At 42.7% G+C, this 144,179-nt stretch overlaps 5 protein-coding genes and 1 pseudogene across 6 annotated transcripts in view; 3 read left to right on the top strand and 3 right to left on the bottom strand.

Annotated features, from left to right (window-relative positions):
* The window catches only part of LOC311230966 (transcription factor HES-5-like), a gene marked incomplete at its 3' end in the record, with an annotated part of 667 nt that extends 482 nt beyond the window's left edge, over nucleotides 1–185 (bottom strand). The window contains exon 1 of the mRNA XM_084317422.1: nucleotides 94–185. Within this exon, the coding sequence (XP_084173548.1) occupies nucleotides 94–156 (63 nt within the window). The 5' untranslated portion in view covers nucleotides 157–185. The remainder of the gene's footprint in view (nucleotides 1–93) is intronic.
* Nucleotides 186–27,303: 27,118 nt separating this feature from the next.
* On the bottom strand, nucleotides 27,304–28,005 carry LOC311230968 (transcription factor HES-5-like; the record flags this gene model as incomplete). Its single annotated transcript, XM_084317424.1, has 2 exons — nucleotides 27,914–28,005; nucleotides 27,304–27,726 (listed from the first exon to the last, which is right to left on the bottom strand). Exons 1-2 carry the CDS (start codon nucleotides 27,974–27,976, stop codon nucleotides 27,304–27,306), a joined length of 486 nt encoding a protein of 161 aa, XP_084173550.1. The 5' UTR covers nucleotides 27,977–28,005.
* A 2,556-nt stretch (nucleotides 28,006–30,561) lies between these two features.
* On the bottom strand, nucleotides 30,562–31,560 carry LOC311230959 (uncharacterized protein). The gene is made up of 2 exons (XM_084317416.1): nucleotides 31,369–31,560; nucleotides 30,562–31,261 (listed from the first exon to the last, which is right to left on the bottom strand). Exons 1-2 carry the CDS (start codon nucleotides 31,425–31,427, stop codon nucleotides 31,027–31,029), a joined length of 294 nt encoding a protein of 97 aa, XP_084173542.1. The 5' UTR covers nucleotides 31,428–31,560; the 3' UTR covers nucleotides 30,562–31,026.
* Nucleotides 31,561–33,286: 1,726 nt separating this feature from the next.
* Nucleotides 33,287–33,930, top strand: LOC311230961 (transcription factor HES-5-like; annotated as a pseudogene). Its single transcript has 2 exons — nucleotides 33,287–33,399; nucleotides 33,499–33,930. The product of its transcript is annotated as a transcription factor HES-5-like (transcript).
* A 4,578-nt stretch (nucleotides 33,931–38,508) lies between these two features.
* Nucleotides 38,509–39,140, top strand: LOC311230967 (transcription factor HES-5-like; the record flags this gene model as incomplete). Its single annotated transcript, XM_084317423.1, has 2 exons — nucleotides 38,509–38,600; nucleotides 38,709–39,140. The coding sequence occupies exons 1-2, from the start codon at nucleotides 38,538–38,540 to the stop codon at nucleotides 39,138–39,140; spliced, it is 495 nt and encodes a 164-aa protein (XP_084173549.1). The 5' UTR covers nucleotides 38,509–38,537.
* A 15,223-nt stretch (nucleotides 39,141–54,363) lies between these two features.
* On the top strand, nucleotides 54,364–94,673 carry LOC311230970 (coiled-coil domain-containing protein 106-like). The gene is made up of 7 exons (XM_084317425.1): nucleotides 54,364–54,433; nucleotides 55,104–55,247; nucleotides 55,485–55,670; nucleotides 62,890–63,036; nucleotides 80,403–80,597; nucleotides 88,300–88,460; nucleotides 94,513–94,673. Exons 1-7 carry the CDS (start codon nucleotides 54,385–54,387, stop codon nucleotides 94,666–94,668), a joined length of 1,038 nt encoding a protein of 345 aa, XP_084173551.1. The 5' UTR covers nucleotides 54,364–54,384; the 3' UTR covers nucleotides 94,669–94,673.
* Nucleotides 94,674–144,179: the final 49,506 nt, after the last annotated feature.

Raw genomic sequence — 144,179 nt, 5'->3', positions numbered from 1 at the left:
TGAAGTCATTAACAATAATTAAATCAAATAACTTATATTTATATATAATACAAATACATTTAGATGTTTAGATAGTCAGGATCTTCAATTTACCTTGTTGGTCAGTGTCAGGTGCTCCTTAGAGTAAGTCATTGCTGCAGTGATTGTAGGAGCCATGGCTGGTCTCTGTCCAGTAGAGGTCTCTGTGTCGAGTGAATCTGGTCTCTACTCTCTACTGGCTTCTTCACTCCTATTTATAGTCCCCAATCTACATATGAATGTGTGGGTCTTGGTTTGGTTGGAGTTTCTCACAGTCTGTAGCCAATGGGAGAGCTTGGTTGGACAATGAGGAATGTGGAGCTGCCACATGCTCACTGCTCTTATTGCTGGGGGACAATGGTTAGGTCTCAGGGGACCAGGTGGAGGGCTGGGGGTGATGGAGAGAGACTCACAGAGCTCTGTGTGAATCTGGGAAAGTGGTGACCCTGTAAAGAGACCAAGTCTGCCGCCTGATGTTGGGATCAATGACACAGCAGAGCACACGCTCATCATCCTGTCACACACGTGGGAGACTGACATTGATCCTTTTTTATTTAATATTTTATAATATATATCATTTAATCATTCATTTGAATAATAAATCATTTATTTAATACATTTTGTAAAAGTGCATTAAAAAAACTGGCGATTGAAGTGATTGAAAACCTTGAATTTCAAGCTGTTACAGGTTATAGGTATTACAAACTTCTATAAAGCCATGTCTATGTATTACATTATTATTACATCTACTTCTAGGTGACTTGGTAAAGGATATTTTCAACAAAACATTGTTCAACTATGAGTTTATATTGATTTCAAGATAATGAATTTCACTTCCCCAGACAGGATCTGTATTGAGGTAAAGCAGTGCGGTGATCCCACATGACACCAGATGTTTTCTCCGTTACGTCTCTGGTCGTGTTTGTGAGTAGAGAGTTGATCTTGGTTTCCCACACTGGGTCCTCTGTGCTGTGGTCAATGCAATATACAAAAGGGCTTTGAATGGGCTTTTATTGATGGCTATTGGCACTGGGTTGTAACCAGAGACGGACCGTTTAGTCACCAACCATCTGGAGGAAAAGAACACCATTGGCTGCTTCTGAAGGGTTATCTCTTGATATAATGAATATTAATAATACCAAAAAATTAAGAAATAAAATAAAAGTATCAATAATAGCATTGGATGAATTTCCCCACACCAAAACCACTGTACATAACAATTATTTATGTAACAATAATGTGAGCTTGCTTTTTGTTTTTCAGCATTGAGGGGAGGGGTAGTTCCAATGTGAAGTGTGCCAATTCCCCTTTGAGAATAGCCAGGTGCTGGTGGGGTTGATGATGCTAATGACACTGAACTGTGACTCTGCTCTCCAGAGCGTTCCCACACTCTGCCAATAGACAGACCTTCCCCTAAACCTAAACAATAGGCGTGTGCCTGGTTAAATGCAAATTCATCCCCACACAATTAGTTCCAAATAATCCTCCCATGGTAAACAACATTGCGTAAATACTTTTGTTTTGAGACAGCTAAAGACCCATTACTAGAAACAATTAGGTCAAGATATTAATGTTTGTTTACAGCTCAACAATATATGCTTATACATAATAAAAAATGTACTACTTTGGCATTAGAATATTAAATCTTTGAAGGAGCATTGTAGCATCATGCTATTTAATATTTCATGTATTATCATTATCACTGCTCTTTTAAATACCTTATTTTGATATATGTAATTCACATTGCATTGCAACTCTGTATTAATTGTGCTACAGTATAAATACAGCTTGAGTGATTGATTGGTTGATATGATGAACAGTAAAAACTGTATTTAAAAAGGAATTCAAAATGTCCCACAGATCAATTTAGTAAGAAACCAGAAAATTAGGATGATGATTTGAAGCTGATCAATAGATTTCCATGAGTTCAACAACAACCCCCCCACCCCCACCTCTATCCCCCGGATGCCCCAGGATAGAGGTCTAATCTATTGTCCCCCAGGGCTCTGTGAGTGAGTTTTCCCTGGTTTCCCACACTCTGTCCATTCACTGCTTTCATTGGAGGAACAATAGACGTGTGTCTTATTACACATCACATTAGCTACGGAGTGCAACCTCAATGTCTAGGAGGGAGACAGTAATCCCCAAATCTTGGGTCTCAAAATAACGTAAAACCTTCCCTACTCTAATACCTGAAATGAATGCCACATATTATTAAGTACAAGGGCCATCAACTTGACACAACTGAATTAAAAACTAGTCCACTATATAACATTTACAACGAGCTCATGAAGAATAAAGATATTGTCTTGACTGTATTATGTAGCTATGAATACTAATACTTACAAATAGCATACACCCTGTAAAAAAATATATTCTTTCATTAAATTTCTTTTGTTAACTAGAAGGCTTGTTCATTTTGTGATGTGAATAGCAAGCGAGGATAGCTATTGCCTCATCGTCCTGTCCTGTTTTTTTTGTTTAATAACTCACAAATACCCCTTGGGTTAATCAGGGTTTAATTCTACACAACATGTGACAGATTTATAGTCTCATCATTGTCTTATGACAATGACAGACATTCATAAAGCTCCCATGATGTAATTTAGGTTTCTCTGGGACAGAAAATTCTTCTTCCACAGTCAGAGCAACAAGGCTCTGTGTTTTATTGGTGGCCCATATACATTTTTGGCCAAGCTGCAAAGTCGCAAGTTGTCATAGTTTCAACCTTCAATTTGAACTATAGCAAATTGATCTAGTGGAATGTTTGGGTACCAATGGATGTGTTTGTAACTTGCTTTTATGGATATTAATAACTTTATTTGTATAGCACTTTTCATACAGAAGTTGCAGTTCAAAGTGCTTCACAACAGTAAAAAATACAGGCATAAGCTATCATAAAAAAGATAGAGAGGTAGCAAGGTAAGGTAAATCACAGTGCTTCACATTAGGATCTAGCATCCCAATAGGCCTTTCTGTTTACAGTTTCATTCAGTAATACAAATAATAAAAATAGTTAAAATGATTCAGTTTAAAAATAGGCTAAAAATGATAAAATAGAACAAACATACAACAGGGTATTTAACATACAACAGAGCAGTGCATCAGTAAGAAGTACAAAGTGTGATCATAAAATAGTTAAATTTTGAATTACAACAGAGCAGTGCTCTTAAAATTACAGTGCATAGGAGGTAGTGAGATAACATTTGCATAGAAACAACACATGAATTTGATAGGAAGTGTATAAAAGTAGGTAGGGTAAGAATAGTGCAGGTAAAGTACAATTTGTGTCAGGATATCCCTGATGTTTCATTTAAATGCCTGAGCACAGAGATTTTAAGATGTCTTTTGAAGATGTCTAGTGAGTTGGCTTCCCTGATGTTTTGGGGTAGTTTGTTCCATAGTTTTGGGGCATAGTTGATAAAGGCTGCATTACCGATCCTCTTTTGAATGTTTCTGGGAGCCTCTAGTAGTCCAGCAGCTGATGATCGCAGTGTTCTTGCTGGCCTGTAATTTATTAGAGTGTTGGCGATGTAGCTACTAGGTCCCTGTCCATTTAGAGCTTTGTATGTAAGGAGAAGGACCTTGAAGTCAATTCTAAATGTTACAGGAAGCCAGTGTAGAGCATCTAAGACTGGACTAATGTGCTCTCTCCTTTTGGTTCTAGTAAGCAGTCGGGCTGCAGAGTTTTGGATTAGCTGAAGCCTCTCTGTGGTTTTCTTAGGGTGACCTGTAAAAAGTGCATTACAGTAGTCTAACCGGCTAGATATGAACGCATGAATTCGCTTCTCAGCATCGTTTTGATTAATAAATGGTCGTACTTTTGCTATATTTCTGAGATGGAAGAACGATGTTTTGGTCACTTTGTTAATATGAGAATTTAATCTATGTACTGAATCTATGATAACCCCGAGACTTGTGACCTCAGATTTGATCCAAGGGGTTAGTCCTCCCAGGTTCTTTTTTTGTTTTGGGGCTGATAATTAGAATTTCAGTTTTGTTCTCGTTTAGTTTCAGGAAGTTCTTACTCATCCATTTATTTATTGCCAATAAGCAATCTGTGATGGAGTTAATAGCTGTATCATTTGGTTCAGCAGATATGTACAGTTGTGTATCATCCACATAGCTATGGAAACAGTGGCGGTTGGAATGCCCCACGGGCCCCGAGGCGAGATTGACAGCTCGGGCCCCCCCCCCCCCCGATATTTATTGTATTATAAAAAAAAAAAAAAAAAAAAAAATCCAACATGAAACAAAACATATCACAATACAATAATAATACGTCAAATGTATATACTCTCTTTTCTGGACTCTTTTCGTATCACAAACAGTACTGTATTTGCAAATCTGGTATGTCATGTATAGATGTAGCACTACTGTCTATCTGTATGTCATTATGTTATAATGAATTGAAAATGGGGGACCCTGATGTAAACAAGACGAAAGTGTTTCTCTGGTCTGCATCCCCTTAACAATTGTATGTATTGAGCTGTACTGTATTGTACCCATTCTGCAATCTGTTAAATAAAGTTTTCATTCATTCACCATGACATGTTTAGGTATTTGGCCAGATCCAGCTTGTCTGTGATGAGAGTGTTTTCTGTCTTTATGATTGACTATCATCATTAGATATTTCAGTTTCGTTATTACAGTAGCTGGCTAACAGTACGTTAGTTGACTAATACCAGAGTCAGAATTGGGTAATATGCCGACTACTGGCAGTGATGCGACCTATGTTACCACATAACTTTTGTCATCTCTGGTACTATGCAGTGCACTATGCAAAACGGCAAAGAGATAGGTAACGTTCGTTAAGTGCCAAATTACCATCATCATGATACACCCTCACATAATTCACAAAGTGTTCACATGCGCCACCCATGTGGTAACCTAGAAATACCATAGATTGTGGCTAGGTGGTAACGTATATGTTTTCTATGATCACTATGAATTGAAAATGGGGGACCCTGATGTAAACAAGACAAACGTCTTTCTCTGGTCTGCATCCCCTTAACGAGCCGTACTGTATTGTACCCATTCTGCAATCTGTTAAATAAAGTTTTCATTCATTCATTCACATTACGTTAGTTAGCATCCAAGCTAGCGTGATAACGTTAGTAGTACTAGGTAGCTTACCTGCAATAATGTTGTCATCGTCCTGGACAGATAAGACTTGTTAAATCATAATATATCCACACTTTGTGCTGGTAAATGTCCCCTTTAGCTGCTCGGCGTCGTCGGATTTTAATACACCACGGTGGTGATGTGGGGGACCCTGATGTAAACAAGACGAAAGTCTTTCTCTGGTCTGCATCCCCTTAACAATTGTATGTATTGAGCTGTACTGTACTGTACCCATTCTGCAATCTGTTAATAAAGTTTTCATTCATTCATGTTTCAGGTGACTTATTATGTTGTGTTTCTCTGATGTCGCGTTCACGTTACGTGGGAAGAAGCGGAAGAACCAGAGGACATCTCGTTGCTACAACTAGGAAGCCTTCACGCATTGACTCGATCAAAACGCCCACATCCATACTTCCGCAATTCGTGACGCGAAGTGGGAGATATCGGGGTCTATAAAAAATCCCATATGTCCTAGTAGGAATTACAACTAGGAGGCTGACGTGAATGGTTTTTCCCAGTCGGAAGCTGATTCTTCCGATTCTTCCCACGTAACGTGAACGCGACATCAGAGAAAAATATCACCTCCGCGCTGCTTGTGAGATTTACGTGGCTACGTCACAGCCAAGGAAAGGGAGCGCTGGATTTGTGCAAAACGCCCTGTTCCTAAACCACACGCTATCAGTCGTACTCGTACCACAGTACTGGCAAAACGGGAGGAGCCTAGAATCAAAACAAACGCACCAGTCCCAGTTGCCGTTACCACCAGTTGTGTTCGATCCAGTCCCACACGCGAACGGCAACTCCATTCAGTCCCGGGCCTGGGCCCGGGGCCGGAGGGGGGGCCGGGGCCCGGGCCCCCCCTCCTGCCAGACGGTGGGCGGGCCCTAAGGCCGCTGCCTCCCCTGCCGCGCCTATAGCTCCGCCCCTGTATGGAAACCTACATTATGTTCACTGATGATATCACCCAACGGTAACATGTAAAGGGAGAAGAGTAAAGGACCTAAGCAACTCCCTTGTGCAACTCCATAGTTGTTGTCATATATCTCAGACATGTTAAAGACTATATTGTTTGGTTGGAATGCTTCTCTTTGTGTTTTAAAGCCTTTTCAGTGCACAAGGTCAGAATCAGAAAGGTCTTTATTGCCAAGTATACTTTTCACATACGAGGAATTTGCTTTGGATGTTACTGGTGCGACATTAGCTGACAGACATTAACAGACAGATAATACAATAAAGTGGTGGAGTAAAGTAAAATGAAATATGAGCTAAGTTAAGCACAATAGAATAATATATTTATGAAATAAAATATAGGCCAGGGCTGTACAACTGGGCAGATGTGGTCAATTATACAATTATATACACTAATTAGAATGAAGTAACCATACAGTGGGCAAGAATATAGTCCAGTAGGGTGTGTTAATGTAACACAGTGGGGGGGGTGTCATTGAGGGTCCCGAGCCTTGTTGATGAGGCTCACTGCAGAGGGGAAGAAACTGTTCTTGTGGCGTGAGGTTTTGGCCCTGATGGACCGCAGCCTCCTGCCAGAGGGGAGTGGCTCAAACAGGTTGTGACCAGGTGGTAGGGGTCGGCCACAATCTTACCTGCACGCTTCCGAGTTCTGGAGGCGTACAGGTCCTGGAGGGATGGCAGATTGCAGCCAATCACCTTCTCAGCAGAGTGGATGACACGCTGCAGCCTGCCTTTGTCCTTGGCCGTGGCTGCAGCGTACCATACTGTGATGGAGGAGGTGAGGATGGACTCAATGATGGCTGTGTAAAAGTGCACCATCATCGTCTTTGGCAGGTTGAATTTCTTCAGCTGCTGCAGTACATCCTCTGCTGTGCTTTCTTGAGGAGGGAGCTGATGTTCAGCTCCTACTTGAGGTCATGGGAGATGATTGTTCCCAAGAATCTGAAGGACTCCACAGTGTCCACTGGGGAGTGTTAGATTCTGATCAATCTGGCCAGTATCACGTCTTCTTGTGTTATCCTCTCTCCATCCACTCCTCTGCGTTGTGTACTTTTAATGGTCCTGACGTCTCATACACTGGCTGATATAATCCTTATCTCTCCCCGTTAGTGCGATCCGGAAACCATAATAATTCTCCACCTTCATAAGAATTCGACACTTTGACACAGCGTAATACCTTACAAGGAGAAGCGTTGTTTATTTACATAAACAGAGACCTCATAATCAGATGGGAACCAATTCGTATTGTCCTTGTAGAATCTATTCTAATGATCTTTCGGTGTGTTCAGTCTATCGTCCTTCTGCTATTCAGTCCAATGGTGGTCAGGCCTGGTCGTAGCCAGAACCCTTCTCCCGTTAGCCGAAGCTAATGATGATGTGGCATCCCCCCCCCCCCTCTCCGTGATGAGAGGAGAGAGTCTCTTCTGGTTTCTTCCCTCTTAGTCTCAGTCAGATTTTAGTCTGGCCCTACCCGGAACCACCGTCAGCTTTATAGGATCTTCGTCATAGCTATGATAGCCCGCCCCTCTTCTGGTTGTTATGCGACGCGCTGTCATGACAACTGCTAATAACCTTTCACACATTTCAAAATGTTTCATTACTGTTCTCAGTAAGGATGTCACCCCTCTCCCTCGCTCTGTGCCGCTATCAGCTTGTTCCAGATCGGAATGTCAACATCCCCTGCTCAGTGTGCTGCTATTCAGTGACTCCTGCTCGCTCTGAACCACCGTTCTATCACCCTCTTCTAAGGCAAACCATGCACATTTCAATCTCTCTGACCCGGCACCGTTTTAGCTGTGGTCATCTCCCCCCAATCTATACATCACCTACATTGAAAAACACCCCCAGAACACCCGTTTTCTCTCAGGAGTCACACAGGTATGGGCTGCCTTGTCACAGCATGTACACAACATGTACTGGGGTGACTCTTCTCACATGTATACCGCCAACAAAGGGTTCCAAATCCGATTTATTCTGAAATTAGGTGGCGACTGATGTCCATCACCGTTTCCAGTAAGTGGCAAGAATGCATTGAATTCAGTTTTATGAATTTTATTGTGTTCAGGATGGAGGGGGTCTATAGACTTGCATTCCAAATAATGTTCTTTCACACATTAGCAGAATAACAACGTCATTGGCAGATTACTAACCACATGCATAGATTACCAACATGCAAGAACAGTGGTTCTCAAACCTTTTTGTGTCAAAGATCCCCAAATAGACATGTAATAGGTCATGGACCCCCATTTGATACGATTTTGTTCCAGGGACCCCCATCTGAGAAAATCATAAATATGAATTATTCCAGAATTCTCAGAAAATATTCTATACTGTAGTTGTGGAGATACATGTAGAGAAGTGTAGTGTAGAGAAGGCAAAGGGACTGCATCAGAATTCATCACACACACACACACACACACACACATGTAACGTTCGGGAGACTATCTTCCTTAGGATTGTCTCCCACTGTCTACCTGGGTCACTCCTGTTGTTATTGTTCACCTTGTATGTCACCACTGATTGCTGTCATCACTAATTGTCTGTCACACCTGGGTGCTGTCATTGGCTGTCAGCCTGCTGCTCCTCATTGACAGCGTGGAATGTTGAGAATGTGACGTATTTAACATTTGCTCTATTCCTTGTTCTTTGCTAGAGCTTCACCTAATTCTACGGACGTACCTACCGCTGGACAAGCACAGACAGATATTCTTCTCCCTGTTATTGTTTATGCTTTTCCCCTGTTAATAAACAGTTCTACTGTTTTGTTATAGTAATACATTCTCCGTCTCGTTCTTCTACCTCGACAACTTGGAAGTCACTTACCCGTTCGTAACAGAAGCTCTAGCCATCATGACTTCCAACGAGGAGATACGGGACGAGATGGTGAGCCTACGGGACCAGCTCAGGATCATGATGGAGCGGCAGATGGCAGTCGGTGTCGAGCTGGGTCGACTGGGAGATGTTTCCCTGGCTTCTCAGGAGACGGCGGAGACAGCGTTGGCGGCGGTGAGCCAGGCCCGCTCTACGACATCAACGAGGATATCCACAGCCGGAGGAGCATCATCGATCGGCGGGTAAGGCGAGCGGGGGTATCCGGTGGATCGGGAGGACTACCGAGAGCCACGTCTGCCGGCGCCGGAGCGCTATGGAGGGGCTCCTACCGGCTGCCGTGAGTTTATCGCCCAGTGCTCTCTCATTTTTCAACTACAGCCGCGTACTTTCCCCAGTGATGTGGCTCGGGTAGCCTATATTATAACTCTCCTCACGGGTCGTGCTCGCTCTTGGGCCACAGCGGAGTGGGAGAGTGGGTCTGTGGTCTGCCGCAACGCGGATGCCTTCGCCCTGGAGTTGCGCCGTGTATTCGATACCTCCAGGGTGATTTCCATTTACGAGGCCGGCAGTCGACTTATGTCCTGCCGGCAGGGCATTCGCGCCGTAGCAGACTACGCCATAGATTTCCGTATTGTGGCTCGGGAGGCGGACTGGCCTGAGGTTCCCTGCTGTGTCCATTTTTTGCATGGTCTCTCCACTCGCATGCAGGACGAGCTGGCTACGCGGGAGCTACCCGAACGCCTGGATCTATTGATTAACATGGCCATTCGGTTAGATAATCGTCACCGGGAGAGGGGACGCGAGAGGGAGGCTTCGTCACAGGTACTCTTCCGTCCCTCTCCTAGTGTCGATCGGCCAGCATACCAGCCAATGAGAGAGCACCGGGGCGATGACGAGCCCATGCAGCTGGGAGCGTTGAACCTCTCTGAAGCGGAGAAACAGAGGCGGGTCAACGAGAAGCGCTGTTTTCATTGTGGCCGCACGGGGCATCGCTTCGCCGCCTGTCGGGGCTCGGGAAACGCAGGAGCCCGCTAGGCCTGGGGAAGGTGCTAGCAGGTGGGCATGTCTCTCCGGTCATAAACGTTCACGACTCACGTACTTTTTTTGATGTCACTGTCAGGTGGGGGGATTCTTCTACAACGACCAAGGCTTTAGTGGATTCGGGGGCTGCGGGCAACTTGATTCATGTGGGGGTGGCTCTAGAATGGGGGGTTCCTTTAGAGACACTAGAGGTGCCCATCCCTGTCCGTTCGCTTGGTTGTGGATTTGTTACCCAGCGCACCGGGAAACTGTGGGTTCGGGTGGCGGGTAGCGAGGGGGAATATTTGAACTTTTTTGTTGTTATGTCTCCTCATTCCGACATTGTTTTAGGCCACCCCTGGCTTGTGCTGCATAATCCTCGTATTAATTGGGCTACGGGTGAACTCTCCATGGGAAGCGGCGTCAGCGCTGACGCTGGCGTGAGTTCATCCGTCCCTCCCCCCCTCCCTCTTTTGTCTCTCTCCAGGTTGACGGTGGACGTTGCAGATTCTTTATTATCCCCCAACCCCGATTTGGCAGGTGTTCCTGCGGTCTATTGTGACCTGGCGGACGTTTTTAGTAAAACGCGTGCTAAAGCACTACCGCCTCATAGACCTTACGACTGCACCATTGATCTTCTACCCGGCGCTTCTCCGCCCCGGGGACGGATGTTCTCTCTCTCCCGCCCTGAGACAGTGTCCATGAACACTTACATTCGAGAGGCATTGTCCGCGGGGCATATCCGACCGTCCACATCCCCTGCAGGCGCTGGCTTCTTTTTTGTGGCTAAAAAAGATGGTGATCAGCGGCCGTGCATAGATTATAGGGGGTTGAATGACGTTTCCATCAAGAACCGTTATCCTTTACCGCTCATGGACACCGCCTTTGAGTGCTTACAGGGGGCACAGGTCTTTTCTAAACTTGACTTACGTAATGCATACAACTTGGTCAGGATTAGAGAAGGGGACGAGTGGAAAACTGCATTTAATACTCCTAATGGGCATTATGAGTATTTAGTCATGCCTTTTGGTTTAGCTAATGCTCCAGCAGTTTTCCAAGCCCTGGTCAACGACGTGCTGCGGGATCTAATTGGGGTGTCAGTGTTTGTATATTTGGATGACATCCTTATTTTTTCTCGCGATATGGTGCAACACCAACTGCACGTTCGTGAGGTGCTTCAACGTCTCCTTAAGCATCAACTGTTTGTTAAGGCTGAGAAGTGTGTGTTTCACACTGACACCGTTTCCTTCCTGGGCTTTGTGTTGACGAAGGGCGATCTTCGCATGGATCCAGCCAAGGTGAGTGCAGTCTTGGATTGGCCACGGCCTTCGTCGCTCAAGGAGTTACAACGGTTTTTGGGCTTTGCAAATTCTTACAGGCGCTTTATTTGCAATTTTAGCGCCTTAGTCAATCCATTAACCGCTCTCACTAAGTCCTCTCTCCCTGGCTTTGAATGGTCGCCTAGGGCAGAGTCGGCCTTTTGCGACCTCAAACGTCGATTTACCTCCGCCCCTGTACTGATCCGTCACGACACAGAGGCTCCGTTCATTGTGGAGGTGGATGCCTCTGACACCGCGGTGGGGGGGGTAATCTCGCAGAGATGTTTAAAGGATGGTAAGGTGCATCCTTGTGCCTTCTTTTCGCGCCGGCTGTCTCCGGCCGAGCGTAACTACGACGTGGGTAATCGGGAGTTATTGGCAATCAAATTGGCATTGGAGGAATGGAGACATTGGTTAGAGGGGGCGGCACATCCTTTCATTGTTTGGACTGACCATAAGAACTTGGCTTACATCCAAGGGGCTAAACGCCTTAACGCTCGCCAGGCCAGGTGGGCGTTATTCTTCACTCGATTTCGGTTTACCATCTCCTATCGACCCGGTTCCAAGAACGTCAAGCCTGACGCCCTGTCACGTCAGTTTGATCTTCCGGGTCGAGAGGAGAAGCCCCACCCTATTGTTCCACAGGCCTTGATTTTGGCACCCGTGTCATGGGGCATAGATAGGGTGGTGAGGTCGGCTCAGGCACGGGAGCCCGATCCCGGTGGGGGTCCTCCGGGTCGGATGTATGTGCCCAAGGCGGCACGCTCACGCCTGCTGCAGTGGGCGCATACATCCTCTCTCACCGGCCACCCTGGGGCCACCAGAACCCTGGAGTTTATCCGTAGGAGGTTTTGGTGGCCGACAGAGGGGGGGGATACACGCTCCTTTGTGGCGGCCTGTCCGGTGTGCGCGCGCAGTAAGACCTCTCGACGTGCGCCGGCGGGTCTCCTCCGACCGCTTCCTATTCCCAAGCGTCCCTGGTCGCACATATCCCTGGATTTTATTTCCGGTCTTCCCTTATCGGATGGGTTCACTGCCATCCTGGTGGTGGTGGACCGGTTCTCCAAGGCGGCCCACTTCATTCCCCTTCCCAAGCTCCCCTCGGCCCGGGAGACGGCTGACCTTGTGGTGCAGCACGTCTTTCGGGTTCATGGGCTTCCAGTGGATATTGTGTCCGACCGGGGTCCTCAGTTCGCCTCCAGGTTCTGGAAGGCGTTCGCCGCCGGTCTGGGCGCCTCCGTCAGCCTGTCGTCTGGGTTCCATCCGCAGACGAACGGGCAGACGGAGCGTGTCAACCAGGACCTGGAGGGCGTTCTGAGGTGCTACGTTGCTGGGTGTCCGGCGACGTGGAGTAGGAGGTTGGCCTGGGCTGAGTATGCGCATAATACCCTCCTCTCCTCCTCTACTGGTATGTCTCCCTATCAGTGTCAATATGGTTTTCAACCTCCTCTGTTTCCCGAACAGGAGCAGGAGGTGGAGGTGCCGTCGGACCAGGCACATGTGGCTCGCTGTCGCAGGACGTGGAGCAGAGTGCGGACGGCGCTGCAGAAGGCCTCGGTTAAGGCTCAGCGGCAAGCTAACCGCAAGCGTCGTCCGGCTCCGGTTTTCCGTCCGGGACAGCGGGTTTGGCTTTCCACTCGTGATCTCCCTCTCCGGGTGGAGTCCAGGAAGCTGGCTCCTCACTTTATAGGGCCCTTTAAAGTGGTACGTCGGGTGAATCCTATGGCTTACAGGCTACGCCTTCCGGCCTCTATGAGGGTCCATCCGACGTTTCATGTGTCCCTGTTGAAGCCATTCCTCTCATCGCCCTTGTCCCCGCCACTCCCTGCGGTTCCTCCGCCCCGCATTATTGACGGTCAGCCTGTCTATACGGTGCGGAGAATCCTGAGTTGTAGGCGGAGGGGTAGGGGGTTTCAGTTCTTGGTGGATTGGGAGGGGTACGGGGTAGAAGAGCGTTCTTGGGTGCCTCAACGGGACATATTAGATCCCAGCCTGATCGATGATTTCCGGCGGCTGCATCCCGAGGCCCCTAGGTGAACGTCAGGTGCCGTTCGTCGGGGGGGGATACTGTAACGTTCGGGAGACTATCTTCCTTAGGATTGTCTCCCACTGTCTACCTGGGTCACTCCTGTTGTTATTGTTCACCTTGTATGTCACCACTGATTGCTGTCATCACTAATTGTCTGTCACACCTGGGTGCTGTCATTGGCTGTCAGCCTGCTGCTCCTCATTGACAGCGTGGAATGTTGAGAATGTGACGTATTTAACATTTGCTCTATTCCTTGTTCTTTGCTAGAGCTTCACCTAATTCTACGGACGTACCTACCGCTGGACAAGCACAGACAGATATTCTTCTCCCTGTTATTGTTTATGCTTTTCCCCTGTTAATAAACAGTTCTACTGTTTTGTTATAGTAATACATTCTCCGTCTCGTTCTTCTACCTCGACAACTTGGAAGTCACTTACCCGTTCGTAACACACACACACACACACACACACACACACACACACACACACACACACACACACACACACACAATCTGAACCCATCAGTTACTAGTTACTTTGAAGAAAAAGATTTTGCATAGAAAACGTGGCAAAGGTCTTTAAAAAAAAAGATTATATACTTTCACATTTGAAGCCTGTCAACTTCAAGACGATGTAATCATAGCAGCATTATTTATACTTTTACTTAAGTAAAGGAACTGTATTACTTCTTCCACCACTGCCTCTCTCTGGGTGGTGTGTCAGTTAGTGATCAGACATTCCTAGTAGTTATTGAGTTCTCCCCTGACAGTGAGGATGATACCTCTGAAACAGAAAGGCCTGCATGTATTTTTAGTTGCTATGTTATTGAGGCAGGCCTGCATGGAATCTGAGCTTTATTTGTGTTAAAATAAACATTTAAAAAAGTAATAAAAAAGCTTTAATTTTGTATGTCAGTGACAAAGAGAGAGACGGGGGGAATTCAGTGGATGAGAGATTACCAGGGCAGAGCATAACATCTCTCTGCACTGGTGGAAGAAGTACACAGTCAGTTACTTTACTTAAGTAAAAGTAGAAATACACAGATACCATTCAAATTCTACTAAAGTAAAAGTAGAGAAGTATTTTCTATTGAATGTACTTAAGTATCTAAAGTAAAAGTATGCATTTTACATGACATTTGTGTATTCCAGTGCTTGGGAGCATTCAAACCTTGAGCTATTGACCTCTAAAGGTTATGTTAAAGTGGTCTGTGCTCCAGTTATGCTGCTCTGATTACATCATCTTGAAGTCGCCAGGCTTCAAATGTCAAAGTATATAATCTTCATACATTTTTGCCATGCTTTCTAACTAGTAACTAGTAACTGATGGGATCAGATAAATGTAGTGGAGTAAAAAATACAATATTTCCTTTGAAATGTAGTGGAGTGTAAAAAGTATAAAGTTCCCCTGAATGAAAATATTCACGTAAAGTACATGTAGCTCGAATTTGTACTTAAGTACAGTACTTGAGTAAAAATACATTCCACCACTGGCTCTCTGCATGGTCTTCAGTGCATTCCTGTAGTGGTCTTCTCCTGAATGTCTCCCACTAGCCAGCTGGTTCATGCCACAGTACAATAACACCCTCTGCAGGTATGCACAGGTCATAGCAGTTTAGTGCAACGTCCCAACATGGTAGTAGAGATATGAAATGTAATGTACCACATAAATTAAATGGAGAGAGAGAGAGAGAGAGAGAGAGAGAGAGAGAGAGAGAGAGAGAGTGAGAGTGAGAGTGTGTGTGTGTGTGTGTTGATTCATTTACATACAGTATGCGGTTGCAGATGTTGTTGATTGGCACTTGTTTAATTGACAAAAACAACAATGAAAACAGATCTCCTAAAATACTAATGTATACAGACTAAAATGTGTGCAACTACAGTATATTATTATACAAATGACTCACTCCACAGTTCTGTAGGCATATCATTTGTTTTCAGTTCCAGTATTAACCGTTTAGTTTATTTTGTAATTGTTTGAAAATAATATAAATATGCTTGTAGATCATCCAATGTCTTAAACAACCAGTATCCGCAAGGGATAGTGTTATACAGTGCTTATGAGCAATGTTTATTCTCACCAAAAGATGGCAGTGACATAACACAAGCTAGGCACAGGGCTGGCCTTAACTGTAATCCTTCCCATCGGCGTATTTAGACCACTATGACTAGGGCACGTGCCCTACTGATGATCATCTGTGCCCCACTGATAACATTTTTTTTTTTTTTTAACAAATGTTTTTTATTTTCCCTTTTTTAACATGATCAAATGATCATTTAACATGATCAAATAATTATTATATATTTTTTACTTCGCTTTGAAATATTATAGTGAAATATTTTGCACTGCATTTATCTTGTTGAAATCCTCCAACAGGCTCTTTTTTGTAAGTTGACTGGTTTGCACACCAATAATACAGTGCAATAATAGAATAGTAGAATAGATAGTAAAATTATGCAATAGAATGGCCAGAGTAAAATAGTGCTACAGTACAATCAACAGCGGGGTGTATTAGAAGGCTATGGTGAAGAGGTACGTTTTTAGCTTGTTTCTGAAAATATTAAGAGATCTAGCTTCCCTAATGTCCATAGGTAGTGTGTTCCATAACTTTGGTGCATAGTTAGCAAAGGCTGCATCCCTGATTTTCTTTAGACTGTAGCTTGGAACCTTCAATAGACCAGTAGTAGATGATCACAATGTTTATACTTTGTATATAAGGAGGAGGACCTTGAAATAAATTCTAAATGTTACCAGAAGCCAGTGTAGGTTACTTACTTCTTCGGGTTTGATCCAAGGAGTAAGTTGCCCCATATTGCTCTGTAACATTTCTCTTTTTGTTATAGGACCGACTAGTAGGATTTCAGTTTTGCCCTCATTTAATTTTAGGAAGTTGTTCGTCATCCATTTGTTTATTGCTAAGAGACAGGCGGAAATGGAGTTTATAGCTGTGTGATCATTTGGTTCAGCGGAGATGTACAATTGTGTGTCATCTGCGTAACTATGGAAACATACATTGTGCTTTCTAATGATGTCTCCTCAATGTTCAATGCAATGTTCAATGCAAGTAAAGCACTTTAAACTTTAAGTATGACTAAATGCTTTCTTGACTATATATATAGTAACTGTTCCTAAATGCATAGATTTCTATGTATTTTAGGGGTTTGGGTGGCTAGCTCTTTTTAATATAAATGTCAGATTGTTTTATTTATTTCATAGATTTCTATGCATTTCAGGAGTTTGGGGGGCTGGCTCCCCAAAATAATTAAATAACATAACCCTAACCTAACCCTAAAACCGAAATAAAGTTAAAAGAAAATAGTTACAAAATCCACCCATTTTCGCCCACAAACCGGCCAAACCGGCCAAAGTAGGTGCCCTTCTGTGCCCTACTGAAGTGCTGGGTCTAGATACGCCCCTGATCCTTCCCCATCAAGTTTTGTCCATAAGATAAGTGAAGTCACATTTATTTGTGTAGCCCAATGTCACAATTACATGTCTCAACAGGCTTCACAGGCCCACATTGTTTGAAAACTCTGGAATCAGAAATACATTCATATGAAATTTAGAGGGTTTAGAAACATAACCAGAGGTGAACAGATAGTGATAAACATTTGTACATCATATCTTGATGAATAAAAAATGGGGGATCCTGATGTAAACAAGACAAAAGTATTTCTGCATCCTCTTAGCAGTTGTTTGTATTGAGCCGTATATTGTACCCATTCTGCAATCTATTAATAAAGTTTTCAATCAATCAATCAATCAATCAATCAAAACCACGTGCATATACCTCAAAGGGTGATTGAGCACCTGCCGTTTTGCCTCCTAGAGAGAAAGTGCCCTTTTTCTTTCTCTCTGTTTACATTATTATTATTTATTATTATTATCTTTTTTTTTTATCAACTTTTTCTCCCATTTTCTATTTTTCTCCCATCCCAATTTCGTATTGTCCAAGTATACTCTCCCCTGTCTCGAACGCTGTTAGGCCATGCCTCCCACAGGCCGGCTGCAATGTGGACCAAGCCTTGCATCACGTGTCCCCTCCGGTACACGAGGAGCCAGCTGTCGCATCTTTTCACCTGCACAGCGCGATCTCTCAGCGGCGAGGGTCTGCGTGGGAGGGACACGCCGACCCCGTTGCGTGTAGCTTTTTGCCAGCGGAAGAGTGCAAGAATGTGACAATGTGACCATGTGACCGCGGCAGCGCGAGAGAGCGGCAGTGCGGAAATAGGCTGTCTATTGCCATTCTCTAAGACAAACTCTAACCGTAACCAGCTCCTTAACAGCGCCTAAACTTAACCCTTCTAACCTTAACCAACTCCGAAACAATGCCTAACCTTAACCTTAACCATGCCTAACCTTAACCTTAACCATAGAAAGAATATTGCCATTCTCTAAGACAAACTCTAACCTTAACCAGCTCCTTAACAGCGCCTAAACTTAACCCTTCTAACCTTAACCAACTCCGAAACAATGCCTAACCTTAACCATAACCATGCCCAACCTTAACCGGCGAAAGAATACACATTAAAAAAAAATAAAAATAAAAAATTGATGGGATTCGAACTTGTCAAAAAGGTGAGCTAAGCTTCGAATGAAAATCATAGCGGATTACGGCTACATAATGCCCCAAGCTCTGCCGCAAGCTCTGCTGCTCCGCTCCGCGGCAGAGCTCTGCGGCTGCCGCGCCTGCCGCGGGGCGTGTCGCAGCCAATCAGGGAAAACGCGGAAGCACTCGGCAGCACTCCTCCGCTGGCAATAAGCAATAAGCGACCCCGTTGCTTCCTGATTCTACTGCGCAGGCGCACCAACCGACCTGTAGGAGTCGCTGTCCACAACGTCCGATCCCCACCCACCAGCTTCCCAAGTATGAACGACCAGCCAAGCTAGTAGCAATGCCGAGAGTTGGGCTTGAACCCAGCATCTCCTGCATTAGTGGCGAGCGCCTTGCCCACTGCGCCACTTAGCCGCCCTATTATTTATTTATTTTATATTTATATTTATTATATTTTATTTATTATATTTTATAAATAAATAAATTCCTGTTTGCGCATAGCCTGCTCTATAAACATATTGATTGAATCAAAATATCAGGTAAGGAGATTGTTCTCCCGGGCTATGCCCTCTACAATCCCTCCACAAGGAAGCATACTAGGACCGTTACTGTTCCTAATTTATGCAAATGACATGTCGTCAGCTTGTGACTGCAACTAGTTCCTGTTCGTGGACGACTCAGCCCTGCTGGTCTCTGACAAAAACAAGTTACAGGTTGAAAAAAAAAAACAGCTCAGAACTCGGCAGAATCTGCACCTGGCTCACTGATAACAAACTATCATTACACCTGGGTAAAACAGAGTCCATTCTCTTCGGATCAAATAACAAACTCAGCAAAACCAACTCTGTTACAGTGGGTGACAATATTGTCACAAGGAAAGATGAAATTACATACCTGGGTTCCATCCTAGAGGCAAATCTTTCCTGTGACAAAATGGCATCCAATGTAATAAAAAAAGTCATCCAACGAACAAGATTCTTGTACCGGATTTCCTCTCTGGTAAACAAGAATACCCTGAAGACTCTAGCAGGAGCACTCATTCAAGGGTACTATAACTATGCTTGCACCTCATGGTACCAAAGAAGCTCAAAGGCACTAAAAACAAGATTACAAACACCACAAAACAAACTGGTCAGACTACTGCTTGACCTTACTCCTAAAACCCACCTCACCCCTGACCATTTTGACAACCTAGGATGGCTTAGAGTAGACGACAGAGTACAGCAACTTGCAACGGGCCTGGTCTACAAGATACACTACACCACTAAGGTACCCATGTACATGTCGAAATACTTCCCAAAGGTCAGTGAATACCATGACCACAACACCAGAGGGAGTTCCACAAATCATGTTCAACCCAGATTCAGCACAAACAAGGGTCTAAACACGTTTCGCAATTATGCCACATCGATGTGGAACGCCCTACCCACAGCCGTAATTTTTTTTTAATCACTACCCACCTTCAAAACCGCTCTCAAAGAGCACCTACGGGAGGTTGCAATTCGAAACTGGCCCCCATAAATGTACAACCCCCCCCTCCCACCCACCCCCTCCTAATGTACAGTTTCCCCCCCCTCGTATGTATATATTATCTGTTAGGATCTCTGTTTAACAGTACTGTATATTTGCATATCTTGTATGTCACAAATGTAACAGTACTGTATACCTGTATGTCATGTATTGTCATAAATGTCATATATCTGTATGACCCCCGTAAATGTCAAACCCCCCCCCCCCCTCCCACCCACCCCCTCCTAATGTACAGTTTCCTCCCCCTCATATACATATTATCTGTTAGGATCTCTGTTTAACAGTACTGTATATTTGCATATCTTGTATGTCACAAATGTAACAGTACTGTATATCTGTATGTCATGTACCGGTATGTCAGAAATGCCATGATATATATATGTTGCGTATGTCATAAAAGTCATTACAGGGCTGTACGCTAAGCTTTTTCACTAGGGGCACACTTGCCCCTAAATGAGAAATTTAGGGGCAAAGAATATTTTTTAGGGGCAAATTTTTAAATAACTATTTTACCATTATAGTAGGGCTGGGCGATATGGCCTCTAAATGATATCGCGATATTTTGACATTTCCTCTAAAGCACTTATAAATGCTTGATTTAACCCTTTGATGCATACAGTCACGCCAATATGATGATTATAATAAGTCCCTGCAACATATGTTTGCATTATTAAACCATGAAGATGCTTTAAAAAATTATTTAATGAAAATGTACTAAGAGTAGTAGTCTACTGACACACTAATAAAAAAAATTATTTACATCTAAGACAATTTATATAAAAACTCTTGGGTGCCTTTTACACAGTACTGTGTTTTCTATCCACTTTAGCCAAACACACATATATATATATATATATATATATATATATATATATATATATATATATATATATATATATATATATATATATATATATATATATATATATATATATATATATATATATATATATATATATATATATATATATACACACACACTACTGTGAGAAAATAATAATCACACAGACTTAATGATTTTAGAATATTTCAGATAATGAAATTAAATGTTTATATCATCAACTATCCAGTTAGTATTTATACTGTGTGTAACATTTGGCTACTTTAAATCATTGAATGTAGAGAGAGAGCGAGAGAGAGAGAGAGCGAAAGAGAGAGGGGGCGAGAACGAATAAGAGAGCCAGCCCCCCCCTTCGGATTTTGTTCTAGGTTCGCGTTTTGATCGTCTAAGCTGCCGTAGGTGATGACGTCACACTCGAATGTAAACAGGAAGAGATGGAGATAGAGACACACGGAGATGGAAATTGAATGATATACAGAAATGAATAACCAATAAATATGAAGTTATGTTTAAACTTCTGTTGTCAAGCGTTGTCAATATAACCCACCCCCTTTCCTCACGAATGGAACTAGTCTTGTGGAGTCCGCTTTGACCGTTTTCCAGGGTTAGCAGAGATCGCTAGTTAGCTTAGCATAATCCTAATGGATACCTTGGTTAGCAGCTACCGTTAGCTCATTGCTTGTGTCAATTAAATTGCATGTTATTAAAGGTCCGCGCTGGTCTGTCTAATGAAATTACAACCGCAACATTATATTGCACTGTACAGCCCTGGTTGTAGGCTAATGTTTTACTACAATTTGTATGGATTAATTTAGGAGTGAAATGCGAATGAAGGGTTGAAATCACCACTCGCAAGCTTGCCCCCAGATATTATTTTAAACTCGCACGGACCAAATTAGGGGGCAATTTGCAACCATATCATCGCAGTGTACAGCCCTGCATTATGAATTGAAAATGGGGGACCCTGATGTAACAAGACGAAAGTCTTTCTCTGGTCCGTATCCCCTTAACAATTGTGTGTATTGAGCCGTACTGTACTGTACCCATTCTGCAATCTGTTAATAAAGTTTTCAATCAATCAATCAATCTCCCCCTTGGTCTCTGGTCTGCGTTTGTGAAAGTGAAAGCTTATTGCACGCATACACATACATCATAGGCCATCAGCGCGGGCCAATCGGGAGTTACTTTGAGGCAGACATCAGGTTGCTTGACACTATTTGCAAATACTGTAGGGTGAGGGTCTATCTATGCTTGAACTATTTAGCAGCTCGAAATGTGCCAACTACCTGTTTTGAGCATAGTGTACCTTTTGCTAGTGTAATAGTAAATTGTTATATGTAACATCATTTGTACAGCTTATTGGACATGTTTCGTAGATCTGTGTTAAATACATATTCTCTGTACAGCCTTGACTAGTTAATATAGGTTAACTAGCTACAGCTCAAGACACTAGGCGACAGTCTGACAGTGGTCTTATAACAACGGCCAAGGTTTAGGAGATATGACATTTGGCCTGGACTCCAGTTATTGTGTGAAGACACAACAAAGTCCCTAGACCAGCGTTTCCCAAATTTAGGGTCGCGGACCCGTTTTTATTGGGTCGTCAATAATAATAATAATAAAAAAAAATTAAGTAAAAAAAAATGAAAATATATATTTTTTTTAATAAAAAAGCTGTAGATGTGTTGATTCAGTTTGGCACCACATACTTATGTGAATCTGGGTTTTCTATAGCATACCTGAAAAACAAATACAGAAACAGACTAAATGCTCAGCATGACCTCAGAATAGCACTTTCAAAAACCAAGCCCAGAATAGATCTGCTGGTTGAAAACTTCAACCAGCCACATACCTCTCATTAGATCTCATTGTGCCATAGATGAAAATATTATACCCCTTCTAGCATGTCAGGTCAGAAGAATTTTTAAATAAGTCAGTACAAATTAATCAGAATGTTGCTCAATGTTGGGGTTTAAGGTTGAGGGACGGAGGGAGGGGGTAAGAAATGGAGAGTTGAAAAAGGGGTGAGAAATAAAAAGGAGAGTATAGAACATGTTTGTTCATTTAAAAGTGTTACAAAATTGTATGTACATATGTTATGAGGTGGTGAGCAACTTAACATTACACTTTGATTATTGCTGTGATGTATTTTTATAATTAAATAAATACATTTCATATACATTTGAAATTCATGGTTTGTTGTGTTCTTTATCAGTAGTTTATACATGTATGTTATGGCAATTCATGATGTATTTTTGTAAGTTTGGGTCCCGGGGAAACACCAAATTTCTCTTTTGGGTCTTGAGCTGAAAAAGTTTGGGAACCCCTGCCCTAGACCCATCTTTTGTTTTAATTTTCTCAATAGGGCAATTTTGTTTACCTTTCTTGTCAGATTTGTTATTTAACATGCAACGGCCCACATGTGGGCCCTCTTGAGGACGATTTTCCCACAGGCACTTTGGCGACCTCTAGCGGCTTGGGTGTGCATATTTGTTAATACAATATATATATCGAATTAAAGCCCTATTTATTGCCTGTTGATAGCCGTTCAGCGGTTCTCGAGTTACATGCCGATATGTGAGGCGTGCGCCGAAGTACACGGTATTGTACAAATACCACTCCCGACTCTCGAGCCTCTACCTCCGTCAATCATTTGGCGATCTCGGAAATTATTGGACAGGGTTGTAGTCAATGAGTAGGGCTTTCCAATGGTACCCCACATGGGAATGAGCAAATCTAGGAGAGATCTAGGTGAAAAGTCACGAGCCAAAACAGGAAGAGAATTCTCTGTCTAATGCATTGAAGTCTATGAGAAAATCGTTTTCTGAGCCCTCTCACCTTTTACATGTACTACAAAAGACTTCAGGCTATGGATCCGGGTGTCTTTTCAGCCATACCAATGTTTTGGGAAATACTACTTCTGGACTACTAACTACTACAGAAAAACGTGAGTAACAAGTTTTTCTACAACTCAAGTTCAGACCTATGTTACTCTATTTCCTTAGCACTAAAAGTGAGTTTTCTTTATTGTATCAGAAACATCAGAATGTCATCCTTCAAAAAAGACCATGCTCATGTATGTGCTATAAGTATAAAGTATAGTATTTTGGTTTGCAAAAAAAGTATGCAGTCCTCAAAAAACAATAACTAAGGGGTTGGTGTATAGTTTGACAGGGGAATTTATTTCTTGATGTTTATTACTATGTGAAATGAATATGAAAAGAAAGGAAATTGATTGTATGCTATGCCAACCTGCAATAAAAAATGAATGACAAATTTCTTTTTTTTAAACATTGCCCATTTCTGGGGCGCCTGTTAGTTGGCATCTTATGTACGTCATGTCAGACATGATGATAGTCTCTGATGATAAACTGATCATTACTTTTTCTAGGGCCATGGAAACAGATAATAAACTATGTTATATTTCTATACAAAAATTACTCATTCTGAATGTCTACAGCTTCACTGTTTGGCTCATTTATCTGTGGAATATAGTTGAGTTCTTGTATCCCATGCACTGAATTACAACCCCCCCCCCCCCCCCCCCCCAGAGGTAAAGTGCCAGACACTCTACTCACTTACAGTAAAACACATAATAACACAAAAAGCAAATAATAATAAATTAAGCACCTGCCTCCCAAAATGTCTGTGCATGTCCCTACAACTGATCACTTTGTATACATATCCAGCTATCCTTACACTGGTTTTTGCACATATCCAGGCAGCGTCTATATTTATCCCAGCCGAAGAGTGCGTCGCGTTTCTCTGATTGGCCATGACGCCCATGTGACCGCGGCAGCGCGAGAGAGCGGCAGTGCGGAAATAGGCTGCATCCTCCACGTCAAGAAAGACAGACAGGCATTCTCTGCGACAAACCCTAACCTTAACCAACTCCGAAATAATGCCTAACCTTAACCCTAACCATAACCAACTCCGAAAGAATGCCTAACCTTAACCCTAACCTTAACTTAACCCTAACCTTAACCAACTCCGAAAGAATGCCTAAACTTAACCAGCGAAAGAATGCACGTTTATAGCAAGAGATGATAAAGTAAAAAAAAAAAGAAGAAATTGAAGTGATTCGAACTTGTGACCAACCGCACCGCAGGCAGCACGGCGGCGTACCAGTTGAGCTAAGCGTCGATGGAAAAACAGCGGGGATTACGGCTACATAATGCCGCAAGCTCTGCCGCTCCGCTCCTAACCTTCTATGACAAATGCTGTCCTTTTTATTTTGTAGACGAGTAATGGGAAAAGGTGCTGAACAACTTAACCCACGTGTCAAAAACCAAACCACTGATTGTTCAGATGATCTCTCTCCATTCATTGTCATGATAGGCATTTATTTATTCAGTTCAATTATTAATTTTCTTTCCCTCTATGAATTCAAATCTACTGCACTGATGTGTGCATTCTATGTGGATATGTATACAGGTTGGAATGTTAGGTATTTTTTTTGTTTTGTTTTTCATTGTGGTACGGTATCAAGGCCACTCTAATCAGAGACCAATCAAATTAGACTTGTAATTTGTTCCCACCCCTTTTATATTTCCATATCACACTGAATCAGGGTTAAATGAAATACCGGTAGGTGTTTCCAGAGCATTAACATAAGAATGCGGATCATATTTTGCCCATTGTTTGTGCTGAAACCCTGGGGTAAGTATGTGTAGAAAAGTCCAGCCTCACTCTAGTCTAGATCAATTTGAAGCTTTGTCAGGTTTTTAAAGATAGATAATATAATGAGTACATTTTCTACATGATTATTTATTGATTGATTTGTTAATTTATTGATTCATTCACAATTATTTATTCATATATTAATTCGTTCATTCACATAATTTCTTCCAGAATGCATAGCTGATCCACACTTCGTGACAGTGACTGTTCATGTTGGAGAAGATGTCACCCTCTCATGTGTCCGCCATAGGAACACATTTTCATCTGAGAGCCTATTTTGGTTAAAATCAGCTGACAGCCAGGGCCTTCCTCTCCCCTGTCTGGCATCAGGTCACCACGCCCTTATATGGGCTTCTTCCTGTTTCCACCTCATCATCACTCTGTCTACCTGGTCCGGTCTACACACCTGAGACTCATCTCATCATCACAGAGCCAGGATAAGAGGCCTGCACCCCTGCCACTCCTGGTCTGAGTGTTGTTTCACCTGTCTTGGTACTAGGACTCTATCTGAACCTTCCTTACTATATATATATATATTGTATATGTATAGTGTATTTTGTGACCTCTGTACCTGCCTCGTTCTAACCCCTGTTCTTCTGTGTGTAGGATCGCACACCTCCGGCGTATACGCCCACCTGTGGACTTCACCAGCCTGGACTATCCCCGGGATCTCATGGACACACCTCACTCACCTGCACTGCACATCACCTGCCTTGTCATCTGCCGGGTGTATCATTAAATACCCTAAACCGCCTCATTCTCCTGTGCCTTGTGTTCTGCTCTTGGGTTCCAAATAGACGCCACCCTAACATGCTCAGCATATTTAACCAGGGTTAACCATTTTAATAAAGAACAAATAACTACTGGACATATAAGTCCCCTTCACACCGTTAGACAATAACTATGATTGAACTATAACTGTTAACATAAAAAAAATACATACATTTTGAAAATGAATTAATGATTAATTAAAAGCCTAAATGCTTTAGTGTGTATTATTGAGAGACCCTGTGTTTTTATAGTTTATTTAAATAAAAAATATTTTTGGGTGAACTGCCCTTTTAAACATTTGTATTTAGTAGCTAACATGAATGGAGGGAACAACATACAAAGAATGAAGGTTTCATTTGACGTTTGTTTATTCATATAGACTCATAGAGCCATAAATGCTTAGGACAATGCAGGTGATGATGCACCACAACAAGAACCTGAAAATATCTCCAAGAATGTACTCAAACAGAGTAGAGGATATATATAATCTTTACATACGCCAAATGTAAGTGTTGTACATAAAAATAATATTTTCAAGGAATGAAAATAAGCTCCAATGTAAGCTGTTTGTACTATTCATTACACAATACTTAGTATACAAAGAGAGAGAAAGGGGAAAACAATCTTAATCTTAAAACGGATTACTGGCACTGCTCATCCCATATAGGGATGATAACTCAATAGTGAGTGATCCTCACAGAGGAATAAAGCAGTATAGCACAGTAGGCTCTACTGTACAATCTACATTCAAATAACACAGCTTCTCCGAAGGTGTCTACATGATGATGTTACAGTCACTACACCAAACAGTGGAACAGCAACAATCACGTTCAGAGAAGAAGTAATTCAAGATAAAATTGATCTTACAACAGATCAGTCATGGACTCATGGACAACAGAGATTAAAGTGATAGGATGCCAATTTTGAGGAGGGTTTCCTGACAAATAAGATGTTACCTTAGGAACAAGAACAGTTATGGGTGAACAACATGGTCATTTCAGTCTGTATGTTGCACTTTGTAACAAAGGCAGAGGATTAAAAAATGATCTTAAATTAGATCAGATATAGCTAATCACAGAGTGATGATAACAGGCTTTTAGCCAGTTGGGTAAATAGGGATAAAGATATACATTGTCATAATAATGGCAGAGTCACAATAAAACTGTGATATTAATACGTATTTCATTTCATCCAAATTATATATAAAAATGTTGCTCTTAAAACAGAGCAAGTCCTACATAATCACAGATTAAAATATAGAGATGAAGCCCATTATGAGTGTTGACACAAAGGTGAATATTAGAATATTCAAATTGATCACTAACTATCAGGCTATAAAGGCCATGATAGTGTATTTCACAATCAGTAAAATCTGATTGATTCATGCAAAATGCTGACAAGCTGTTCTCTTGTAAAAGAAAGATGCCGTGGTCAAGTTTGATTTTTTGCATCCGTACACATCAAAAAGTCTGAAAACCAAACTGAATAAGTAGACAGAAACTTCTGTACACACAGAAGAACAGGTCTTTCAGTTTTGAATGATAAGAGTTCTTAGACAATAAACTTGACTAACATGGTCATTTCAGGTTGTCAGTTTAGCTCCAGTCTGCAGGTGTCTACCAGGGCCTCCAGAGGGCGCTGTTGACTGGCCTCTTCTGGTGATGCTGGACTGAGAAGCTCAGCAGAAGCAGATCACTGTCCCTCATATTCTTATCAGAGGACGACGGCAGGTTCTGGACGTGGTTCAACAGTCTTCTGTGGGACTGTGTCTTCATCTCATCCTTGGACAGGAAGTGCACCGTCTCTTGGACACACCTGGAGTAACCTTGATTGACAGCTGTTGAGCAGGAGGAGGAGCTCACTGTCTGGTACTGCTGCTGTCGTCTCAGCAAGCAAACTGTCATCTCCAGGATGTCAGCTTTCTCCAGCTTGGAGTCAGGCTGTTGGTTGAGGAACTCTGGACCCAGGAGAGACTTGAGCTGCTCAATGCTGCTGTTGATTCTCTCTCTGTGCAACTTCTCCACAAGTGGTTTTCTCAACTGTAGAAAGAGGAAGGTCATTAATGAATGTATTCTGGAGAATTATGTACTGTGGAAAACATTTATAATCAATAAAAGTGAATGAATATCTGTGAACTTGCATCCCATCCAAAAAACATATTTCTAGCATACAGTATTATATATTTAACTGACTATTATTGTTTACATATCCATTCATTCAATTTACCTTATTGGTCAGAGTCAGGTGCTCCTTAGAATATGTCATTGCTGCAGTGATTGTAGGAGCCATGGCTGGTCTCTGTGCAGTAGAGATCTCTGTGTCGAGAGAATCTGGTCTCTACTGGCTTCTTCTCTCCTATTTATAGTCCCCAATCTACATATGAATGTGTGGGTCTTGGTTTGGTTGGAGTTTCTCACAGTCTAGGACAATGATGGCTGTGGGACAGCCAGATGATCAATGCTCCTATTACTGTGGGATAATGGTTAGGTCTCAGCGGAACAGATGGAGGGCTTGGAAAGACGAAAACCTTTAAGAGAACATATATTTTGTCTAATGTTGGGACCAGTGACTTTGGCATTCCTTTACATACATGGAAGATACTACGTACATACATGGAAAATACTCAAATGTATTCTTTCTTTAAAATATGTAATGTAATACATTTTAGATAATGGTATCATCTACCCTTTAGGTAAAATATCATCTTAAGAAATTCCCTGCATGAATACATTTGAGATCTGTTTAACGATGATTAAATAAAAGGTGAACTATGCAGTTTCGTTGAGAGGGGAATCTGTTTATATTTGCAGAGCCTGTAATTAGTCTAAAAATACTATACATGTGATTCATATAATGATTATATCTTATGTCACAGATTAAAACAAGATACTTTTGAGGCACCAAACGAAATGTGTAGCAACAACAACAACAACAATGTAGCTAACTTTTCTACCTTCAAACTGTTTCAAGGACACCATTTTCCTCTAAGAGATGTTTATTCAATTAAGAAAATGTACCATATTTATTCATTCATTCAACCAACCTTTATTCAGACTAGAAAATCATTGAGTTCAACTCTCAAATGATGATGAAATACAGCACACAAAAATACAAATAAAAACAATAAAGTCAATCAATAAAACAATTAGAAACGACTTGGGGTGAAATGGTTGGTCATTCAAATTATTTAAACTGTCCAAAGGATACTAAAATAGAGTTTTAGGGTACATTGCAAGACATTCCATATGTCAGGGGCACAAAAGCTAAAAGCTGATTTCCCAAGTTCAGTGTAAACGCTTGGGGTTTGAAGTGTGAGCCAATCATTGGAGCGTATATGATAAGGTCCAGAGAGGACCAGTCCAATAATGAAGTGATATTAGGGGAAAGATCTCAAACAATGGCTTTATATAGAAATAGATTCCATCCAATCATGCCATCCAACCTTGCTGTACACGATACAATGGTGAGTACTAACTTTGTGTATCATATTATAACTAAAACACTGTATAATCTTTTCACTTATCTTTTTTTGTTTTTGGTTGTGTATTTCCTAGATGCCCAGGTCTCTAAATCTCTGTCCAGCTTTAGCAGATGTGTTCTCTGTCTGGTAAATAGAGAGCTGACATTATAGTTTCCCACTAACTCAAGTGCACTGTGATCAATTCAATGCACTACAAAAGCTGATGTGAATGGACCATTAGTGGAACCCACTGTGATGTCTTCAGCCATCTGGAGTGAGAGCACGGGCTGCTTTTCCCATATTTTTTTTAACATCACTGTCATACTAAGTATGGTCTCAGAAAAACCAACTGAGTAAAGTACACTATTTGTCAATGATTTTGTTGCCCGGTGGAAAAAGTTCAAATTTAATTCAGTAGGTCTATATACATATTATTATTCATTAGTAGCAAATAAAAAGAAGCATATAAAAAAAGTTAAGAAAATGTAAGACTCATTCTACAATTTTATTAGGAAGAATATGCACAGTTGGAAACTGGTGATTTCTAATCTAAATTTTAAATCTTTAATCTTGTTTTGGTTTTTTTCTCTCTCTGAGACAATTACAGTTCAGAAACGTCAGGACTATGACTATGCAGAGTTATGAAGATACACTCTTATAGATGTTCACTGCTGGTGTCATGAGATGATGCTGGGTCTGGTTATGCAGCAGATTGGAATTCAGTTATCAAACCAGAGACCTGATCCTGGTAAGAGAATCTAAACTATGACTGGAATGTTGTTTGATCCCGGAGCAGTTTGGAAGATCTGGGTGGGGAAGTGATCAAGAAATGCCTTCTTAACCCTCAACTCTGACCCACTCTCTCTGACCCACACGTCAGACCAAAACAAAACATGTAAACAAAGTGCAATACCAAGCAGGGTTCTTTTAGGTCACCGTTTGACGCCATTACAGATTCTACCTTACAATTGTACACTCCTAATACCAGAGCATAGTTCTTGTTGTGTTTTTGTACCATCAGCCAATATGACATATCAATTTTTTTTTAAACATTCAATACTAACATAAAATGTAATTTTTTCTTAAATGACATATGGTTGAAATTTTGCTAAAAAATATGTATTTAACTAGCTGGTTGTATGCATTACCTTAACCACTTGTATTCTATTGCTGCATAACCTTAACCTGACCAGGAAATCATCAGGCCTCTTGATGTTTTTGTGAATCCCAAAATATAAAAATATGACCTATAAAAATTCACATAATACACAATCACATAAATCAAAGAGAAAACTGAGTAATATTTAAAGAGATCATTTATTTAGCAATGAACATAAACTCTTGGCATATTGGTGTACCAAAATAAAGCACATAATGCAAAACAAAATTAAACAATATGCTTAGGTGGACAAAATAATGTTCCCTTAAATAAAGGGCATCAAGGGTTAAAGTAAACACATTGACATGCACCTCAAAACATAGGCCACATCAATGTCATAATAATCTAAATAGCTATGAAGGTGTCCAACATCTTGTAGGAGTGGCCAGCACTCTGTTATTCAACTGTGAAGCCAAGGGCGTTTCTTGTATAGAGCTCTGGTCTTTCAGACAGTATATGTCCACATAAAAACAATATACATTAGGCTTTCTTAGAGAAAGGCTATAGCAGTATAACTGCTTGTAACAAATGCATATAATGCATTTCTAAAGTATGTAAATTCAGCAGAATTGCAAATCATAGAAAAAATTCTTTACCAAAAATAGAAAAATATCTCAAATCAATTACAGTCCATATATGGACAGATCAGGAAACACACCAACGAGTGTGAAGCAACTTGTGAGATGTCAAGAGTCCTTTAGCTCCCGCTGGTCATTTTGCTCAAAGGCATAGTGACGCCACGTCTTCATCAGATTCGGGGAAAAGACGTAGGATCTCCCTTGAACATTTGGAGTAGCCGTTGTGTAAAAGCAGGGCCTTTTTCAGAGTGAAGAAGGACACGGTCTTCTCCAGAAGGTCTGAGGTAGGGATCCCGTTCTGAAGGTGCTCTCCGATGATGACCTTCAGCTTCTCTATTCCCACGCTGCACTTCCTCTCCAACATGTGAAGGGTACACCTGAGAGAAACAAGACAATCATGAACACCCCTTCTCCTTCAATGGAACTTCTATTCAAAATGACTGTTCAGCGAGGGTTAGAACTAGGAAATTAAGCCTGAGCTTACCTAAAGTGCTGCTCCTTCATCGTGTTGTCCTGGAAGTCAAGGTCCATGTAGGGAGACATTTTCAGGTTTAAGTGTCAGGGTTACAAGATTAAAGAGAAAAGGCTCAAGTTGAAGTCTTGGTTTAGTTGCTGGAGGCCTTGGGTTAGTTATAGCGAATCACTTGCTCCTGTCCTGTTGCAGCTGGTCTTGTGTGAGCAGAGGATGTTCTCTGTTCAGTTGTGCATCTCTCCTCTGCATTTATGCTCCTCGTCCCTGTCGCCTTCCCTGCTCTTCAGCCAATCAGGGGCCTCAGAGCTTGGGACAATAGACTGAATTTAATGGCTGCTTCCATCGAGGACAGGTGGGATGTTGTTCTTTATGCCATATGTCAATAAGACTCGCCAAATTATTCCCTGGGAAAGTGTCTGTACCCATGTGGACTTATGAAAGTACTGTTTCCCAGAGACATATTAGACTCACATAAATTGAACGGACACATCTGCTAATAACAACGCTTGGCCACCAGTGACAAGACCTCAAATCAGTAAATATAAATAATTTCATTTAATTAATATTTCTACTGATCATGAACATCATCTATGAAGAACATTCAAAAAAGGAATACAGTACTGATAGCAATACTTATCAAGGGAGGTCAAGACTGAAAAAACAACAAAAAGAGTGTTTTATTATAACTGATTGTGGTATATATATGTATATGTGTGTGTATGTGTGTGTGTATTTATATATATATAAATGTGTGTGTGTGCGTGTTTATATATATATATATAATTTATATTTTATGTTTCTATATATGGAACTAATATGTTGTTTTTATCTCTCTCTCTCTCTCTCTCTCATATGCCACTCAGTGAGTTATAGGTGATCCAGATGGATCAGTAGACTGTAAACAGGCTCTAAGCCCTCTGCTGCCGTAGCATGGGAACAGTCCTGGGGCTTTGTGGGAGCAGACACACTTCCATTGTGTGAGGGGCAGAGCAGGCTGCATACAGGAGTGTGGGAAGCCGTGTGTCCCCGTGGCTCCCAGCTCTGCACAGGGAGAGGAGGGCGTGTGACTGGGGCACGTTCAGGCTTGTGCAGGGACCCAGCTGTTGGAGCTCAGAGGAGGGAAGTGTGCTGAGCTGCCTGGGGTCTACTGGGGAACCTGAGCCTCTGCACATAGACAGACAGTGCAGACGGACGGGGGTCAAATGACATCTCAGATCCATTCGCGCTCATGGAGTCATGTTACCTGTGGATAAAACGTGATATAAAAACATCTCATATGCCCTGAATCTATACAGTGTTTAGTGGCTTTATAATGAAATATTGTCATAATAATTTGGTTTTTGGATGCACAAGTATGTTGCATGGGTTCTTTTAAATATACATGATGGAGGAACTGAATTAAAGCGTGACTATGAATAATCAATACATTTAATTTAATCTGATTAACTTTTTGAGTAGATGTAATTTATAAACAAACGTTCTTGCCAACTGCTATTATAATTGAACCATTACAATTGCATTGTTGTTTAGATTGTTAAATAGAGATGCAAGATGCAAGGTATTGCAGTCCGTCTGTATGTATCACACGTGTTATGGGCTGATAAAAGTGTGCTGTCTGTGTCATTGATCCCAATATCAGGTGGCAGATTTGGTCTCTTTACAGGGTCACCACTTTCCCAGATTCACACAGAGCTCTGTGAGTCTCTCTCCATCACCCCCAGGCTGGAGGGCTGGGGCCCCCAGCCCTCCACCTGTTCCCCTGAGACCTAACCATTGTCCCCCAGCAATAAGAGCATTGAGCATGTGTCCCACAGACAATGTTGTCTTACCAAGCTCTCCCATTGGCTAAAGAGTGTGAGAAACTCCAACCAAACCAAGACCCACACATTCATATGTAGATTGGGGACTATAAGTAGGAGTGAAGAAGCCAGTAGAGACCATATTCTCTCGACACAGAGACCTCTACTGCACAGAGACCAGCCATGGCTCCTACAATCACTGCAGCAATGACCTATTCTAAGGAGCACCTGACTGACCAACAAGGTAAATTGAGGTTCATGGAGTTTTAAACACAGTGATTGATCTTTAATGTTCATGTCCTCCAGAATAAGTGTATTAATGACTTCTTTCTCCTTTCTGCAGTTGAGAAAACCACTTGTGGAGAAGTTGCGCAGAGAGAGAATCAACAGCAGCATTGAGCAGCTCAAGTCTCTCCTGGGTCCAGAGTTCCTCAACCAACAGCCTGACTCCAAGCTGGAGAAAGCTGACATCCTGGAGATGACAGTTTGCTTGCTGAGACGACAGCATCAGTACCAGACAGTGAGCTCCTCCTCCTGCTCAACAGCTGTCAATCAAGGTTACTCCAGGTGTGTCCAAGAGACGGTGCACTTCCTGTCCAAGGATGAGATGAAGACACAGTCCCACAGAAGACTGTTGAACCACGTCCAGAACCTGCAGTCATCCTCTGATAAGAATATGAGGGACAGTGATCTGCTTCTGCTGAGCTCCTCGGTCCAGCCCAGCATCACCAAAGAGAAGAGGCCAGTCAACAGCGCCCTCTGGAGGCCCTGGTAGAGAACTACTGACTGGAGCTCAACTGACAACCTAAAATGACCATGTTGGTCAAGTTTATTGTCTAAGAACTCTCTTATCAGCTGAACGGACAATACTGACCACATTGGTCTCAGTTATGACAGTAGAAACAAGCATTCTTCTGTACGTACAGGTTATAATAGGACATCCAGGCTTTCTGGGAGTGAAAAGTGTTTTCTATGAAAATAATGACATCAGATGTATTATTTGGTGACTATTGATGATGGTGATCAATATGATCAAATACATTTAATTGATTCATTATAGTTTATGAGCATGTTTTGCTTATACACCTCGCACATTGCCTTTTAGGATACTTGAACCTAATCTTTGTGATTGAATAAGACTGATCTATTGTTAGATCATTATTTTGTGAAGAATCATATCCTTTTTTATGGAATGAAATAGTTGATTTCCCATAATGGGCATCCAATACCCTTTAATCTTGATGATTGCCTTAAACTGATCTGTTGTAAAATCAGATTTACTGAAATAATCTAAGTGATTGGATTACTACAGGACATTGTTTTCAGTGATACTATCTTTAGAAGATCACATTGCTGTGCTACTACATGTATAGAGTTGTATACAACGCTTCCTCTCTGAGGATTATTTACCCACACTGGGCAGAATGATGTCATCACTGTGTGATGACCAGAAACTTATCTATTTTAAGACTTTTTTCTTTTCCCCATACATTAATGTACAAAAATGCATGTTGTAGAACAAAGACATTTATTATTTCAATGTAAAAAAAAAAAGGTTTATGTTAAACAATGTCATCTGCCTTTTAGGCAGTAAACCCTTTACTCTATTTGAGTCCAGTATGTCTTGGAGACGTATCCAAGTTTGTGTTGTGATGCGTCATCATCAGTCACACGTATTCACCTTCAGTTGAATGTTGACAGATTATTCTTTGAATAAAAAATATGGCAATGGCATTCTTGTTGTCCTTTGCATTGTTCTTCCTTTATCTGCACAGGCCAGTCTTATGGCACTGTGACAAATGAGCTTGACATTGTGTTTAGACTCTACTGATACAGAATTCATACGAAATGTGGCTTATAATAACAGTTTGATCGAGTTCTACAAAGGAGGATAATACATTGATAGAATCGACATGTTGTTAAGCAATTCAGGTGCAAGGGTCATTATTACATCTGACATACACAAGGTCCCAATGAGATCCCAGGGATCTCCCTATACTCCAAGTATCTCCCTAAATGTTATGTAGGAATAGTCCCTTTTTAAGATCATGTTAATAACAAAGCTCATCAGTTATGAGAGGTACGGTCCAGAATACCTGTGTTTTTTTTTTTTAAACTTTGACCAGTCAGCTGGTTCTTTTCGCGTTTATCGCTTTTCCTGGTCAAGTATGACCGACAGAAACAGGTTGAATGGGGGTATAGGTGGGGGGAAAGACACTCTGAGAAAGTACGGCTTGTCCGGGAGTAGAACTCGCTACCCCAGATCCGTGACGCGCACGGTTGTCCCCGACGCTGAAATAGCGTTCGAGGTACGCGGTGAGCTACTGGAGCTCCCTAGAATACCTGTGTTTTACTGTATGGTAGCTCATATGAACCAAAAGTAAAACATACTCAAGTAGAAGTAGAAGTAAACACATAAAATCCAACTTTCACAGTAACTTAAATAAATATAATCAGTTACTTTCGACCTCTGTATACATATTACATGTTGTGGATGTTCTTTGTTTGGTAGCTAATGTGTTGTGTAATAAGACACACGTCTATTGTCACTCCCACCACAGCAGTGAAAGGACAGAGTGTGAGAAAGCTGGGAGAAGGCACTCGCACAGAGTCCTAAGGGACAACAGATTTAGACAGAAAAGGCGGTGGGTGTTGAGGGGTGGGGTGGAGACGGGTGGGGAGGGGTAGAGACGGGTGGGGAGGGGTAGAGGTGGAGATGGATGGTGAGGGGTGGGGTGGGGTGGAGACGGGTGGGGAGGGGTGAGGTGGAGACGGGTGGGGAAGGGGTGCATCCGTTGTATATTTTTTTTTATCAAATATACAAATACCAGTTTACACTGATAATTTTCTCTGTCTTTGAATAACTACAGAATTGTATCAATATTTTTGTGAAAGTATTTGCCTAATGTGACCTTGGGTGACTGGAAAGGCACATTTGTATAAAATATATCATTATTTATTGTATAATAATAATAATAATAATAATAATAATAATAATAATAATAATAATAATAATAATAATAATAATAATAATAATAATAATAATAATAATAATAATAATAATAATAATAATAATAAAATATATAATAATAATAATAATAATAATAATAATAATAATAATAATAATAATAATAATAATAATAATAATAATAATAATAATAATAATAATAATAATAATAATAATAATAATGGTATTTGACATTGAAAAACAGAATGACAGACATTGAAACAGGTCAGTAGTCACTTGATTACCTAATGTTCCATTTCTTATTCTTTACATTTTAAATCCATTCCATTGTTCATATGTGTAATTCAGTTTGATTGGAAATTAATGTTCTTGCTTGCCTCCATACAAAATGTAGTTTTCTTCTATCTCCAAACAACTTTAGCATAATGTTGTTTACCATGGGAGGATTACTGAGAACTGATTATGCGCGGATGAATTAGCATTTAAACAGGCACACGCCTATTGTTTACTGGAAGCTCTGTCAATGGGCAGAGTGTGGGAAAGCTCTGGAGAGCAGAGTCTCAGTTCAGTGTTATTAGCATCATCAACCCCACCAGACCTTGGCTATTCTCAAAGGGGAATTGGCACACTTCAGGAGGAAGCAGTCTCTCTAAACCCACAAAGCCCATTGCATTAAATATACAGTATTATGTAATTTTTCTATTGATATTTTAAACCAATTTCTATTCAATTAAATCAAGTTTGAGTTGTATATTGCTGTATATTAGTTGTATAATATATTGTCTATGAATATTTTGTTCCTTTGTTTCTTGAAAAGTTATTGTAAATCCTCATTGCAAGCCAGGCAGTGGTGTTCTATATCCCTCCAGATGGCCAGTGATGTCAAGCTCCTCCATCTATACAAGCAGGAGCCAATAGCCGTGCAAAGTCCTTTTGTATTCAACTGACCAAAGCAAGTTTCTTTAATAGTTGTCATACAGAAGTACAGAATACTTTCATACAAAATGCTTCTTACTGTTACGCTCCAGAGACTGTGCTAGACAAGATAGTATCAAATAACATAGTATAGCATGTAAATTAGAAGTCCCGTAATCCGATGTATATAAGTGACTGACGGTCATACACATTAAATGCACCTACTGTTGGTACAGACAAAACTCTTAAAACTATAAATATTAGCAAAAGTAAGCACAGTCTCGACGGAGCGCACAGACAGGCGGCCGGACATAGCGGCGCCATCTTGTTACACAGGAGTCCGCATGGGAAACTCAGACCAGTTCTCTACTCACACCGACTACCAGAGACAGAGAACACGTCTGCTATACATCTGGACTTCAGCGTGTGCATCGTCTCAGGTTGTTCACACAACAAATAAGGAGGTTTTAACATCTCCTTGTGCAGAAACCTATAATGCTAAGTTCTAACCGTTGCAATGTAATTATCTACTAAAGAATAATGTTGAAATACCTGTTACTTTTGACATGATAATCACTAGCTATTCAAATCAAGTGGATGATAGGTAAAATGTCCCACACATTTAGCTTAAAGACAATAAGTAGACAAGGGAAATGAGGCATCAGGTTGGTCTAGCTATAGCGGGTAACAGGTTTGATCACTTGCCAATGTGCCTGTCCCTGTAATCTCTTTGAGCAAGGCACTGAACCTCTACCTGCATCATGGGCGCTCACTGCAAATGGTTTATCTTTCAGATTCAGATAATTTTATTGTCAAATAATTTCTTTTACATACATTCTGTGAGGAAAAGGGGTTCTTGTGGAGCCCAATAGCGAACACAGGAGGAGAGAGAATGGAGCGGTTTAGGGTGTTTTAATAGTTACCCCCAAACAGACAAGTATCAACTGTAGGAATGTATAACAGGAGGGGATGAATGTTCTTGGGGGGGTAGCACAGGTGTACTCCTTGTGCAGTACGAGATGGTCCTTGAGCAGGTGCACTCCTCGTGCAGTAGGAGAGGACGGTAGACACTGGCTGTGTCGGGGTTGATAACAGGAACTCCGTAGTCAGGCACCAGGGGTGTGTGACAGGATGATGAGCGTGTGCTCTGCTGTGTCATTGATCCCAACATCAGGCGGCAGACTTGGTCTCTTTACAGGGTCACCACTTTCCCAGATTCACACAGAGCTATGTGAGTCTCTCTCCATCACCCCCAGCCCTCCACCTGGTCCCCTGAGACCTAACCATTGTCCCCCAGCAATAAGAGCAGTGAGCATGTGGCAGCTCCACATTCCTCATTGTCCAACCAAGCTCTCCCATTGGCTGCAGACTGTGAGAAACTCCAACCAAACCAAGACCCACACATTCATATGTAGATTGGAGACTATAAGTAGGAGAGAAGAAGCCAGTAGAGACCAGATTCACTCTACACAGGGACCTCTACTGCACAGAGACCAGCCATGGCTCCTACAATCACTGCAGCAAGGAACTATTCTAAGGAGCACCTGACTCTGACCAACAAGGTAAATTGAGGTTCATGGAGTTTTAAACACAGTGATTGATCTTTAATGTACATGCTTGTGTTTTCCTCCTGAATAAGTTTATTAATGACTTCTTTCTTCTTTCTGCAGTTGAGAAAACCACTTGTGGAGAAGTTGCGCAGAGAGCGAATCAACAGCAGCATTGAGCAGCTCAAGTCTCTCCTGGGTCCAGAGTTCCTCAACCAACAGCCTGACTCCAAGCTGGAGAAAGCTGACATCCTGGAGATGACAGTTTGCTTGCTGAGACGACAGCAGCAGTACCAGACAGTGAGCTCCTCCTCCTGCGCAACACCTGTCAATCAAGGTTACTCCAGATGTGTCCAAGAGACGGTGCACTTCCTGTCCAAGGATGAGATGAAGACACAGTCCCACAGAAGACTGTTGAACCACGTCCAGAACCTGCCATCATCCTCTGATAAGAATATGAGGGACAGTGATCTGCTTCTGCTGAGCTCCTCAGTCCAGCCCAGCATCACCAAAGAGAAGAGGCCAGACAACAGCGCCCTATGGAGGCCCTGGTAGAGACCTGCAGACTGGAGCTCAACTGACAACCTGAAATGACCATGTTGGTCAAGTTTATTGTCTAAGAACTCTTATCATTCAAAACTGAAAGACTTGTTCTTCTGTATGTACTATGTACAGAAGTTGTGTTTTTTTATCTACTTATTTGGTTTGGTTTTCAGACTTTTTTATGTGCTTTTCCTGAGGAAAAGATCAAACTTGACCATAGCATGTTTCTTTTACAAGAGAACAGCTTGTCAGCATTTTGCATGAATCAATCAGGTTTTTACTGATTGTGAAATATACTATCAAGACATGTATAGCCTGATAGTTAGTGATCAATTTGAATATTTTAATATTCACTTTTGCGTCAACACTCCCATAATGGGCTTCATCTCAATCTTTTAATCTATGATTATGTAGGACTTGCTCTGTTTTAAGGGCAGCCTTTATATATATATAATTTGGTTGAAATGGAATACTTATTAATATCACAGTTTTATTGTGACTGCCATTATTATGACAATGTCTATGTTTATCCCTATTTACCCAACTGGGTACAAACCTGTTATCATCACTCTGTGATTAGCTATACCTGATCTAATTTAAGATCTATTTTTTAATCCTTTGCCTTCGTTACAAAGTGCAAAATATTATGTTATTTTTTTAACAAAGTATGATATAAGACAGAATAATGTTTATTCACAATATAAATCTTGCTGATTTGATTGAATGTGTCTTTTGTAAAGACAGTTGTTCAGTGTATAACCTCTACTCTAATTGAGTACAATGTGTCCTTGGAGATCTGTCCAAGCTTTAGTTATGATGCATCATCACTGTTTATCTTCAGTAGAAGCATTTATGATGTGGTTCATTGAGTCTCTCTGAATAAAAAAAAATCTATTGTAATCCTCCTGTCTTGTTCGTCTCATTTCACAGATACAAGTATTTATTATGTTTTATAATAAAAATATATATAATAATTATTATAAAATAATATTATGGTATATAAGTCTCCATATACTTAGGCTCATTATTTGATAGATATAGTTTTGTTTGGTGTAGTGTTCTCCATTAGGCATGCTAATTACCGGTAACATTGTGTACAAGAGGGCAAGGGGTCATCTTGGTTTAATGATAAGTGAGAAATGTTCTTTGTGCCTCTGAATTAATTTCAGTTACAGTAAGTTATTGACTCTTGTCTTTCTTTACCAGTATTTAAGCAGAAAGTTGTCGTTACTACCTGGTACTTAGTTTAAAGTTAACGTTGAGTCAACAAAAGGTTTAGGACTGCTGTCTCCTTACTAGATGATGAGATCACACTCGTAGATGTTATGGGTAATAAGACACGCGTCTATTGTTCCTCCAATGAAAGCAGTGAATGGACAGAGTGTGGGAAACCAGGGAAAACTCACTCACAGAGCCCTGAGGGACAATAGATTTAGACCTCTGGCCTGCAAGGGGGAGACAGAGGTTAGAAGAGGGTGTGGGTCTCTGTGGAAATCTATTTGAAATCATTCTTCAGATTTTTGCCACTATGATTAAACTTTGGGTCTCCTGAAAGGCGCTATATAAATTTTAAGATATTATTATTATTATTATTATTATATGAGTCAGCAGGAATGGGGATAAACAATACAAATATACTAGTACCAGTTTTGAATTTTTTTATTTTATCAATTTACAAAAGATAAAAAATTCTGCATAGTTGTATTTAATTATCTGTATGACGGCAGTAGGAATGTCATTTAAGTTGAGTCAGCTATCAGTGTTTTCACCTAAAACATAATTTTTTACAATATTCGACTGTAGAAAAAAACGTTTATTTGAACTTAATAATTGTGCTGTACTTTCATTGAGCAGAAGGCAGCCAGGTCAGCACTTATTTCTTTGGCTATTTTGAAGGGCCATGCATTTTAAGTCATTCTTCTCGTTCAAAATTTCATCAGCTGAAACTCCATTGTGTTATCCAAACATGTCATTCATCTAATAATATGCTTTACTAACCTTGTGTGATGCCCACTAGAAGTGGTATCATGTTAATATCTTTAGATTATGTGTCAAAACAGTGTGAACATATGGGTACAGGATTACCTCCATCAGAAACAAGTTAGAAGAGTCATTTATATGTAATGGGAGACATTAACATAATCTGGTCAATAGGTGGCGGTATATGACTGGTGTTTAGTGACTTCGCCTTCCAGGGACCCGTTACTGTGTGCTTAGGAACGCACGAGGCGATCTCAGCCTCACAACCGGGAGGAGCCAGAGTCAATAACATCGTGTCTGCACCTTCCTTTGTCAAATGATTAACTACAACCTGTTTCATAGGTGGGTAATATACTACAAAACACACATAAAGGTTAACAAGGATACATGCAATGTCGAGGGTTCAAATGAAGTAACTATTGTCGATGTTTGAGTCAAGTTTAAGAAGTTTAAGACGACAGGTAACGTGGTTGAGAAGCAGACCGTCTATTGATGGCGCCACGTTTCGTTGGTACATTTAAATAGTGTTGGAACACAATTGTCCATTTAAGCACTAACGTGTCGAAGTTAAGTATCTCCAAGGGGATTATAAAGGTTTATGTTTTGAAATACATACTGTGTTGGGTTGAATTGCTGTGCAGTAAAGGTGTATATTGTGTACAAGATGGTTAGAGGGAAAGTACTCTAGCTTACCCTACCTAGAAGGTAGCTAGACACCGGGGCTGTACCACATGCTCTCTCTCTCTCTCTCTCTCTCTCTCTCTCTCTCTATTGCGCCCTCAGTTAAATGTAAATATAAATCTATTCCCTTGAGTTATACCATGGTCACGGTTTAGCAAATTCCTAGTAGGGTTGAGAACGGCCCGATACAAATATATATATAAATGTACTTTCAGTGCACATTTGAGTTTCAATAGAACTTGAGACCGGAACACAACTATGGATAACACTGAGGTGTGGAGGTATTTCGGTATATTAGAGAATAGTGGATATGACTGATGATAAGTGACTGATGATAAAGGTAACACTTATTGGTGATTTAAGGAATTGTTTGACAGACAATGAGAATGACAGTGTTGGTTAAAAGACATACTATGGTCCCTTCCAACATGCCTAGACATGTCTAGACAGAGGTTAACAGGATAATGTTTCTCTTCTCACGTGCTTATATTTAAGACGCCAAATATGTATAAAGACATAAGTAATCACAATGTACAGTATATAATACTGGATAACTACATTTAAAAGGAAAATGCTATTGAAGTGAACCAGGGTATCCTAAAAGGGTAGAATGTGTGTTGCAATGATGAATATGCTTTTGAATTAATAACAAGTATGGGATTATAATTGAATGTATTGAAGTAATGTAACTAAATGATACAATGATTATACAATGATGATACAATGATGATACAATGATGATACAATGATGATACAATGATGATGATGATTGATTGATTATTCTATTGAATGAATAAATGTTGTTGAAATATACAACCGGGAGGAGCCAGAGTCAATAACATCGTGTCTGCACCTTCCTTTGTCAAATGATTAACTACAACCTGTTTCATAGGTTAAACATATATCTGCTATCAGGTGCCATATCCTGGTACCTGTAACAGTTTATTGGGGGCTCGTCCGGGATCAGCGCCACCTGCTGGATGGGAGCTGATCCAGAGATCTTGACACCTGGACCAACCGCGACCCGATGAACCAGGAACCAACGCCCGGTGTAAAGGTCGTCGAATGAGGGATTGATCTGCGCAGTATCGACAGCAGTGAAGTGCCTCATCTGATGCCAGATGACAACGAGACTACGTCCACTACTCTACCTGACGAGAAGGAAGACCGGTGTCGTGTAGAGGAGATCCACCCACCACGGAAAGTCGTCACAGTGATCCTGAACTGAGAGCCAAGTGCGAGGAATCGGGAAGCAGCCATGGGAGACAGCGAGAGGAAAAGCTTGGTGTGGGACATCAAGAAGAGCCTGCTCACTCTACCTGCGGATGAACTGTTTCGCATTGCCGAGGCATTGGAACTGATACCAGGACTGGAGACGTCTGACCGAACCCACCTTACCGTAGACGACGTGGAGGGGTGCTTCAACTTTATCAACGACTACCTGTACAGTAAGGTTTTACTGGAGTTAGAGGATACAGGGTTGTCTTATTTATTACAGATAAAAGATGTAACTGATGGACTTATGCAGAGTGAGGTGGTGGGTCTAGAAGAGGGTAAAACCGAGGGCCTACGGTCCACCAGTCAAAGTGATGCAGTACCAGTCGACCCCGTTAGCGTCTTTTATGATGTAAGTGAAACCATTGAGGGTGTGCCCACTCCAAAAGTAAGCAACCAGGTTTTACAGTGCCTGCCCAGTGTACCACCACCCACAGCTCAGGCTGTGCCATTGAATAAGAGTGTAACAGACACCGAAAGTAAACAGGAAACCCCTGGTGTGTCGCCAGATAAACTAATATCTTTACGAGAACTGTCGTACCTTCACCGCAGGGAGTTTAAGCTCCAGGGAGGTCAGATAGGAGACCAGGGATCAGACATTAGTTACAACAGTGTCTGCAAACAGATCGACGAAGGTCTGAAGGAGCAATTCAGCGATGCAGAGGTTGTTAGAGCAGTCTTGAGAGTGATCAAAGCTGGCAGCTTTAAGGATATGTTAATGGTAAAAGACGATTTGACTATCGATGAGCTGAAGGGTTTTCTCCATTCTCACCTCGGTGAACAAAGTAATACAGAGTTGTTTCAAGAACTCATGTGTACAAAGCAAAAGGATAGTGAAACACCACAGCAGTTTTTGTATAGAGTCATAGGACTCAAGCAGAAGATTTTACTAGCATCAAAATATGCTGCTACTGACATTAAGTACAACGAACGAACCGTTCAGGATGTCTTTCTCCACACTGTATATCAAGGTTTAGGACACAAACATGATGACATTCGTAGGGAACTCAAACCCTTACTTGAAGACAGAGTACCTGATGAGGCCATTCTCAGACAGATGAAAAAGGTCATGAGCGATGAGAGTGAAAGACAGCGACGGTTAGGGCCTACCAATCGCAATAGACCCCCCCATGTACATAGTGCAGGTGCTGAGGTGAAGGGAGCACAGTGTCCCCCCCCCCCACTAGGGAAGAAAATACAGGAAAGAAACTTAAACTAGACCCGATCCAGCAGTTAACAGAGAAAGTAGAGAAACTTACCAATCTAGTGGATCTCCTGCAACAACCACCCCAGGTCAGAACAGGGAGGATAAATAGGCAGAGGGACAGGCCATATGGCTGTAGCAAATGTGTAGCACAGAATTTACCTAATTGCCCTCACTGTTTCCATTGTGGCCAAGAAGGCCATAGAGCGTTAGGCTGTCAAAAGAGACCACCGCGTCAGGGAAACTGAGGCCGGTCACTGCAAGAGGACAACCATTGACCGGTTCCCCTTTACTGTCCCAACCTGACAACCGTCGTACTAGTGAGCCTGAGAAGGAAAGAGTAAGAGAGGAGAAAACTGCACCTAGAACAGGAACCAAGACGGTAAACCAGATACAGAAGCACACAGACCCCCCTAGTTTACCAAACACTAAGGCCCCGTCCACACGAACGCTGGGTTTAATGTAACCGTGATTGTATGTGCGCAGTTGCACTGTTCGGCCACACACAACCGGGGATTTGCTACACTGCAACCGCGGTCTTTTGAAACCGGTGGCCAGGGTGGAGTTGTGCGGTTTTGCAGTTGCGTGTGGGCATAGCAACCGAGGTTATTCCCAGTGTTTACAGCAGAGCTGTCGCAATTATTCCCCATGTTCACGGCAGACCGCGGGGTAGAGAGATTAGAGCAGAGCCAGCTACACCAGTGTTTACAGCAGAGCTGTCCCAAGTAGCGTTATATGAAAATGATTGTAACAAACTTTTGTTCAAAACGTATCGTCTGTGTTGAAGAGTGTTGTGATCGACTGATGTCTGTTGACGCTCAGAGTAAACATGTAGCTGCAGCTAAACTAAACTCATGTGTTGTCAAGTTATTGTTATAACTTATAAGGAACCCAGTCCAGACTGCATCCCCTTAACAATTGTTTGTATTGAGCCGTATTGTATTGTACCCATTCTGCAATCTGTTAAATAACGTTTACATCCATTTCATATCGGTAACGTTACTTCTTCTTCTTCAGTTAATTAATGGCAGATCGCGACCCAACAGGAAGTTTAGTGAGCGTTCAGTCTTTTCTGATTGGTTGAAATGGCCTTCATGTCTGAACAACATCGCCGCCTACTGCTTTGGCATTGTATTACATTGTACTAAATGTATCGGTTGCTGGGTTCCAGCTCTGCCCGTGAGTACGCAGTTATACACGGTTGTCCACCTGTGTTCACCGTGTGGACGGAGTTTTATTTTTTCAAACTTCGGTCACATTAAATCTAAACTCTCGTGTGGACAGGGCCTAAGAGTGAATGCCTCGCCAAGCTCGTAGGGAGAAGAGCTCTCACCCATTGTAACCTAAACGGTTTAGCAGTCCAAGCCTTGCTTGATACAGGGGCCCAAGTAAGCATGATTGACAGAACTTGGAAGAATAGATACTTACCTGACATGCCAGTCAGACCCCTTAGCGAAATCATCGAAGAAGAAGAGGAGTTGAAAGTCTACGCGGTAAACGGTGAGGTCCTCCCATTTGATGGTTGGGTGGCCCTTACGGTGAACTTAAAGGGGAATGAAGATCCTAACCTGTCAATCACTGTGCCTTTCCTTGTAAGCAGCCTTGTCCTTGAGAGACCCCTACTGGGTTTTAATGTGCTGGAAGTGATGATACAAGAACAACCTGGAAGACTGATCCCAACTCTCACCAGCCTGCTCTGTAACGCCATGGTGATACCAGCCGAGAAGGCAGAACTCCTGGTGAGTTATATCCAGACCCCCTGTCCAGGTTGGTCGCCTACGAACAGGTAAACAAGCCACTGTCATCCCCGCCGGTCAAGTGGCCTGGGTCAAGTGCCAAATCCCCCCCCACGTGGACCTGTCTGACCCCACCTTCCTGTTCGAACCAGATGACAGCAGTTTAGCGCTGGCAGAACTGGATGTTGGAGAAGGCCTGCTGCAAGCGCAAAACCCCAGGAAGCCGTATGTCACCGTGCCTGTGGGAAACAACACAAGGCATAACGTCACTCTCTCCAGGAAGACAGCTCTGGGCAGCATCCATTGTGTTGGGAAAGTCATCACGACAGACTCCCCACGGCAAACCCCCATCCCAACCTACTCACCTGAAATCTCCCAGCCCACGGTACCCCCCAACCGTGCTGCTACAACGTCGGCTGTGCCCAGCTCCATCCTGTTCAACCCCCCCGTCGATCTCAGTCACCTCGACGACGAACAACAGACAATAGTCAACCGGATGCTTTGTGAAGAGGCTGGGTCCTTTGCACAAGACAGTGGTGACATTGGGTGCATCCCGAGCCTGCAGATGACAATCGCTCTCCATGATACTGTCCCGGTCCAGAAGACGTACTCATCAGTACCAAAGCCACTGTTTAAAGAAGTAAAAGAGTACATACAGGAACTGTTAATGAAAGGTTGGATAGTCAAGTCAAAGTCTCCATATTCTGCCCCAGTAGTCTGCGTCAGAAAGAAGGACGGCAGCCTACGGCTATGCATCGACTACCGCCTCCTGAACAAAAAGACTGTGCCCGATCGTCATCCACTACCTAGAATACAAGACCTGACTGACACGCTTGGAGGCTATACCTGGTTTAGTATCCTAGACCAAGGGAAAGCCTACCACCAGGGCTTCGTCGCCGAGGGTTCACGACCCTTCACCGCCTTCATCACTCCTTGGGGTCTTTACGAGTGGGTGCGCATCCCATTTGGACTCTCGAATGCCCCTGCAACGTTCCAACGGAGCATGGAGGAGATGCTAGGTCCCCTCAGGGACGAATGCTGTATCCCGTATCTTGACGACGTACTCTGTTACGCAAAGACATTTGAAGAACATGTAGAGACCCTCCGCAAGGTTCTCCAAGCCCTTCAACGTCACGGAGTGAAATTGAGACCTGAGAAGTGTGACCTCTTCAAGCAAGAAGTCAGATACGTGGGTCGCCTTGTGTCAGCAGAAGGGGTCAAGATAGACCCACGAGACATTGAAGCCGTGAAAGCCCTGTCAAGTAAGACACCCAGAACTGTCGGCGAAGTGAGGAAAATAACAGGATTCCTGGGATATTTCCGTTCATACATTCAGGATTTTTCCCGAATTGCCAGACCCATCTACGAGCTACTCCAAATCAAGCCAGGAAAGACCCCAGTCCCAGCGCGGAGTAAGAACATCAAACGCCCCCAGTTGCCCTCCAGAGAGCCCATAGAGTGGACCACGGAACAGCAGAGAGCACTTGAACAACTGATTGACCTTCTCACAAACCCCCCTGTCTTGGCATATCCTGATTTCAACCTACCCTTCAGGTTGCACACGGATGCCTCCGACCAAGGCCTGGGAGCTGTTCTGTATCAACATCAAGATGGAAAACTGAGAGTCATCGGGTACGGGTCAAGAACATTGTCACCAGCCGAACGAAATTACCATATGCACAGTGGGAAACTGGAGTTCCTTGCATTGAAATGGGCTGTGTGTGTGAAATTCCGTGACTACCTGTATTATGCCCCACACTTTACTATCTACACCGACAACAACCCGTTGACCTATGTAATGAGTACTGCCAAGCTCAATGCAGTCGGTCATCGGTGGGTTGGAGAACTGGCAGACTTCCGGTTTGATATCAAATACAGACCCGGAAAGTCCAACATAGATGCAGACACACTTTCCCGCCTTCCCCTGGATATGGAGAGGTATGAAAGGACCTGCACAGAAGAGCTCTCTAATGAAGCAGTACGAGCAACGTGGGAAGGAAGCCAAGCAGCTGAAAGGAAAGACGTGGCATGGGTTGCGGCGCTCAACATCGCGTCCCCAGACTCAAACCAGCAGTCTCACCCACACCTACAAACAATCAGTCACGATGAACTGGTGAAGGCCCAAAAAGAGGACCAAGCCATCAACACGATCAGGGAGTTGAAAGAGTCGAACACGAAATTGTCAGACGACGTACGAAGAACCGTAAGCGCAGCAACCCGAAAGCTACTTCATGAATGGAGCAGATTACATATTGAAAATTATCTCCTTTACAGAAAGACCAATCAATACCAACAGTTGGTCCTCCCTGTAAAATATAGAACACTTGCCCTGAAACATCTACATAATGAGATGGGTCATGTTGGAACAGAAAGAGTGATCCACCTCGCAAGAGAAAGATTCTACTGGCCTTTCATGTCCAGAGAGATTGAAGAATATGTGACCGATATGCTAGGTGAACCGTCAGTGCAGAACAAGGTGACCGTGAATTCAGTAGTACAGTGGCCACCGATGGTGCCCGCACCACACCACAGTCCACTACCACATCAATTGATACCCTTCGTAATGCCATGGTTGCATTCAATTTTTTACAGCCTTCCACAACATGGCCAGTATGCTTACCGTCCAGCCGTCACCCACGGTCCGCCCATGGGAAGTTTGTTAGGGGTTCACGCCTGAGGGTGATATTGGATGGGTGTATTTAGTGATTTTCGGAAATGTCAGGAGCCATTTTTTTAAGGTCAGGGAGTGTGTGATGCCCACTAGAAGTGGTATCATGTTAATATCTTTAGATTATGTGTCAAAACAGTGTGAACATATGGGTACAGGATTACCTCCATCAGAAACAAGTTAGAAGAGTCATTTATATGTAATGGGAGACATTAACATAATCTGGTCAATAGGTGGCGGTATAGGACTGGTGTTTAGTGACTTCGCCTTCCAGGGACCCGTTACTGTGTGCTTAGGAACGCACGAGGCGATCTCAGCCTCACAACCGGGAGGAGCCAGAGTCAATAACATCGTGTATGCACCTTCCTTTGTCAAATGATTAACTACAACCTGTTTCATAGGTGGGTAATATACTACAAAACACACATAAAGGTTAACAAGGATACATGCAATGTCGAGGGTTCAAATGAAGTAACTATTGTCGATGTTTGAGTCAAGTTTAAGAAGTTTAAGACGACAGGTAACGTGGTTGAGAAGCAGACCGTCTATTGATGGCGCCACGTTTCGTTGGTACATTTAAATAGTGTTGGAACACAATTGTCCATTTAAGCACTAACGTGTCGAAGTTAAGTATCTCCAAGGGGATTATAAAGGTTTATGTTTTGAAATACATACTGTGTTGGGTTGAATTGCTGTGTAGTAAAGGTGTATATTGTGTACAAGATGGTTAGAGGGAAAGTACTCTAGCTTACCCTACCTAGAAGGTAGCTAGACACCGGGGCTGTACCACATGCTCTCTCTCTCTCTCTCTCTCTCTCTCTCTCTCTCTCTCTCTCTCTCTCTCTCTCTCTCTCTCTCTCTCTCTCTCTCTCTCTCTCTCTCTCTCTCTCTCTCTCTCTCTCTCTCTCTCTCTCTCTCTCTCTCTCTCTCTCTCTCTCTCTCTCTCTCTCTCTCTCTCTCTCTCTCTCTCTCTCTCTCTCTCTCTCTCTCTCTCTCTCTCTCTCTCTCTCTCTCTCTCTCTCTCTCTCTCTCTCTCTCTCTCTCTATTGCGCCCTCAGTTAAATGTAAATATAAATCTATTCCCTTGAGTTATACCATGGTCACGGTTTAGCAAATTCCTAGTAGGGTTGAGAACGGCCCGATACAAATATATATATAAATGTACTTTCAGTGCACATTTGAGTTTCAATAGAACTTGAGACCGGAACACAACTATGGATAACACTGAGGTGTGGAGGTATTTCGGTATATTAGAGAATAGTGGATATGACTGATGATAAGTGACTGATGATAAAGGTAACACTTATTGGTGATTTAAGGAATTGTTTGACAGACAATGAGAATGACAGTGTTGGTTAAAAGACATACTATGGTCCCTTCCAACATGCCTAGACATGTCTAGACAGAGGTTAACAGGATAATGTTTCTCTTCTCACGTGCTTATATTTAAGACGCCAAATATGTATAAAGACATAAGTAATCACAATGTACAGTATATAATACTGGATAACTACATTTAAAAGGAAAATGCTATTGAAGTGAACCAGGGTATCCTAAAAGGGTAGAATGTGTGTTGCAATGATGAATATGCTTTTGAATTAATAACAAGTATGGGATTATAATTGAATGTATTGAAGTAATGTAACTAAATGATACAATGATTATACAATGATGATACAATGATGATACAATGATGATACAATGATGATACAATGATGATGATGATTGATTGATTATTCTATTGAATGAATAAATGTTGTTGAAATATACAACCGGGAGGAGCCAGAGTCAATAACATCGTGTCTGCACCTTCCTTTGTCAAATGATTAACTACAACCTGTTTCATAGGTTAAACATATATCTGCTATCAGGTGCCATATCCTGGTACCTGTAACACTTGCATGGCAGCCAGCTTTACAAGATCACTCATCTTGTCAGGCTTCAAGTCATGTGCCTGGGCACTAGCCAGAGTGGTTTGTATTAAATAGTATTTTGAGGACTCACTGACGTCTACAGGCAAACCTGCCATGTATTTTTCTTTTAAAGAGCCAGTCCTATTCCAAACCATTTCAAAAGAAAACTTCCCAGATGGTTCTGGGTCAGGTTAATACTTTACCTCATTGCAACCATTACAACAAGTGCAAACATTTGATATATTTCTATACATTACCTTAAGGAGGGGGAGAGACTACAAGCCCTAATGTGGTGCACATATGCCTACCCAGAAGGCCTTTGTGGTCTGATGAAGACCGGGATGCTTTAAACACATGTGTACTATCCTCTCTTTGTGAAGCCAGGATACATAGCATGCTGGTCGCTAATCTTACCACTCGGTTTCCAGTGCTGTGTTGTGTCAAATGGAACATCAAATAAAATCACGTAGCATTCCAGCTAACACCATTAATGTTAGCTTGCTAACTACAGTCAAATGGGTTTATATTATTAGCATGCTAGTGACTAGGTATCATATGCTTCTAGTCTTGAACTGCTGGTGATAACATTTTAAGTTATTACGTTTAAGCTTGAGCCCTGCAAGAGACTTATAGTAAGACAACTCTTTGTAATATAGCCTTTATTTTCATATATTGATATTTAATACACACCAAGGTTTTTACATGGTCCGTCTGAGTGAGGAGTTAATACACACCTAGGTTTACATGGTCCATCTGAGTGAGGAGTTAATACACACCAAGGTTTACAGAGAGTTAATACACACCTAGGTTTACATGGTCCGTCTGAGTGAGGAGTTAATACACACCTAGGTTTACAGAGGCCATCTGAGTGAGGAGTTAATACACACCTAGGTTTACATGGTCCATCTGAGTGAGGAGTTAATACACACCTAGGTTTACAGAGACCATCTGAGCGAGGAGTTAATACACACCTAGGTCTACAGAGGCCATCTGAGTGAGGAGTTAAAACACACCTAGGTTTACATGGTCCATCTGAGTGAGGAGTTAATACACACCTAGGTTTACATGGTCCATCTGAGTGAGGAGTTAATACACACCTAGGTTTACAGAGAGTTAATACACACCAAGGTTTACATGTTCCATCTGAGTGAGGAGTTAATACACACCTAGGTGTACAGAGGCCACCCGAGTGAGGGGATCAAATACAATTAAACATTCCCAGGACAAAGAAAAAGTTCCCAGGATATTTGGTCATTTTATAGCATTTTCTAGGTTTTCCATGACTGGAAATCCAGTCTCTGAACTTCCAGGTTTTCCAAGATAAGTAGGAACCCTGCACTTGCTGTTGAAAGGTCTATTGACAATAACTCGTAAAATATCCCTGGCTTGGTATCCCTTTTACAAGTATCATGGTATTTACATGATTTTTTGTTCACTGCCATGACGATAGTGACTATATTACCACCATGGTGTACATTGGATTATACAATGGTATTGTTTAAGTACAAAAGTACTATGGTGATACTACATAACGTATACCAATGCAGTATCATGGGAAATGATTTATAGCATGGCCAGTACCATGATAAACCCGACATCCGACATTACCATCAAACTACCATGATACTTTAGGATAGATGAAAAAACATCGACAACTAATGTTTAACCCTCAGCTCAGAACTCGGCAGAATCTGCACCTGGCTCGCTGATAACAAACTATCATTACACCTGGGTAAAACAGAGTCCATTCTCTTCGGATCAAATAACAAACTCAGCAAAACCAACGGCTCTGTTCTCTGTTACAGTGGGTGACAATATTGTCACAAGGAAAGATGAAATTACATACCTGGGTTCCATCCTAGAGGCAAATCTTTCCTGTGATAAAATGGCATCCAATGTAATAAAAAAAGTCAACCAAAGAACTAGATTCTTGTACCGGATCTCCTCTCTGGTAAACAAGAATACCCTAAGACTCTGGCAGGAGCACTCATTCAAGGGTACTACGACTATGCTTGCACCTCATGGTACCAAAGCACCTCAAAAAAGACGCTAAAAACTAAATGACAAACATCTCAAAACAAACTGGTCAGACTACTGCTTGACCGTACTCCTAAAACCCACCTCACCCCTGCCCACTTTGACAACCTAGGATCAGGGGTGCGTTGGTCATGGGACGGGGTTGCACACCGTGCAACCGGGTCTGTGAGCAGAAGCACGCGTGTGCACATGCACGGATGTGCACGCGTGTGCACACAGGAATGCGCTGCACTCGACTGACGCGCCAACTCGCCAAGTACCCACCTGGCTACTTTGCATAACAATAGCTCAGGTCGTCAGGTGTGTTCAAATACGTCCTCAGATACATTCACACAAAACTTGTGAATGAAATGTGTTACATTCCATTCCAATTAGGCATTGTCTTTTTTCTGTGCGCACGTGAGGGAACATTTATGCGCATGCACAGGAGCGCGCGTGGCATCATTAAAACACAGTGCAACCAGGTATGAAATCACCAACGCACCACTGCCTAGGATGGCTTAGAGTAGACGACAGAGTACAGCAACTTGCAATGGGCCTGGTCTACAAGATACACTACACCACGAAGGTACCCATGTACATGTCGAAATACTTCCCAAAGGTCAGTTGTACCACAAATCATGTTCAACCCAGATTCGGCACAAACAAGGGTCTAAACACGTTTCGCAATTATGCCACATCAATGTGGAACGCCCTACCCACAGCCGTAAAATAATGTGAATCCATTCCCTACCCACCTTCAGAACCGCTCTCAAAGAGCACCTACGGGAGGCTGCAATTCGAAACTGGCCCCCGAAAATGTCTGAAACCCCGCCCACCCCATCCTAATGTACAGTTCCCTCCCCCTTGTATATTACTGTTAGGATCTATGTATAGTACTGTATATGTGCATATATTGTATGTCACAAATGTAACAGTACTGCATATCTGTATGTCATGTATGTCATAAATGTCATGATTAGTTTAGATTACATGATTAGATTCGATTTTTATATCTGTATTTGTGTATGTCATAAATGTCATTATAATTGAAAATGGGGGACCCTGATGTAAACAAGACGAAAGTATTTCTCTGGTCTGCATCCCCTTAACAATGTGTATTGAACTGTACTGTACCCATACTGCAATCTGTTAAATAAAGTTTTCAATAAATCAATCAATTGTGACGTAGGCCTCGACAAGAGATAAGACGCATACTACATGTAGTCCAATAAAGAAGCGCGAACACGAAATCAAATTGTAATAATACAACTTATATTTCAACAGTGTTCAACGCTGCTTGTCTGGTGCTAAAAAAATGTTTAGGGTTTCAGAAGAAACTTTGAGTTAACGTTAAACGACTCACCTGAGCCCCGCCCGCCAAGGTGTCAGGTTATAGTTAGGGGGAGTCCAAGGAACCCTATAAAAGTAGGAAGGGTCATAACGTCACCGGTGTAGCGCTTGAACGCCCGTTGGCGCCAAGGAACATAAAAAAAGGAAGGGTCACACATGTCACCGTGTAGCGGTGTAGGGATAGACGTGATGAGCTACATCGCTTGTGCGCATGTGTAAATCAAACTTCCAAAAAGCACGCGGTGACACCGCACCGCCTATAATCAGGTAATTGAGTTGTGTTAGCAACTCCTGTTAGCATGTCAGGCTATATTACATTTGTATAACTGAATATAAGCTATAAGGTAACGGACAGACAATAATAGCGGATTTATAGCGTTCGCCGAACGTTTACTATTAATCAATATCGTTTGTTTCACATAGTTTGAAGATGAATCCACCAACCAGGGATGAGAACGTTAGGCCTGCAAACGCACCAGGTAACAGCTTATGACTTGTAATTAGCAAACGTGAAAACGAATGGACTTTGAATTCCAATGAAAACATCTTTGTAATGTACATTTTCCAGGGTTCCCCACTCGTCCTGGACAACCTGGAAACTCAGATACTATGATTTCCCCCCTAATTTCTCATGATACTGCATTGGTAAAAGTTATGTGGTATTGCAACTTTTGTACTTAAATAATACCATGGTATAATCCAATGTAAACCATTATGGTAATATAGTCACTCATGGCAGTGAACAGAAAATCAAGTAAATACCATAAGGGACACCAAGCCACGACCCACAGATATTATGACTTATGTGTTATACCCCCCCCCCCCCCCAGGTTTTCCATGATAAGTAGGAATCCTGCCCTTGCTGTTTAAATGTCCAGGATATAGGGTCATTTTAGTCAATATTCCAGGTTGTCCATGAAATATCTACTAAAATGACCAAGTATACTGGAAAAACTGGTCTCCTCTTGTTACATGAACCCTGCATCGTTAAAAAAAGGTTAAACGTGTTGATACTAGGCCTACCGGTAAATTATGACTGTTTGTGAGCAAGTGCTGTCCTCGATTGTCAAAAGAAAACTCCTGGAAAAAGATTTCTCAAAAAGAGTGGGAACCCTGTTTTCACGTGAGGTGTGTGTTGTGTGGTTCCAGCTTACCATGAGACATATCCTGAGGGACGAGCAGCAGGAGATGGAGGGCTGTATCTGAATGCTTACGAGGTCTCCTTCCCCTTAGAGGAGAGGATGGAGCAGCCGTCCGTCTACCACCTCAACCAGGCACAGCAGAGCATGGAAGGTACAGGTCAGTGATGTTGAATTTCAATAGCCCATTATCACCTCGAACAGGCTTCAAGGGTCCATGTTGACCATATTCAAACGGTGGCCATTTTGATCTCATGTCATGCTCAAGTTTGGGATTCCTTAGGGTGGAAAGGAATCCCAACCTGAGCATTACATAAGAGCAAAATGGCCACTGTGTGAATATGGTCAATTACAAAGGAACAACAACAACACGGTCTCCCTCTCCCTCCAGAGCCGGGGGGGTTGGAGCCCCCCCAGTACAACCCCTTCATGCTGATCTCCAACCTGCGGACCCACCTGTACGTCTCCCTGGAGAAGAACGCCTGGCTGCAGAAGCGCATCGAGGACCTGGAGGAGGAGCGGACCTTCCTGCGCCGCCAGCTAGAGTGCTTCACCGCCAACATGAGGGGCAGAGGGGGTGAGGGACACATTACTGCCCTGACATTATATATCAACATGAGCATACACACTGACGGCCATGTTGGAGGGCCCACACTACTGCCCTGACATTATATATCAACATGAGGACACACACTGACGGCCATGTTGGAGGTCCCACATTACTGCCCTGACATTATATATCAACATGAGGACACACACTGACGGCCATGTTGGAGGTCCCACACTACTGCCCTGACATTATATATCAACATGGGGACACACACTGACGGCCATGTTGGAGGTCCCACACTACTGCCCTGACATTATATATCAACATGAGGACACACACTGACGGCCATGTTGGAGGTCCCACACTACTGCCCTGACATTATATATCAACATGAGGACACACACTGACGGCCATGTTGGAGGTCCCACACTACTGCCATGACATTATATATCAACATGAGCACACACACTGACGGCCATGTTGGAGGTCCCACACTACTGCCCTGACTTTATATATCAACATGAGCACACACTGACGGCCATGTTGGAGGTCCCACATTACTGCCCTGACAGTATATATCAACATGAGGACACACACTGACGGCCATGTTGGAGGGCCCACACTACTGCCCTGACATTATATATCAACATGAGGACACACACTGACGGCCATGTTGGAGGTCCCACACTACTGCCCTGACATATATCAACACGAGGACACACACTGACGGCCATGTTGGAGGTCCCACACTACTGCCCTGACATTATATATTAACACGAGGACACACACTGACGGCCATGTTGGAGGTCCCACATTACTGCCCTGACATTATATATCAACATGAGGACACACACTGACGGCCATGTTGGAGGTCCCACATTACTGCCCTGACATTATATATCAACATGAGGATACACACTGACGGCCATGTTGGAGGGCCCACACTACTGCCCTGACATTATATATCAACATGAGGACACACACTGACGGCCATGTTGGAGGTCCCACACTACTGCCCTGACATTATATATCAACATGAGGACACACACTGACGGCCATGTTGGAGGTCCCACATTACTGCCCTGACATTATATATCAACACGAGGACACACACTGACGGCCATGTTGGAGGTCCCACATTACTGCCCTGACAGTATATATCAACATGAGGACACACACTGACGGCCATGTTGGAGGTCCCACATTACTGCCCTGACATTAACCAGCTAAAAGAAAAGTATCAATAAAATGTGAAGACTATGAAATTGCAAGCGCAGAATAAGACCTAGATCTACTGTCTAAAGGCAAATGTCGTGTATTTGATTAAAGAAAAAGCCAATATTGGCAATATTTTTATACACATGTATTACTTTCAGTGATCATAATATGGTGAAAAGAAAAGACCACATTATGACGTGTTTCAGATGAAAGAACAATGTCTACATTCAGTCATTTAGCTGAACGCTTTTGTCCAAAGCCACTTACAAGTTAACAACAAGTAAACAGGAAGGTACAACTCTGGTACAGTGTTGAGTCTTGAGTGTATAGTATTATAGACATGTTATATTCAGTCTCTTCCCTCTTCTCTTCTCCTCACTCAGCACTCTCAGGAGTGCAGTGCAGCAGTAGTTACAGTAGCTAAATGTGTAATAGTTAACCATCTGATTGTTATTAGCACATGTATTAGCATGATATAATTACAACAAGGCAGTCCTTCTGGGGTCCCTCAATGCTTGATTGATTGACTAACTGACTGACTGGCTGACTGAATAGATTTATAGTAAGATAAGATATTCCTTTATTGATCCCTTTGGGGAAATTCAGTAATATATGTATACTATATAGTAGGGCTGCGCGATTAATCGTAAAAAGACAGCGATCTCGATTCATAGACCTATGCGATCTAATTTCTAAATGACGGCGATTCTGATGTATTTGCATTTGCGTCAAAATGGAGATCAATTGCAGGGCTCCAGAGTGCGACCATTTTGGGCGCACTGAGCACCCAAATATCTTTGGAGTGCGACTTAATATATTCTCTTGTCGCACTGGTGCACCTCACATTCCAGCAGGTCCGTCTGTCTGTGTGTAGCGTCCCCCCCCCCCCCCCCCCCACAGCCATGTGTATTCAAAGACCCGCTCCCTCTGACTGGGTAAACAATGATTGATTGGCTCTGATTGGGTAAAAGCCATGTGCAGCTGTGAAACCTGAAACTGCATCCTTGTGTGTGTGTTTGTGTTTGTGTGTGTGTGTGTCCATGCCACACCGCTCACTTCACTTACTTAATACTTACTAAAACGAGGATACTCTTCCATAATGCACACGCAATAGCGAATAAATCAAGACCCTACAAGGTTTTCGCTTGGATGTGCGAGTAAGTTGATTGTGTTTTTGTTATAACGTTAGTTCCCCATGTTTATATAGGTGTGTCGGCTTTCACTTTCAGTACGTTATGTTTGTAAGCCTGGATGCTAACGTTAGCTAGCTAGTGCAGAACAATGCTCGAGAAGTCGAGGAGCCTTTGCTGTGTGTGTGTGTGTGTGTGTGTGTGTGTGTGTCCCGCGACCCCACTCCTCCTAGTCTCATAAAACGGTGATTCAGAATGCATGTTGGCAACTAAATTTGACAGTGACGGATGGTCTCTGGTTGCTACTGGATAGAACAGAATGGTAGCCAACACCCAACACTCATGATTTGTGATTGATTGGTTAATTATGAAATGTTAATCTTATTGTTTTTAACAGTGTTTTTGAGAGAGTATTCGAATACTCGTTAGGAAACACCAAGTAATATTCTAAGCATATAAAATTATATTTAGGACAGCCCTACACTAAATATACATGTTTGAATAAATTATCTGCATTTTAAACTATTAACGCTGACTTATTCCTTCAGTCCACTCAAAATTATGCTAATATTCCTTATGTTGTTTATGATATTAATTGAAAATTGCATGCGAGAGTATATAGTAATAATAACATATGTCGATATACTAAAAAGCTATTTATCATTTCTGGCTGGTTGTTTTTTAAATCTACCAGCCACCTTAATTTTGTTTTCCCACTCATTGAGCGACACCACAAGTTCACTTACTAGCTACAAGCGCGTACCGGTAATTGAATTAAAATGAAGAGAACTATTGATAGTTTTTTTGTAAAGAAACATTTTGTGGTGCTTGTACCTGTCTTATTCCTGTTTACAATCATTTCCATAACATCTTAAGAAATTACTAATGTGTTTTTTTTTATCCACTTCTCCCATTTTTCTATATTTTCTCCCATCCCAATTTCGTATCATCTAATTCAACCCTCCCCTGTCACGAACGCTGTTTCTTGCCTCCCACAAGCCGGCTGCAATGTGGACTAAGTCATACATAGCACAAGTCCCCTCCAGTACTTGAGGTAACAGCAGTCGCATCTTTTCACCTGCGCAGCTCGATCTCTCAGTGGCGAGGAGTAACGCGTGGGAGGCTCACGCTGCCCCCGACACTTCCTGATTCTACTGCGCAGGCGCACCAACCGACCTGTAGGAGTCGCTGTCCACAACGCCCGATCCCCACCCATCAGTTTCCCACCCCCAAATACGGCCAATGTGTATTAGTATGAACGACCAGCTAAACTGAAAGCAATGAGGAGCGCTGGGCTCGAACAGGCGAGCCCAGCGTCACTGCATTCGTGGCGAGCGCCTTGCCCACTACGCCACGTAGCCGCCCAAGAAATTACTAATGTGTATGGGAACTGACAAAAGTAACGGTAAAGGTAGCGCTTAAAATTAGTGCTGTCAGGCGATTAAAAAAATTTATCTAATTAATTACAGGATTTGTAATTAATTAATTGAATTAATCGCATTTTAATCGCATAACCATTTTATGCCTGATATTCTATGTTCTATAACTATAATCATATTTCAAATTGCATGTGTCCGGATGGCAGAATTCAGTACTGTATCTACAAAACCTTCTGTTTAATCATCTTCCATCTGTTAATTTGCTTAGATTTTTCAGGTCTGGTCAATTTGAGCATGGTGTTATTCACAGTCAAAGATAAAAAAAAATTTATTGATATTCATTGGTATTCATTACAATTGACTCAAAATAAAATTTTCATTCAATCAATCACCGTGCAGATTGATTGATTGATTGAATGAAAATGTTATTAACAGATTGCAGAATGGGTACAATACAGTACGGCTCAATACACACAATTGTTAAGGGGATGCAGACCAGAGAAAGACTTTTGTCTTGTTTACATCAGGGTCCCCCATTTTCAATTCATAGTGAATTGTAAGTAAGGGTGCAACTTGCACCGTGCAATCCATTCTTTGTGGATCTAGCCCACAGTATTTCTGACACTGGGAATACATTCCCTGAGATTCATAGATGTCCCTAGAATCAGATACCAAGAACATGCAAATGGACCATATTAAAAGATGTCTGTAAATGTGTATTCTACATCATTATGGAATGAATGAGATACAAAAAAAAATTATATAAAAAAAAAAAATTGTAATTAATTGTGAGTTAATTTTCATAACGCGATAATTTGCTGTGTAATTAATTAATCAATCTAATTAACGCGATAAACTGACAGCCCTACTTAAAATGTATTATTGCAGCAAAAAAAAGCGCGGTGAAATTTTTTGGCTGCACCTAAATTATGTGCTGGTGCACCTAAATGAAAAAGTTAGGCCAATGTAAAAAGTTAGTCTGGAGCCCTGAATTGCATTAAAAACACTCGCTCCTATTATTCTCTCTTCCTCAATCACAGCGCTCAGTCACTCCCCACAATGCCCCTCCCCCCTCGGGCTACTCAGCTGAGTAAACACGTGTCGAACGAGCACGACAGAAAATGTTCAAGCTAAAGAGAAGAAAATCCCGGTGGTGAGGGAGAGAGTGATTTATCCACTACTGTGCTTATACCGAAAAAAGGAGCACATTCCAGTGTATGGAACTTTTTCGGGTTTAAATCCGACGATGATGTACAAGGAGGAGTCATACTTTGCAAGCAATGCTTTGGCAGCAACGCAAGGTAACACGACCAACCTCTACAACCACCTCAAACATCACCATAAAGTCCAATATGATTTAGCAATGAAGGACAAACAAACCACATCACAAAATCCCAGCCGTCAGACCACAAGCAAACGCTATACAGTGCATCGTCATATCCATCAAGTCAATCAACACCGTTCAAAACGAGGGGTTTAAGAAAATGATCAAGACGCTAGACAAGCTCTACTCTATGCCCTCTCGCAAATACTTTTCAAATGTTGCATTGTCTGCTCTGTACACCCAGTGTCGAACGACAGTCGAGACAGAACTGCGTGATGATGTGATGATGTTTTATTATTATCGGCCTACCGATATTGGCATTAAAATGTAATATCGGTATCGGTTTGCAAAAAAAAATTTAAAATTATTTTTACATTTATTTAACCTTTATTTACCCAGGCAAGCAAGTAAGAACAAATTCTTATTTTATTTATTGTGAAAAGTATCCATAATGTTGTGTTTTTTTGGGGGGGAAACCCTGCATATATCAGTATCGGTTGATATCGGTATCGGAAATTAAGAGTTGGACAATGTCGGTATATCGGTATTGGTAAAAAAGTCAATATCGAACATCCTATTCTAAAGCTGTAACTCAACATTCTATTTCATGTTAAAACCATAATTGAACATTCTAAAGCCCTAAGCGAACATCCTATTTCACTCTGAACATTCTAAAGCCATAACCGAACATTCATTACTGATGATGAAGCAATCACACCTAAGTTTATTCATACATTTTACATTCTAGTTTTTCATGTTCAGCAGCATTTAAGTGAATCACTTTGATTAAGTGTTCTAAAATAAGAGAGGAAAAGAGACTAGTTATTTTGTATGTTACAAGAGGCTTTTAAGTTTAAGTCAGGCACTTTGTTATAAGTTAAGATATAAGTATTTTTTTTTGATACACTTTTTCTCCCATTTTCTATATTTTTCTCCCATCCCAATTTTGTATCATCCAATTCAACCCTCCCCTGTCACGAACGCTGTTTCTTGCCTCCCACAAGCCGGCTGCAATGTGGACTAAGTCATACATAGCACAAGTCCCCTCCGGTACTTGAGGTAACAGCAGTCGCATCTTTTCACCTGCGCAGCTCGATCTCTCAGTGGCGAGGAGTAACGCGTGGGAGGCTCACGCTGCCCCCGACACTTCCTGATTCTACTGCGCAGGCGCACCAACCGACCTGTAGGAGTCGCTGTCCACAACGCCCGATCCCCACCCATCAGTTTCCCACCCCCTAATAAGGCCAATGTGTATTAGTACGCAACGGCCAGCTAAACTGAAAGCAATGTGGAGCGCTGGGCTCGAACAAGCAAGCCCAGCGTCTACGTCATGCGTGGCGAGCGCCTTGCCCACTACGCCACGTAGCCGCCCAAGTTAAGATATAAGTTATGTTAAGTCAAGCACTTTGATATATGTTATGTTGTCCGTTTAAGAAAGTGCAATAAATGTTTTTATAAAATAAAAAGAATTGTGAGAGAATCGTGATCTCAATTCTTAGGGAGGAAAATCGTGATTCACATTTGAGCAAGAATTGCCTAGCCCTACTATATAGACCTATAGCAGCCTACCTCTCCTCGGTGCTCTCTAGGCATGTAACGTTCGGGGTTCTTGTCTTAGGAACCCTACTGTCATTCTGGAGTTATTTCACCTGGTGGTTGGTATCTGCACTCACTGTTGGTCACACCCTATTCCTGATGTGTCACTCATTGTTCTGTCACCACTGGTTGCTGTCACAAGCTGTCAATGACCTGTCACTAATTGACGCATTGGAATGTTTGGGGTTTGACTATTTATTCACTTGTTTCTCTCTGCCCCTGTCGAGGCTTCAGACTGTTGATCGTGTGGAAGGAGCTGGAGATATTGCTGACCTTCTCGCTCTTGAATTATCTACTGTATCATCTCTTCTCTCATGTTGACGCTCGGCGTCTTTTCCTGGATTCTCCGTTGCTCTGTGTTCTTACATTAAAAGACACCTCAAAGAAAGAGCAACCATTCTCCAACTCATATTATTTCCTCCACAACTGGACTCACATTTGCTTACCTGCACTCGTAACAAGGCAGTCTGTTCAGATCTTCTGTCTTGTTACCTGATAAACAGGCCAGTGCAGATGAAGTCAACACGGGTGTCGTATAGAAAGGAAAGGTATTTAGTGAGTTGTTACAAAACGAGGACATTGTATCTGTCTTCTGCCAGACTGGTCAGGAGACTCCAAGCAGGGTGTCTATGTGAAGGCCCCGCCCACCAGCACCCCCACCCCTTCGTCCCCCATGGTTACCAGGTCAGGAAGGGCCCTGCAGCGCCTGCAGACCCAGGGGCCACGTACACGCTCTGCAGTCCCTGGTGAGGGGCCACACACACGCATGCACACACGGAGAGCTCTGCAGTCCCTGGTGAGGGGCCACACACACACACGCACGCACACACAGATCTGCAGTTCCTGGTGAGGGGCCACACACACCACCTGTGTTTTCTTAATCCTTGAAGTGTCTATTTTAAGATTCTGCCAGGTAACAGGTTGAAATAATGTCCCATGGGGTTTATTTTTAACCCTTTATTACACCTATCCTGAACCAAAACCTGATAATATATAACATATAGAGACAAATTAAAACATTTCCCCAAACAAATTTGACTCAAGGTATTCAGTACAATTGTTGTTTTTAAGATTCAAACACATCTTGTTTCTATTTCAGGACAGAAAAAGCAAAAAACGCTGAAAGAATGTATATCACAACTCTATTTTCCCTTTTTACTAAAATGTAGTGCATTGGACGAGATACATTATAGGTTGATATTGGAAATAATATTGTAATAAAGATTGTCTCCATGCTGTTATGCCCTAAATATTATAGTTTTGCATAAACAATTCTATAGAGCCAAATTAACACATTTCCCCATTCAATTTTGATCAGTGATCTATTTATTGTTAACACATTGACTGCCAGACCCGAGATTTCTCGGGTTAACTCGCCATGTGTTGAGTGCCAGACCCGAGATTTCTCGGGTTTTGGTCGTTTTTTCTTTTATTCGATTTTTTTATTCATTATATCTTCACAGACCTCAAGCGTTACCATAGGAAATCATTCTGAAATCCCAAAAGCGCAATACCGGCCGCATCCTGCTAGGTGGCAATATCGCCCACCCTTTGAAACCTTATTTCACACCGTGTGTTACATCCAAACCCCTCCGGGTGCAGCATTTTGGTACAGGCAAGCCTAGAGGTTCACCCGATCACATTGTAACGCGTCCAATGCCCCTCGATGCATGTGTTGTGCTGGATTATGTCGGGGACCCAATGGACACCAATACTGGAAATCACGATCAGACAATTGGAATATTCTTTTTGGGATACCTCCTAGTCTCCGCCTGGATGATGACCAACCACCTCAAACTGAACCTAAGCAAAACAGAATTGCTCCACCTGCCTGCCAAATCCTCCCCCCTGACCGACCTTTCCATCACAGTCGAGAATGCAGCTGTGACCGCGTCCCCGACTGCCAAGAACCTTGGTGTTGTCCTCGACGACGAGTTGAACTTCTCCGCTCACATTGCAGCGACAACCAGAACCTGCAGATTCCTCCTGAGCAACGTCAGAAGGATCCGCCCCTTCCTGACAAAAGAAGCCACCCAACTCCTCGTCCAATCAACAGTCATCTCCCGCCTCGACTACTGCAACGCACTGCTTGCTGGTCTCCCGGCCACTGCCACCAACCCTCTTCAACTCATTCAGAACGCAGCGGCCCACCTGATCTCAAACCTACCGAAGTCGGCCCATGTCACCCCACTTAGGGGTCTTAGGGACCTGCACTGGCTCCCCATTGCTGCACGAATCCGCTTCAAGGCCCTCGACCTGGCATACCGTGCGGCAAAGGGAACTGCTCCTGCCTACCTCCGGTCAATGGTCTCTAACTACACACCTTCAAGACCCCTACGCTCTGCATCTTCTGGCCGCCTCCGAGCTCCGGGAGGGTCATCAAGGAGAAGCTGCCTTTTCTCAGTCCTTGCCCCACAATGATGGAATGAACTGCCCACCCCAGTTAGGACAGCCGAAACCCGTCCAATCTTTCGCCGTCGACTAAAGACGCACTTCTTCAACTATTATCTAAAAAAATATATATATATATATATATTAGAGGTGGGCATAGATAATTTTTTTTAATCTAGATTAATCTATCTGCAATCCTGGATTTAATCTAGATTAATCTAGATTAAAATGGCTAAAAAAATAAAAAAAACCTGCCGAAGGCATTTAAAATGTGTTCTACCCAAATAATGACCAGAAGTAAGTCCTTACTTTTTCTTTCCTCCTTATGTTTCTCAGGCCAGGTGGCCCATTACACCATGAGCCCATCTCCCGTTTCCAAAATGCATTACAGACTGTTTGAAAAAGCTGTTTTGCTATGATAATTGGTAATGAAATATCAAAATAATGTTCAATAAGATGTACTTGTGTTTAATAAGTTGTTTTATTCAGAAGTTAACACAAATAAATAATATTACCAGTACAGTACAGTATCTAGCACACTCTCAGGAGCAAAACAGAAAGAAGCATTTCAAACTTGAACTATGGAGTTGCTCAGTGGCCAATGGTGTCAACTGTGGTTGTACTGGGCAGCTCCCAGGTGTGAATGGAACTGTGTGAATGTGAAGCAGGGCGTTCCTGAAAAAGAGCATCTGTACTCAGCGAACCTACCCTGGGTAAATAAAGGTAAATATTTTTTTATTTTTATTTTTTTATCGATTAATGCGTTAATTATATTATCGCGCGATACTAGTATCGCGTTAACGCAGCACGTTAATGCCGTTAACGGCCCAACTCTAATATATATCTAACCCTAACTAACCTTACTGTCATGCACTTGTCCTAATAAACTAACCTACACTGTAGCACTCAACACTTTGATGAACATTGTTACTCAGCTGATGAGTTGTGCCCTTCCTGATGACTTGTCATACAGAACTTGTAAGTCGCTTTGGATAAAAGCGTCAGCTAAATGTAAAGGTAAGGACTATAATGACAATTATGACATCAATTCCACCTTGATCCTACAATGATTCCATATCGATCCGGCCGATCAACGTATGTAGTATTCAAAACGAATGCCGTTACTCAGAATATAGATATAGCCCTGCAAACACTGCAACGCACAGTTAAAATCCCTATACTTTACAGCGCTGGCACACTAAGTACAAAGATGGGAAAATAGCGTGGCAGTCAATGTGTTAAGGTTTAAACAATTTTTTCATATGCACTAAATAATATCATGGACTGGATATCTTCTTTGTTGACACAAGAAGTCTTTTTTTGTATTTATATTTTGTGCCCTAAACTACTAATCATCATCATCATCATCACTAAAACAATTGTCAAAGTCTATCTTCGATCTCCATCTCTTCCTCCGCCTCATCACACTCGTACTCTCCATCCTCCTTATCCATGTTATTTTTTTGCGTTATCTGCCTCCTTATCAAGAGCTTCTTGCTCTTCTGACTCTACTTTCTGGGCCAGTACCTCAACAAGAGAAAGACGGAGGATGGGTCCAACCGTCCAGGCTCTAACACCTCCATTGTTTTTACCAGTCCATACTTTGATCATAGGCTTTGGGCCTCTTGAATATAGGCTGTTCTGCTCTTTTGTAGCAGGCGACTCTGAAGTTGTCTCACTGTACATGTGGGATGAGACAGACCTTGGGAGGAGGCAGGCATTCAATGTCTACTTTGGAGTTTGCATCCAGGACTTTATCAGCACCCATTACTTTCTGCAGCATCTTGGCTCACACAGCATCAACTGACTTCATCTGACCATGGCCATCCATAATGCATGTGAAGGACTCCATCTCCTGTTGGAGCTCATCTGTTACCAGCGACAATGCGCCAAGCTGACTAAAAACCTTCTGGAATCTAGGGTTCTTCTGCAGCTTCTTTAACGGATTCACCCATCTCTTTCTTTTGAAAGCACTCAGCCATTTCGGACACTTGTATTAGCTTGCAGTGCCAGTGCCGTGGGCAAAGGTATCTGGATAGGTTGGTCATGCTGACATGGTAGAGGATGATCACCAGTATATGGAGAGGTTGGTCATGCTGACATGGTAGAGGAGGATCACCAGTATATAGAGGTTGGTTATGCTGGTAGAGGAGGATCATCAGTATATAGAGGTTAATAATAATAATGCAGGACCTGTTGCAGAGGTCTTTATTCGGCATGCAACGTCACTCAATGTTTTAGTGGTACACACAGCGGTTAGTTTTTTTTTTTTTTTTTTTAGCACACACACCGGAACACACACGCATGCATTGTCTCTTTAGAATCGCCGATGCGATTCGTCTCTGCGATTAACCCATCCCGTCGTCCTCCCCCCCCCAAGGGCAGCCGGGAGCAGACAGGCGTCAACGTGAGCCGCGCCAGGGGACCAATCCAAGTGCTCCTGTCCGTCTTCGTCAAGGACGCCACAGCGTTAGCGATCTGTTGTTGTGCATGTTTTTCCATTGGGTTTATCTTATCGGGGGGGGAAACCCTTGCGAGCACGGGGAGAACATGCAAACTCCACACAGAAAGGCCTGGGAGATACCCCACCTGGGTACCTGGCATCATGGAAACCTGGTCCCCAAGCGGGAATCGAACCCTGGACCTTCTTGCTGTGAGGCGACCGTGTTAACCACTACACCACCGTGCCGCTAGGTTGGTCATGCTGGTAGAGGAGGATCACCAGTATATGGAGAGGTTGTTCATGCTGACATGGTAGAGGAGGATCACCAGTATGTGAAGAGGTTGGTCATGCTGGTAGAGGAGGATCATCAGTATATGAGAGGTTGGTCATGCTGGTAGAGGAGGATCATCAGTATATGGAGAGGTTGGTCATGCTGGTAGAGGAGGATCACCAGTATATGGAGAGGTTGGTCATGCTGACATGGTAGAGGATGATCACCAGTATATGGAGAGGTTGGTCATGCTGACATGGTAGAGGAGGATCATCAGTATATAGTAGGGCTGACCTTCGATTTTTTTTTGGGAATTCGAAGCTTCGGGCCGAGATTCGATTTTAATTAGAAGCTTCGAAAAAAAATTAAAATAAATGTATCTTTTTTATTTGAATTTTTTTTCCTGTTGTGGGACTTGTACAGCACTTTGTTCAACTTTGTCAGTGCTGTAAAGTTTAAACCTTTTTAAATCTTAGACAAACAAAACACTTTGCTTTCATGAAATATTGTAAGCCGTCATTTGAGGCTTTATAAAAGCGGCACAATGAACACAAATCGGTCGGTGCCGAGTCCGACCTCATCTTAAATAACGAACAGCATTGCTTGTTGTAATTAACAAAGAGAGGCAGAGTTGATTTTGCACCCAAACAAATAAAAGTGTTCATATATATATATATATTTTTTTTTTTAAATAATCGAATTTTATTTTCATATTCGAATCCCATGCCCATCGAACGAAGCTTCGAAGTATGTAAGACAGCCCTAGTATATAGAGAGGTTGGTCATGCTGACATGGTAGAGGAGGATCACCAGTATGTGTGTCACCACGCTGGATTTGTACCCCCACTTGATAGCCTGGTGGAGGTACAAGATGACACGGCTGTTTGTCTCCTCCTGGTTTGACCACTGGGCATGGATGTCAGATAAGCCTTGACAGATAAGCATGTAACAAGTGAAGAAGAACCCAAATACCCAGTATACGACTTAAAATAATGCCATAGTCTCATTCAATTTAGCCTCTCCTGTGGAAAGGACAACGTGGTGCTTGGAAATCCTATGTTCCAAGAGCTGCATGCAGATCTCTCCACAGGTTGGTGGGAGGTTGGTCCTCATGTGGAAGACAGTGTTACCATCCTGTATGAAGAGTGCATCCTTACGATAGCTCATGTCCTCATCCCTGTCCTGGAGCCGATAGTGAAGGATGGTGGCCTTGTTTGTCTTGGCCAAAAAGCCATCACGAGAGCCAATTGCATGAGGCGAGAGGGGGTAATGCATGAGTTCTTGGAGGTTGATGGGCATATCCAGCATCTGGGACTAATGAGCAGCTGGAAGGCAAGGTTGCTCTGCTCCTGGTACCTAAAGAGCTGCAATGGAATATGAAGAAACAAGTGTTGCATTAGTACAATGTCAACTTTTAAAATTGGTTATGAAGTATGATATAGCAATTAGTGAATCATTTGAAGCAATATCCACCTTGCCCTGTGCAGATGTGAGCTTGACCTTCTTGCTGCAGTGATCCATTGTCTTCAGTTTAAGCTTCTTGAGGCGCTCAAAGAACCCCTTCTTCTTGGAGACAAAGTGCTCATAGATAAACTGCTCCCTGGGCAGGCTACAGCTCACGGTGCTTCCCTGCCTTTGGGCAGTCTGGATCATCAATGATGCTGCATATCTTAGGGCTGTACAGTGCGAGATATATATTGCACGTGCTACAGCAACAGCGGTCTGTGCGATGAATGGATTTACTTCAGTAGCACTGGTGCAATAGGCATTCGGTTCATATCGATACTCTTATTTTGAAAATCCTGTCGCGGGTCTCATTTCCGCCTAAGCGCAGCTCCAGCTATAATAACTATGGCTCCGGCAGCTAGCAACGCTCAGTTCATATCGATACTCTTATTTTGAAAATCCGTGGTGTCGTGACTCATATCCGCTCCACAGCACACGACAGTACTCGTCTCAGTAGGGTCTGGAACGCGGACATTGCAACATAGCAAGGCTAGTGTGCTTATTTCGCGACCCAAAACAAATCCCTGCTGTTTTATTCCGCAACGGGTCAAATGCATATAACATGCTTTGCAATCCTCGCCATTCCTTTATGACCATGCTGTGTTTAAGACCGGAATTAACGTTCCGTTAGCATAAGCAAGCTAAAACCCTGTTCAGAGCGACAGAACAGCAGAGTGGGGACTGGGAAGAAGGGGGGGGGGCATTCTCCCTTCTGTGTGTGCGTTTGAAAATATATGATGAGTATATTATATTGATAGTAAATGTACTGAGGGTGGACAGATGATGTTGATATTTAAACATAAAAAATACAATACATAATAAATGTATGCATGATCATCAACGGTTTGGGAGAGGAAGGTGTTTTAGGTGTTCCAATTTTTTTTTTACTTAAAGTTTAAAGCTCAATATATCAAAACGTGGCACTTTATAGTGAACAGGAGGTCTACTTGTATTAAAAACAATAAATAGTTTTTAATTTAAATGTCTGGAAGAGCTACATTTTTTTTTCCAAATTATATTTGTTACCTTTTGAGTTGATCTAAATGTTACTGATTGTGTTAAATGGGCTTATGATATCATCTCATCGATTGCAGGCACCTGCATTGTATCGTATCGTGGCAGATATCGCAAATATCGTATCGTTGTCCAAAGAATCGATATCGTATCGTGATGAAACTGGTGATTCCCACCCCTAGTAGAGTACATACACCCAACACCAAATCCCATAATTCCTTACACGTAACGTGTCTGGCTGTCAGCATGAAAATGACAGCCAAACATGGCACTGCAACTAAATAACACAAATACAATAGGCACATTTGTGACTGTTACAAATATAACACGTTTTATACTTGTGCTACAAGATATTGGCCTGTGCTACAAAACTATCAACCTCTGTCAGGGTTAGAAATTAAAAAAAAATGTCAAGGGCTTTTTTTGCCCCCCTTAATTGATTTTCGGGGGCTTTTTATTTTATTTCGGTGGGCACTGAATTTTTTTGATAAACTGTTATTAAACATCCTTACATCCAGGGCTGTACGTTAACTTTTTTTGCACATAGCACTGGTGCTACAGAGGTTGATGGTTTTGTAGCACAGGCCAAAATCTTGTAGCACAAGTATAAAACGTGTTATATTTGTAACAGTCACAAATGTGCCTATTGTATTTGTGTTATTTAGTTGCAGTGCCATGTTTGGCTGTCATTTAGTATATCGCCATGTGTTATTATTACTATGATACTCTCATATGCTATTTTCAATTAATATCATAAACAACATAAGGAATATTAGCATAATTTTGAGTGGACTGAAGGAATGAGTCAGCGTTAATAGTTTTAAATGCAAATAATTTATTGAAACATAGAAGTGGGGTCGGTTGGGACACACACACACAATGGGGGACCCTGATGTAAACAAGACAAACGTCTTTCTCTGGTCTGCATCCCCTTAACAATTGTGTGTATTGAGCCGTACTGTATTGTACCCATTCTGCAATCTGTTAAATAAAGTTTTCATTCATTCACACACACTGTTTCAACTCACCACCCCCGCATCATATTGTAGTCTAGTCTGTCTTCAAACTTCCACTCCTCTCGAAACTTGTTTATTTGAATATCAACATTATCTGTCCATCCTCAGTTTACTATAATATACTCCTGTCCTGAGTCCTGACTAGTGACTTCATCGTCTTTCCAAACGCACGCACGCACACACAGGGAAGGGGAGAGAGTGCCCCCCCATTTCCCTTTCCCCAGTCCACACTGTCTGCTGGCTCTGCCTCTGATCAGGATTAGCTTGTTAGCTTGCTAACTAGAGCTGCCGCGGTATTGATGTTTTCCTTACCGCACGGATTTGCAAAATATTTCCTACCGCCGCGGTTATTACCGCACGCACAAAAAAAAAAAAAAAAAACGTTTGAATGCATTTTTTTTTTAGTAGTAGTAGTCTACTTTTTATAGCATATAGCCTGCCTCTGGTCTAAATGTCGATCTTTAGAGGATGACTTTGCAGCATGAATATTGTTTGGGATTCGGCAAGCACGCATTAGTTATTGAAAGTGAAACACGGATTCGAAGTTTCCCGTCTGGTCGTGCGCCGTTCACTCGGTGTCGCGGGCAGGGGTGGTTACCCCCCCGACCCTTTCTTATTATTATTACTATAAAGTTACTACTTTATAATAAAGGCATTCGTTTTGTGGCATTACCATTATATAGTTATACGTTCAATAACATCAGCGTATTTACCGGACCATCTCAGTTCCTTTCTTTGCTCAGAGCGTGCTGAGTTGTCCCATTCTGCGGTCTGTTAATAAAGTTTTCAATCAGACAAGTGTATAGAACGAAGGGCTTTTATTATAACATTCGTTGCAGACAGTAAAATCATTATGTCTCGTTTAGTACTCCTGATGAGCGATGGTAGTCCACTCCGGCGGGGAGCTAAAGCTAACGTTATTAGCCGTATTGTGATGAGCTCTGATCAATGGCTGACATTCAGGATGTAAAAAACTGCAGGACGCTCCCAACGTGTGACGCGTCTCTCTTCTGACCAATCAGTGGTCTGCAATGTTTCACGTGACTTTTCTGGTACCCAATAGGGTCGCTTGGAACCTCGATAGAGAAGTAGGGTATATCTGCAGAGCCGAAAGCCCAACGAGAGGAGGGTACTTCATTATTATTATTATAAAAAACAGCGGTGATGCGGTATTCAGCCTACTCTGCGGTGGCCGTGATGTAACAGCGATACCGCGGTAATGCGGTAATCGCGGCAGCTCTATTGCTAACGTTGTAGTGATTGTAATGGTACATACACGTTAATTTCGGGCGATGTGCGCATAAAGGAATGGCGACGGTGCAAAGCATGTAGATGCATTTGACCCGTTGCGAGAAAGAAAAAACACCACGGACTTATTTCGGGACGTGTAGGCGCACTGCTGTGTTAACGCAGCAGTACTGCGCACCAACCGACCAACGCGCTGCTCTGCTTGCAGATAACGCAGAAGCACGGATAGGGCGGATACGACTCGTCGAGTTGTCACAAGAGTTTTTTCAAAATAAGAGTACCATATGCACCTGAACGTTGCTAGCTTTCGGAGCCTAGCTGGAGCTGCGCGTGGGCAGAAATGAGACCCGCTACAGGATTTTCAAAATAAGAGTATCTATATGAACCGAATCCCTATCGCACCAGTGCTACTGAAGTAAATCCACCCGTGCGCACTGACAGCTGTTGCTGTAGCACGTGCGATATATATGTCGCACTGTACACCCCTGCTTACATCCACATTTTTTGACAGTCTTCGTCCCGCGGACAAAAAGATCCACACAAGCTCCTCGAACACTAGCCGTGTTTGCAGCCGGAGTCTCACGACAAGCTTTGCAATAAATGATATGTTGACCGGTAGCATCCTCCTCAACCCCTACCCAGTCTAATCCCCACGACTCCATCGTACTCCGCTTTAATTTCTTTTATTTGAGGACCTGGGGAATCTGCTTCTCAGACTCTTTTTCCTTCGTGTTTTTATAGTTTGATAAAAAACGCTCCATCTTGTCTGTCTTCAAAATGCCATCAAATGCTGGTGAGCTGCTCACCTGCTAATGTGAGAGGGTGGGGAGAGTGACAATGTAAAACAGATTTAATAAATCACGTCTTTCATTCGTCAGTTAAATAAATAGTAATATTAATTTGTATACTATGTTTGATAACGTAATGTTAATGACATTAATAATGTCTCCATATATATATATATCATTAGTAAACTGTCTGGGGCTTTTTGTCCCCCCCGGCCCCCCTTAACATGAGGGAAGCCGAGAACGCATAGCTGTCAGTGCGCACGGGTGACATTGTGTCACAGCTGGGAGCGTTGCGGTGTTTGCAATGGAGGAGAAGTTTGGTTCACTTGTAAATAAACTATTCACATAAATGAAACAAAACGTAATGTTAATGTCTCCATCAGGGTTTCCGTTCGAAAATACTGGGGCCGGTCTCCGTGTCCTGGAAGATTTCAATCTCCCGGACAAATGTGAGAAATTCCGGTCAGTTTATTGAGCTTAAAAACAATTGATAGGCAGGCTATATAAAGAATGACATCCTCAAGGCATGTAGATTCATAATATTTTAACTTAAAACTAGGCTACTGCGTATATACAGTCATTAATATATTCCAAATAAAATAAGTCCCTCGAGACTCCGTGCTGCTCCTGACTTGAAATCAAATAGGTGTCTGTGGGCAGTCGGCCTGACATTAACAGCAGTCTGTTATAATCACATTTTTATGAGCTAACGAATTCCGTTATATTGGACATTTGTATTAATCAAGCGAAGAACTGAGAAATTTGGCAGAGAGAGACAGCAACATTATCGCGGGGTCCAACGCTGCGTGATCGCTGAAACCAACGACAACCTCTGCCTCCCAACGAAGCGATAAACTCATCCCAATAGTATGCAACTGCAGAGCCGCAGAGCCAGCGGCGCTATCAGGTCCGGTCTGGGGAACCGCTCAGCAGCGCCACCCATCCAATGGCTGAATTGCCAATGGCTGAATTGGAGTACTGCACTATGCGGGCACAACTGTGAGCTCCTCGACTCCGCAGCTGCACGCCTCTCGCTAATCCAGCACCAAGCTGCCGCACCGCCATTCTCATCAGCAAAACACAGGTCGCGAAGGAATCATTCTCACAGGACATTATGACCGGAGATATTTAAATATGTCGGACTTCAACAGAATATATATATATATAATTAGTAAACTATCTGGGGCATTTTGTGCCCCCCTTAACTGATTTTCGAGGGCATTTTGTCCATTTTCACGGGCATTTTGCCCCAAGCCCGCGTTAATTTCGAACCCTAACCTCTGTAGCACCAGTGCTATGTGCAAAAAAAGTTAACATACAGCCCTGTATCTCCAGAGTCAGCTCATAGAGCTGAGCACATGCAGAGGTTGTACGGCACCACTTCTGGTATGTGCTTGAGTATTAGGAGAATTACCGGTAGTGCATTACCTGGCATAGTTGTGGCCATTGTACGCAAAGACAAGATCTACCATGGCACCATTACAGTGATGGATGAGCTCAAAGTTGTTGGTTTTCACAGCAAAATACCAGCATTTTTAGTTTAGACCAGCCTTCTATGATCCGTCACATAGAGCCCGAACATGCTCCTCTTGCCCAGGTGGCCCTTGCGAACCTTCTGTTGGTAGTCCATGTATTGATGAATCACCTTGAGTAGTGAGGAGTCCTTCAGAGTGGCATCAAGGTTCTCATGACTGCAGCAGTGGATAAGATTGAGGGTCTCCTGTGGTACAGTATGTCCAGATTCTTCTCATTCAGGAAAACATTGATCAGCAACCATTCAAGCGCCTCCGTAACCACCTTCAGATTGAAGAGAGCCTTGGCATATGATTTCCAATTCGGAAAACTTTTCAGGCAGCCACTGGTTGCAAGGCCAGCTTCAACAAGGATGTCTGAGTAGCCAGCACCTTAACATTGTTTACATTCTCATTTTATTCAAAGGATCCGAACCGATTGAAATTTATGGATACCATGACTTAAAATCCTCTTACCTAAACTAACCTTACAACTAACCTAAAGTTAGTTTAGGTTCGTGTTAACGTTATATAATGTACAAAATAAACGTATTTCCGCTGCTATAGACGTCGCTCTTTTATTTTGAAACATCCCCCGACCGGAAGTCATTGCCCTCGTTATTTGCTTTAGTGTCCGCCCGGTTCTGTGTTTGTTGGTTAGCTCCGTTAGCTAGCAGCCTATCAAGACCAGCCATTGGAATACTGTTTTCTAAATTGGGGAGGCTTTTAATCGTCAAGGTAAGAGGATTTTAAGTCATGGTATCCATAAACTTAAATCGGTTCATATCCTTTGAATAAAATGAGAATGTAAACAAACACGGCGTCACGTTGAAATCACTGACTGCGCCCCGAGAGGAGTGGTTCGGCAATAAATAGTTCCAAGTATATTTGCTTAGAAAATGTAATTGTCGAATTCAATTATTTTTTATTTCTCCATGTGGTAAATACACAGGTCACAACATGTTTACAGGAACGTTTTGGAGTTGTATTTGGAGTGTATTTCGTGACTAGGGCACTGTAGGGAACGTCAGGGTACAAGTCTGACCCACTTCCAGTGATGAAGCTAAGCTATGCTAACAGAGCGGCTGTTCCCTAAGCCTAATGCACGCACAGAGAAGAAAAAGGTATGTATCTTCTTGTCTAACTCCAGGGTAGATGGCAAATAAGCAAATTTCCCAAAATGTTGGAGTTTTCCTTAACACTTGTACCCAGTGAGCTCGCCTATGTAATTCATGGCTGTGTGGAACTTGCAAGGGATGATGACGTGCTTCTTGAATTCCTTTCATATAGGATAGGCTTCATGACCACCCGCAGGTCAAATGTGTTGATAGTGTGTGGCTGCCCAACAACACTGCATTGTCTGTAATGGGCTGGTTGGTGGGGTTGTAGAAGTCAACTGTAGATTCTATAGGAGGCACTTTTCCTGAGCTTGAAATAAAGCCATTGAATCCAGGCACCTGCTGCTTCAACGTCTGCAGAGGAGATAGATGTAGTGCTGTGCTCCAACACTGAGGCATCATATGACCTTTGGTTTTCAGCTGGAGGGGTGAAGTATGGTTGGTATAGTATGGAAGTATGGTGAAGTATAGTTGGTATAATGCTAGCTAATGTCCTCTGAAACTAATAAACTACAGGTCAAATACTTACTTGGAAAATTGTTGAAATTGCTCCAAAAGAGAGAGAGCTATGGGCTCAGCGGGAGACTTGGCATGTGGTCTTACCTTGTTACTATATTTTTTTTTTTTATCTTTTTTTAGTCTGAGGTGTGTAGTATTTGTCTAAATTTAGTTAGGAATAGGTACTACTACAGTTTCAAATAGATGTTGCAATTATTGCAATAGTGCGCCTTAAAGGTTATTCATAAATGGAAAAATATAGATGTGATCTAAACCATTTCTGCTTGTTTTCTTCCTGAAATAGAGTCCGGATATGTTTGAATCTTACAAATACCCATTTTAATTAGATGTTTGGGTCAGAATTTTATGGGGTATCATTTGTCTCTGAATGTTGTTTACTTCAAAAGTTACGCTATTTTATATTTTCCCTTCAGTTTTGGGATATATGTATTTTTCTTATTGCATAACTGCATGGAGACTCTTTATTACAATATTATTTCCAATATTAACCTACAATGTATCTCGTCCAATGCACTACATTTTTAGTAAAAAGGGAGTTGTGATATAATTCTTTTCAGTGTTTTTTGCTTTTTCTGTCCTGAAATAGAATCAAGATGTGTTTGAATCTTAAAAACAACAATTGTACTGAATTCCTTGGGTCAAACTTGTTTGGAAAAATGTTTTAATTTGTCTATATGTTATTAACTTAAAGTTATGCTGTTTTCTTTCTTCTTTTTCAGGTTTTGGTTCAGGATAGGTGTAATACAGGGTTAAATATAAACCCCATGGGACATTATTTCAACCTATTACCTGGCAGAATCTTAAAATAGACACTTCAAGGATTAAGAAAAAACAGGTGGTGAAAAGAAATCCACCCTATGCAGGTGGACCTATGTTTCCATCTAGACTACAGGGGGCACAAGCATGCACCCATATAACTCTGTATGATAGCATGTACAATAATGCTGTATATTATATATATATTAGGCCTGGGACTTTATCGCATTAATTTCAATTAATTAACTACAGACAAAATTTAAAGTAAAGATAATTGATTTAATCTCATGATGATTTTTTCTTTATTGTGTAAGAATGTTACCTTTCAAAGGAGACCAGACTCATGCATGTGCTATAAGTATAAAGTATAATAAATCGCAAATAACTTTTTTTCTTAGTCTGGTTTGTTCATAAAATAAAATAAGAGAAATTGAGATCGTTCCAAGAGGTTTCTTTTGTTCTGGAATGTACTTGAAACTACTTACTTTTACCTCGAAAGTGCTTGAGTTTACAAAAGGTCCTTTGTGCTATATATTATTCCTAAAATTGCTGCACTTTGTTAAAAATGGCATTGATCTGTTGGTCTGTGTAGTAGCTAATACAGGATTTTGCTGCTTAAACGTATGTATATTCATTGATTCACTCTTATATACCAAAATTCCTTTGAATTGAATTTTTTTGCTTTTGGCATCAAATATTGGTATGCGATTAAAATGTGATTAATTTCTATTAATTAACTATAAAGTCTCAAATTAATTCGATAAAAGTTTTTTATCAAGTCCCACCACTAATATATATTAAATATGCTGTATGCATATATATATATATATATATATATATATTTATTCTTATCATATATATAATTTACCATTTATATATATATTAGTGTTGTCACGATACCAACATTTTGACCACGATACCGATTCTAAAACGATACCACGGCAAAAACCTTCAGGAAAAGTAATGTAATATATTATTAGATGACAGAACATGGACAATTCTTTATAATTTTTTTATCTCATTCATTCCATATGGTATCTGATTCTAGGGACATCTATGGATCTCAGGGAATGTATTTCCAGTGTCAGAAATACTGTCTGTTACTAGGCTTAAGTAAATTGTAATGAACCAAATTAGAATATCAATTAATAATTTTTTTTAATCTTTGACTGTGAATAACACCATGCTAAAATGTACCAGACCTGAAAAATCTAAGCAAATGAATAAATGGAAGATGATTAACACTTTCCGTGCCGGCCTCCGTTTCCTATTTACCCCCTTGAATGCCACCACCTACTTCAATGATAGAGCTCTCATATTTGCGAACGCATAAACTATATCTTAAATTATGGCTATGTGTCTAATGTGGCCGTCGCTTATCAATGACTTGTCTGCAGTCAACATTGTCGAAACGGATTGTTTTTTTAATCAGTTCATTTCCGTTTTATACCATTTTGAAAAACGCTAGTTTCTTGAAACTTCCAGAAGATTTCAGAAGATTCTGTGATAAACGGCCTTTACTGTAATACACAAAACACGTCATTTTTCGGCCTATTTATTAATCGTTTTCAAATAAACGCTAGATTATCGATAGTATGTGTACTTATGCACGCTATAGAAGCGGGCTGAAAAATCGATTCTCTTATTTCCTGATCGCACATACACACATATGGCACACGCTGATATATAGGTGAAAATGGCTCTGATTATCCCAATACTGGTAAAATAGATTCCTTACCTCAGATCGGATGTTCTCCAAAAGGATTTCTCCAATTCCTGATCGCCATTCCAAATATCGATCGCGTTTATTGATCCAACGCTGGGTACTGTAAATATATATTCCATGCTGTTCTGAGGCTTGAGATTGAGTCCGATCGGCTCGGGTTACTTGCCTGAGAAGTAAAATGTGGATTCCGGATTTTTCTTTTCTCATCCATTTTCATTGAGTCCATTCCAATGCGTGCATTACCATCTGGGAGACGATAGGGGGCGGTATTCTCCTATTCGAGTTCAGACCGATCCCCACTGGTAACGTGAGGCTAGATTGATGAAACATGAATGGAAATCGCTAATAAAAAAAATAACGATTAAAAATACGGCATCTCGTTCCTGGCACTCAACGGTTGGCATGAAATAACGATATATCTCGTCCGTGGCACTCGTTAAACAGAAGGTTTTGTAGATACAGTACTGAATTCTGCCATCCGGACACATGCCATTTGAAATATGATTATAGAATATCAGGCCTAAAATGGTTATGCGATTAATTAGATTAATTAATTACAAATCCTGTAATTAATTAGATTAAAATTAATCGCCTGACAGCACTAATATCTGTACATATCCCTTACTACTCTTACTAGTTACTATAACTATATCTATATTCTGTACATATCCCTTACCTACTCTTATTAGTTACTATAACTATATCTATAACTGTACATATCCCTTACCTACTCTTACTAGTTACTATAACTATATATCTATAACTGTACATATCCCTTACCTACTCTTACTAGTTACGCTGCTGGCCAGTATGACTTACTATACCATAGTGTCTTTATACCTGCATCACTGTACATATTGGTACTAAAACTCTGTACATACACCTGATTACTCTGTAGTACTAATTTATATATTTGATACCCAGTTTAATCACCTGTACATTGTATATTATTATTAGGGCTGTCAGTTTATCGCGTTAATTAGATTAATTAATTACACAGCAAATTATCACGTTATGAAAATTAACTCAAAATTAATTACAAATTATTTGTATTTTTATTTTTTTTAAATCTTTTTTTTGTATCATTCATTCCATAATAATGTAGAATACACATTTACAGACTTTTTTTTTAATATGGTCCATTTGCATGTTCTTGGTATCTGATTCTAGGGACATCTATGAATCTCAGGGAATGTATTCCCAGTGTCAGAAATACTGTGGGCTTAGTTGCACCCTTACTTACAATTCATTATGATTCATTACCCTGATGTAAACAAGACGAAAGTCTTTCTCTGGTCTGCATCCCCTTAACAATTGTGTGTATTGAGCCGTACTGTATTGTACCCATTCTGCAATCTGTTAATAACATTTTCATTCAATTCGGTGATTGATTGAATGAACATTTTATTTTGAGTAAATTGTAATGAACCAAATGAGAATATCAATAATTTTTTTTTTTATCTTTGACTGTGAATAACACCATGCTCAAATTGACCAGACCTGAAAAATTTAAGCAAATTAATAGATGGAAGATGAATAAACAGAAGGTTTTGTAGATACAGTACTGAATTCTGCCATCCGGACACATGCTATTTGAAATATGATTATAGAATATAGAATATCGGGCATAAAATGGTTATGCGATTACTTAGATTAATTAATTACAAATCATGTAATTAATTAGATAAAAAAATGTAATCGCCTGACAGCACTAATTATTATTGCACTTTACTGTTACATTTGCACTACATTTGAATCTAATCTATATCATGTGATTTCATGCAATTCAAATCTCTCCACTTTAGTCAAACAGGAGGTCCATATGGATGAAGAGGACTACTATGAGGAAGATGAGTATGTGCAGGAAGAGGAGGAGAAGACGGAGGAGGACTCCTCCGTGGAGAGGGGGTCCAAGCGGGCTGGCAAAGGAGGGAGAGCCGGGGGCAAGATGAAGAAGATGAGGATCTTCAGAATCACCCACGGAAGAGAGAGGCAGAGAGGTGAGCTGGTTAGATATACACCACCTAACACCTAGATTTATACCACCTAACATCTATATATATACCACCTAACATCTATATATATACCGCCTAACATCTAGATATAAACCACCTAACATCTATATATACACCAACACCACCTAACATCTAGATAGATACCACCTAACATCATCTAGATATATACCACCTAACATTTAGATATATACCACCTAACATTTAGATATACACCACCTAACATTAGATATACACCACCTAACATCTAGATATACACCACCTAATATTTAGATTAACACCAGATAGGCCTTAGTAGTGTCTTTGCGACAATAGTGACTTTCTATAGTCTGAAAGGACTTGATGTGCTCCCTAACTTTGTCTTTATCAGCATCTGAAATCTTGTTTTTCTGCGTTTGACTTCCACCTTTAGGACTTTCACATATGCCATCTCCTGTAGTGTTTGAAAGTGAAGACCTAACCATCTTTCGAGATATCGAGTGTAATCTTTACACACTAACCTTTCTTCCGTGCACTGTTAGATTGTATATCAAGGTGTTCTGTCTGTGTGAGTCCTGCTTTTTTCCCCTTTTCTTTTCTTGTGTTGCGATGTGATGTATGACAAAGTCCCTCTGCCTATTTTTATCTCCCATCTCCCAGAAATGTTTAAAAAGTCCTGCCTCTCTGTTTCCCCGACCTCTGACATGTTTAAAATGTCCTACCTCTCTGGTTCCCCGACCTCAGACATGTTTAAAATGTCCTGCCTCTCTGGTTCCCCGACCTCAGACATGTTTAAAATGTCCTGCCTCTCTGGTTCCCCGACCTCAGACATGTTTAAAATGTCCTGCCTCTCTGTTTCCCCGACCTCTGACATGTTTAAAATGTCCTACCTCTCTGGTTCCCGACCTCTGACATGTTTAAAATGTCCTGCCTCTCTGGTTCCCCGACCTCTGACATGTTTAAAATGTCCTGCATCTCTGGTTCCCAGACCTCTGACTCTGTGAACATAATTAATGTAAATAATGTTTGCTATTATTTGTATACTATATCTTATAGGTTTCATAGCCTACATGTAATTTTAGTTGTGTGTGTCAGCCACGCCCCCTGCTATTTAGATGCAGTAAGTGAAAGACAGAGAGACAGAGAGAGCGTGGATCAAAAGCTTTTTACTCCACATAATGATTTTCACTATAAAATCATATTTCTAAATGACAGGAAGTTGATAAACTGGCCGGAATAGCTTTGAGCTAACTATCTTTCCCGACCCATGTATTCATTCCATTCTAAACGTAACGTTAGTTGTTCAAAACATTACCCGTCTATATAATTTGTTCCTCAACGTTATATAGACGGGTCATGTTTTGTAAACTAACGTTATGTTTAGAATGGAATGAATACATGGGTCGGGAAAGATAGTTAGCTCAAAGCTAATCCGGCCTGTAGGAGTCTAACCTAAATAGCTCCTCCTCCTGAGAATTTCCCCCTTTTTTTTTGTTACATAATATAAAATTACAGATTCATACCTTCAAAATAAGCCATCAATTGTCAAATTTGAGACGATAGTTTTCAATCAATGTCCTATCAAACATTCTGGTACAGTCATTACCTATTTGCAGCAGGAGCCTCTGAAGAGAATTCAGTGAATTCAGCTAATGATAAGGGAACTACACTCCTTCCCAGAATTCAATGTGATGTCAATGTTAATTTCAATGACTAATTCACACCATGAAACAAAGGCCCAGCAGGGAACAATTACAGCTGAATGGGGGTATAGTGTGACTGATCAATACAGGCAACACACACTTTGATTTGATGCCATGCATATACACACACTAGATAGACAGAGGTTTAGATATTTAGATAGATATATAATAGAAAGAGAGAAAGAAAGAAAGAAAGAAAGAAAGAAAGAAAGAAAGAAAGAAAGAAAGAAAGAAAGAAAGAAAGAAAGAAAGAAAGAGAGAGAGGCATTTATAATAATAATAATTATTATTATTATTAAATAGAATAATTTTCTATAGGCTTGCCGTGGTAGTCAGTGATACTGGTGTCATTCTGTGTTCAGGCTTCCATACTTATTGAAAAGAATGCTCATATCCAAAAGTATTAGATAGATATAGGTCATACATGTAGGTATGCATTTGGTTACACACACACACACAGAATTAGTCTCAGAAGACCGGGAGTAGTCTCAGAGAGGGAGATACAGAGGAGAGATGGAGAGATGGAGAGAGAGAGAGAGAGAGAGAGATGGAGAGAGAGAGAGATGGAGAGAGAGAGAGATGGAGAGAGAGAGAGATGGAGAGAGAGAGAGAGAGAGAGAGAGAGAGAGAGAGATGGAGAGAGAGAGAGAGAGAGAGAGAGAGAGAGAGAGAGAGAGAGAGAGAGAGAGAGAGAGAGAGAGAGAGAGAGGACGTCATCTTTCCTTCACAAAGCGCATCGATGCGCTGTCAACTAAAGCACCGTGTTTAGCGCGGGTGACCAAAACACCAAACTCGTCACACAGCAGCCAGTGGCTGATACTGTAGTTCACGTTAAAAAAAAAATTTGCATGGGATTCGAACTCGTCAACAACGGACCGCAGGACCGCTGCTCTGCGAGGTGAGCTGAAGCGCGGAATGAGAATCATGGAACAGTAACAGGCCACCTCTCTACTCTAGACTAGAGAGCTGTCATCACCGTGATGCGCGCTGAATGAACTGCGAACTGCAGGACTATTATTATCAACGACAGACAGTGAGAAACACAACCCCCCCCCCCCCCCCCCCCTCTCGCGCTGAAGAATATGCATATTAGATCACTCAGTGATTAACACCTATGCGCTGTTTGTGTGTGCGCGCGTGCATGTACGTGACGCGTTGTAGTTTCGGGGGAATACAGGGATATTTAGAACTATACAATTTAGGTGGTCGAGCGGAGATTGCGTTCGTCACCAGCCCCGGAGCTGTGAGCTGGATTCGCCTGTTCGAATCCAGCTCACAGCTCCGGGGTTGTCACCAGCTTGGCTGGCCGTCTGCACCAATACAATTGGCTGTATCAGAGGGTGGGAGAAGCTGGCGGGGTGGGTCCGGGTCGTTGTAAACAGCGACTCCTACAGTTCGGTCGGGGCGCCTGCTAAGCGCGGATTGGACGTGAGGGGGATAGTGTGGTCCTCCCACACGCTACGCCCTCTCAATGAGAATCCGCGCTGCCAGGTGAAAAGAAGCGGTGATTGGCTGGACGTGTGTCGGAGGAAGCACGTGGTAGCCTCCACTCTCCCAAAATGATCTGACTGTGGGGGGTAAAGCGCAGCGACCAGGAAGGGACTGGGAATTGGCATACGACTAACATTGGGATGGGAGAAAATCGGAGGAAAATGGAGGGGAAAAAAAAAAAAAAAAAAAAAAAAAAAAAAACTATACAATTGAGCAAGAATTAAACATATTTACAAGTCGTATTATGTTTAGCAAGTAAGGATACATATAGATTACACTATATGCACTCGAAATTGTCTTTGTTCTATTTTTACAGATTTTTGAAAAACGGGACTTCCTGAGCATTTGTGAGAGATTCTAATTCTTTTGTTCTCCGCCCACGGGAGCAATAAGCCCCGTTGACTTCTAAGGGTTAACTTAACCACTAGCTTCTGTTAGCTAATGCTGGCTGAGCAAGGAAACTAACAGTAAACGTTTTTACATGAAATACAACCCAAAAACCCTGCTGACAAACGTTTGCTTATTAAATACATTCTATACTATAATAATACAAACGTTTCATTGCCTCTCTGTGACGACAAAGTTGTTTAAATAAGGGGAGAAAAGTAGCTAAAACCAATGTATTTGGATGGGACAGGAAGTGCCATTGGCAACCGGAAGTCAGCCGGAAGTGGCTACATTCAGATTGTGCAAGTGGAGAATTATGTTCCCCAATAGCCGCAAAGGGTTCTATGTTCCCCAGGTGCTATGTTCCCCCGGTAGCGAGTGGAGATAGTGACTTATTATGTTTCCCCAAGCCGATTCCAAAGATAGTCACTTTTATAGATAATTCATTTGTATCTCAACGGAGTCACGGATCTAGTCGGGCCACGTAGTATTATGACGACAAAAATTGAATACAATAAAGAGTGTAAAGCAAATAATTTTAAACAACGAAGTTTAGCCTATTAAATCGTTTTTATAAGCGTTTGTTTGGTGGTACAGCTCAATACATACAATTGTTAAGGGGATGTAGACCAGAGAAAGACTTTCGTCTTGTTTACATCAGGGTCCCTCATTTTCACTTAATCATATGACATACAGATAGACAGTACTGCTACATCTATACATTTATGACATACCAGATTTGCAAATACAGTACCGTTTTTTGATACAAAAAGTGTCCAGAAAAGAGAGTATAGATCTCTGTCCATGGTGCCAGGAAAACAGCCTCTCCCTGAACGTCAGCAAAACAAAGGAGATGATTGTGGACTTCAGGAGGTCGGGGGTCAAGGACTACAGCCCCCTCAGCATCGACGGGGCACCGGTTGAGAGAGTCAACAGCTTTAAGTACCTCGGAGCCTACATATCCGAGGACTTGACATGGACCACACACATTGACAGTGTTGTGAAGAAGGCACGACAACGCCTCTACTTCCTCAGGCGCCTAAGGAAGTTCCAAGTCAGTCAGAAGATCCTTAAGAACTTCTACTCATGTACAATAGAGAGCATCTTGACTGGCAACATCACCTCCTGGTTTGGGAATAGCACTGCACAAGACCGAAGCAGACTACAAAGAGTGACACGTTCAGCCGAACGCACAATTGGAGGGGGGCTCCCCACCCTCCAGAACATTTACAACAAGCGTTGCAAGGGCAAGGCTAAGAGAATCATTAAAGACTCCAGTCACCCGAACAACTGCCTCTTTGAACTGCTGCGGTCAGGCAAGCGATACCGGAGTCTCAAGGCGAGCACAGAAAGACTCAGAAGAAGCTTCTATCCCCAGGCCATCAGGCTGCTAAACGAACAATGAACACTACACAACAACAACCATCAAACGCACATAGCACACACATCCACACGCACACACTCACTTTAAACAAACACACTGTAGCACCCACTCCACACACTTTATAGCACACACCCACTTTAAACAAACACACTGTAGCACCCACTCCCCACACTTTATATTTATTGATGAAGGATTGCACTACAACTCGTACACCTTACTGTAAATTGTACCTAAATTGTACCTCATCCCATTTCTGCTTTGCACTATATAGTACTGTACATTAGTACACTGCATAGTATTGTATATTATATGGTAACTCAGTTACGTCTATTCTGCATCGAACATTGTACATATGTCTATACTGAACACTGTGACCTCATTTTCTACTTCTAAATTACATGCTATACTATGTTATTTGATACTATCTTGTCTAGCACAGTCTCTGGAGCGTAACAGTAAGAAGCATTTTGTATGAAAGTATTCTGTACTTCTGTATGACAACTATTAAAGAAACTTGAAACTTGAGAGAGCTGGGCTGTTGTTCTGCAGATGGATGCTTCTCACACAGACCGCAAATAAACTAACGCTTATAAAATGATTTAATAGGCTAAACTTCGTTTAAAATTCTTTATTTTAGACTTGTTTATTGTATTTGATTTTTGTCGACATAATGCTACGTGGCCCGACTAGATCTGTGACTCCGTTGAGATACAAATGAATTATCCAGCAAATAAAAACGAACGCTTATAAAGCTAACAAGCTAACTAACTAGCAATTTAGCTACCTTGCTAGCAATGTAGCTATCTATTTAGATAGATAACAATCAGCATGGGCAAATTATGCATTTGGTCAATATTTCGTTTTCAGATTTATCATTTAATACTACTAGGGATGTTCGATATTGGCTTTTTTACCGATATCCGATATACCGATATTGTCCAACTCTTAATTTCCGATACCGATATCAACCGATACCGATATAATTTCAGGTAATTAACATTACATATCTCTTGGAATTAAAACATTATGCATACTTTTGACAATACATAAAATAAGAATTTGTTCTTACTTGCTTGCCTGGGTAAATAAAGGTTAAAGAAATAATTAAAATAATAATAATAATTATTATTATTATTCTTTTTTTAAAAACCGATACCGATATTTTCCGATATTACATTTTAATACCAATATCGGCCGATAATATCGGTAGGCCGATAATATCGGACATCCCTATTTAATACTCAATGTTGCCATTATACAGCCATTTCCTCACCATCAGAATAATGTTTCATTGTTTTCTTTCCACTTCATCATCTGTGGGTCTCAAGTGCGCCATTTTTCTGCACTAAAGGGAATAAGTGGCACTCTTGTATCAATTCAGTGCACTACTAAAGGCGTAAATGCACTTGACCTACACTTACATCCTTTGTGCACCAAGCTCAGTGCATTTACGCCTTTTTTCCACCAAACTCAATTGAAGGTTTCCACTTACGCCTTTGTTTTCAGCCTTTATTTGAAAAAGTTAAATTATAGTGAATTTATTCTTTTACCATTTGATAGAGGTTTAAAATGATATACTGTATATATAAAAAAAATCGTATGCCCCTTTTGCGCCAAGCCCTCGATATATACACCACCTAACATTTAGATTAACACCACCTGACATTTAACACCACCTAACATATGATCCACCTAACATTTAGATTAACACCACCTAACATTTAGATTAACACCACCTGACATTTAACAACACTTAACATATGATCCACCTAACATTTAGATTAACACCACCTAACATTTAGATTAACACCACCTAACATATGATCCACCTAACATTTAGATTAACACCACCTAACATTTAGATTAACACCACCTAACATATGATCCACCTAACATTTAGATTAACACCACCTAACATTTAGATTAACACCACCTAATTTATGATCCACCTAACATTTAATTACTATCTTGAGTCAGGTAGGGCTGCAACGATTAGTCGACATAATCGACGACGTCGATCATAAAAACTCGTCGACGCAGATTTTTTGCGTCGATTAGTAGTAAAAAAAAAAATTGTTAAGCTAAGAAGTCTGCTAAGAGGGAGCTCCAGTAGCTCACCGCATATCTCGGCGCTATTTCTGCGTCGGGGAAAACCGTGCTGCGTCACGGATCTGGTGGACTCAGAGTTTGATTCCCGGACCCGCCGTCATTTTGCCAGAATGTCTTCCCCTGCTCTGTATCCCGTTTCACCCTGTATCTGTCGGTCATGCTTGACCAGAAAAGCGATCAACGCTAAAAAATAAAGTTTAAAAAAAAATAAAAAAAATCTGCTAAGAAGGATATATTATTTATTATTATTATTATTATTATTATTATTATTATTATTATTATTTAATTTCATTGTGTTTTTAGCCCTAGTTGCACTTTTGTTGCAACCCCAGTTATCCCATTAGTTCCCCCAAACTTACTGTCGGCCTGTTATGTTAAGCTAAGAAGTTTGCTAAGAGCCCGGAAAAGGAGCCGCGCCCACAGGAAGCAGAGATGGAGGGTGTGACAGAAATAATCGTTAGATTAGTCGACTAATAGAAAAAATAATCGACAGATTAGTCGACCAAAATAATCGTTAGTTGCAGCCCTAGAGTCAGGTGATAACTATCTGAGTCTCTGTATCTCTGTCTCTCTCTCTATATCTCCCTATCTCTGTCTCTATATATCTCTCTCTCTCTATCCCCCCCCCCCACCCCAGTGAAAGACCCAGAAGGGGTGTTGTTGCGCTACAAGAAGATCCTGACCACCTACCAGCGTGTGAGGAGCATGTCCCGGGCCTTCAACATCCACGGGGTGGACCGCAACACCATGGCCTCCACCTCTCCCATCGCGGAGATGCTCCTGGTGGCCCCAGAGAAGGTATGGAGATCAACATGCTGGGTTAGGGTTAAGGTTAGGGCTGGTGGCAGTACCCTGCTTCCAACACACTGTTAACCCTGGCTGGTGGCAGTACCCTGCTTCCAACGAACCAAAGTAATAAATTCCACTTACCTTACTGTCGGACATCTAGCCATCAATTCAACATTAGCTTTAGAGGTCCTAAACTCTGGAACACTAAGTTCATCATTGAGGTCAACAACCTCCTTATCTACATTTAAAAAACAAATTTAATTTCATCATAAATCATCAAAACATTAAGTTACTCCTGTGCATCAGTGTTACATCTATGGCTGCTTGTTCTTTTTCTTCATTATACACTGTTCATATGTTATTCTCCTCTCCTTTGCCTTCTTGTACTTAAAAAAAATAAAAAGATTATTAGCTTGTGTCAATCTTCCATTTTCGCTATAGTGTCTGACTTATGTCTCTGATCTTGTTTTAAGTTTATTTTCTAGACCATGTTTACATGTATTTCGTTCATATATGTTTATGGACAATGGGATGGGAGTGGAACTTTGTACAAGCCCTTTGGGCTTCGTTCCCTCCTAGCAGGCTAGCACTGTGTGCTAAATAAATAAACTAATCACGCTGTTAACCCTGGCTGGTGGCAGTACCCTGCTTCCAACACGCCCGCTAACCTGGCTGGTGGCAGTACCCTGCTTCCAACACGCCCACTAACCTGGCTGGTGGCAGTACGTACCCTGCTTCCAACACGCTGTTAACCCTGGCTGGTGGCAGTACCCTGCTTCCAACACGCCCGCTAACCTGGCTGGTGGCAGTACGTACCCTGCTTCCAACACGCTGTTAACCCTGGCTGGTGGCAGTACCCTGCTTCCAACACGCCATTAACCCTGGCTGGTGGCAGTACCCTGCTTCCAACACGCTGTTAAACCTGGCTGGTGGCAGTACCCTGCTTCCCTGCATAACAGTCATTTACACATGTGTATATCTGTCTCCCATCCTTACTCTGTGTCTCTTCATTACTCTCATCATTACTGTGTCTCTTCATTACTCTGTCTCTTCTGTGTCTCTTCATTACTCTGTCTCTTCTTTACCCTGTGTCTCTTCATTACTCTGTGTCTCTTCTTTACTCTGTGTGTCTCTTCATTACCCTGTGTCTCTTCATTACTCTGTGTCTCTTCATTACTCTGTGTGTCTCTTCATTACTCTGTGTGTCTCTTCATTACTCTGTGTCTCTTAATTACTCTGTGTTTTCTCATTACTCTGTGTCTCTTCTTTACTCTGTGTGTCTCTTCATTACCCTGTGTCTCTTCTTTACTCTGTCTCTTCATTACTCTGTCTCTTCATTACTCTGTCTCTTCTTTACTCTCTCTTCATTACTCTGTCTCTTCTTTACTCTGTGTCTCTTCATTACTCTGTGTCTCTTCATTACCCTGTGTCTCTTCATTACTCCGTCTCTTCATTACTCTGTCTCTTCTTTACTCTGTGTCTCTTCATTACCCTGTGTCTCTTCATTACTCTGTCTCTTCATTACTCTGTCTCTTCTTTACTCTGTCTCTTCATTACTCTGTCTCTTCTTTACTCTGTCTCTTCTTTACTCTGTGTGTCTTCTTTACTCTGTGTGTCTTCTTTACTCTGTCTATTCTTTACTCTGTCCTTCTTTACTCTGTGTCTCTTCTTTACTCTGTGTCTCTTCATTACTCTGTGTCTCTTCATTACTCTGTGTATCTTCATTACTCTGTCTCTTCTTTACTCTGTCTCTTCTTTACTCTGTCTCTTCATTACTCTGTGTCTCTTCTTTACTCTGTGTCTCTTCATTACGCTGTGTCTCTTCATTACTCTGTGTCTCTTCTTTACTCTGTCTCTTCATTACTCTGTCTCTTCTTTACTCTGTGTCTCTTCATTACTCTGTGTCTCTTCATTACTCTGTGTCTCTTCTTTACTCTGTCTCTTCATTACTCTGTCTCTTCTTTACTCTGTCTCTTCTTTACTCTGTGTCTCTTCATTACTCTGTGTCTCTTCATTACTCTGTGTCTCTTCTTTACTCTGTCTCTTCTTTACTCTGTGTCTCTTCATTACTCTGTCTCTTCTTTACTCTGTGTCTCTTCATTACTCTGTCTCTTCTTTACTCTGTGTCTCTTCTGTACTCTTTGTGTCTTCTTTACTCTGTGTCTCTTTACTCTGTCTCTTCATTACTCTGTGTGTCTCTTCTTTACTCTGTGTCTCTTCATTACTCTGTGTCTCTTCATTACTCTGTGTCTCTTCATTACTCTGTGTCTCCATTACTCTGTGTCTCTTCATTACTCTGTGTCTCTTCTTTACTCTGTCTCTTCATTACTCTGTCTCTTCATTACTCTGTGTCTCTTCATTACTCTGTGTATCTTCTTTACTATGCATTTACATTTAGTCATTTAGCTGACGCTTTTATCCAAAGCGACTTACAAGTTCTGTGCGACAAGACAGCAAGAAGGGTATAACTCTATCAGCTGAGTAACAATGTTCATCAAAGTGTTGCGTGTTACAGTGTAGGTTAGTTTATTAGGACAAGTGCATGACTTTGAATCTTTGCATAAGCATGATATTACTGTTCCACTGCCACTTGGTTACAAGATCCAATAATAAGATGCCAAATCATACATTTCTTTATTTATCATATATCAACATCTAGCAACAGTTGACTCTTCCAACGCGGTGGAAACACAGTCATTCTAGAGTAGACATTGGGTGAAAAGCCTCTTATGTTTTCCACCACCAGGTGCCTGAGGGAGTTTGAAGCCTCTTCTAGGGCTGGGCGATATGGCAAAAAATCATATCGCGATAACGATATGATAATGTTATCATATCACTCGATATCAATAATTATCGAAATTGTTATAAGTAAAAAATTAAATATATATATTTTTTTAAAACAACAGATTTATGTTTATTTTGCAGCAATTCTTTGTCGTTGCCGCCATCTTTAGTGTTACATCCCCTCACACTCCAGTTCTCAGGCTGTAAACCGGCTTCTCTGCTGGCTGTGGCTCCAGGGGAGTTGAACAGTTCTGGCTCTGCTAGTTTCTTTTCTATCTTTTGGCGCTTTTTTGGTGGACAAACCACCGCACATGTGCACCGTGACTCGTGACTGGAGTCTAGCTCTGCTAGCACACATAGCCTACTGTGTACAGACTGTTTCAAACTGTATTTTAAATTAGAAAGCAAACTAAATAAATGGACGAGAAAAATAAATCTCAATTTGGTCAGTATTGTCATTTGGACAAGCAAAGCCATTACTTTAAGTTGCAGGCAAGAAAGACAAGTCTGTCCACTGCCCAGGTTTTAAAACTGCCCTTTTTTTCCGATATATATTCTTTTCGATATCGATTATTATAATATATCGCAATATTTATAGTTATCGTTATATCGCCCAGCCCTAGCCTCTTCTATGTTTTCCACCACCAGGTGCCTGAGGTTGTGGAGTTTGAAGCCTCTTCTATGTTTTCCACCACCAGGTGCCTGAGGTGGAGTTTGAAGCCTCTTCTATGTTTTCCACCACCAGGTGCCTGAGGTGGAGTTTGAAGCCTCTTCTATGTTTTCCACCACCAGGTGCCTGAGGTTGTGGAGTTTGAAGCCTCTTCTATGTTTTCCACCACCAGGTGCCTGAGGTGGAGTTTGAAGCCTCTTCTATGTTTTCCACCACCAGGTGCCTGAGGTTGTGGAGTTTGAAGCCTCTTCTATGTTTTCCACCACCAGGTGCCTGAGGTTGTGGAGTTTGAAGCCTCTTCTATGTTTTCCACCACCAGGTGCCTGAGGTGGAGTTAGAAGCCTCTTATATGTTTTCCACCACCAGGTGCCTGAGGTTGTGGAGTTTGAAGCCTCTTCTATGTTTTCCACCACCAGGTGCCTGAGGTGGAGTTAGAAGCCTCTTATATGTTTTCCACCACCAGGTGCCTGAGGTGGAGTTTGAAGCCTCTTCTATGTTTTCCACCACCAGGTGCCTGAGGTGGAGTTTGAAGCCTCTTCTATGTTTTCCACCACCAGGTGCCTGAGGTGGAGTTAGAAGCCTCTTCTATGTTTTCCACCACCAGGTGCCTGAGGTGGAGTTAGAAGCCTCTTATGTTTTCCACCACCAGGTGCCTGAGGTTGGGGAGTTTGAAGCCTCTTCTATGTTTTCCACCACCAGGTGCCTGAGGTGGAGTTAGAAGCTTCTTATGTTTTCCACCACCAGGTGCCTGAGGTTGTGGAGTTAGAAGCCTCTTCTATGTTTTCCACCACCAGGTGCCTGAGGTTGGGGAGTTAGAAGCCTCTTATGTTTTCCACCACCAGGTGCCTGAGGTTGGGGAGTTTGAAGCCTCTTCTATGTTTTCCACCACCAGGTGCCTGAGGTTGTGGAGTTTGAAGCCTCTTCTATGTTTTCCACCACCTGGTGCCTGAGGTGGAGTTTGAAGCCTCTTCTATGTTTTCCACCACCTGGGCCCCGTTCCTCGTACCTGGATAACTGAGTTAGCCGGATAACTTTAACTGGATAACTGAGTTAGCCGGACTTTCCGGTTCCCCGTACCTGGATTTTCCAAATCACCATGACAACAGATCCAAAAGTTTGAGCCTGGTCGAAAGCAGAGTTTAAGTTCAAGTTAGCCTGAACCATCGCCACGCCCCCGCAAAAAAGTGACAGCCCGTTTCCTGAAATTATTCCCACAGTCTACGATCTGCATTATACCATTCTGAATTAGGTTTTTGTGCTCCATTCTTCCAGAGGGGGCTTTTGAAATGTAAAATAGACCCAAAATGCTGATACTAAATTCACTTTGTCCTAAATAATGCACGTTATATATACCGTGGCGCTCTCTCGGTGCGATGTACACATTATGACGTGGTTATTTTAATTGTAACTGGGATTAAGATGTCTGATGAGATGCGCTGTTTGACGGATTTGAGAAATTGAATGAGCCGTTGACGTCACATTAATGAATGAGGATAAAGAAATAAAACTTCATTCAAAATAAAGAATATTCTAAACACGGGTCTCTCGTTCATTAATGTATAAACAATGAATTTATCCCATCTGGTCCAGTGGCGCAGCGGTAGTGCTCAAGCCTGCCAACCCAGCGACCGGTGTTCAAAACCCCGTGTTTCCAATATAATTTTTTTGAATATAATATTAATGATTATACGCCAAAGTAGCCTGGTTTTAAGTTAAAATATTATAAATCTACATGCATTGAGGATGTCATTCTTTATATAGCTCTCAACGTGCACCAAATTGAATTATTCCTATATTGCAAAAAGAAGGAAAAGACTAGGGTCTCGAACCCCGGTCGTCTGCGTGAAAGTCAAAAGAACAACCCGTTAGACCACATTGGAGATAAGTTAAAGATCGACTATACATCAATCAATGGGTAAGAGAGCCGTATCGTAATTTTGTATAACAGTTTAACTAATTATTTTCGCTAGCAAGATCTCATTTGATTATTCAATCCAGCAGGCAAGTTTAAAGAAATATAATCTGATTGATTGAGGTAATGAGGGACTTAGAATTAGCCTATAGATAACGCATTTAACTTGTCGGCGAGGCGATTGAGCCGTATTGCAATCTGTCAATAAAGTCTTAAATCAATTAATCAATCAATGCCGTTAGAGAATCAGGATCTCTGCCATCGATACGTGCTGGCTTTTCACCTAAAGCGGCCGCGCGCACTTAGCCTGAGTCTCAAGTCTGAATCGAGTTAACGAGACTGAATCCACCTTCGAGGAACAGGAAAATCCCGGCTTCGAACATCGGGTTAACTGAATCTGGATAATGACATCTTGATCGACTTAGTTGAACCAGGTACGAGAAACAGGGCCCAGGTGCCTGAGGTGGAGTTTGAAGCCTCTTCTATGTTTTCCACCACCAGGTGCCTGAGGTGGAGTTAGAAGCCTCTTCTATGTTTTCCACCACCAGGTGCCTGAGGTGGAGTTAGAAGCCTCTTCTATGTTTTCCACCACCAGGTGCCTGAGGTTGTGGAGTTTGAAGCCTCTTCTATGTTTTCCACCACCAGGTGCCTGAGGTTGGGGAGTTTGAAGCCTCTTCTATGTTTTCCACCACCAGGTGCCTGAGGTTGGGGAGTTTGAAGCTTCCAAGGAGAAACTGCTGGATTACGCCAGGAGGTGCTACAAGACCATGGATGAGCAGACGCACGCCAACGTGCAGACCATGAAGAAGACCCACCAGCTGCTGCCCATCTCCTACAGGTTCAGAAACTGACTGCACCCATAGGCGCTGATCCGGGTCAGTTTGGTCAAGGTTAGGATAGGGAGGCAGAGAAGCTGGTCCTTCTGTCACTCTCAGCGTAAGTCAGTTCCCAGGTTTTGTTTTGGGCTGATCTACATGAAGCACTTGATTTAAGTTAAAGATGTGATATGTTTTGTTTATTTAAGTTATCCTATTATCAGGTGAAATAGAAGAGGTTAATTGGAAACCAATATTTAAGAATATATGTATATATATATATATTGTTAAAAATGTATAATTCTTTGATTTTTGTTATATAAATCGATCAATACAGACTGTATGAATTAATGTTGTGTTTCTTTTTCTAATGTAGCCAATAGTAAAGACCATAACCCTATCAAAACAGTCAAAGTGTATATTTCAGCACTACGTTTGTTTACCGATGTTTTTAAGATTTTCCGAAAATAAGAATTTATCGGAATATTGCGAATTCTATCTCTCTTTTATCGTAAAACTGTGAGGAAATGACTAAATCCAGATTAAACACTGCCATTGGAAAGAGGAGCTTTTCCCTATCCATAGATGGCCATAATAAGGTAATTTATAGTTCATAATTCAAATGGGTTATAATTATTACTGTATTTACAAATCCTTCTGTTTAATCATCTTCCCTTATTCATTTGCTTAGATTATTTGTACACTTGTTCTCAAGAAGGTGGTGAATGAGCTCAAGTTCAAGTTCAAGTTCAAGTTCTTTAATAGTTGTCATACAGAAGTACAGAATACTTTCATACAAAATGCTTCTTACTGTTACGCTCCAGAGACTGTGCTAGACAAGATAGTATCAAATAACATAATAACATAATATAGCATGAATTTAGAAGAAGAAAATGAGGTCACAGTGTTCGGTATAGACATATGTACAATGTTCTGAGTTACCATATAATATACAATACACAATACTATGCAGTGTACTAATGTACAGTACTATCTAGTGCAAAGCAGAAATGGGATGAGGTACAATTTTAGGTACAATTTACAGTAAGGTGTACGAGTTGTAGTGCAATCCTTCATCCATAAATATAAAGTGTGGGGAGTGGGTGCTACAGTGTGTTTGTTTAAAGTGGGTGTGTGCTATAAAGTGTGTGGAGTGGGTGCTACAGTGTGTTTGTTTAAGGTGAGTGTGTGCGTGTGGATGTGTGTGCTATGTGCGTTTGGTGGTTGTTGTTGTGTAGTGTTCATTCATTGTTCGTTTAGCAGCCTGATGGCCTGGGGATAGAAGCTACTTCTGAGTCTTTCTGTGCTTGCTTTGAGACTCCGGTATCGCTTGCCTGACCGCAGCAGTTCAAAGAGGCAGTTGTTCGGGTGACTGGAGTCTTTAATGATTCTCTTAGCCTTGCCCTTGCAACGCTTGTAGTAAATGTTCTGGAGGGTGGGGAGCCCCCCTCCAATTGTGCGTTCGGCTGAACGTGTCACTCTTTGTAGTCTGCTTCGGTCTTTTGCAGTGCTATTCCCAAACCAGGAGGTGATGTTGCCGGTCAAGATGCTCTCTATTGTACATGAGTAGAAGTTCTTAAGGATCTTCTGGCTGACTTGGAACTTCCTTAGGCGCCTGAGGAAGTAGAGGCGTTGTCGTGCCTTCTTCACCACACTGTTAATGTGTGTGGTCCATGTCAAGTCCTCGGATATGTAGGCTCCGAGGTACTTGAAGCTGTTGACTCTCTCAACCGGTGCCCCGTCGATGCTGAGGGGGCTGTAGTCCTTGACCCCCGACCTCCTGAAGTCCACAATCATCTCCTTTGTTTTGCTGACGTTCAGGGAGAGGCTGTTTTCCTGGCACCATCCCGCCAGGACCTTGACCTCTTCCAGGTAGGCCCTCTCGTCGTTGGCAGAGATCAGGCCCACCACCACTGTGTCGTCAGCAAATTTGACGATTGTATTGCTACTCCGCTGAGCCACACAGTCGTGTGTGTACAGGGAGTAGAGGAGGGGACTCAGAACACAGCCCTGGGGGGCCCCTATGTTGAGGGTGATGGATGAGGAGGTGCAGTTGCCTGCTCTCACCACCTGGGGTCTGCCAGTCAGGAAGTCCAAGACCCACCTGGGGTCCAAGACCCACTCAGTGAGCGAAATCAAAAGAACGGCAAAGATGCTAAATAAATCATTTATATTCTCCTTTGTTTCATCACAATTTACCCAAGCCTAGTAACAGACACAATATTTCGGACACTGGGAATTAGGGATGGGTATCGTTAGGATTTTATCGATACTACTACTCTTATCGATACTGCTTAACGGTTCGGTACTTTATCGATACTCTTATCGGTTCTTTTTGGTTCTTTTTTTGCAAGAAAAAAAGACAATTAATTAAGAACAGAATCAACATTGCTTTATTATTTATAAATACAACTTTATAAATAAGTATTATAAATAAATATAATTTCTTCAGCAACAACAATGTTCTTTTATATAACTTTATAAATAAATATAATAAATTAATATAATTTCTTCAGCAACAGCAGCAACAATGTTTTAAATGTGTCTGACTCTGAATTATAGACTTTTTATAATAAACAACAAATGCAAAAGGCTAACAGAACTGTGACACTCGTTCACCCTATCCTCTGTCATCCTTCCTCTAGCTGCTAGGGAGAAAGGACTTTGGGTGGTGGAGGGAGGTAGAGGGAGGATGTCCCTCTACCTCTAGGGCTCACTGGCCTGGGACATAGTGGCTGACGCCTCAGCTTGACGATCTATAAAAAGTTTAGATTGTAGTATTTGTAGCTAAACAATTGTTTTGTTTATTAGCCTATTTGTAATAATTCGTTATTAGCCTAGGCAACTCCGTATCTTGGCTTACGGTTACGGCTGCAGTGGATGCAGATGGAACACTGCGCGCAAGGCAGTCGAATACGCGCATTTCTGCACACTAATATCATGTTTTGCCAACAGATGTTTTGATAAATTGATTTGCTCGTATTGCCACCCTTACTGGCAAATGTTTTGTTGCACTTGTGGCAACGTGCATTGTCGGCATTGACCCTTGTAAAGTATATCCATACTTTAGAACGCTTCGCTCTATCCGCCATGATCACGACTCAGTGCATGCAGAGCTGCTGTCTGTGTGCAGAGCGCTATAGCACGGGGCGTCGGGGACACTTTCATTAAGGAGTACCCGTATGTAGGACCCGTATGTCTATGTGTAGCACTAGCGAGCGACTCGCGAGGAGTGTGTGTAATAATTGACTCGCTGGCTGCGGCTCGCTTCTCGTGCAGAGACAGAGAGAGGATCGTTCGCAACTTTTAAATAATAATAATAATAATAATAATAATAATAATAATAATAATTTCTCTAGAGTATCGATAGCAGTACCGAGGACGTCAGAGCTTATAAATACTCCGGTATTTTCTAATATAGTACCGGTTCCCGTTTAAAACCGGGGTCCGGGGGGCATCCCTACTGGGAATACATTCCCCCAGGTCCATAGATGTTCCTAGATACCAAGAACATGCAAATTGACCTTGTAGAAGTGACGCAATCTTCCATTTACTTGGGCATGTACTTTTAGGCGAAATGTCTGAAAATAGGGCTACAGCTTAACGATTTAAGCTGTTTCTGGAGTTATTTGAGGACCCCATACGACCTGCTGTTTACATTTAGTTGCTATTAATATCAGTGAATATTAATATGCATTGTCTTTTCAAGTGCACCTCACAGGTGGGCGGCTGGGTGGCGCAGCGGACATTGCGCTCGTCACCAACGCAAGAGACACCGGGTTCGAATCCGGCTGTCGGCGTTGCCTCTGGCTTGGGCCGGCCGTCATACTAACTCAATTGGCAGAGTTAGCGGGTGGGAAGTCGAAGGGTGGTAGTCTGGTCGTTGTAAACAGCGACTCCTACAGGTCGGTTGGGGCACCTGCACAGCAAAGTCAGGAAAATTACGGGGGACACGTTACTCCTCGCCAAATGAGAGTCCGCGCTGGCAGGTGAAAAGATGTGACAGGCTGCCTCCACGTGTATCGGAGGGGACATGTGATGCAAGGCTTCTATCCTCCCTACAACCGGCCAGTGGGGGGCATATGCGAGCAAAGATCAGGACAGGGGAGGGAGAATTGGCACAAGAGGTAAAATTGGGATGGGGAAGAAAAAATCACAGAAAAAATGAGGAGGAAAAAGTGCACCTCACTGGTGATCCATTTGGTTAAAGTGTTATTAGATAGATTTTCGTTTTTGGTCTTGTTGGACCAAAGTGGACCATTTTGGAAATTTTTAATGTCGGGAATTGTAGAGTTTTTGCTGCCATTTTGTAGAGGACACCAACAGCTTTCGATGAGCGTTGGAATTTTTCCCGAATGACACTTCCCAAAAGCCTCTATGGGGTTTCAAGCTTCATACTTCTGTATGATTTTTTTTTTTTATCTACTTTTTTGCTCTTATTTTTTCAATTTTTCTCTCATCCCAATTTCGTATTTCCAATTATTCCCTCCCCTGTCTTGAACGTTGCTAGACTATGCCTCCCACTGGTTGGCTGTAGTGAGGATAGAAGCCTTGCATCACGTGTCCCCTCCGGTACACGAGGAGGCAGCCTGTCGCATCTTTTCACCGCAACAGCTCGAACTCTGTGGCGAGGAGTAACGCATGGGAGGCTCACGCTGCCCCCGATACTTCCTGTTTCCGGCGTCACCCAACCGACCTGTAGGATTTGCTGTCCACAACGTCCAATCCCCACCCACCGGCTTTTCCACCCTCTAACACTGCCAATTGTGTTAGTATGGCGGCCGGCCAAGCCGGTAGCAACGCCGAGAGCTGGGCTCGATACCAGCATCTCCTGCGTTAGTGGTGAGCGCCTTGCCCACTGCGCCACACAGCCGCCTCTATGATTTTTTTTTTTAAATCTCTTATTATTCGGGATAATAATTGACATATATTGAAGCGCAGTTAGTTTCTCGTCCCCATTTCTAGCATGTAGCAACAATTGGATTTGAAATTTGTTTCAAAATGGTTGCACCCTGATAAAAATTTAAAAAAAGCTACTGTACATACAGTAGATTTCATTATCTGTTCTTATGCACGCCTGGTGATACTAAATAAAATCCGAATTGAACTCGGCCATTTGAAATATAAGATTTGGCACAATCCATAAATGTGTGAATTGGCTATAATAAGGTAATTTATAAGCCTGCTATTCTATATTCTATAATAATATTTCAAATTGCATTGGTCCGGGTTGGAGAATTCAGTACTGTATCTACAAAACCTTCTGTTTAATCATCTTCCCTTTATTCATTTCCTTAGATTTTTGATGATGATCTCAAGAAGGTACTGAAGTTTTTCATGTCTGGTCATTATTAGCATGGTGTTATTCACTGTCAAAGATGCAAAGAAAAAATTTGTTTCATCACAATTTAAGCAAGACTAGTAATAGACACAATATTTCTGACACTGGGAATACATTCACTGAGGTCCATGGACCTTGTAGAAGTGGAGCAATATTCCATTTACTTAGGTATGTATTTTAGGCGGATTTTCAGAAAATAGGGCTCCGGGCTTAACCCTTTCCCCGCCAATAACTTCGTACAACGGGTTTCAAGTTCATGCGAATTCTGCCAATAACGGCGTACGACGTGATTCTGATCATAATTTTATATTTTCGCCATGGTATTCATATTTCACTCACGGAGCCTTGTCGGATGCTGTGTGAGCCAGCACAACTCTGCAACGCTTCAATACTGCCACCTGGTGGCTGATCGGCGTGTTGCAACCGGAAGTGGATCTCTTGTGATCCCGGTGCGTCTCCCTATTCCGTCCGGCCACTCGTTTATCGTCGCAGGACTCGATACACACACCGTGGATATGGATCTTTGCCATAACTCAATAATCTACATGATTTGGGCGTGTATTAGTAATATACAAACCGGAAATGGATCGCATCGATCCCCACCACATTACTGGGATCTGTTTGCTCCACTCTCATCGCCCAACGGTACAAGGAGACTGATGTGAGTTTCAGCGTTTTTGTTTATCATTTTCGATACAAACTGCTCTGATCAATATATCACCCATACTACATGAAGCATCTAACGACTATCACGGAATTATAAACGACCCCCCCCCCTCCCCTCCGTTCACCCGCGCATGATCAGTCATACCGTTTAGGACCATGTACAGTTGAAATGTTTAACATAGCGTCGATCGGTATCAAACTGCATTTGATGATCTAATATATGCATTTGTGCCTATATCTCACGGTCTGGGAAATACTGCAGAAAACGATAAAAACATATTTATACTCTAGACGGTATTTTCGTATGAATGTGTGAATGAAAAAGTAAAACGTTCCTACATCCTGAACAATAGATAATCGATGTTGAATGGGCCATAGTAATGTCAATTTAGCAATACAATTTAAAAGGTTATAGCCCTGCAAAGTAGGTGAACATCTCCATAGACTTACAGTGCTGGCAGAGATCAAACAGTGATGGATATAAGCGTGGCAGAGAATGGGTTAAGACAGTGTTTCTCAAAGTGTGGGGCGCGCCCCCCAGGGGGGGCGCAGAGGCATGACAGGGGGGGCCTTGAGATTAATTTTTTTTTATTTATTTATTTATTTTTTTAGTTCTTTTTGGATTACAGAAAATTATCACTAAAGTGCTATCTGTTGCAGCTGCACTGTTCTCCATGAAAATACCATATTTGGATAAGTTTTGACCATTTCACAAAATCTGAAAATCATTATTTAATAAAACACAGAAAAGGATCACCAAGTTACTCTGGATAAAAACAAAATTTACAGACAACATTGAGACAAAGCTTCCTGACACATCTCCATCCAAACTCTTGGGAAGAACTCATTGAAATCTCATCTGATACCACCTGGAGAGCTAGTTTCAGAGTGTGGTGCTGAGTACCAAGTATCAAAACAGAGCGACAGCTGATTATTTATTGACAGTTACCTGACAGAACATGGACTGAAATGGGAGAACTGTGTGGGCTTTTGTTCTGACGGTGCACAGGCCATGGCAGGGAAAAGGAGGGGGCTACAGGCGCTCATCAAGGGGGTCTCGCCAAACGCGCAATGGACGCACTGTAAATTCACAGAGAGGCGCTAGCGTCAAGACAGCTTAGCCCTGAGCTGAATGAGGTTTTGACAAGTTATAAACGTGGTAAATTTCATCAAAACCTGACCCCTGGGGCGCCCTCGTGGCGCATACCATAGTGCCTCGCGCACCTACGCGGCCGACCCGGGTTCGATCCCAGCACCCGACGTTATTTGTCGCATGTCCTCCCCACCTCTCCTCCCGTTAGCCCTCTCCTCTGTCGGTCCTGCGTGACCAAGAAAAAGCTGTAAAAAGACAATTAAAAAAAAAAACGACCCCTGAAAGCGCGCCTGTTCTCTGCGCTGTGTGAGTAGATGGGAGCTGACCATTCTGCACTGCTGTTTCACAGCGAGGCAAGGTGGCTCTCGCGAGGGAAGGTGTTGTCGCGAGACTTTGAACTACGAGAGGAGATTCGGGTGTTCTTGGAGGAGGAGAGCATGCAAGAAGCTGCAAGCAAGTTCAATGATGAACAATTTCTGATGAAACTGGCCTATCTCAGCGATGTCTTTGGAAAGCTGAATGAATTAAACCTTCAGCTTCAAGGTATGTTGATATTTTTTGTCTTCTAGTATCTGTCATGTCTACTCTAAACTAGAGTAGACTAGTGTCTGTCTGTTTGTCACTAAATGTAATATGAATTGATTACAAAAGGACCCCAATTGAAACAAGCCATTGGCTTTCTTGGGTTTTTTAATCCTATTTAGTTGACCTTGTACATACCGTCATGTGATTTTTTTCTGCAAACATCTAAATAAAGTATTCTATTCAATTCAAGGCAAAGATAAATACCTACCTGACCTGGCAAACAAGATCACTGCATTCAGTGGAAAGCTGGAGATGTGGGGCAGGCGCCTTGATGAACAACAGACTGATGCCTTTGAGAACCTGACTGAGTTTGCTGAAAGCAGTGTTTCTCAAGTCACCACAGTGATCCCCTGTCTAAGGCAGCACATCTCGTCCCTGAGAGGATTTCTTTTTTAAATACTTTCCTAACAACAGTGCTCAGTATGACTGGGTGGTGGATCCATTCAATGCAGCAGGTTGGTATTTTATGTTATTGACTGACTAATTATGACATTTGTGCTGTAGGCCAGTGGTTCCCAAAGTCGGGGTCGCGACCCAAAGGTGGGCCGCGAGCAGCCACGGAAGGGCCGCGAGATGATTTTTTATTTTTTTTAATTTTTTTCATGCCACTGAACTTAGAAGCAGGCCAGGACAGTGTTTCTAGTTGTATTCTAAAATTCTATTCTATTGTATTCTAAAATGTGACTATATGGTTTTATATTAACACTATGATCGCCGTGGACGAGTTTACATGTCATTCCTAGCCATGCTCATTCTGCCGAAGATGCCGTAACTCGTCTTTGATGTCAATATTTCAAAAATCTGTCATCGAAATCATATTTCCTTTCCAGAGCCCTGAGACACACTGCAAAGCTCCACTCAACTCTCTAGCGGTTCAAGAGCGCCATCTGGTGGCCGATCGGCAGATCGCCAACCAGAAATTAACCTTTGAACCGGTAGTGCTCATCCATATGTGGTCCGGGCACTCGCTATCGTACTCCGTATTGACACAGTGAACATCGATCGGTGCAAATAACTCGAAAAAACAACATGATTTGGACGTATATACTATTATACAACCTGGAAATGGATCGGGCATTTCTCCATCCCATAATAGAAAAAATTCTGTTCCACGCTCATCTGCCAGCGGCGAGAGGAAGCCACGGTAAGATTCAGCGTTATATTCTAACGTGTTCTATATAAACTGCTATGATGAACATATGACCCACTCTGGATGAATCATCTAACGCTGCCCACGAAATTATAAACGATCCCATCCGGTCATCATCAGATGATGCGTAAAAACTTCTAGAACCACGTCCAGTTGAAATTATTTATCTTGCACAGATTCCTACCAAACTGTATTTGATCATCAATATAATGCATTTAGGGCTATAAATCACGTTCTGAAGAAAGCTGCAGAAAACGATAAAAACATACTTATACTTTAGACCATATTTTAGTATGAATATGTGAATGAAAAAGTTTAACGTTGCTACACCCTGAACAATACATATAGGACATTGAATGGGCCATAATAATGGCAATTTAGCAATAGAATTTAAAAAGTTATAGCCCTGCAAAGAAGGGGAACTTCTCCATAGACAAATAGAGCTGGCGAGGGATGGTAAATTATGAATTTAACCCATGGCGATTAAAGTGTTAACTTAATAAATAAACAAAAATGAAAAATCTACTTATTTCAACGAACATTTCAAACTAAATAACAGATTATGCACATAAAACGCTGAAAACAACCGAAGCAACAATAGTATTTTAATGAGGCTATTATTATCATTATTTTGCAACAAGTTAGCCCTCTCATAAATAGCACATATAAATTAATAACTAACTTGAACTAACTTAATAGGATTGAAGTGATATTTGGCTTAAAAAATCGGTCGCCTGGCAGAAAAAAAAGCCTGACGATGTGCATTGGGCCGCGGCTCTCTGACGCCTTATTTTCTGGGTCCCGGCCTGAAAAGTTTGGGAACCCCTGCTGTAGGCTACATACATTTTATTTATGTTGTACATTATATAATAATAATAATAATAATAATAATACTAATATGCTACTATCTAGCTGGAAGGGATTGTTGTAAAACTGAAATGTGTTGTGTTTAATTAGCAATTAATTACAAATAAAGTACCGTACTTTTCGCACTATAAGCCGCAGCAGCTCAATTTAATGATGTGTACATATATAAGACGCACTGGACTATAAGCCGCAGGTGTTTTAATGTTTAATTACCATATGTAAGGGTTCGTGCACAGAAAGGATTGTCGGGAAAGAGATGGCCGTTTGAAGAAGCTCCCATTTATTAACATTTCAACAAACAAGTTGCATATTTGCATAACAAGTGTTACTATTTAGTGCAATAGTATACAGAACATGTACTGTGCTGTGTAAACTGTACTGTACAGTATCACATAGCGTTTCAGACACAAACTTTCAAACCTAAACAGTGCGCTCCCAGCACACGTACCGGCATTGATCTACAGCTGGTAAAAAAAAGAGATAGCCACTTACTATTCTAATTAATCTGTATCACAAAGGAGTCAAGGATCTGGTCGGGGCATATAGCATTATGTCGGGAACAATCAAATGAAATAAAGAAAATTGAATTTAAAAATAGAAAAATAAGTTTAGCATATTAAATCGTTTTAGAAGCCTATAGCCTATTTTAACTCTGCTCATTGGACGACTGGCTGCGAGGACTGCGAGGAGGAGGAGAAGCTCCCATGTATTAACATTTCAACAAACAAGTTGCATATTTGCATAACAAGTGTTACCTTTAGTGCAATAGTATACAGAACATGTACTGTGCTGTGTAAACTGTACTGTACAGCAGGGGCGTACCTGACGCCGGGGACATCGGAAAGTGTCCCCCCCACGTTTTACCGTCCAAAGAGCTGAGTCTGACTACCTGTCCTATTATTATGCAAAGAGCAGTAGGTCGCATTCTTGCCCTGCACGGCACGGGCCAAGTACCCACTCGCTAAAGTACTTGTCTTTGCATAATAATAGCTCGGGTCGTCAGCCGAGGTGTGTGTTAAAATACGTCAAACATATTGTTTACATTGTCTTTCTTCTATTATAACCGTCCCAAATCATATTCAGAAAGTATCACAGAGACTTCTATTGACCAAGGAATTAGTTATTATTTCGCGGTTTATTCACATAACGTTATATTGTTTACACTGTCTTTCTTCTATTATAACCCTCCCAAATCATATTCAGAAAGTATCACAGAGACTTCTATTGACCAAGGAATTAGTTATTATTTCGCGGTTTATTCACATAACGTTATATTGTTTACACTGTCTTTCTTCTATTATAACCCTCCCAAATCATATTCAGAAAGGCACACACAACATATTCCAGTTAACGGTATATTTTTTTAATGATTCGTTATGGCGTAATCAATACTTCCATGCGTATAAATTGCGTTCGCGACCTCCGTGTTTTGGGTGTAGTCATCAGAAACCTCGGATCCGGGATTCGCTCCCATCCGTCGGGCAAGAACTGTGGGTTTTCAGCCTCTCTCTCTGGAGCTTAACGGAGTTTCTGGAGGAGTTTCTAGAGCTTGTCGCGGCTCATGCGCATGCGCACGCTCAACCAATCAGAGAGGGGCTTCGCTCAACCAATCAGAGAGGGGTCTGCAGAAATAGAGTTCAACCAATCAGAGAGGGGTCTGCAGAAATGCGGCTACGAAATGTAGAGACCCCCCCCCATCGACGTCACTCGCCACGCCCCCAAATCTGTCCCCGGCACACATTGAGAGAGAGTTACGCCACTGCTGTACAGTATCGCATAGCGTTTCAGACACACAAACTTTCAAGCCTACCGGCATTGATCTACAGCTGGTAAAAAAAAAGATAGCCACTTACTATTCTAATTAATCTGTATCACAACGGAGTCAAGGATCTGGTCGGGGCATATAGCATTATGTCGGGAACAATCAAATGAAATAAAGAAAATTGAATTTAAAAATAGAAAAATAAGTTTAGCATATTAAATCGTTTTAGAGGCCTATAGCCTATTTTAACTCTGCTCATTGGACGACTGGCTGCGAGGACTGCGAGGAGGAGGAGGAGGAGGAGGAAGAATTGCAACCAGTTTACAGTTTAGTTGATGAGGCAATATCAATGCCCAATTAAATGTGTTTTTTATTAAGTTGCAGTAACACGGCTGCTTAAAATAGACGGTAATCAGCCTACCAGAAAAGTCATTACCGGTAATCCTCGTCTTCATCTTTTAGGCTAAGGTGCAGTACACGGCTGCTGTAACCAGAAAAGTCAAGTCATTAATCCTCATCTTCTTCTTCTTCTTCTTCTTCCTGCGTACTAAAACCACCAAAGTCATCATCTTCAGTGTCAGAATCAAACAGCCTCTGAAGGGCCTCAGCTGTGGCCGCGTCCTCCTCTTCATCACGCAGCAGTCCAGCCTTTCGGAACCCATTGGTGATCGTGGATGTTTTGACACTCCTCCACGCTGTCAGGATCCACTCGCAAACTTGAGCGAACGTTGCTCTTCGCATGCGCCCCGTGTTGGTGAATGATTTATCGCCGCTAGTCATCCACGCCTCCCACTGAACGCGTAGTGCCACTTTGAACGCACGATTGACACTGATGTCGAGTGGCTGCAGATGCTTCGTTGTGCCCCCAGGAATCACAGCTGGAATTGAGTTTGTGCTCTTGATGGCTGCTTTCACAGACTGTTATATGGGCCCTCATGCTGTCCAAAACGAGCAAAGCTTTTTTTTGGCGAAAGAATCCTCCAGGGCGCTTGACGTAGCACTCATTCAGCCACTCCTTCATTACACTTTCCATCATCCACCCTTTCTTGTTGACTTTAAAGGAGATGCCGTTCGGGATCTTTTCTTTTGGCATTGTAATCCGTTTAAAAATCACCATCGGCGGAAGCTTTAATCCAGAGGCTGTGCAGCCAAGAACACAAGTGAAATACGTTCTCTCGTGGCCAGTGGTTCTCAACGTGATGGACGATTCACCTCTCTTGTTAACAGTCCTAGTGAGAGGCAGGTCAAACGTCAAAGGCACTTCATCCATATTTATGATCTGGTCCGGTCCGATGGAATATTCCTCTATCTTTCTTTGTGTGAATTCGCCGAAGTTTGTTATTTTTTCCTGGTAGTCGGGAGGGAGTTGCTGACACACAGTCGTCCGCACCCTAATGGACAGTCCCTTTCGTCTCATAAATCGGAAACACCAAGATGGTCCACCTCTAAAATTTTCGGTGGCGACTGTTTTGGCCTTCAGTTGGATCTGCACAGTGGAGACACCTCGGCCGCCTGCTCTCTGTGTGTTCACCCAATCTTCAACAAAGTCTTCAAGTTTGGGCCATCTGCTTTTATTACCTCTGAACGCTTTTTTTGACTTTTTGCATTGAGACAGTTCTTCCCGCTGGCGTCCCCAACGTCTCACCATTGACTCATTGATGCCAAGGGTACGTGCAGCAGCTCGATTTCCTTCTTTTACTGCCAGATTGACTGCCTTTAACTTAAAAGCTGCATCATATGCATATCTACGTTTGTTTTCCATAATGATGGGTTGTGCATGAAAACTGCACAAACTGTCTTGCTCTCGTTCTGTCTCTCGGTTACACTTTTCCGCGTGTGCTACCTGCACTCTTCCGGTCTCCAGCTTTTGCTTTCGTTTTTAGGATAGATTTAGGAGGTCCCCCAGTGGCCGTTAGCTGTAACTGTAGCTGTATTTCTTATTCTGATTGTCGCGCTGCACGCTGCCGGCGTACCAACGAGTCACAATGAGAAGCAATGAAAAACAACAGTCTCCCTTGCACCCCCCCCCCCCCACACACACACACGCACACACAACATTAAGGGATAGTGCAATTATCTTTTACACCCCCCTGTTTATATTAATGTTATATGCCTTACTCCTGTTTTTATATTTAATACTGTGTTTAGGACTTTTTATATTTTTACTAGCACCTAGGGCTGCATTTTAAATTTCGTTGTAACAACTGTAACAATGACAATAAAGATCTATATCTCTTCCTCAATATGTGCCAGACATGGGCTCATACAGTTTAAGGTGCTACACCGTCTACATTTCTCAAAGGAGAAGTTGGCTAAGTTTTATCCAGGGACAGATCCTTTGTGCAATAGGTGCAAGACGATGACGGGTTCTCTCGTTCATACATTCTGGACGTGTCCAAATCTATATAATTATTGGACATCTATATTCGATACTTTTTCTGCAATATTTGGAACCAAAATTGACCCTTCCCCTATAATCGCAATCTTTGGAGTGGCACCAGAGCAGGCCTGTACAGTGCGACATATATCTCGCACGTGCTACAGCAACAGCGGTCTGTGCGATGAATGGATTTACTTCACTAGCACTGGTGCGATAGGGATTCGGTTCATATAGATACTCTTATTTTGAAAATCCTGTAGCGGGTCTCATTTCTGCCCACGCGCAGCTCCAGCTATAATAACTAGGCTCGACAGCTAGCAACATTCAGGTGCATATGATACTCTTATTTTGAAAAAACTCTGTGACAACTCGACGAGTCATATCCGCCCTATCCGTGCTTGCAAGCAGAGCAGCGTGTTGGTGCGCACTGCTGCTGCGACAGCAGTGCGCCTACACGTCCCGAAATAAGTCCGTGGTGTTTTTTTTTTCTCGCAACGGGTCAAATGCATCTACATGCTTTGCACCGTCGCCATTCCTTTATGCGCACATCGCCCGAAATTAACGTTTATGTACCATTACAATCACTACAACGTTAGCAAGCTAACAAGCTAATCCTGAGAGAGAGCCAGCAGACACAGCAGAGCCAGCAGACACAGTGTGGAAAGGGAAATGGGGGGCACTCTCTCCCCTTCCCTGTGTGTGTGTGTGCGTGCGTGCGTTTGGAAAGACGATGAAGTCACTAGTCAGGACTCAGGACAGGAGTATATTATAGTAAACTGAGGATGGACAGATAATGTTGATATTCAAATATAAAAAATTTCGAGAGGAGTGGAAGTTTGAAGACAGACTAGACTACAATATGATGCGGGGGTGGTGAGTTGAAACAGTGTGTGTGAATGAATGAATGTAAACTTTATTTAACAGATTGCAGAATGGGTACAGTACAGTACGGCTCAATACACACAATTGTTAAGGGGATGCAGACCAGAGAAAGACGTTTGTCTTGTTTACATCAGGGTCCCCCATTGTGTGTGTGTGTCCCAACCGACCCCACTTCTATGTTTCAATAAATTATTTGCATTTAAAACTATTAACGCTGACTCATTCCTTCAGTCCACTCAAAATTATGCTAATATTCCTTATGTTGTTTATGATATTAATTGAAAATAGCATATGAGAGTATTACTATTATAGTAATAATAACACATGGCGATATACTAAATGACAGCCAAACATGGCACTGCAACTAAATAACACAAATACAATAGGCACATTTGTGACCGTTACAAATATAACACGTTTTATACTTGTGCTACAAGATTTTGGCCTGTGCTACAAAACTATCAACCTCTGTAGCACCAGTGCTATGTGCAAAAAAAGTTAACGTACAGCCCTGCACCAGAGGATATACCTATTCACATAAAACACTCGAAAATCATTGCTTTAATTGCTAGGCGTTTAATACTTATGATGTGGAAGCAGGAGGCCTCTCCCACACATGTTCAATGGACCAGAGATGTAATGGGGTTCCTGCACTTGGAAAAGATGAGATGCACTTTAGGAGGCTCTACGGATAGATTCTATAAGACATGGCAACCCTTTTTGACGTATATGGAGAATGAAAGGTTGGGTACACTCCCATAGTGGAATCTATGAGACTATGTTGGGACCTCGGAGCAAGTTGAAGATGTGAATGTGTTTTTGTTTCGTTATGTTTGCATTTTCTGTTAGTTTAGTGTTTGCCTAATGTGAGTGAGTTGAATCTGGGAGGGGGGGGGGGGTGGGCTGGTGGGAGGGAACTGGTGGGGGGATGGGCTGGTGAGAGGGGGTGGGGGGGGGGGAAGAACCAAAATGGATGATTCTATATTTTGACACTGACCATATCATGTATGTATCCATGCTGGTTGAAAATGAAAATAAAATTATCAAAAAAAATAAAGATCTATATTCTATAACACAGAGAACAGGCTTCCAATCGCCGCTGCAGTCGAGCCAAGGCACACGAAGGGTTAAGTCACACTTTTAACCCTTCGTGTGCCTTGACGGCAGAGCGTGCAGCATATAGGGGCGAGATGACAATGCAGAGGTGCAGCATAGTGGCGACTGTCAAGGCGAAAACAGTACTAAACTGTAGTTGATTAAATAACTCTGATGACATTAGGTTGCAATAAATACACTAACGAAATTCGTTCGCTCATAAAATTCGTGACATTCTAAATGTGATTTAATATTGTTTAATGACAAACCGGCCCGACTCGCGTTTTATGCAACACGTAATAACACTGGCATTTGTCACAAGTTAAGTTGCTATAACTTATAACGTTATGATAAGTGTAAAGACATAATAATCAAAAAAACAAATAAAAGGGGGACAAAAATAAATAAAAAGTGGTTCATCCATTGTTTATTTACATTTCAATTTCTTTTCTTGTTTCCTTTTCATTCTTCTATGATGTCGTCTCCTTTCTTCCTTTCAGCGACTTCGGGTCATGAATTATTTAATTGAATTATTATTATTATTATTATTATTATTATTAACATTTCGCTATTCTTGTGTGTTTCAACAGACCACACCCAGCTTCTCGTTTGTAGTCTTCCCACCAGCATTGGGACACAATACTGTCAGACAAATAACAAGAATTAACTCATTTACAAGTTGTATCAAGTTTAGCAAATAAGGGAACAGATAAATAACATTTCAATGCAGTAAAAAAAGCAATATTTCGATTTTTACATTTTCGGGTTTTTGTCCACATATAAGCCGCACCGTTATATAAGCCGCAGGGTCGAAAAATGGGAAAAAATGCGTGGCTTATAGTCAGAAAAGTACGGTATCTCTCTATCTACAGCACCTGCTGATTTCAGCACTGCTGAAGAGGAGCAACTCATCTAAATGACCTCTGACTCCACCCTGAGGCTAAGGTTTACAGCTCAGACACTGAGTGAATTCTGGCTTGGTGTGGAGAGGGAGCATCCACTCATAGGGCAGAGGGCTGTGGGCATCCTTCTTCCCTTCGCCACATCCTATCTCCGTGAGATTGGATTTTCAGCTGTTGCTTCACTGAAGGCAAAGCACAGGTCTAAGCTCAACATTGAGCATGACAGGTCTAAGCTCAACATTGAGCATGACTTGAGAGTGGCAGTATCAAGCCTGCAACCTCGTTTTGAAAAGATGTGCAGTGCAAAACAGGCTCATTGCAGCCACTAATGCTGTGATGACTCACATAATTTACTTACATTTTCTCTTTTTTTGCACAAATTGCAAAGTTCTTTCACAAGGTCTTTCACAAAGTTTTCTATCTATTTTTTTTTAAAGCAGTGTCCTTGAATTGTATTGCAATGTTACAAGATGCCCCAATTTTGAAAAAGCAGTCTTGAGTGTCCATTGAATTGTATTGCAATGTTACAAGATGTCTATTTTTGAAAAAGCAGTCTTGAGTGTCCATTGAATTGTATTGCAATGTTACAAGATGTCTTTTTGAAAAAGCAGTCTTGAGTGTCCATTGAATTGTATTGCAATGTTACAAGATGTCTCTATTTATATATATATATATATATATATATATATATATATATATATATATATATATATATATATATATATATATATATATATATATATATATAAAAAAGAAAAGCAGTCTTGAGTGTCCATTGGATTGTATTGCAGTGTTACAAGATGTCTGTATTTTTGAAAAAGCACAGTCTTTGAGTGTATTGGACAGTATTATGTTGTTGCACAGTTGTAAAGTAGTTGCACAATTTGAAAGGTCACGATATTGGTGTTATTTCAATCAATTTAAACATGGCCCATTTCATGACTATTTTGTTGGGGCGAGGGGGGGGGGGGGCCCAAAATATTTTGGTCCGCCAAAGGGGGGCCTGAGAAAAAGTCTGAGAAGCACTGGGTTAAGAGGTTAATCTTTTCCCATTTTACTGAAAAACATTTGGTAGTATTTTCTCCAGTTTACCACTGCCATTGGTAAACCATGCGTCTTATGCGTCACTTGTTTGCTGAAAGGTTTTCTATTGTGATGTAATGCAGTATCTGAGGAATAATTCCCTTTCTTCCTGCTTAGATACTATACTTCCTGTTTAGATACCATACTTCCTGTTTAGATACCATACTGAGGGCTGTAAGAATCACACAAAGTGAGTTATCGAGAACACACAAATACATTATTTATTAAATCTAGAATAATTAAACTTGAAGACATGGTTAAGTTTCAAACAATGTTAATTATGTTTAGGGCAAGAAATAATACAAAATCTACTAAATCTTTTTCATTTAGAAGGTGAGTTTAGTAGGAGAAAATACAATTATAAACATCAGTTTGCACGTACCACACTTAAACAGATGTGTCCTTCAGTTATTGGTGTAAAGTTGTGGAATTCTCTCCATAGCGAGCTTAAAGGAAAACTCCAACATTTTGGGAAATTAGCTTATTTAACATCTTCCCTGGAGTTAGACAAGAAGATACATACCTTTTTTGTCTCTGTGCGTGCATTTAGCTTAGGGAACAGTCGCTCCGTTAGCATAGCTTAGCTTCATCACTGGAAGTGAGGCGGGGCCGGAGCCTTACAGTGTATAGTTTGATTGATTGATTGAAAAGTTTATTAACAGATTGCAGAATACACTCCAAATACAACTCCAAAACGTTCATGTAAACATGTTGTGATCTGTGTATTCACCACGTGGAGAAATAAAAAATAATTTAATTAGACAATTACGTTTTATAAGCAAATATACTCTGAACTATTTTTTTGCCCAACCACTCCTCTCTGAGCGCAGCCAGTGATTTCAACGTGTCGTCGTGATTGTTGACATTCTCATTCATTCAAAGAGTCCGAACCGATTGAAGTTTATGGATACCATGACTTGAAATCCTCTTACCTTGACGATTAAAAGCCTCCCCAATTTAGAAAACAGTAATCCAATGGCTGGTATTGTTATACCGGACGCTCTGAGCTAACCGGAGCTAACACAGATCAGGATGGTAAATAAAGCATATATAATGACTTCCTTTCTGGGGTTGTCAAAATAAAAGTGCAACGTTTATAGCAGCGGAAAATGTTTATTTTGTACATTATCTAACGTTAACACGAACCTAAACTAACTTTAGGTTAGTTGTAACATTAGTTTAGGTTCGTGTTAACGTTAGATAATGTACAAAATAAACGTTTTCCGCTGCTATAAACGTTGCACTTTTATTTTGACAACCCCAGAAAGGAAGTCATTATATATGCTTTATTTACCATCCTGATCTGTGTTAGCTCAGAGCGTCCGGTATAACAATACCAGCCATTGGATTACTGTTTTCTAAATTGGGGAGGCTTTTAATCGTCAAGGTAAGAGGATTTCAAGTCATGGTATCCATAAACTTCAATCGGTTCGGACTCTTTGAATGAATGAGTGTCAACAATCACGACGACACGTTGAAATCACTGGCTGCGCTCAGAGAGGAGTGGTTGGGCAAACAAATAGTTCCGAGTATATTTGCTTATAAAACGTAATTGTCTAATTCAATTATTTTTTATTTCTCCACGTGGTGAATACACAGGTCACAACATGTTTACATGAACGTTTTGGAGTGTATTCTGCAATCTGTTAATAAACTTTTCAATCAATCAATCAAACTATACACTGTAAGGCTCCGGCCCCGCCTCACTTCCAGTGATGAAGCTAAGCTATGCTAACGGAGCGACTGTTCCCTAAGCTAAATGCACGCACGGAGACAAAAAAGGTATGTATCTTCTTGTCTAACTCCAGGGAAGATGTTAAATAAGCTAATTTCCCAAAATGTTGGAGTTTTCCTTTAAGGGATGTAATAGTGTTTATCAATTAAAAAAAAAAAAAAGTCAGTATGAAAATCAAATGTGATCTGAATAGTGAGATCTTTTTTTTTCTTTCTTTTATTCTTTCTTATTATTAAAATTGTTCTTGTTCAACTGTGGATTGTGTGTGTCTTGTATAATGGTATAAATTATTATTTGTGTAAATTAGGTTGTACGCCGACCATTAAGTAAATACTTGTTTAGTTTAGGAATAAGGGGCAGGTAACTATAAGATTTATTCTTCTTCCTGCTCCTTTTGTCCATGGAATGATATTTATGATTGTGTAATGAAGAAACTGATTGTATGATTCCATGTGGCAAATAAAAACTCTGAACTGAACTGAAAAAAAATACTTCCTGTTTAGATACCATACTTCCTGTTTAGATACCATACTTATTTTTATACCTACTGCATGTTGGGCAGCAACAAAGGCTACTTTCAGACTGAAGTGTTTCAGCTCTAAGGTCTGACCCCAGGTCTGCTTCAGGGTGAACTTCTGGACCCCAGGGCCCTTATTTAGCAATGATGTGTAGAAAGTGTTCTATTTTCGTTCCTAAGCACGGAATTTAGAATGTCTCTACGCACAGAAAAATCGTGATTTATCAACCGCGCATGCACAGGTATACGCACACACCGTGTTGATAAATACCAATGTTTTTACTCGTGCATGATTGTAAGCATTTGCATACTGAACCGCCCTTAATTAACCATATATGGTTATGAAACACGCCCATGGAATGTAGAATAATGGACTAAGCAGACTTGAAACTTCACTGAGAGCGAGTCCTCCGTGATCAATCTTGCTCTGAAGTTTCAACGGAGGTCATCTATTCTAACCAACAACAAATTGAAACTAGAAAGCATTTCGTTGTGACCAATCTTATTTTGGAAACATGACACGAAGTATTTAGCTTTTTATTTTAAAGGAACTATTTTACTATTTATTTCACTATTTGGGCAATTTTACACAATTCCTGTGAGTTTATGGAACACATCTGTACGTTTTTTTTCCCAAAAAAATTTATTGTTTTGTATTTTTAATCAAGTACTCAAAAACAGCATTTTTCTACCTAAAGATTTTAAGCCATTTTGAAGCTGGGCTCCGCCCATACTCGGAATGCGATTTGAGTGACAGAGAGAGAGCGAGAGACATTGACGTGCAGGGGCCAAGCGGCCTCTCTTGATGAGTAACACAGGTGGCTGGCAGTTGGCTACAAGCATAGATGCATAGCTGGCAGTTGGCTACAAGCATAGATGCATAGTTGGCAGTTGCCTACAAGCATAGCTGGCAGTTGGCTACAAGCATAGATGGGGTGGGCATTATTATGCAGATGAGAAACCTCTGATGTCACAGATACGCTAAATTTCAGATGACTCACTTGAGTGAGGGACAATATTGTGAGATGAGAATTGGAAGAATACGCCAAATTGAGAATTAGAGACATAGATCCACATAGCTAGAAAATAATGCTAAACACTGGAAAAGGCCATTTATAAGATAGTTCCCCTTTAAACAATATTTAATCGCATTTGGAGGTGGGTGTTCTGCATCTGCCCCCCCCCCCCCCCCCGTGCCAAACAAGCAGGCCAACTGCGCTCTAACGGGCTCTTGTTTGCGCATGAGCCCGTTATAATTGCACTCCTGTTGGGTCGTTCGTTGGGTTGGTCACAGTCATTAACTATGGCTTCAGTGGATAACCCCGATCACCTGCACTTAAGCGATATTTTAATTACAGATACCCCAGTAATAACATTACAATTGAATTCAATACAATGCGTGCCTTCCTCCCGTCACCAGCAAAGACATCTATCAGTCAAATGCGCATCGCAACATTGACTGAGTGGAATCCCTTTCTATTCACATAACTGAATTTGTGATGGAGCTTTGACAGCTACATGGGTGGTACACTGGTACAGTAACAACAGGCTATTGCTCGATCCATCTCCAATATATCACGATGGACCATGCCTGTGGCCAAAGACCCAAGGGTGGAGAGGACTTGAATGTGCATGGGGGTGGCATTTGTGCGTTTTGTTCCACGCTCAAATGTGGGTCCCAAATTGCGGTACAAATCAAGGAGAATGTGTCTCGGGTAGCGGACTCTTTAATATTATGTTCTCTCTGCAAATAGACTGTCCTATCTCTGAAAACAGCTCCCCACGGAGCACAGTCAGTGCACCCCGTAGTATTCCGATAACGCTATATAGATAAACCATGCTGCATTCATTCGGAAAGAAAGACTAATTCCAAATGCTATTTATAGGGTTTGACAAGAATTACACTAATGTCGCTATTTTACAATGAACTATAATGAATTACGGGTCATACCGAACACGTCAGTGTTGAAACTAATGCGCGAAAGCTTATTTCCGTGTTGCAGTTTTCTTATTCTACCGCTGGGTTAATCTCTTTACGCCTTCCTTCTGGTGTCCAGTGTTCCACACCACGTTCCTTAGTCTTCCTCTCTTTACGCCTTTTTTCTGGTGTCCAGTGTTTGATACCATATTAAGGCAATAATAGAGCCACTTTTAGGGGGGGGGGGAGAAATCCAGCTCAGAATATCAGCATGTCTTTATTGTGAGATATATCAGAATGTCAGCATGTGTCTTTATTGTGAGATATATCAGAATGTCAGCATGTGTCTTTATTGTGAGATATGTCAGCATGTGTCTTTATTGTGAGATATATCAGAATGTCAGCATGTGTCTTTATTGTGAGATATATCAGAATGTCAGCATGTGTCTTTATTGTGAGATATATCACGTTTCCAGATTTGAAGAATATGCGTATATATATGTGAGCAGGAGAGAACTTAAAACGTTTTCAACAACGGTAAAACATCATGAAGAAAGAATGCTGCATGGATTTCTTTTTTTAATCGAGGCAAGAATGACCTGGAACCTGCATGTTTAAAGATGCAGTAAGTGAAGAGTGAGTGGAGCTCTGCATCACAACAAACGTTCCCCGCAGCTCCCAGAGGCACCAGCAGCTTTAAGCTGAATTAAGAAAAATACAATTAAAATAATATTTCCAAGCCTCTGATTGGCAGGTGGTTTTGTACATTGTGTGTATTTTTTTTACAGTTTTTTGTTTTCTTATGTGACCCCAGGAAAAACACCAATAAAAAAAACTGTAAAACAATCAGGCTGGTAAATATTCTACATGATTTATATCTATATTGAAGCTTGTTTCTGCCCGGCAGGTAAAGTCTTGAAACATACAGTACGTTGCTACTGCAGCTGGTTATATAAACACGTTTCTTCCTTATGAAATAGGTCATAGAAGTTTGTGTCGTTTGACAGTCATCTGGTTTGTTATAAACTTATGGTCCCCTTTTTTTTTTGACAGGGGGGGGCCCAGCCAAAAAAGTTTTGGAACCGCTGCTCTAAGAGGACATGATGAGAGTCAGAGTTCATCAAATCGTGGAAGCTTTGTAGAGCTACTGTATGTACATTGTTTTCAGTCACCCCAGCCCCCCTGTGAGAACCACTCCCGGGCCATTACTCCCGTTCTGTGCGCCAGGGCTAATCACCCACGCCCCACGGGAAGACCCGCATGTCTGCCATGGTGTGTCACCGTTCTATTCAGACGGAGGACCCCGAATTTTACCCTATGTCTGTGTGGCGTGTCAGGGATAACCGCCCTAGTTCCCTGAGGTGTCATCCTCTATCGAATAAATAGAGGAAGGACCCTGGAACATGCGTTCTGTGTGGCGTGTCGGGGATGACCACCCCGACAGCACAGCATGTATCCCTGACTGTGCTAAATTATTTATGCAGCTCTCCTCCGGGGTTATCACCAGTGATGCAGTGGGAACTGCCCATACGCCACATGCACGCACGCGCATACATGTTCCCTCGGTTGCGCACAAAACAGATGATTATTATGCATAACAATGTTTTAAATGTAATTGTAGTTACAATTTCTTTAATTGAATTAACTTAAACTACAAAAGTAAATACAAACTAAATTAACAATGTAACTTAGAGTTAGTTTACTGTACAGAAGGACAGTTTCCTTCAGACTGAAGCACAACTTAATGTCTCATCCTTCCAGTCGGGTTGCTTGACCACAGGCAACCCCCCACCAATTGCTACAGGGCTTGTATTTTGGTTTGGCACTTCTCGTTGTTATGCTATGGCAGTGCTTCTCAAACTTTTTCTGTCAGGCCCCCCTTTGGCGGACCAAAATATTTTGGCGCCCCCTCGCCCCAACAAAATAGTCATGAAATGGGCCATGTTTAAATTTATTGAAATAACACCAATATCGTGACCTTTCAAATTGACAACACCTTCCCTCGCGAGAGCCACCTTGCCTCGCTGTGAAACAGCAGTGCAGAATGGTCAGCTCCCATCTCCTCACACAGCGCAGAGAACAGGCGCGCTTTCAGGGGTCGGGTTTTGATGAAATTTACCACGTTTAAAACTTCTGTCAAAACCTCATTCAGCTCAGGGCTAAGCTGTCTTGACGCTGGCGCCTCTGAATTTACAGTGTGTCCATTGCACGTTTGGCAAGACCCCCTTGATGAGCGCCTGTAGCCCCCTCCTTTTCCCTGCCATGGCCTGCGCACCGTCAGAGCAAAAGCCCACACAGTTCTCCCATTTCAGTCCATGTTCTGTCAGGTAACTGTCAATAATTTTGAAGAGCTCATCAGCTGTCGCTCTGTTTTTGACATTGCAAAACAGCAGATCTTCACTCAGTGACTGGGAATTTACAAAGCGAACATAGGAAATAAGCAAACAGTCTTTATTGCTGTCAGTCTTTGACAAGGCAACACGCATGTCATCCTCAAGGCTCAACTTGGCCCTATATTTTGTTTTCAGAGCTGTCATGGATGAAAAGCCAGCTTCACACAGATATGTGGTGCTGAATGGTATCAACACCTTAACTGCTGCATCATGAGATACTTGGTACTCAGCACCACACTCTGAAACTAGCTCTCCAGGTGGTATCAGATGAGATTTCAATGAGTTCTTCCAAGAGTTTGGATGGAGATGTGTCAGGAAGCTTTGTCTCAATGTTGTCTGTAAAGTTATTTTTTATCCAGAGTAACTTGGTGATCCTTTTCTGTGTTATTAAATAATGATTTTCAGATTTTGAGAAATGGTCAAACTTATCCAAATATGGTATTTTCATGGAGAACAGTGCAGCTGCAACAGATAGCACTTTAGTGATAATTTTCTGTAATAAATAAAAAAAATATATAATCTCAAGGCCCCCCCTGTCATGCCTCTGCGCCCCCCTCTGGGGGGCGCGCCCCCCACTTTGAGAAACACTGCTATGGTATCCTATTATTATGCAAAGTCTAGGTGATAAGTGCCGGCCGGGTAGCTTCATTGCTTTCTACAACGGCCGGGTACTTATCACACGGCGCGACGAGTTTGCGCGTGCACATCATTGCGCGCACTTTGATTGATTGATTGAAAACTTTATTAACAGATTGCAGAATGGGTACAGTACAGTACAGCTCAATACATACAATTGTTAAGGGGATGCAGACCAGAGAAAGACTTTCGTCTTGTTTACATCAGGGTCCCCCATTTTCAATTCATCGTAACATATATGACATACAGATAGACAGTACTGCTACATCTATACATTTATACATTTATGACATACCAGATTTGCAAATACAGTACTGTTTGTGATACGAAAAGAGTCCAGAAAAAAAGTATATACATTTGACATAGAAACTGTACATTGGAGGAGGTTGGGTAGGGGGGGGGGGGGGTACTGTACATTGGAGGTGGTTGGGGGGGGGGGGGGGGTTGGGTAGGAGGGGTGGGGGGGGGACACTGTACAACTGTACAAGCAAAACTGTACATTGGAATATTGACAAGACCATACTTGGTAATTTTTACTGTACATTGGAGGGGGTTGTGTTAGGACATTTACAGGGGCCAGTTTCGAATTGCAGTCTCCCGTAGGTGTTTTTTTAGAGTGTTTTTGAAAGTGGGTAGTGATTCACATTCCTTTACAGCTTTGGGTAGGGCGTTCCACATTGATGTGGCATAATTGCGAAACGTGTTTAGTCCCTTGTTTGAGCCGAATCTGGGTTTAACATGATTTGTGGAGCTCCCTCTGGTGTTGTGATCGTGGTATTCACTGACCTTTGGGAAGTATTTTGACATGTACATGGGTACCTTGGTCGTGTAGTGTATCTTGTAGACCAGGCCCATTGCAAGTTGCTGTACTCTGTCGTCTACTCTAAGCCATCCTAGGTTGTCAAATTGGGCAGGGGTGAGGTGGGTTCTAGGAGTAAGGTCAAGCAGTAGTCTGACCAGTTTGTTTTGAGATGTTTGTAATTTTGTTTTTAGTGCCTTTGAGGTGCTTTGGTACCATGAGGTGCAAGCATAGTCTTAGTACCCTTGAATGAGTGGTCCTGCCAGAGTCTTCAGGGTATTGTTATCAGCGAGCCATAATTATGCATATTTTGCCTAGTTCTGAGCTGAGGGTTTTTTCAACCTGTAACTTGTTCTTGTCAGAGACCAGCAGGGCTGAGTCGTCCGCAAACAGGAACAAGTTGCAGTCACAAGCTGATGACATGTCATTTGCATAAATTAGGAACAGTAGCGGACCTAGTATGCTTCCTTGTGGAACACCACAGCTTACTGTGAGGGGGGGGGGGGGGGTAGGGTACCGTTTACCTCCACCATCTGCTCTCTCCCCTCCAGGTAGGATTGCATCCAGCTCACTAATAGACTATCAAAACCAATTGCTTTTAGCTTGTCAATCAGAATGGTGTGATTGACAGTGTCGAAGGCCTTTTGTAGGTCCAGCATGACCATGCCGCAGTATTTGCCCGCGTCCACCTCTTGTTTGATGTGGTCGTTTAAATAGAGAAGGCATGTGTCAGTGGAGTGGGATGTTCTGAAGCCAGATTGGAATTCGTAGATTAGATTTTTTTCCGCAAGGTATTTTTCGACCTGTTCGTATACAATTTTTTCCATGACTTTAATGATGGAGGTAAGGATAGAAACAGGGCGGTAGTTGCCTGGGTCTAATTTACTGCCTTTTTTGTGCAGGGGTGTTACTCTCGCAATTTTGAAGTCCTTGGGGACGTGTCCCTGTTTTATGGAGAGGTTTATTATGTGTGTGATGACTGGGGTGATGGCGGCTGCTGAGTCTCTGAGGAATTTGGAGGGGATGTTGTCATGGCCAGTGGCCTTGTTAGGTTGGAGGGCACTCAGTTTTTTGAGTACCTCATCTGTTGTTACCATTTCCAGTTTGAAGTCGTCTTTGAAGTCGACTTCTGCCTCAGTGACCTACTAACACGGCGTGTAACCGCGTGTGTGCACGACTGCATGCCTGGTTATCACGGTTGCGGCCGCAGCCTGTGATATTGAGCTCCCTAGGGCGAATACGGCCCTGGTCAGGCGCTACTGTGCATTCGACCCTTACGTCACCATGAGACTGTGTGAAGAGAGCCCTACCTGTCCGTGAAACGGCGCAGGTGTGAGGCTGGGTGTGGGGGCTTTAAACCAATGGGCGCACTTTGATAAGCCGCTCGCCCCGTACTGAAGCTTTTACTTATAGGTAGATGGGCACGTAAAGTGGCGCATAGGCGGATAAAGCCAGACACCGTCATCCAGCCATAACTCTTTGATTTACTTGAACCTATTTTGGGGTATTAAACCCATGTTTTTCAAGTCTACCTGACTGTCTACGTTGATTGATCCGAGAACATTTCTCTCACACTACATAGGCTAGCTGTATTACTACTGTAGCTAGCTAACTAAACTGATTCTATGCTAACCTGTGTTCTCAATTTAAAAATAAAGTGTACAAATTATTTTAGGATCATTTGCACAAAATATACCCATAGCACTAAGTTCAGTGTGAATGGCTTTTTAAAGCTAACTTACGAGTGGTAGTAATAGTAAACTTAAAAGTGGGTTTAGCATTGGCCTATATTCTATGATTACAGAATGCCAAGGAGAGAAAGAAATCGGAAGAATAAGCTGAAACATGCTGCGAGAGACATGCTTCTCTTTGAAAAATTGGGTCCAAAGCAACAATAGTAAGGGCGGAGATAAGGATACAGGTATGTATTTGTAAGTCCTCACTACTAGCTATGTGTACAAGCTTGTCTCACAGAGCCATAGTTTGGATTATAACTGCAAATCTGGTGCTAACATGGTCAATAATGCTTATTTTGGACAGAAAAATGTGTCCCCGGAGCCCTATTTTCTGAAAATCCGCCTAAAATACATACCTAAGTAAATGGAATATAAAGTCCTTGTCAGGACTCCCCCAGCACGGTCACGCTGGTTGTCCGCCTCTCGTCGTGGAGTATCCCTGGGCCGGAGATCCTTTTGCATATTCTTGGTATCTAGGGACATCTATAGACCTCAGTGAATGTATTCCCAGTGTCAGAAATATTGTCTCTATTACTAGGCTTGCTTAAATTGTGATGAAACAAAGGAGAATATGAATTATGATTTTTCTTTGCATCTTTGACAGTGAATAACACCATGCTAATAATGACCAGACATGAAGAACTGCCACTGATCTCGTTCAGTACCTTCTTGAGATCATGTGTACAAAAAATCGAAGGAAATTAATAAAGGGAAGATGATTAAACAGAAGGTCCTAATTTATGCAAATGACATGTTCCTGTTTGCGGACGACTCAGCCCTGCTGGTCTCTGACAAGAACAAGTTACAGGTTGAAAAAACCCTCAGAGGGGAGCTCCAGTAGCTCACCGCATATCTCGGCGCTATTTCTGCGTCGGGGAAAACCGTGCTCGTCACGGATCTGGGGGACACGAGTTCGATTCCCGGACCCGCCGTCATTTCTCAGAATGTCTTCCCCTGCTCTACATCCCGTTTCAACCTGTTTCTGTCGGTCATACTTGACCAGAAAAGCGATAAACGCTAAAAAAATTAAGTTTAAAAAAAAGAAAAAACCCTCAGCTCAGAACTAGGCAAAATCTGCATATGGCTCGCTGATAACAAATGTAATGGGAAATATTAAAGGACTAAACGATGAGCCGTTTACAAATCATTCTGAGTCATTATTAATAATAAGAAGACAGTTTATTTCACCGTGGCCACAAATGAAAGGACAGCCTACAGTCAGAGACAACATGTTAACACATTAGCGTCTGGCCATAGACTGACCCCGAGCGCTTGTTCAGACATATGTTAAATACACAGTTGTCAGTCATAACATAATATCAGATATGATGATGAAGGTAAACAAAAATAGTTCTCAGTCAGTGGGAACAACAACAAAGAAGTTATGGCTGGGGGAATGTCTTGTTCTTAAAGAGACATACACACATTAACCAGTCAAGCTGGTCATACTGAAAGTCACGCTGTATAACATGATGTCTCAACACAGATCTATAAGAACATGATAATATATTCTACGACAATTCCCCCGTTTGATAATTAATCACAATCATTATCACTTCATAAAGACAACAAAAAATATTATCATCCTCAAACCAAAAATAACTCGGCACAAACTATTTTTATTATCTAAAAAAACAAAAGGTCCTCTGCATAGACCCTGTGTCACGTGCAAAAGAGAAGTTGCCATAACAGCCAATCATCATTAGTGTCTCTTTGCAAATGTCCAGACGGTGGTCGAAAGACTCAATAGTACAGTCCAGTCTCTGGTTTTGTCAAGGCCATATTTCTCCCACCACCAAGCTGAAAAATAGAATCACAAAAAAACCAGGAGAGTATCTCGCCAAAAAGAGCATTTCCCATACAAACTTATTCAGTAGCGAAGAACAGATAACAGCAAGAAACAAAAACAAAATTTGCAGACTCTTCACAAAGAATGAAACATAATCTCAGGGAAGTCACACATAACCCAAGTTTACCATTGCAATGTACAGCATATTCAAAAACATCTTCATTCTGAACCAAGTTCAGTACATTATTACCTAATATCTCTTAGGATGATACCGTAATATCTGTATGTGTTTTGGTTCAAACTTGCCTCATTTATCATCTGTGACGAATCCCGGAACGGTCTCTCCTCCTTCCCCTGCCCGCAGTCCAAACACCCCCTCCTCTGCAGTCCATGGCTCTGATGCAAGGAGCGGCCCGGTGAATGGCCCAGACCGGCTGGCTTAGATATTTGTCATCAGTTCATGCCCACTGAGTCTGGTCGAAAGCCTGATGGAAGCTGTCTCTTAGATCTCTATCTCTGGACCACTGATACTATCAGGCTGGGGTCCAGCTGTCGGATGATGTTCTTGGCATCCCATCAGCTGGGTGTATGTGGCTACCAGCTGATAGGCCCTCTGCCTCCTAGTTCTGGAGCAGACTGGGACAGCTTACTCTCCCTGTAATCAGCTGTAGTCGGTTCCCCCACTCAGGTTCTCGGTTGTGCCCCTGATGGAACAGGCCTGCTGGAAACCGTCTCACAGATCGTTGTCACGGAGAACTGTCCAGTGTCATAGCCGTAACTGCAGAGCAGAACCCCGGTTTGGTAGAATAGCTGGGCCAGCACTTGTCAGTGGTCCTCTGCGCCCCATAGCTGTGTGTCCTCTTCTCGGGCAGAGACGGGGTACTTGGACCGGCACAGGAGACTGAAGAGAGACATGCCCAGCGAGAGACTCACAAAAGGAAAAGAGAGAGAGAAAGAAATAAAAATAAAAAGCTGTCCGGTAACATTTTACACACTAAAATAGTAAAAAGGTGTCCACTCAGGTTTGAAGTTAGGACATTCTATACTATACCCTCAAGAATCTCGTTGGCCAAAAAAACAAACTATATATATATATATATATATATATATATATATATATATATATATATATAATATTGAAGCCCACACCCCTCTGATGCTGTGCTCTGTAGTAAGGCCAGCGGCCCCCCACACGGAGATGACGAGGGGTAGGTACTGGTTCCTGTTAAATATACTGCTTAGTATAAGTACATGGGGTTACTATCAAATATACGGCAAACTGTATTTTAGGACCCTTTATCGCTTCTTTTCAACCCCCCTCTCTCTATAAACTCTCACTATAGACCGCTCTCTATAAACCCACTATAGACTCTCTCACTATAGACCTTTCTCTATAGCCCTCTCACTATAGACTTCTCACTATAGACCTCTCACTATGACACTGCACTTCCCCATTTCATCCACACTTTGTTCGCCACATGTATCCCCACTGTACTGTATTTGTGCTGTATAATGATAACACATTCGACACTTAAGTCTAGGATAGTTCTATGTATTGATCACAGACATGTAGGATAGGCCACAGACATGTAGGATAGTTCTATGTATTGATCACAGACATGTAGGATAGGTCACAGACATGTAGGATAGTTCTATGTATTGATCACAGACATGTAGGATAGTTCTATGTATAGAGAAATGTCCATTGTCACTAAGAACTCCTACAGAAATATTGATGAGTATTTTGGTGGCTGGTACAATGTGATGATGAGCAAAAACAGTCCAGCTTCTTAGTTCAATAACAAGATACTAAAATGATGTAAATTCACCCATGCCAATGTCAACACATATAAACGATGCAGATAAAATAGCGGCACCCCTCCCCCTCTTCTGTATTGGGGAGAGGTGATAGCAAACCCTGCACTATAAAAATAATGCCACTTAGCCGATCTCGACTAGGAACATGCATGGATCAAGCCTGTTCTAAATAAATCTGATAGGGTTTTTTCAATGGAAATATCTAATGAGAATTGTTCAACCAGAATAATGAGAATATTTCAACCAGAATTGTTTATTTCCTGTCATAACGTGCCTGCATGTAAACATGTGTGTGTCATATACTCTGCCTGCCATCATCATGTCCTCAGGTCGATGCCTTCCAGCCGTGCCCCCCAGCCAATGCGCTGCCGGCCTCCGTCCCGCCTCGCAACTCTGTTTTCTTCCGTCTCGGGATGCTCTGCCCCACGGAAGCTGTGAGAAAAGTCCTCACCAGGGCTAACTGTGACTGTCCGACCGTCCAATCTCCTCGCAACGAGGCAGTTGTTGTGGCGGGAGGGCCGGTAACGCACCCGGAAACCTGCAGACGAGAAAGCACCGCCGTGGGGGAAGAAAAATAAAACAAAGTGTCAGGTTGCCCACAACCTCCATTTTAACACGCTTATTTTCTCTTAACAGACAAAAACTAAACAAAACAAAATAAAATATAATACGCGGCAAACAAAAATAGTTTCCTCTAAATTGTCCACATCCTCCATTCTTTAACACGCTTCTTTTTTCTTAACAGACAAAAACAAAACAAAACAAAATAAAATATAATAAATAAAAAATAGTTTCCTCTAATCACTTGGGGGGAAAAAAAGCTCTGTGAACAGCATACTAACAACGCCCCTATCCTATTTCTTTTCAGAAAAACTGCAGTTTTGACCAGATAAGGTGGTAGAAACTAATCATACAACCCAGCACCTGTCTCCCATCTCTTGGAATTCCCCACGCACGGCCTCACTTCCCGCCTCCTTGTGAAAGAAAAACAACCAAATAAAAACAGAATCAGTGCCTAAAAGATAACCCACGCCTATCGGGACTATTGCATGAACTAAAGTAATTTCCACCATACCCACAGTACATGCTCACGCCTATCATATCGGATACAAATGTAATTCTCGCTAATTACCAGAACGTACCTTTTAATTCCAAGTGTTCAGAGGAAAACAAGAGGGTAACACACAAAAAGAAAAACAACATCATGTTTTAGTGTTCGTCCCCCACTGCAATCCCCATGGGTTTACCTGCCAGAGTTGACAAGACAGTCGGTAGACAGGCGTCCCCCTTCTCCTTGTTTTTCCCAGAGGATTGAGGCAAGGGATATTATTTCTCCCCTGGATTGCTCGTCGGCAATCACCACTCTGTGTCATTCGCTGTCTGGTCAATCTAGACACCCTAATCTAATCGTAACATAACTATTTTATAGATGCAAAACAAAAACGCTTTAAACAGAATGCCAACAGCTCACCGAATGTTCCCCACGCGTTCCCAAGGTTCAAGCCGGAGGTGACAGCCAAACGGACGGCGCAGACTGTCCTCTCCCCCCCCCAGTGCGCGGAGGAGTTCGAGACAGGGCAGCGCTTCCCTGGAAACCCAAGATTCACTCTGTCTGCAGAGTCCGTTCCGCGGCCACCTCGACACCCATCGCTTTAAAATCTAATAAACTATTTAAAAAAAATATCCCATAATTTCACTCGTCGCCATCTGTAATGGGAAATATTAAAGGACTAAACGATGAGCCGTTTACAAATCATTCTGAGTCATTATTAATAATAAGAAGAACGTTTATTTCACCGTGGCCACAAATGAAAGGACAGCCTACAGTCAGAGACAACATGTTAACACATTAGCGTCTGGCCATAGACTGACCCCGAGCGCTTGTTCAGACATATGTTATATACACAGTTGTCAGTCATAACATAATATCAGATATGATGATGAAGGTAAACAAAAATAGTTCTCAGTCAGTGGGAACAACAACAAAGAAGTTATGGCTGGGGGAATGTCAGAGTGTTCTTAAAGAGACATACACACATTAACCAGTCAAGCTGGTCATACTGAAAGTTACGCTGTATTCACATGATGTCTCAACACAGATCTATAAGAACATGATAATATATTCCACGACACAAACTATCATTACACATGGGCAAAACAGAGTCCATTCTCTTCGGTTCAAATAACAAACTCAGCAAGACCGACGGCTTCTCAGTTACAGTGGGTGACAATATTGTCACAAGGAAAGAAGATATTACCTACCTGGGTTCCATCCTAGAGGCAAATCTTTCCTGTGACAAAATGGCATCCAATGTAATAAAAAAAGTCAACCAACGAACTCGATTCTTGTACCGGATCTCCTCACTGGTAAACAAGAATACCCTGAAGACTCTGGCAGGAGCACTCATTCAAGGGTACTACGACTATGCTTGCACCTCATGGTACCAAAGCACCTCAAAGGCGCTAAAAACAAAATTACAAACATCTCAAAACAAACTGGTCAGACTACTGCTTGACCTTACTCCTAGAACCCACCTCACCCCTGCCCACTTTGACAACCTAGGATGGCTTAGAGTAGACGACAGAGTACAGCAACTTGCAATGGGCCTGGTCTACAAGATACACTACACGACCAAGGTACCCATGTACATGTCAAAATACTTCCCAAAGGTCAGTGAATACCACGATCACAACACCAGAGGGAGCTCCACAAATCATGTTAAACCCAGATTTGGCTCAAACAAGGGACTAAACACGTTTCGCAATTATGCCACATCAATGTGGAACGCCCTACCCAAAGCTGTAAAGGAATGTGAATCACTACCCACTTTCAAAAACACTCTCAAAAAACACCTACGGGAGACTGCAATTCGAAACTGGCCCCTGTAAATGTCCTAACACAACCCCCTCCAATGTACAGTAAATTACCAAGTATGGTCTTGTCAATATTCCAATGTACAGTTTTGTTTGTATAGTTGTACAGTGTCCCCCACCCACCACTCCTACCCAACCCCCCCCCCCCCACTCCTACCCAACCCCCCCCCCCCCACCCACCCAACCACCTCCAATGTACAGTCCCCCCCCCACCTACCCAATCCAATGTACAGTTTCTACGCCAAATGTATATACTTTTTTTCTGGACTATTTTTGTATCACAAACAGTACTGTATTTGCAAATCTGGTATGTCATAAATGTATAGATGTAGCAGTACTGTCTATCTGTATGTCATGTATGTCATATATGTTACGATGAATTGAAAATGGGGGACCCTGATGTAAACAAGACGAAAGTCTTTCTCTGGTCTGCATCCCCTTAACAATTGTATGTATTGAGCTGTACTGTACTGTACCCATTCTGCAATCTGTTAATAAAGTTTTCAATCAATCAATCAATCAATCGAAAGGTTCTGTAAATACAGTACTGAATTTTCCCATCCGGACCAATGCAATTTGAAATATTATTATAGAATATAGAATAGCAGGCTTATAAATTACCTTATTATGGCCAATTCGCACATTTATATATATACATATATTATCTTTCAAATGTGTGAGGATTGGTCCGATTCCGCACGCTTCCAGGTAGCAATTACCTTCGCGCACCTAAAGTGAGTTTCTAATCAGCTCGGTGGAGCCTTATATAATCTGGTGTTCTGTGTCGGGTCGTTTTGGGCTTACCACTAGCTGCTGCTTGTTTTCCTCCCGTGCTGTACCTCGTCTGTTTTTTCTCCAGGACGTCTATGGAGTCGGCGCTGTTGCTATTCTCTGCCATCCGTTGGATCTCTGCCTCGTAGACCGCTTTGCGCAATTGCGCCTTGGTGAGTTTTGGAACGTACTTTTTTTGGATACTCTGTTTTTCTCGCATTTTCCTGGACTCGTGACCTTTCTCTTTTTTGTGTGTTTGGGTAACACTGAAGAGGAGCCGCTTGTGTTGTTACTGACTCAGCTAAACAATTCTGGACTGCCTCGTTTGCCATACGCCCGTTTGTTGACATTTCTCTCTCCCTCTGTTCCTTCCCGAGCGGACCTCCAAGTAGCTGCAGAGCTGCAGAGTCAGAGGCGCAACGCTACAGTGCCGTCTCTGCTCTGAGCAAGCTGCGGAGCCGCAGACAACTCTGTCCAGGAACATTCTCCCTTTGTGCTTTTGTTGTTTTCTCTCATTTCTGTTTTGTAAATAAATACGCCCTGGTTTTTGGCTAACTCTGAACTACCTGTCTGTGCCGTGCTGTTGGGGTTGTTGACAAACCATAACATTACGACCCGACCATGTCAACCCCAGCCGACACAGACAGAGTTAGGGCAGCGTTGGCGGTCCAGATCCAGTTGACCAACGACCACACCCAACAGTTAGGTGCGGCTGCAGCTGCTGTTCAGGACCTCCGGGCCCAGGTCCAGCCTATTCAGGAGTCTCTTGAGACTCTGGCCACCCAGCAGACTACCCAGGGTAATCAGCAGGCTGATATTCTGCACCAGCTACAGGCTCTCAGTGCAGCATTTAACACCCTGCTTTTAACCCCACCTGTGCCAGGAGTCTCAGCCAGATCACCACCCGCCGCCGCGACAGACCCCGCACCTCCCGACCTCGCACCTCGGGAGCCCCGTCTCTCCGAACCATGTTTGTTCGACGGTAACTTCGAGGATTGTGCCACATTCATCATGCAATGTGAGTTGGTTTTCCTTCATCAACCCAGCCGTTTTACGTCAGAGGGAGCCCGAGTAGCTTACATGTCTAACCTGCTCACAGGCCGAGCAGCACAGTGGGTTACTGCTTCCTGGTCTATGAGGGCTGATTTTTGTTTCTCCTACCCAGACTTCGTGGCAGAGCTCCGAAGGATTTTCCACCACCCAGCTCGTGGCCAGGACCCGGGAGCTCGGTTGGGCACCTTCCGGCAGGGCAGCCGACTACGCGCTGGAGTTCAGACTGGCCGCAACTGAGAGCGGTTGGAACGATCGGGCGCTTCATCTCACCTTCCTGAAGGGGCTCAACGACGCTGTAAGGGACCAGCTCGCGACCCGAGAGGAGCCCGAGTCTCTCGAGGGCCTAATCAGCCTCACTATCCGCATCGACGGACGCCTCCGGGAGAGAAGGCGTGAGAGAGCACAACTGGGACCCCCAGACATTCCCCAGACCCCCCGTACTCGTGACTGTACTGCTGACCGTCCTGCCCCCTCCGCGACTGGTGGCCCCTTCCCCTCCCGGTCTATGACCAAGGAGGAACCCATGCAGCTGGGACACACACACCTTAGCCAGGCTGAACGGGAGTCCAGGCTCAGGTCCGGCCTTTGTCTCTACTGCGGCCGGGATGGACACCGTATCTCCAATTGCCCTACCCGGCCAAAAGACCAGGCTCGCCAGGACCCCGGGAGATCCTGGTGAGCCGTGTTTCCTGTTCCCACACCCGTGCACCACCTAACCCTAGCCTGGGCGGACCAGCGGGCGACGGTGGGTGCACTCATTGACTCGGGTGCTGATGAGAGTTTCCTGGACGTTGAGTTTGCCACCCAGGCCAACATTCCACTTGAGGACCTCGAGGGGCCCTTGGAGGTTTTCGCGCTGGATCAGCACCGCCTGGCTGACATCACTCAACGCACATGTCCTGTCCTCCTCACCATTGCTGGTAACCACATTGAGAGACTCCAGTTCTTTATTACCAGATCCCCTCTTGTCCCAATAGTCCTGGGTCTGCCCTGGCTCGCGCTGCACGAGCCCCACATCGCCTGGTCCTCCGGCACCATCAGGGGGTGGAGCTCCTCCTGTCATGCCCAGTGTCTTCAGGCGGCGTCCAGTCCTTTGCCCCGGAGTTCTCCTTGTGTGCCGCCCTCGGACCTCTCAACTATTCCCCCCGAGTACCACGACCTCGGGGAGGTTTTCAGCAACTCCCGGGCTCAGGCCCTTCCGCCTCACCGGCCTTACGACTGTGCCATCGACCTCCGCTCAGGGGCCCCCCTTCCTGGCAGCCGCCTCTACAGTCTGACCGTCCCTGAGAAGGCAGCGATGGAGAAGTACATCTCTGAGTCCTTGGCAGCAGTATCATTCGGCCCTCTTCCTTCCCCGGTGGCGGCCGGTTTCTTTTTTGTTGGGAAGAAGGATGGAGACCTTCGACCCTGCATTGACTATCGCCAACTCAACGAGATCACCATTAAGAACAAATATCCTCTTCCTCTCATGAACTCCACCTTTGAGCCCCTCACCCAGGCTACCATCTTCACCAAACTGGACCTCCGGAGTGCCTACCATCTGGTCCGTATCCGAGAGGGCGATGAATGGAAGACCGCCTTCAAGACTCCCAGGGGTCATTACGAGTACCTGGTGATGCCGTTCGGCCTCACCAACGCTCCGGGGGTATTCCAGGCGCTCATGAACGACGTCCTCCGTGACATGCTCGAGGAGTTTGTGGTGGTATACCTGGACGACATCCTCATCTTCTCCAAGACCCTCGAGGAACACGTCCAGCATGTCCGCCGTGTGCTGGAGCGCCTCCTCCACAATCGGCTCTTCGTTAAGGCAGAGAAGTGCCATTTCCACTCCGACTCCGTCGATTACCTAGGCTTCATCGTGGAGAGCGGCCTGACCCGAGCTGACCCTCGCAAGATCCGGGCCGTGGAGGAGTGGCCGGAACCCACCTCTCGGAAGGAGCTACAGAACTTCCTCGGGTTCGCAAACTTCTACCGGAGATTCATCCGGAACTACAGCCAGGTGGCGGAACCACTTACCAGGCTGACCTCTCCCTCCCTGCCATTTGACTGGTCTCCAGCGGCCTGCGCTGCGTTCCGTTCCCTCAAGAAGAGGTTCACCACCGCCCCGGTCTTGCTCCACCCAGACCCCAAGAGGCAGTTCATTGTGGAGGTGGACGCCTCGGATACTGGACTAGGGGCTATCTTGTCTCAGCGGTCGGCGACGGACCAGAAGGTCCATCCGTGCGCTTTCTACTCACGTCGTTTCCTTCCTGCCGAGAGGAACTACGACATTGGCAATCGGGAGCTGCTGGCGGTAGTGGCTGCCTTGGAGGAGTGGCGTCATTGGCTGGAAGGAGCCGAGGAACCGTTCACCATTTGGACGGACCATAAGAACTTGATGTACATCCGTGCATCCAAGCGCCTCAACGGCCGGCAGGCAAGGTGGGCCAGCTTCCTCAGTCGGTTCGACTTCTCGCTGACCTTTCGCCCTGGGTCCCGCAACACGAAGGCCGACTCTCTGTCCCGGTTACACTCCAAGGGGGCTCCAACCACTGAGGATCCGACTCCCATCCTCCCAGAGGCCAGGGTGGTGGGAGTGGTCACCTTGGGCATCGAGACCGTGGTCAGGCGTGCCCTACGTTTCCATCCCGCTCCCAGCAACGTACCTGTTCGTCGCCTCTTCGTCCCCGACTCAGTCCGGTCCCGGGTTCTCCAATGGGGCCATACCAGCCGGTTTGCCTGCCACCCCGGCATTCATCGCACTTTCTCCTTCCTGGCTCGTCGATTCTGGTGGCCCACCATGAGGAACGACGTCAAGGAGTTTGTTCTGGCCTGCACGGTCTGCGCCCGCAGCAAGGCCTCCCACCAGGCACCCTCCGGGCTATTACAGCCACTTCCCATTCCGAGCCGCCCTTGGTCCCATGTGGCGTTGGACTTCGTCACGGGTCTTCCATCGTCCCAGGGAAACACGTGCCTTCTGACTGTGGTGGATCGGTTCAGCAAGGGGGTTCACCTCGTGGCCCTTCCCAAGCTTCCCTCAGCTTCCGAGACAGCGGACCTCCTGACAAGCCACATGTTCCACCTCCATGGTTTCCCCCAGGACGTCGTCTCGGACCGGGGTCCCCAGTTCACCTCCCAGGTATGGCGGGCCTTTTGCAAGGGATTGGGGGCAACTGTCAGTCTTTCGTCTGGTTATCATCCCCAGACTAACGGACAAACAGAGAGGATGAACCAGAGCGTGGAGTCTGCTCTCCGTTGTGTTGCCGCCGAGAGACCCGCTTCCTGGAGCCGGTTCCTCCCCTGGGTCGAGTACGCCATCAACTCCCTGGTCAGTTCCGCCACCGGCCTCTCGCCATTCGAGGTATCCCTGGGCTACCAACCCCCTCTCTTCCCTGCACAGGAGTCGGAAGTGGCAGTTCCCTCCGTGCAGGATCATCTCGACCGGTGTCGTCAGGTCTGGGAGATCACCAGGACTGCGCTGCTTCGGGCATCGGAGCGCGCCAGTCGGGGAGCTGACAGACGCCGGATCCCTGCGCCGACGTACCACCCTGGGCAGAGGGTATGGTTGTCCGCCAAGGATCTTCCGCTTCGATCCTCGGCCAAGAAGCTCAACCCCCGGTTCGTCGGCCCTTTTGAGATCCAGAAGGTGCTCAGTCCCGCGGCGGTGAGTCTAAAGCTCCCTGCGTCCATGCGCATTCATCCCGTTTTTCATGTGTCCCGGGTTAAGCCTGTCTCTCTCAGTCCCCTGATGCCTCCTGCTCCAGATCCGCCTCCTCCCGAGATGGTGGACGGACACCCCCAGTGGAAGGTCCGTCAGCTCATGGACGTCCGACGGCGGGGACGGGGGTTCCAGTACCTGGTGGACTGGGAGGGATACGGTCTGGAGGAACGGAGCTGGGTCTCCCGCCAGCTCATCATGGACCCCGCCCTGATCACCGACTTCCATCGGTCCCATCCGGGGAAGCCGAGGCCGGGCAGGTCGCCGGGTGGCTCCCGTGGAGGGGGGGGTACTGTGAGGATTGGTCCGATTCCGCACGCTTCCAGGTAGCAATTACCTTCGCGCACCTGAAGTGAGTTTCTAAACAGCTCGGTGGAGCCTTATATAATCTGGTGTTCCTAACGTTCTGTGTCGGGTCGTTTTGGGCTTACCACTAGCTGCTGCTTGTTTTCCTCCCGTGCTGTACCTCGTCTGTTTTTTCTCCAGGACGGCTATGGAGTCGCCGCTGTTGCTATTCTCTGCCATCCGTTGGATCTCTGCCTCGTAGACCGCTTTGCGCAATTGCGCCTTGGTGAGTTTTGGAACGTACTTTTTTTGGATACTCTGTTTTTCTTGCATTTTCCTGGACTCGGGACCTTTCTGTTTTTTGTGTGTTTGGGTAACACTGAAGAGGAGCCGCTTGTGTTGTTACTGACTCAGCTAAACAATTCTGGACTGCCTCGTTTGCCATACGCCCGTTTGTTGACATTTCTCTCTCCCTCTGTTCCTTCCCGAGCGGACCTCCAAGTAGCTGTAGAGCCGCAGAGTCAGAGGCGCAACGCTACAGTGCCGTCTCTGCTCTGAGCAAGCTGCGGAGCCGCAGACAACTCTGCCCAGGAACATTCTCCCTTTGTGCTTTTGTTGTTTTCGCTCATTTCTGTTTTGTAAATAAATACGCTCTGGTTTTTGGCTAACTCTGAACTACCTGTCTGTGCCATGCTGTTGGGGTTGTTGACAAACCATAACAAAATGGCCGAGTTCAATTTGGATTTAGTATCACCAGGCGTGCATAAGAACAGATAATGAAATCTACTGTAAATAGATTAGCTTTTTTATTTTGATCAGGGTGCAACCATTTGTATGGTATGAGGTGTACTGGAGCGGAGGTCCTCCAATCCAATCCAATCCACTTTATTTATATAGCACATTTAAAACAACAAAGTTGACCAAAGTGCTGTACAAGTCCACAAACATAGGATAAAACATAAAACATAAAAATGTAATAAAAGCACATAATAAAACTGTACAATGTGTCACATAAAGAGGCCAATCTCTCAAAAACGGTTTAGAAAACAAAAGCCAGAGCAAATAAGTGTGTTTTGAAGCGTGATTTAAACACCTGCAGAGTGGGGGCCTGCCTAACATGCAGTGGCAGCTCATTCCAGAGCTTTGGGGCTGCCACTGCAAAAGCACGGTTCCCCCTAAGCTTCAGCCTGGAGTTTGGAACGGCCAAGAGGAGCTGGTCAGAGGACCTGAGGGACCTTAGAGGAACATAGGGTTCCAGCAGGTCTGAGAGGTAACCCGGTGCCAAGCCGTTCAAACATTTAAAAACAAACAGTAAAACCTTAAAATCAATCCTAAAACGCACAGGAAGCCAGTGGAGGGCAGCCAGCACAGGGGAAATGTGCTCCCGCTTTCGCGTTCCCGTCAGCAGACGGGCAGCGGCGTTTTGCACCAACTGCAAACGAGAGAGGGAGGCCTGACTGACGCCCACGTACAGGGCATTACAGTAATCAAGGCGAGAGGTCATAAAAGCATGGATAACCGTTTCAAAAACGGAACGGGATAAAAAAGGTTTGACCTTGGACAGCCTCCTAAGCTGGAAAAAGATCCTTCCCACCACAGTATTGATCTGCTTGTCCAGCTTTAGGTCACAATCGAATTTTACCCCTAGGTTAGTGACTGTTGGCTTCACAAAAAGCCCAAGAGGGCCCAAGTCACCAGGAGGAGGCACATGACCATTGCTGGGACCAAACACCATGACCTCTGTTTTACTGTCATTGAGACAAAGACAGTTTGATGCCAGCCATGCCTTAACATCATCAAGGCATGCTAATAGTGGTTTTACCGGGTTGGTAGTGTTTCTTTTTAATGGCATGTAAATCTGGCTGTCATCTGCGTAGCAGTGAAAGGAGACGCCATGCTTTCGGAGTATAGGCCCTAAGGGGAGCAGGTACAACACAAATAAAATTGGCCCGAGAATTGAGCCTTGGGGAACCCCGCAGGGGAGAGGTGCTGTGGAGGATACAGCGTCGCCCAGGCTAACACAAAAACTTCTCTCAGACAAATATGATCTAAAAAACTCCAGGGCTTGGCCTTTAATGACAACCCAGTGCTCCAAACGGGAGAGCAGAATATTGTGATCCACTGTGTCGAAGGCAGCAGTGAGATCTAAAAGTACGAGAATAAGGGAGTCACCAGAGTCAGTAGCGAGAAGGATATCATTAAAAACTCTTAAAAGTGCAGTCTCTGTACTGTGCAGTGCTCTAAAACCAGATTGGAAGACCTCCAGAATGCCATGTGTGTCAAGGAAAGACATTAATTGGACAAGTACAATTTTTTCCAAAAAAACAGGAGCTTGGAGATAGGCCTAAAATTAGAGAGGACAGAGGCGTCCAGGCCAGGGACGTATCTAGACCCAGCACTTCAGTAGGGCACAGAAGGGCACCAAAAACGATGAAGCGGGAGCGCGTAGCGCGACCGGGAGAAAAATGTGGCCGGTTTTGGCCGGTTTGTGGGCGAAAATGGGTGGATTTTGTAACTATTTTTTTTAAACTTTATTTCGGTTTTAGGGTTAGGTTAGGGTTATGTTATTTAATTATTTGGGGGAGCCAGCCCCCCAAACTCCTGAAATGCATAGAAATCTATGAAATAAATAAAACAATCTGACATTTATATTAAAAAGAGCTAGCCCCCCCAAACCCCTAAAATACATAGAAATCTATGCATTTTGGAACAGTTACTATATATATAGTCAAGAAAGCATTTAGTCATACTTAAAGTTTAAAGTGCTTTACTTGCATTGAACATTGCATTGGACATTGAACATTGAGGAGACATCATTAGAAAGCACAATGTATGTTTCCATAGTTACGCAGATTACACACAATTGTACATCTCCGCTGAACCAAATGATCACACAGCTATAAACTCCATTTCCGCCTGTCTCTTAGCAATAAACAAATGGATGACGAACAACTTCCTAAAATTAAATGAGGGCAAAACTGAAATCCTACTAGTCGGTCCTATAACAAAAAGAGAAATGTTACAGAGCAATATGGGGCAACTTACTCCTTGGATCAAACCCAAAGTTACAAGTAAATAAACTGGCTTCCGGTAACATTTAGAATTGATTTCAAGGTCCTCCTCCTTATATACAAAGTATAAACATTGCGATCATCTACTATTGAAGGTTCCAAGCCACAGTCTAAAGAAAATCGGGGATGCAGCCTTTGCTAACTATGCACCAAAGTTATGGAACACACTACCTATGGACATTAGGGAAGCTAGATCTCTTAATATTTTCAGAAATAAGCTAAAAACGTACCTCTTCACCATAGCCTTCTAATACACCCCGCTGTTGATTGTACTGTAGCACTATTTTACTCTGGCCATTCTATTGCATAATTTTACTATCTATTCTACTATTCTATTATTGCACTGTATTATTGGTGTGCAAACCAGTCAACTTACAAAAAAGAGCCTGTTGGAGGATTTCAACAAGATAAATGCGACAACATTGCAAAATATTTCACTATAATATTTCAAAGTGAAGTAAAAAATATTATAATAATTATTTGATCATGTTAAATGATCATTTGATCATGTTAAAAAAGGGGAAATAAAAAACATTTGTAAAAAAAAAAAAAAAAAAAAAAAATTTAATCAGTGGGGCACAGATGATCAGTAGGGCACGTGCCCTACTGATAGTGGTCTAAATACACCGATGGTCCAGGCTAGGCTTTTTAATAAGCGGTTGCACCACAGCATGTTTAAAATGTACAGGTATATCACCTGTAAGGCTGTTGTTCATAATTGTTAGGACATTTGCTCCTATGACCCTGCTGACCTCTTTGATAAGGTGAGGGGGGAGGACGTCTAGGGGGGAGCCTGAGGGCTTCATATGGGTAATAATTTCCTCTAGCTGAGCAAGGGACACAGGCTCAAACTGGCTAAAGGTGGCAGGGCAGGTGACAGTAGTAGTAGAATGGTCACATGTAGGGGTGGACGTGCTAGCTCTAATGTTGGCAACTTTTTCAATAGAAAACTGAATAAAAAGCTCACATGTTTCAGTGGAAGCTTCAAGACAAACAGGCTGGGGGACATCAAGAATATGATTAATCGTTTTAAAAAGAACACGAGGCTTGTGGCAGTTGTTTAAAATGATATCAGAAAAATGCTTTGTTTTTTCAGCCTTAACAGTTTGCTGATATCTACACCAGCTGTCCCTCAGAATGTCGAAAGACACCTGCAGCTTGTCCTTTTTCCACTGTCGTTCAGCCCTCCTGCACTCTCGTCTGGCTTCACGAGTGCTGTCGTTCAACCAGGGCTCAGGTTTAGGTTTGGAGCGCCTGGTTTTTAATGGAGCGACGGTATCAAGGATCTCCAGACAGGTGGAGTCAAACCTGGTTAATTCCTCCGTGTTAACACGCGCGGGGCTAGCTGAGCTAGTTACAGTAGCGCTAGTAAAAGCGGACGAGAAAAGCACAGCAGTGGAAGGGCTAAACATACGGCATCGGCGGGCCGGTGCAGATGGCTTGTCAATACAGCATGGGAGAGCTACATCAAATAAAACAGGCATGTGGTCAGAGAAAAAAGCATCACAGACTTCAACATTAGAAACGGGTAGACCATATGATAGGACAAGATCCTATCATAGACAAGGACAAGATATGATAGGACAAGATCCTGGGCACATAGAGAACAAGGGTTAGGACAAGGTATAACAATGAGGACTGGGTTGCAAGGCTTAGATTCGTCGTTGGAACCTAGGAAGCTAGTTTAACACTCCGATGAGGGTAGGACAGGATCTGCAGGTTGAAGTACCATCTCGTTGATGAGGGGATGAGTCACAGCCGTGTTGATTGATGAGCTGGCAGCGTGTGAATCAGGGGAACGGATGATGCCCATATAAGGGTGTGAGAGGATAAGGGGTGAGTGAGGCTTCCGCCGTGAATGTGGGGGAGGAGGAGGAGGAGTGAAGAAGGCTCTCGCCGTGATTATGACAGTTGTGACCATAGATATATATAGAACACTAGATAGCTTGCCCGCGCTGCCGGCCAATGGAGAGCGACGTCACTGAACCGCCGCCATCTTGGGAGAGTCAGCCTTGAGTGAGAGTGAGTGAGCTGCACAGACAAAAATACTCATAACTTGCTGAAATATTGACGGATTTACAAACGGTTTGGTTTATTACAAGCATTATTAACGTGGCTATGATTCAAGCGGTTTGTAAAAAAAAGTATGTTTTATAAGTTTTAAGTTTTATAAGTATGCAGTATCATAACTACATCTTTGATGTTTATAGCAAACCAACCCGTTTGTAAATCCGTCAATATTTCAGTGAGTTATGAGTATTTTTGTCTGTGCAGCTCACTCACTCTCACTCAAGGCTGACTCTCCCAAGATGGCGGCGGTTCAGTGACGCTGGTGACTCCGCCTTAAGCTATCTAGTGTTCTATATATATCTATGGTTGTGACATGGTTACATGTTTATACTTGAATACGTTTGAAAATTAAAACGATACTTTTGTCAAACAGTCTGGAGAGATTGATTTACCAAAAAAAAAACAATAAAGTCAATCAATAAAACAATTAGAAACTACTTGGGGTGAAATGGTTTGTCATTCAAAGATTTAAACTGTCCAAAGGATACTAAAATAGAGTTTTAGGGTACATTGCAAGACATTCCACATGTCAGGGGCACAAAAACTAAAAGCTGATTTCCCAAGTTCAGTGTAAACGCTGGGGGTTTGAAGTGTGAGCCAATCATTGGAGCGCATATTATGATAAGGTCCAGAGAGGACCAGTCCAATAATGAAGTGATATTAGGGGAAAGATCTCAAACAATGGCTTTATAATATATAGAAATAGATTCCATCCAATCATGCCATCCAACCTTGCTGTACACGATACAATGATGAGTACTAACTTTGTGTATCATATTATAACTAAAACACTGTATAATCTTTTCACTTAAAGGCTATAGCAGTATAACTGCTTGTAACAAATGCATATAATGCATTTCTAAAGTATGTAAATTCAGCAGAATTGCAAATCATAGAAAAAATTCTTTACCAAAAATAGAAAAATATCTCAAATCAATTACAGTCCATATATGGACAGATCAGGAAACACACCAAAGAGTGTGAAGCAACTTGTGAGATGTCAAGAGTCCTTTAGCTCCCGCTGGTCATTTTGCTCAAAGGGATAGTGACGCCACGTCTTCATCAGATTCGGGGAAAAGACGTAGGATCTCCCCTGACCATTTGGAGTAGCCGTTGTGTAAGCAGGGCCTTTTTCAGAGTGAAGAAGGACACGGTCTTCTCCAGTGCGACCATATTGCTTGCATATGCCCCTAGTGTACGTGTGTGCGAAACGGAAAAATCAATTACTCGCACGGTGTGCTTTTTTCTCGGCTATAATCGTTCAAAAACTACAAGTCCCACATTGCACTCAAGCCAACGGTCCAATCGCAGTAGAGTGACGTGACTGGTTTAAAAAAAGAAAAGGAAATGACCAATCGGAAGCTCTCATTTGGCAGGACACTGGGAGTCAGAGTGCTTCGAGGACGTCGGATCAATCAACGCACCTGAGAGCGAGTTTGTTGGTTGTTAGAGCGAGGAGAGTCGTGGCGGATTTGTGACTGGATCTGGATTAGATTTAGGATAGGAATGAGTAGGATATGGAAGGGGGAAATGATAACGGTGAAGTAGAGCAGATAGACGGCAGTAAGATGCAAGGGAAAGGTAAAGGGAATCGTGATCAGGGTTCGGATGGCAGTGCACGGGAGGAGCATAAAAGGAAAGAACGGGAGGATGAGGAGGATATGCAGAACGGTAGGGATGTAAGAAAGAAGTCTGAGCATTTGGAGAATTTTAAGGTAATAGTTAAGTTTAAGGAAGGAATTGATTTAAGTGATGTAGGGGTAATGGAGCGAACTAGGGGAGTGAGGAAGGTGTGTGGGGAAGTCGAGTTGGCAAAGCGGTTAAGAGATGGAAGGTTGTTGGTAAAGTGTAAGGACAAGATACAGAAGGATAAAATTATGAAAGCGAAGATGATTTGCGGGCATGGGATAGAGGAGGTGAGAGAGTTTGCTGAACGAGGCGCAAGAGGGGTTATTTCAGGGGTGGCCCTGGGAGAAGACATGGAATTTCTTAAAAGAGCCATTGTAGGAGGAACAGTTGTGGGTATGAAAAGACTAATGGCAAGGCGAGATGGGGTGAGAGTGGAAAGTAAGTCGGTGATGGTGGAATTTAGTGAGAAAACGTTGCCAGAGAGAGTAAGGATAGGGTTCATGAGTTTCACAGTACGTGAATATATCCAGCCACCTACTAGATGCTTCAATTGTCAGAGGTTTGGCCACGTGGCCGCAGTATGTAAAAGTAGACTGAGGTGTGGAAAGTGTGGGGGGGACCATGAATATGGACAGTGTGGAGAGGGTGCAGTGAGGAAATGCTGTAATTGTGGTGGGGACCATATAGCTGGCTATGGTGGCTGTCTGGTCAGTAAAAAGGCGGTTGTAGTGCAACAGGTGTGAGCAGCTAAGAACATGACATATGCTGAGGCTGTGAAACTAGTGGATCTAGAGAATAAAAAGGAAAGCAGTGAGCTGGGAAACCAACAGGGGCAAGAAGTGATTCAATCAGAGCGGATGGTGGAGCAAGGGGTGATTAACCCGGAGAAGTTGGTGCTGTTTATAGCGTATGTAATCAATTGCGCTGAGCAGGCTAATAGTAGGACTGAGAGAATCAAGATTATTGTGAAAGCTGCTGGAAAATTTCTAGATATGGGTGGCCTGTCTTGGGAAAAGGTCGATAAAGACCTCAATAGAATGGGCGAAGCTCCGGAGTGAATGAATGAATGAATGAATGAATGAATGAATGAAAACTTTATTAACAGATTGCAGAATGGGTACAGTACAGTACAGCTCAATACATACAATTGTTAAGGGGATGCAGACCAGAGAAAGACTTTCGTCTTGTTTACATCAGGGTCCCCCATTTTCAATTCATCGTAACATATAATATGACATACATGACATACAGATAGACAGTACTGCTACATCTATACATTTATGACATACCAGATTTGCAATTACAGTACTGTTTGTGATACAAAAAGAGTCCAGAAAGAAAAGAGTATATACATTAGGCATAGAAACTGTACATTGGATTGGGTAGGTGGGGGTGGGGGGGGACTTTACATTGGAGGTGGTTGGGTGGGGGGGGGGTTGGGTAGGAGTGGGGGGGGGGGGGGGGGTTGGGTAGGAGGGGTGGGTGGGTGGGGACTATACATTGGAGGTGGTTGGGGGGGGGGGGGGGGGGGGGTGGGTAGGAGTGGGGGGGGGGGGTTGGGTAGGAGTGGGGGGGGGGGGGGGGGGGGGGTTGGGTAGGAGGGGTGGGTGGGGGACACTGTACAACTGTACAAACAAACTGTACATTGGATTATTGACAAGACCATACTTGGTAATTTACTGTACATTGGAGGGGGTTGTGTTCGGACATTTACAGGGGCCAGTTTCGAGTTGCAGTCTCCCTTAGGTGTTTTTTGAGAGTGTTTTTGAAAGTGGGTAGTGATTCACATTCCTTTACAGCTTTGGGTAGGGCGTTCCACATTGATGTGGCATAATTGCGAAACGTGTTTAGTCCCTTGTTTGAGCCGAATCTGGGTTTAACATGATTTGTGGAGCTCCCTCTGGTGTTGTGATCGTGGTATTCACTGACCTTTGGGAAGTATTTTGTCATGTACATGGGTACCTTGGTCGTGTAGTGTATCTTGTAGACCAGGCCCATTGCAAGTTGCTGTACTCTGTCGTCTACTCTAAGCCATCCTAGGTTGTCAAAGTGGGCAGGGGTGAGGTGGGTTCTAGGAGTAAGGTCAAGCAGTAGTCTGACCAGTTTGTTTTGAGATGTTTGTAATTTTGTTTTTAGCGCCTTTGAGGTGCTTTGGTACCATGAGGTGCAAGCATAGTCGTAGTACCCTTGAATGAGTGCTCCTGCTAGAGTCTTCAGGGTATTCTTGTTTACCAGTGAGGAGATCCGGTACAAGAAACGAGTTCGTTGGTTGACTTTTTTTATTACATTGGATGCCATTTTGTCACAGGAAAGATTTGCCTCTAGGATGGAACCCAGGTAGGTAATATCTTCTTTCCTTGTGACAATATTGTCACCCACTGTAACTGAGAAGCCGTCGGTCTTGCTGAGTTTGTTATTTGAACCGAAGAGAATGGACTCTGTTTTGCCCATGTGTAATGATAGTTTGTTATCAGCGAGCCATATGCAGATTTTGCCTAGTTCTGAGCTGAGGGTTTTTTCAACCTGTAACTTGTTCCTGTCAGAGACCAGCAGGGCTGAGTCGTCCGCAAACAGGAACAAGTTGCAGTCACAAGCTGACGACATGTCATTTGCATAAATTAGGAACAGTAGCGGACCTAGTATGCTTCCTTGTGGAAAACCACAGTTTACTGTGAGGGGGGGGGATAGGGTACCGTTTACCTCCACCATCTGCTCTCTCCCCTCCAGGTAGGATTGCATCCAGCTCACTGATAGACTATCAAAACCAATTGCTTTTAGCTTGTCAATCAGAATGGTGTGATTGACAGTGTCGAAGGCCTTTTGTAGGTCCAGCATGACCATGCCGCAGTATTTGCCCGCGTCCACCTCTTGTTTGATGTGGTCGTTTAAATAGAGAAGGCATGTGTCAGTGGAGTGGGATGTTCTGAAGCCAGATTGGAATTCGTAGATT

Source organism: Notolepis coatsorum (genome assembly GCF_963971535.1).
Source record: "Notolepis coatsorum genome assembly, chromosome: 6".
Classification (NCBI taxonomy): domain Eukaryota; kingdom Metazoa; phylum Chordata; class Actinopteri; order Aulopiformes; family Paralepididae; genus Notolepis; species Notolepis coatsorum.
The sequence above is the reverse complement of the archived record's forward strand: the minus strand, read 5'-3'. Positions and strand labels throughout refer to the sequence as shown.

Coding starts and splice junctions, on each gene's coding strand:
- LOC311230959 (XM_084317416.1), bottom strand. CDS start 31,427: ATGTCTCCCTACATGGACCTTGACTTCCAGGACAACACGATGAAGGAG. Junction 31,262..31,368: donor ATGAAGGAGCAGCACTTTAG/GTAAGCTCAGGC, acceptor TGTTTCTCTCAG/GTGTACCCTTCACATGTTGG.
- LOC311230970 (XM_084317425.1), top strand. CDS start 54,385: ATGAATCCACCAACCAGGGATGAGAACGTTAGGCCTGCAAACGCACCA. Junction 80,598..88,299: donor CGGAAGAGAGAGGCAGAGAG/GTGAGCTGGTTA, acceptor CCCCCACCCCAG/TGAAAGACCCAGAAGGGGTG. Junction 88,461..94,512: donor TCCTGGTGGCCCCAGAGAAG/GTATGGAGATCA, acceptor TTCCACCACCAG/GTGCCTGAGGTTGGGGAGTT.